General features: G+C 41.3%; 2 protein-coding genes across 2 annotated transcripts; both read left to right on the top strand.

Moving 5' to 3' along the window:
• The first annotated feature begins 26,644 nt into the window (after positions 1-26,644).
• Positions 26,645-86,704, top strand: DCN (decorin). Its single transcript, XM_040408767.1, has 8 exons — positions 26,645-26,926; positions 28,737-28,970; positions 38,930-39,042; positions 52,265-52,478; positions 56,400-56,513; positions 74,084-74,177; positions 83,662-83,800; positions 85,149-86,704. Exons 2-8 carry the CDS (start codon positions 28,775-28,777, stop codon positions 85,341-85,343), a joined length of 1,065 nt encoding a protein of 354 aa, XP_040264701.1. The 5' UTR covers positions 26,645-26,926; positions 28,737-28,774; the 3' UTR covers positions 85,344-86,704.
• Positions 86,705-103,150: 16,446 nt separating this feature from the next.
• On the top strand, positions 103,151-113,202 carry LUM (lumican). The gene is made up of 3 exons (XM_040408762.1): positions 103,151-103,403; positions 105,420-106,328; positions 111,788-113,202. Exons 2-3 carry the CDS (start codon positions 105,440-105,442, stop codon positions 111,937-111,939), a joined length of 1,041 nt encoding a protein of 346 aa, XP_040264696.1. The 5' UTR covers positions 103,151-103,403; positions 105,420-105,439; the 3' UTR covers positions 111,940-113,202.
• Positions 113,203-144,179: the final 30,977 nt, after the last annotated feature.

Here is a 144,179-nt window from a genome sequence, read left to right as displayed (position 1 = left end):
GGGAGCCACCCAGCAGTAAAGCCACCCTGGGAATGAGGTCAAACACAGATCCTCATTCCCAAAGCTAAGCAACAGGTCTGCGGGCAATGGGGGACCGAGTGCACCTTCGGAACCCCGTTACAATTAGTGTCGTGTACTTGTGTCCAACACATCTTTATAATTAGTTTAAATCGTGGCCAGTAGGTGACAGACTCCCTTTAAGGTCCAATATATACTGAGGGTGGGCCCTCAGAGTGATTTCCTATGGTTGGCCCAAGGGACTTCAGTCGGACACTGACTTGAACTATAGTTCTTAAAATGAAGTGTTTGGTCAGAATTGTTAGTATTTTCAATGTACCTATTATGCATTTGATTTGGTCCTAATGTGATCCTACAACAATACTATGACCTCAAACACAAGGCGAAGACCTTTGATTAAAGTCTGGACTCTGACTTGTCAACAATGTGCCACTAGTATCCCACTCAACGGATATTACTGCTATATCACTTTCCCCAAATACCACCATTCATCACAACTGCCTTATTCTAAAGTTATCAGCCTACGATTGCACCCTGTGGTAAATCAGTTTTCATATTAAGTCGCTGTAGGTTATGTCGTACATTAGAGCCTTGTAATGTAGGACACAGAAACGTCATTGGTAGTAACAAGGGGCCTGGTTAGTGTCACATTACTGATGTCAGGATACATCTCACTGCCCTAAGGCATGATGGGACAGCAGACACATGACAAAACAGGAAGTAGGAGTCAAGGATTGGGGATTAGAGAAAACTGCAAATGAGGTAAATTTAAAAACAAAGGAGGAATGGGGGCTGAAGTCATTGATGAAAATAAACTTTAGAGTGAAAAGTAGTTTTTGGCACAACCTCTTTAACATTGTCAGTTTTAAATGAAGTTTAACTCAAGTTTAAATCCCATATATGTTATCAACAAAAGGTATTTATTCAGGCATTCGCATTCCACATTCACTGGATACATTAATTAAAGGGGTTGTGCAGGCCATACATATTGATGACCTATCAGGATAGGTTATCAATATCTAAGATCAGCGGGGGTTCTACACCCAACATCCCTTCCGATCAGCTGTTTGAAGAGTTAGCGGCGCTCCATGCAAGCGCTGCTTCCTCTTCATTACATATCCCATTGTCTCAGAAGTTTTGAAGATGCAGTGTAATGACTTGAATGGAGCGAGTACTTGTAATTACAATACTCCACCATTCCAGAGGAGACGACATGTAGTGTAATGAACAGGAAGCAGCGCTTGCATGGAGCGCCGCCTTCTCTTTAAAGGGATTCTGTCACCTCGTATAACACAAATTCGGATTTTAAACCAGTCATGCTCCACAGCTTACCTTGAATCGGCTGTGCTGTTTTTTATTGTAATCCGTCCAGCAGTTTTGCAGAAAAACTACTTTTATAAAACCCTGAAGGTGCCCAGAGGGGCGTTATGTTCCCCTTTGTGTGCCCAGTAACGCCCCTCTTACAGTGCCCAAAACGCCTTCCTCCAGAATCCCTAACCGCCCACAGCGTCTCATCCCTCTCCTCCCCCTCCCTGACGGCCGAGCGAAGTCTCGCGCAGACGCAGTACCCACTGAGGGCTGCACCAGTGCGATTTGCTGGAGACTGAGGGCAGGAGCTTCATCGTCGTCACTGGGCATGCGCCGAGCCCAGTGACGTCCGATGCTCGCGCGAGACTTCGCTCGGCCGTCAGCGAGGGGGAGGAGAGGGATGAGACGCTGTGGGCGGTTAGGGATTCTGGAGGAAGGCGTTTTGGGTACTGTAAGAGGGGCGTTACTGGGCACACAAAGGGGAACATAACGCCCCTCTGGGCACCTTCAGGGTTTTATAAAAGTCGTTTTTCTGCAAAACTGCTGGACGGATTACAGTAAAAAACAGCACAGCCGATTCAAGGTAAGCTGTGGAGCATGACTTGTTTAAAATCTGAATTTGTGTTATACGAGGTGACAGAATCCCTTTAAAATTCTGATCAGCAGGGCTGCCAGGTTTCAAATCCCCAAGATCTAATATTGATGACCTATCCTGACCATAGGTAATCAATATACAGTGAGTACACCTTTCACATTTTTATAAATATTCTATTATATCATTTCATGGGACAACACTAAATATATGACACTTATATGATACAATGTAAAGTAGTCAGTGTACAGCTTCTATAGATCTCGAGATAACTCAACACACAGCCATTAATGGCTAAACCACTGGCAAGAAAAGTGAGTACATCACTAAGTGAAAATGGCCAAATTGTGCCCAATTAACCATTTTCCCTCCCCGGTGTCATGTGACTCATTAGTGTTACAAGGCTTCAGGTGTGAATGGGGAGCAGGTGTATTAAATTTTGTGTTATCACTCTCACACTCTCTCATACTTGTCACTGGAAGTTCAACACGGCACCTCATAGCAAAAAACTCCCTGAGGATCTGAAAAAAAAAAAAAGAATTGTTGTTCTACATAAAGATTGCCTAGGCTATAAGAATATTGCCAACATCCTGAAACGGCACGGTGGCCAAGACCATACAGCGGTTTAACATGACAGATTCCACTCAGAACAGGCCTCGCCATGGTCAACCAAAGAAGTTGAGTGTATGTGCTCAGCGTCATATCCAGAGGTTGTCTTTTCAAAATAGATGTATGAGTGCTGCCAGCATTGCTGCAGAGGTTAACCCCTTAAGGACCGGGCTCATTTTCACCTTCAGGACCAGGTCATTTTTTGCAAATCTGACCAGTGTCACTTTATTTGGTGATAACTTTAAAACGCTTTGACTTATCCAGGCCATTCTGAAATAGTTTTTTCGTCACATATTGTACTTCATGACACTGGTAAAATGGAGTAAAAAAAAAGCATTTTTATTTATAAAAAAAAATACCAAATTTGCCCAAATTTTTTAACAATTTGCAAATTTCCAAGTTTCAATTTCTCTACTTCTATAATACATATTAATACCTACAAAAATAGTTATTACTTTACATTTCCCATATGTCTACTTCATGTTAGGATCATTTTGGGAATGACATTTTATTTTTGGGGGACGTTACAAGGCTTAGAAGTTTAGAAGTAAATCTTGAAATTTCTCAGAAATTTTCAAAAACCAACTTTTTAAGGACCAGTTCAGGTCTGAAGTCACTTTGTGAAGCTTACATGATAGAAACCACCCAAAAAGGACCCCATTCTAGAAACTACACTCCTCAAGGTATTCAAAACAGATTTTACAAACGTCGTTAACCCTTTAGGTGTTCCACAAGAATTTATGGAAATTAGAGATACAATTTCAAAATTTCACTTTTTTGGCAGATTTTCCATTTTAATATTTTTTTTCCAGTTACAAAGCAAGGGTTAACAGCCAAACAAAACTCAATATTTATGGCCCTGATTCTGTAGTTTACAGAAACACCCAATATGTGGTCGTAAACTGCTGTACGGGCACACGGCAGGGCGCAGAAGGAAAGGAATGCCATATGGTTTTTGGAAGGCAGATTTTGCTGGACTGTTTTTTTTGACACCATGTCCCATTTGAAGCCACCCTGATGCACCCCTAGAGTAGAAACTCCATAAAAGTGACCCCATCTAAAAAACTATACCCCTCAAGGTATTCAAAACTGATTTTACAAACATCTTTAACCCTTTAGGTGTTCCACAAGAATTAATGAAAAATAGACATACAAATTTTAAATTTTCACTTTTTTGGCAGATTTTCCATTTTAATATTTTTTTTTCCAGTTACAAAGCAAGGGTTAACAGCCAAACAAAACTCAATATTTATGGCCCTGATTCTGTAGTTTACAGAAACACCCTATATGTGGTCGTAAACTGCTGTACGGGCACACGGCAGGGCGCAGAAGGAAAGGAATGCCATACGGTTTTTGGAAGGCAGATTTTGCTGGACTGTTTTTTTTTTATGCCATGTCCCATTTGAAGCCCCCCTGATGCACCCTTAGAGTAGAAACTCCAAAAAATTTACCCCATTTTAGAAACTACGGGATAGTGCGGAAGTTTTGTTGGTACTAGTTTTGTTGGTACATATGATTTTTGGTTGCTCTATATTACACTTTTTGTGAGGCAAGGTAACAAGAAATAGCTGTTTTGGCACCGTTTGTTTTTTTTGTTATTTATAACATTCATCTGACAGGTTAGATCATGTGGTATTTTTATAGAGCAGGTTGTCATGGACGTGGCAATACCTAATATGTATACAATTTTTTTTATTTATGTAAGTTTTACACAATGATTTCATTTTGCAGGATGAGATGCTATTACACTTTTTGTGGTGTAAGATGACAAAAAAATGGCTTTTTTTACACAGTTTTTTTTTTTTTTTTACGGTGTTCATCTGAGGGGTTAGGTCATGTGATATTTTTATAGAGCCGGTAGATACGGATGCGGCGATACCTAATATGTATAATTTTTTTTTTTATTTATGCAAGTTTTACACAATGATTTCATTTTTTAAACAAAAAAAAATAATCATGTTTTAGTGTTTCCATAGTCTAAGAGCCATAGTTTTTTCAGTTTTTGGGTGATTATCTTGGGTAGGGTATAATTTTTGCGGTATGATATGACGGTTTGATTGGCACTATTTTGGGGTGCATGTGACTTTTTGATCGCTTGCTATTACACTTTTTGTGATGTAAGGTGACAAAAAATGGTTTATTTAGCACAGTTTTTATTTTTTATGGTATTCACCTAAGGGGTTACGTCATGTGATATTTTTATAGAGCCAGTCGATACGGACACGGCGATACACAAATAAAAAAGAAGTATACATATTAGGTAAGTCTTACACAAGGAAAGGTTGGACTGGGCAGAGTAACTTTATGGAGTGGGCAGAGTAACTGTGTGAAGTGTTTGGAGTGAGTAAAAATAGTAAATTACACTAACCAATTGATTGATCAAATTTAAAAAGTGCACATTGCAAGCTTGATAGAGTCAGAAATGCATTTCAACTTTTATTTATTTATATAGCACATTTATCTGCAATGTTGTTGCCCAATGTGATTTACAGTTACATTAAAACATACATTTACAGCTGTAAAGTGAAAGTAATATCCCAGCATGCATTGCACCAAGCATCTTCAGAGGAGTAGTCACATGACATCCCCGACCATCTCTGTTCATATAGAGACAAGAGCCCCTCAGACTTCTGTACAGACACAGCAATAAAAAGCACACCCCAGTACTAGCAGTAAAGAGAGGTCACTTCACTGGCAGTTGCCATCTTCAAACGGTTGTAGTTTAAAAATTATAAATCCTACAGCGAAAAGCTTTATATTGTGAGAATCACAAGACCCAGAACATATTAGGTCTCAGAAATATTAAAAATGAAGGCACAGTCGCAGTTTAGAAATTGCTCTTCAAATTTGAGGTGGCTAGAGTGGAGTTTCAATGAATGTCAATGGGCCGCGTGAGTTGCAAACAAATGGTCATATTGTGAAAACTATCAGGACTATGGCTTAGCCGTGGACATTTTTAGTGGCAACAGGGATAGCTGAACGCTTTGATATAAGATTTGTATAGGTGGGCTTGAAAATGAGGGAGTGGTGGCAGTTTAGAAATCATGTCCTGATTTTTCAGCTCACACTCTAGCTTTTGTCAGCTCCCACTCTAGTTTTGAACATTCCGCCATTCATTCCTATGGGACCAATTTCGCCGCAAAATCGCAGATATTTCGTGAACCATTCGGCAAAACTTTTCACAAAGTAATAGCACACCAATCAGGAACAATCCACACGTTTCGGTATATTACTGTCTATGTAGTGTAAAAACTGTGGGAGGAGTTAGGGTGGTAAATTTGTCTATAATAATAATAATAATAATAATAATAATAATAATAATACAGTTAGGTCCATAAATATTGGGACATTGACACAATTGTAACACTTTTGGCTCTATACACCACCTCAATGGATTTGAAATGAAACAAACAAGATGTGCTTTAACTGCAGACCGTCAGCTTTAATTTGAGGGTATTTACATCCAAATCAGGTGAACGGTGTAGGAATTACAACAGTTTGCATATGTCCCTCCCTCTTGTTAAGGAACCAAAAGTAATGGGACAATTGGCTTCACAGCTGTTCCATGGCCAGGTGTGTGTTATTCTCTCATTATCCCAATTAAAATGAGCAGATAAAAAGGTCCAGAGTTCATTTCAAGTGTGCTATTTGCATTTGGAGTCTGTTGCTGTCAACTCTCAGTGAAGCAAGCCATCATTAGGCTGAAAAAACAAACCCATCAGAGAGATAGCAAAAACATTAGGCGTGGCCAAAACAACTGTTTTGAACATTCTTAAAAAGAAGGAATGCAGCAGTGAGCTCAGCAACACCAAAAGACCCGGAAGACCATGGAAAACAACTGTGGTGGATGACCGAAGAATTCTTTCCCTGGTGAAGAAAACACCCTTCACAACAGTTGGCCAGATCAAGAACACTCTCCAGGAGGTATCGTGTATGTGTGTCAAAGTCAACAATCAAGAGAAGACGTCACCAGAGTAAATACAGAGGGTTCACCACAAGATGTAAACCATTGGTGAGCCTCAAAAACAGGAAGACCAGATTAGAGTTTGCCAAATGACATCTAAAAAAGCCTTCACAGTTCTGGAACATTCTATGGACAGATGAGACCAAGATTAACTTGTACCAGAGTGATGAGAAGAGGAGTATGGAGAAGGAAAGGAACTGCTCATGATCCTAAGCATACCACCTCATAAGTGAAGCATGGTGGTGGTAGTGTCATGGCGTGGGCATGTATGGCTGCCAATGGAACTTGTTCTGATGTATTTATTGATGATGTGACTGCTGACAAAAGCAGCAGGATGAATTCTGAAGTGTTTCAGGCAATATTATCTGCACATATTCAGCAAAATGCTTCAGAACTCATTGGACGGCACTTCACAGTGCAGATGGACAATGACCCAGAGCATACTGCAAAAGCAACCAAAAAGTTTTTTAAGGGAAAGAAGTGGAATGTTATGCAATGGCCAGGTCAATCACCTGACCTGAATCCGATTGAGCATGCATTTCACTTGCTGAAGACAAAACTGAAGGGAAAATGCCCCAAGAACAAGCAGGAACTGAAGACAGTTGCAGTAGAGGCCTGGCAGAGCATCACCAGGGATGAAACCCAGCGTCTGGTGATGTCTATGCGTTCCAGACTTCAGGCTGTAATTGACTGCAAAGGATTTGCAACCAAGTATTAAAAAGTGAAAGTTTGATTTATGATTATTATTCTGTCCCATTACTTTTGGTCCCTTAACAAGTGGGAGGCACATATGCAAACTGTTGTAATTCCTACACCGTTCACATGATTTGGATGTAAATACCCTCAAATTAAAGCTGACAGTCTGCAGTTAAAGCAAGTCTTGTTCGTTTCATTTCAAATCCATTGTGGTGGTGTATAGAGCCTAAAATGTTAGAATTGTGTCGATGTCCCAATATTTATGGACCTGACTGTATATATGTGAGATAACAGTTAGTGGTCTTGCCATGCAAGAACACTTAATAAAACGTATTTATAACCTTCCATTGTCCCAATGCATTCAATTTCAACTTTCAATCCTATAAAACGATGTCATATAGCTTGGGTATGCCATCACTTTATAATTAGTAAGGAACTCCCCCGCTGCTTGACCTGCAGAGGGACATACTTACCTGCTCCACTGGATTCCTACTATTTCAATCCCCTGTTGTCAATGACCAGTTGATGGGGGTCAGCCGCAACAAATGACTGGCTGCAGGAGAGAAATGTTGCCCATGTGTTCTAGTTTCCTCCCACACTCCAAAGACATACTGATAGAAACCTTAGATTGTGAGCTCTATTAGGGACAGTGTAATGATACTGTCTGTAAAGCACAGAAGAATATAGTAATGGTATATAAGTATAAATTCAATGGTAAGCAAGTATGCTTCACCCTGCAGGTTTGGTAAAATGGGTGGTCAGGCCCAAAGATTCCTGAATGTGGACAACCCCTTTAAGTTTTCCATGCACAACAGTGCTCCCCACTACCTAGCTATGCAAGGAATTGAAGCTGGCCCCATTCAGTTGAATGGCGCATACACTGCAGTACCATCACCTAGTGATGTCATCACTTTATAGAATGGGAAAAACCCTTTAAATCTTGGAAAAATCTTGGCCCATTGTAACCTAGGGACCCTAAAATGGTTTTAGAAAAATGTAATGACATAAAATCCATAAAAACATACTATAAAACAATACAATTCTGGCCTGACATATGTATTGAAAGGAATGTTTTACACTGTACATGCAGTGTGATTCAATAGCATCATGTTACAGAGCAGGATTTGCTGAGCAGATTGAGATATCCTTTTGTGGGAAAAGATTTGATTGATTCATCTCATTATCCAGAGTTCTTCACCTTTGAGGGACTGTCCTGCTGGTGATGAATATCCCTCTGCCGCTTTATTGACAGGGCCAAACATCTCGTGCCTGTGCCAGTGCTCGGGGCGACAGTGCAAGAATAGAAGCTCTTCTTCTATTACCGGAGCAACAACTCTGTATGGACTGCTACACTTCCAGGTAGCGGCATATGAATAGTCACTGCTGCAGAAGCAGAGTCTCTGCGCTTACGCTGCAACTTGGAGCAGCGGTGCAGGTTTGAGATTGTTAGGGCTTGCCGAGATATCCCACCCTCTTAATCAAGTGGGAAGGAGAGATTCTTCACCAGCGGGAATAGCCCATCACCGGTGAAGAACTCTGGTTGATGAGTCAAATTGATTCCCTCATTCCTATTTGATAGTCTTCGTGGTATGACTGGTGTAGCGGGATTAGCTCACGGAACCGCCGTCTCCTGGGATAGACGGGCGCTATAGGCACATAAAACACAGTCCAGTCCAAGCAAGTATGGTGCAACTGGCCTCAGCCAGTTTTATTGATTTTTGCAGAAAAATAATTAAACAAAACAGTTCAAAACAAATGAAATATCTGACCGTCTGGCCACTACTTCTAGATAGGCAGTAGTCCCTAACTACATGAAACTGAGCCTTGTGCCCAGCTCCATCAACAAAACACACTGTTGTTTTCCACTCACCCAGCAGGGTTCTTCCCAGGAGCAGAGAGATCAGCTAGTGAGCTGTTTGCCCTTTTATAGCACACTCAGGTTCCAAGGTGATTAGCCACAGTTACCCTGAATATCTGGAGTGGCTAATTGGAGCAGGGACCCACCCAACTCTCCCTGCTCCAAGCAGCCAGGCCCTTCTAGCCAAGTTTTTTAACAAAACCCTTGCAAAGAGAAAACCTAGTTTTCCTTGCTGTCAATTCCCTGGCTGCTTTATAGAACGTATAGGACAGGAACCTAGGTGAAATGTAGACTCCTTCTACCACTTTCCCCCTGGTCCTGTCACACTGGCAATAAAGAGATAGCTGTAAATCACTGATTAGGAACACCCACTGGACTCCTAAATCCAGAATGAGTTGTAATTTAAGTAAATAAATTATAGATTATTTTGCATATGTTCTTATAATCTATATACAACCTGATCTGCCCCTTCTGCTCTATAACATACTGCTTGCAGCTCAGATGTTGTGTTCAGAATGACAGGTTCCTTTTAAATTTTTCACAGCTCTATCATTTTAACACTATATCACATCGTCATTCAGTTCATCCGTTTTTAAGCCCTCTCTGAATGCTTCAGATGAACGGCCTATCATGAAAAAATGTTTAAGTATTTTTACATGAGAAAACAATGCATAGATTTATGTAGGGCTTGCTGAAATCTATGTTGGAAGTCCTATTTGGGGCCTCCATCACAGATTCTGTCAAAAAGATGGGATAAAAAAGTCCTGCAAAAAAACTGGTTCCCAAATACAAATGCAATGGACTCCATTGTAGTCATTGGAGTCTGGTCAGCTCCATCTTCCAAAATCTTCTTGTACTCACGCCTTTCCCCAATGCCATTCTCTGCAGTGCTGGTCTGGTTCTCCTGATGCTGCTTGTTTACAAATTGAAGCGTTGATGGGCCATACCACTGCATGTTGCAGTGTAGGTGATGTGCAGGTGTACAACACAGGACTGCAGCAGCTAATCACTGTCCTCGGTGTTAGGCTACATGCACGCGACTGTATGTGTTTTGCAGTCTGCAAATTGCGGATCTGCAAAAAAAATGGATGACATCCGTATGCCAGCCCATTTTTTTTGCAGGTCCATTGTAACAATGCCTAAAACGGACAAGAATAGGACATGTTCTATTTTTTTTTTGCGGGGCTACGGAACGGAAATACTGATGCGAACAGCACATGGTGTGCTGTCCGCATTTTTTTGCGGACCCATTGAAATGGATGGGTCCGCATCCTATCCGCAAAAAAAACAAAACGGACACGGAAACAAACAACGTTCGTGTGCATGTAGCCGTAGACCGCTAAGGACAGTGATTGCAGTGGTCATGTACTGTAGACTGGTATGTCACCGCTGCAGTTTGCAAACGAGCAGCAGGAGGACCGGACCACCACCACAGAGTGCACATAAGATTATTTTTTATTTTAGGCAATTGCAAGCCTTGTGCAAGATTTTAATGATCTCAGACAACCCCTTTAACTGGTCGTATCTGTTGTTAACACTGACCTTTCTGAATCAGGCTGTAACGAGACCTAGAAAAACATTCCTTGTAGATTATGCACAGTATATTTATGAGTTTTATACCTGCTATAGAAGTACTTTTGCAGACTGACTTTCAATAAAAATTTCAGCACTGCATCAGAAGTGGAAAATCTCCTCAGATGATGCAGAAAAGGAATCTCATGTGAAACGTGGCATGCGCCTAGAAGAAAAAAATGAAAGTTTCTTTAACAAAGCAATACCACATGAATCAACTGTAATTATGGGTACGCAGACATAAATAACCTAGCTATATAAAGTCTATGAGGATTATCTTGGTTATGATTAGTGAAAAATACAATTCTAATCTAGTTTAGTAGGATGTTAACTATTTAAAGTTATATTTTATGGCAGTAATTTTATGTATTAGGAAGTTATCAAGCATGCAAACAAATGTGATGTAACATTCATCTCCACATATAAATAGAGTACAAATGCCCAAAGGTTAGATTTATTTCACAAGTTAGGTTCCAGTTGTGATACCATGAAATATCTGCCCACAGCTTGTTGTGCTATTGAAAGATTCATACATACCTACACCAAGCCACTACAGTCCTGTGAGCTGGCTTCCACGTGTCCATCTTGGAGTCCACAGCTTGTTTACTTCCATCCCGGCATGGGCGTGGTCACCTGCGCCTGCACAAGCAGTGGTGATTTGTCCCTTGTGGACAGGTTGGTTGCAGTGGAGCAGGTGACCATGCCCATGTCACGAGGAAGTAAACAAGACACAGACCGGAAAATGGATATCCAAGAGCAAGTGTGCAGAACTAGAGCAGTGGGGAGCAGGTAAGTAGGAATCTTTCAATAGCAGAGGCAGGCTGTGGACATTGGTTAAAACGTAGGTATTCCCAGACAACCCCTTTAAGGCCCAGGAGTAGTGAGTAGCAACACCCCAACTGCAAAAACAGGTGCTTCTTCATTTGGAAAGAGCACTGTGTTCAAGGCTTTAGCGATTGCTTGGGTCTTCAAACTGGCCAAGTATGGTCTTCCTCAAAATGTTCCCAGTCGTCTTTTGTTCAGCAGTAGATGCTGTAGAGCCAATGAACCCTTGCTTTTTTGTGGGGAAAATACTTATAGAGTGTGTTGAAATCAAAGCAGGTTATGCCAGAAGATTATGGAGCTATATAAAGACTCTTTACTGATGATAAAATAATATTAATTTGGTATCACATTTCAACTTCTGGACCAAGGTGTTTCTCAGACCAGCGTATAATTTACTAGTGCTTACATAGAGAGGTATATATCAAACAAAGTGCAGGAAAAAACTTCAGGGGCTCATTGCCAAAATGGTCTAATTAATCTCATCAAGCTGATATATGGCTGGGACACACATGAATAATAATGATTACCTGAAACTTACCCAAATTGGCTGGCTCGAAGTCAGTAGAAATTTTATTTTAATATTAATAGCCTTTAAATTAGATATAGATAGATTAGATAGCTTCCCCTCCTGACCGCCAACCTCAAACTCAGGTCAGCACATGCGCACATGTGTTCTGAATGGGGAGAAGGGAAAAGCCCTTGCAGAAAGCTCTGACAGTGGCTTATTTCCACTGACAACAACATGATCAGACATGTTGAAATCCAACAGTACTATCTTTACTTCCCTTGATATCTGCCAACAGCAGAGAGTCTGGACACTCCCAGTCAGGTTTGCCTGACATTAACGTACTGTATGTGGCCAGCTTAAAAGAAGTGGTTAAAAAACATAAGATATGAAGTTCTTACTACAAATACTGTAACAGATACAAATTCTAAGACAAAAAATCTTTTGAATGCCAGTTTTTTCCACATGATTGCTCTCTTTATAAGGTTTTATGCACACAACTCTGGATTTTTTGCGGTCTGTATTTTTTGTGGACCCGTTGACTTCAATGGTTCCATGGTCCGCATTTTGGGGACATATTCTATCATGTAACGGACTACGGATACGGAATTCATACAGGTGATTCAAGAGCTTTCCGCATCCGTATGTCCGTTCCACAAAAAGAACATGTCCTATGCTTGGCTGCAAAATGTGGACCACGGACACATTGAAGTCAGTGGGTCCGCAAAAAGTGCAGATGCAACAGGGACGGTATCCGTATTTTCTGGACTGCACATGGGCCATGGCTTAAGATGGGACAAGGTAAACCAAAATTTGTGGCACAATTGTGTCAACCAATAGTTGGTGTTAAGTTAGACGAAAGTGTCTTGTTATGTACAAAATGTATCATACAACATGATCCACCATGATATATTTGGTGCAAGTATAGACTGCAACATTTTCAACTACAAACCGGATTCCAAAAAAGTTGGGACACTAAACAAATTGTGAATAAAAACTGAATGCAATGATGTGGAGATGGCAAATGTCAATATTTTATTTGTAATAGAACGTAGATGACAGATCAAACGTTTAATCCGAGTAAATGTATCATTTTAAAGGAAAAATACGCTGATTCCAATTTTCACGGTGTCAACAAATCCCAAAAAAGTTCGGACAAGTAGCAATAAGAGGCTGAAAAAAGTAAATTTGAGCATAACGAAGAGCTGGAAGACCAATTAACACTAATTAGGTCAATTGGCAACATGATTGGGTATAAAAAGAGCTTCTCAAAGTGGCAGTGTCTCTCAGAAGCCAAGATGGGTAGAAGATCACCAATTCCCACAATGTTGCGCAGAAAGATAGTGGAGCAATATCAGAAAGGTGTTACCCAGCGAAAAATTGCAAAGACTTTGCATCTATCATCATCAACTGTGCATAACATCATCCGAAGATTCAGAGAATCTGGAACAATCTCTGTGCGTAAGGGTCAAGGCCGTAAAACCATACTGGATGCCCGTGATCTCCGGGCCCTTAAACTACACTGCACCACAAACAGGAATGCTACTGTAAAGGAAATCACAGAATGGGCTCAGGAATACTTCCAGAAACCATTTCAGTGAACACAATCCACCGTGCCATCCGCCGTTGCCAGCTGAAACTCTACAGTGCAAAGAAGAAGCCATTTCTAAGCAAGATCCACAAGCTCAGGCGTTTTCACTGGGCCAGGGATCATATAAAATGGAGTGTGGCAAAATGGAAGACTGTTCTGTGGTCAGACGAGTCACGATTCGAAGTTCTTTTTGGTAATCTGGGACGCCATGTCATCCGGACCAAAGAAGACAAGGACAACCCAAGTTGTTATCAACGCTCAGTTCAGAAGCCTGCATCTCTGATGGTATGGGGTTGCATGAGTGCGTGTGGCATGGGCAGCTTGCATGTCTGTAAAGGCACCATCAATGCAGAAAAATATTTTCAGGATCTAGAACAACATATGCTCCCATCCAGACGTCATCTCTTTCAGGGAAGACCCTGCATTTTTCAACAAGATAATGCCAGACCACATTCTGCATCAATCACAACATCATGGCTGCGTAGGAGAAGGATCCGGGTACTGAAATGGCCAGTCTGCAGTCCAGATCTTTCAGCTATAGAGAACATTTGGCACATCATAAAGAGGAAGGTGCAACAAAGAAGGCCCAAGATGATTGAACAGTTAGAGGCCTGTATTAGACAAGAATGGGAGAGCATTCCTATTTCTAAACTTGAGAAACTGGTCTCCTCGGTCCCCAGACGTCTGTTGAGTGTTGTAAGAAGAAGGGGAGATGCCACACAGTGGTGAAAATGCTCTTGTCCCAACTTTTTGGGGATTTGTTGACACCATGAAATTCTGATTCAACATATTTTTCCCTTAAAATGGTACATTTTCTCAGTTTAAACTTTTGTTCCGTGATTTATGTTCTATTCTGAATAAAATATTAGAAGTTGGCACCTCCACATCATTGCATTCAGTTTTTATTCACGATTTGTATAGTGTACCAACTTTTTTGGAATCCGGTTTGTATTTAAATCTGCTTGAATCATTTTAATTTCCTGAGTGCTTTTGGTCCATTTGAACAGCTTTCTAATTTACCACTGATAAATTTCTTTAGCACAACAGAAGCATTTATAAGCCTTAATACCTCAAAGATTAATTGTGAAGCGTTTGCTTTTGGCAAGAAAAAGGTAAAAGGACTATCCAGAAACTATGATGTAGGTAAAATCTCTAAATCTATGACAACTGCCTGGAAAAACGTAAAGGAAGTGGTCTCTACATGGACCACTACACAGCAATCACTAACTCCTCATCATTGCAATCATATTACAGCAGAATACAACTTGAGTAACACTGAACCCACTGAAGATAGAACTTGCCTTTAATTCCATATGGTGGCTCAATAAATTCATACGGAAGCACCATCTGATGGCAAAATTACCATGTTATACTCTATAATATACTGCATAAAAGGGATACTAAACCCTCAAAAATATGAAAAAACGACCTAACCTCCTAAGAGAAGTTTGCCTTTACCTCTTTCTACATGCAGTCAGACAGGTGCCTCTTTCCTCCCAGCCTCTCCATCTTTGGTTAAAGACAGGCTGTTATCTCTCCTTGTGCACTAGCATGACCACACAGGCAAAAAAGAAGGTTTGGGAAAGGGGCAGGGCTTAAGTGCAATACACTTCATTTTAGACGCCGGTCTTAATAAAGCCCTCCATAACTTTGGCGTATCCAGAGCCAGTTCTAAATGTAAGACAGCTTCTGAGTGGTCTTACATTTAAACATTTTACTAAGCTTAACCAGGTGTAGAAAATGGCAAAGGAGACGGGCCAGCTGGTCTGTCCCCGCCCACGCCACAACCACAATTTTAGACCTGCCGTGAGCAGAGTGAAGTCACAGATGGCGGCGCAATGGGCACTATCTGTGCCTGAAATACGCCTAATTTAGATCACTGACAAAGCACTGGAAACTGCAAAACTGTATGTACTGTTTGTCTAGGCAAATCTGATATTCTTCAATGTCGAAAAGCTGAATTACAAGTCTTGTGTATTGTACACACTGTTTGTATAATGTTACACTTAGATTGTGCAAGTAACCCAGCATTCCCAGGATCCTGAAAGGCATATCTGCCCAGCTATGGCACTGTTTAGGAGTAAGGAGGGTGATTTGTCTTGGTACATTTAGTATTCTGCATTGTTTTACAGTGCCACATGGTGGTAAGCCAGCTTTCCCAGAATCTTGAATGGTAAATCTAACTAAGCATGGCAGTATTTAGGAGTGGGAAGGTGAATTTGTCTTGGTTGATTTGATATTTTGTGCTCTATTACAGTTCCAAATGTTGGTAACTCGGCTTTCACATGACACTGAAAAGCAAATCTTCCTAGCTATGGCACTATTTAGGAGTGGGGAGGGAAACTTGTCTGGGCAGATGAAGTAGTCTGCAATCTCTATTATAGCTCCACATTGTGGTAACCCAGCTTTCCCAGGCCTGTGAAAAGCAAAGCTACCTAGCTGTGGCACTATTTAGGGATAGGTAGAAGAAGTTAGCTTGATAGATTTGGTATTCTGCAGTCTATTACACTTCCACATGGTGATAACCCAGCTTTCCCTGGACCGCAAAAGCAATTCTGCCTAGCTACAGCACTATTTAGGAGTGAGGAGAGAGATTTATTAAGGTAGACTTAGTATTTAGCAATCCCTATTACAGCTCTGTATAATGTTTTTTCCAGCTTTCTCAGGACCCTGAAGACAAATCTGTCTAGCTATACTACAGGATAGAGGATTTGTTACTCTGCTTTTTCAAGCCTCATGCCTAGCAAATCCAGGTAGGAGTTCTACAATACTGGGAATTTACCAATTTATTGATAGGCTGATCTGGCATTCTGCAGTCTAGAAAAGCTGGGTAACAACCTCTGTAGGGTGTTGATAGGGGACAAATAGTTTTTATAAAATAAACACAATGTGATTTTATGTGTTAATCTAGCATATGGTACCAGGGGCAACTTAATCTGTTGTCACCAATATAGTTTTGCAGTCTTGTCACCCAGCTTTTACAGAACCCTGAATGCCAAGTTGGTCTAGCTATATAAAGGGATTTATCAATATGTAACTATGCAACTTTGGAATTCAGCAGTTTGGGAAAGCTGGGTAAGAATCTGTGCAGAGATGTAATAGAGGCCACACATTGTACTATACACTTAGGGGCACATTTATTAAGACCGGTGTTTTAGATGCCGATCTTAATAAAGCCCCATAACTGACGGAGGATCAGCTGAAGTTATGAAGAGGCGCAGGCCTCTCCGGCGCATCCAGCGCCGGTTCTAAATGTAAGCAGCTTCCGAGCTGTCTTAGATTTAGACCATTTTCTATGCCTAAAACAGGCATAGAAATTGGTAAATGAGATGGGCCTGCCGACCTGTCCCCTTTCCCGTCTACGCCACGCGTACAATTTTAAACCTGGCGTGAGCGGGGAAAAGTCGCAGATAGCAGTGCAACTAACCATTGCGCCGCCACTGCACTTGAAATACACCAAATTTTGGCTTATTTCAGATTAATAAATGACCCCCTATATCCATAAATAAAATATCAGGACAAACATGAGTATATACTATATAAGTAGTGTTGTGTCCAGCATACTTTCATATGCTACTCTGCTTTACAAAGCTACTGAAAGGCAAATCTGCTCAATTATGCAGTGAAGAGAGTAATTATCACTCCATAACTAGGCACATTAGCTATTCAGCAGTATGTACCATGTCTGGTACTGTGTATATACTACAGCTGGTACTATTGGTACTATGGCTGGCACTGTGTTCTTATTTCATACTATCGATAACTAGAAGATTTCTTCCAAAAAAATGGCCACACTCATTGTGTAGACAAAAATTATCCAAACTAAACTCAGCCTCCTCCTGCTAAACTTCCTGGCTCACGTGCACAAGCATCAGAGGGGGGAGAGGGAAGGGGAGAAGACATGGTTGCAGACTGAGAGAAGAATGCACTGATTTTATTAATATTTTACATGGTCTGCAATTATGATATCTGACAAAACAAACAAATATCAAAGACAAATAATAAGATCATGTTGCATTTGTTGGATGTTCTTTCTTTGGATTCTGGGTTCAGTGTCCCTTTAAAAAGGCACACACTTTTGGCATACAGAGGGCCTGTGACTCTGTAGTTCAGTGCCCTAGGAACTTGGGAAGTTTCTAATATCAGTCTTAATCAGGGGCGTAGCTAGAAGTGACTGGGCCCCACAGCAAATTTTTGTACGGCCCCCCAACCCCCGCCGCACTTCGCAACTCCATCCTCCCATGCAAACCCCACTCCTTTGGGTAGTCAAGATCGCACAGAGGGGCCAGGCCCAGGGGGGTGCAAACAGGGGCTGGGGGGCACAGGCAAAAGCCAGGGGGGTGCAGACAAGGGCCAGGGGCAGAGACAAGTGCCAGGTGGGGCACACACAAGGGCCAGGGGGGGTGCAGATAAGGGCCAGGGGCTGCACTGAATGGCCAGGGGGGCACAGACAGGGGCCAGAGGGGGCACAGACAAGAACCAGGGAGATGCAGACAGGGGCTGGGGGAGGGGGGCACAGACGGGCCCGGGGCGTGCAGATAAGGGCCAATGGGGCACAGAGAGGGGCCAGGGGGGTGCAGACAGGGACCAGGGGGGACACAGGCCAGGGCAAGGGGGGCTCAGACAAGGGCAAGGGGGGCGCAGACAAGGGCTAGGGGGGCACAGACAAGGGCCAGGGGACGCAGATAAGGGCCAGGGGCTGCACTAAAAGGGCCAGGCGGCACAGGCAGTGCACACATACCTTAAAATCCGAGAAGTGAGTGATGTACGCTTGCTGCGGTGCCGCTGCCGTGCTGCTCCTCTTGCCTGCTGCGCTTCCTCTCTCTCCTGCCACACAGTCCAGTCAGGACAAGAACTTAGTAGGCGGGCTTGATTAGCATAGCACGCTAGTGGACGGCACCGCGCGCTATGCTGGCAGAGACAGGCAGTAGGGAAAATCAGCGGGCGGGGCGCGGGGAGAAGGATTGGCTGTTGGCGATCAGGGACTGATAATGATGTGACCGCACTGTAAGTTAAGGGCCCGGCCTGAGATAATCTTCATGTTGTCTGACACTGAGACACTGCCCCCGGGCGGACGGGCCCCTTGTCAGCCCGGGCCCTGAGCAGCCACTTCCCCTGCTTCCCCAGTAGTTATGCCACTGGTCTTAATAGCAAACCCTGATGGAGTATGTCACACAAGAATTATTAAGAGCTGACAATTCTAGGCAACTTTGTGATTTCCGTGTGCCAGAAAAGTAATTCTACACCAACACAGAGCTGGCATAACATTGCATTTGTAAGGTGTGCCAGTTTTCTGGCGCACATATTGGTGCATGTGTCAAGTTGTGGGTGTTTCTCCTGCCCACTGTTTATAAAATTGGCCAGTGTGGTGGTGAAGGGGAACAAGTAGCACATTTTGCTGCAAAACAGCACTTGCGACAACATTTGTGACTGGTGTACACTAAAGATACATTTCCCCTTGATGCCTGCCTAAAGGCCCTGCTGTGTGCATGAAGCCTTATGTTTAGCTGAATCTTTCATTCTTTTCTTTGTACTAGACATAGTAAGATAGATAGCAGATTCATGTAATTTCAGGGAATGGCAAAGTTGTTATTTCCCAGTGTATAAAGATTGAGTGCACACCTGGTGCTAGCCTTGAGGCAGGCGTGGTAGTACATGTTAAGTCTCTGAACTCATGCATATTTTTGCCTTCCAGGTATATATTCTTCGTATGCTTTCAAGAGTGAATTTCAAATGAATGCCCAAGGAAGTGAAGAATCTTCATAAATGTGTAAAGGTGCAAACTATGGGGGGAATTTATCAAGCCTGGCATTCAAGAATTCAGGCTTTAAAAAGCAGCAGAATAGGGATTTGAGCAAAGATTTAACATTTCACATTTTTACACCACTCCCTGCAGTTTTAAAAAGTGGGTGGGGAAGTGGGAGTAGTTAGCTGTGTTAATCAGCTTCACTCCAGATTTATGAACTGCAAATTTTTTTAAAGTTCTAAAAACTGTTACTACACTAAAGGGTGAAGTAGAAAGTGGAGTAGCATATTAAGACAGAAGTATTAGAACCATCAATGCCAGATAGGTGGGGGTCCCGTGTCTGTCGCTTGGCTATTTTCAAAAGTCCCACAGCGATGAAAGGAGAGCTTGCCGTGCATGGACAGTGTGCTCTCCTTCACTCTAGGGCAGTGTTTCCCAACCAGTGTGCCTCCAGCTGTTGCAAAACTACAACTCCCAGCATGCCCGGACAGCATTTGGCTGTGCGGGCATGCTGGGAGTTGTAGTTTTGTAACAGCTGGAGGCACACTGGTTGGGAAACACTGCTCTAGGGGACTTGTTCTGGAGCTAGGGACCTGCACCTTTCTGACATTGAAGACATATTCTAATTAAATGGCATCAATGTCCCAGATGGGCCAACCCCTTGCACCAAATCTATCAAGCATTGTGCAACACTAAATAAATCTGGCACAAAGTACAGCAATGCAGACTCCTGAGAAATTGACTTTAAAAATTCCAAAATACCCCTCAAGATCTATCTATCTATCTATCTGTCTATCTCATATCCAGGCTCGGATTGGCCCACTAGGGAGGCGGGAGATTCCTCAGTGGGCCCCCAGTCTCCTGCGCCCAAGATAAGATGGAGGTGTAATTATTTCTCCTTTCTCTGGAGAGATAATTATTGTAACCACTAGGTGGCAGTATTGTACAGGGATGCAGCCTCCTACTGGTGTACATTGTACAGGAGGCCCCGCAGTATCTTCTAGACTTCTGTGGCTGCTGGCTGTGAAGGAGGAGAGAAGGTGTCTGCCTCCTCCTGCCCTCCCTGCTGTCAGGAAACTGTGGCTGCTGGAGAGAAGGACTCCTCTGCGGTGCTCGGCTGATTTCTCAGGTGTGTGACAGCAGTGAGCTGTAGGAGACTGTGAGTGGGAAATAGGGGATTTGTTTACAGCAGACACAGATCTATGAATGTGTGCTGCTCTCTGCAGAGTTCAGAGTGGCTTTGGGGGACTCTGCCCTAAGTCTCCCCCAATGCCTCTGCTTTTTGTGCACCGCCATTAGTGCCCAAGATCCAGATGCCCTCCCCAATTCCCCCACTCTAAAAGCACCTCTAATATTGCATCTTCTCCAGTTGTTCCCCTAATACCCCTGAAGCTGCTCCAGGATCCCCACTATTACCCTGCCTCATGTGACCCTTATGCCTCTGCTTTAGGTGCACCCCCATAAGTGCGCCAGCTCCAGATGCCCCCACTGTAAATGCACCATTAATATTGCCTCTTCTCCAGTTACCCCTGCTCCAGGATCCACACTACTACCCTGCCTCAGGTCAGGGGCGGACACAGACAGCAGAGGGCAAAGAATGTGCCTGGACCCCTCCCCCCATGCCAAATTTGCAACCTAACCTATTCCGTCCTAGCATTACTTAGAGCAATACAAAACATACAGGGTAAGGCTACTTTCATACCTGCGACACTACGCTCCGGCCACCTTAGTACCCTCATAATGTGTGCCAATGCTCCTTACTGTGTGCCCAAAAAACCTTTTAGTGCCCCCAGTTGAGACAAGTGCCATAGTGAACTATAATTTGCGCCAGTATAAAATACTCCTATATCGTGCCCCAATAATGCGCCTCCCCTTATCCTCATGGTGCCTGACAATGTGCCATAATATAATGCCCCCATAATGTGTGCCAGTATAATTTCCCTATATAATTACCCCAATAGTGCTCCTCTCCTCCCTTCTCCATAGTGCCCCCAATGTGGGCCAGTATATAAGATAGGGTCCCCAGTAGATGCCCCCATAGTGCTCCCCCTTCTCCATAGTGCCCCCCATGTGTGCTAGTATATAAGATAGGGCCCTAAAAGTTCTCCTCCCCTCCATTGTGCCCCCCATGTCGGCCAGTATATAAGATAGGGCCCCAGAAGATGCCACCATAGTGCTCCTTTCCCCCTTTCTCCATAGTGCCCCCCATGTGGGCCAGTATATAAGATAGGGTCCCCATAGTGCTCCTCCCTCTCCATAGTGCCTCCCATGTGTTCCAGTATATAAGATAGGGCCCCCATATTTCTCCCCCCCTCCATAGTGCCCCCCATGTGTGCCATTATATAAAACAGTTATTTTGCATATTACAAAATAGAAAATAGGCAGGCCCCCCATATGTCACTTGCTCAGATAGGCCCCCATATCTGTTGCTCAGGACCCCCCCTATCAGATGCCCATTCACGCCCCCATATCAGTTGCACAGACCCCCCCCCTCCCATATGCCAGTTGACCAGGACCTGCCATATCAGTTACTCAGGAGGAACCCCCCCAATATCAGTTGTTTATTTATTCAGCCCCCCATATGTCAGTTGCCCAGGACACCCCCCATATCAGTTACTCAGGAGGACCCCCCAATATCAGTTATTTATTCAGCCCTCCCCATATGTCTGTTGCTCAGCCCCCCCAATATCAGTTATTTATTCAGCCCTCCCCATATGTCAGTTGCTCAGCCCCCCCAATATCAGTTATTTATTCAGCCCCCCATATGTCAGTTGCTCAGCCCTCCCAAATATCAGTTATTTATTTATTCAGCCCCCACCCAAATGTCAGTGGCTCAGACCCCCTATATGCTCATTCAGGCCCCCCCCCTTGCTCAGTCAGGAGTCGGACCTCCAGAGTCAGGCACCCCCATATGCTTATTTCAGGCCCCCCATAATGTGACAGACCCCAGGGCCCCATGATATCAGACATCAGATCAGACTAAAATAAATAATTAAAACTTTCCTCTCCTGCTCTCCCTGTACTGTCTCCAACAGCCCGCGCTGCACACGTGACCTGACTGCATACAGCGTCAGGTCATAGTGCGCGCTGTATGCAGTCAGGCTGGAGGAGACCAGCGCCGCAGGGGTAAGTAAGCAAGCGCCGATCTCTTGCATACTAGTGAGCGCTTCTGGATGCGCTTACTAGTATGATAATAGTGAACACTTCCAGAAGCGCTCACTAGGATGAATGGGCCCCCTCACACGCCGGGCCCCTGTGCAGCTGAACCGGCTGCACCGGCGATATGTCCGCCCCTGCCTCAGGTGACCCTAATGCCTCTGCTTTAGGTGCAACCCCAATAGTGCCCCAGCTCCAGATTACCCCACTCTATATTTGCACCACTAATATTGCCTCTTCTCCAGTTACCCCTGCTCCAGGATCCCCACTATTGCCCTGTCTCAGGTGACCCTAATGCCTCTGTTTAAGTTATGACCCTCTGTTTGTGCCCTTTGCTCACGTTGCTCCTCTAGGACCTTTGCTTGGGCTTTGTTAAAGGTTATGACCTGCAAAGGGGGTTGGACTTATGCCCGAAAAATTCTGCACAGTGCATCATATTCTCCAGTATTGACACTTATGGTTTACATGGCGGTAGTGATGATATTCCGTATTTACAGGCATCACTGCTGCCATGTAAAGAGATACTGGTGGTGGAGTGGTGGAGGATTTTAAGGGATTGTGCAGGTTTTCAAATTATCCTTTCCACACCATAGGGCATAACTATATGTATAGTGGGGTCCGATGCTGCAACCCCCACTGATCCCAGGAACGGGTCCTGTTCCCCTTTTTATGGTGTGACAGGCTACACATATGCCCTGCTGCTCCATTTATTCTCTTTTGGACCACTGGAATTAGTCAGAGCTGTACTCTGAATAAAGGATAACTAGAAAAGTGGACACAGGCCCTTTAACAGGCGGGCATTTCTATTTTAGTTTGACACATGTTTTTTTTTTTTTACAATCAAAGAAAACCTTTAAGGATAGGGAATGTGAAAAGGTGAAACAGCTATGACACGACAGGTGATAAGTGTCTGATTGGTGGGGTCTGACTGCTGGGACCCCCATGATCAAGGGAACATGTTCTTAAAGGGGTAGTCTCACTTCAGGAAGTCGGATTTATCATGTAGAGAAAGTTAATACAAGCCACTTACTAATATATTGTTATTATCCATATTGCTTCCTTTGCTGGCTGGATTCATTTTTCCATCACATTATACACTGCTCGTTTCCAGGGTTACGACCACCCTGCAATCCATCAGTGGTGGTCGTGCTTGCACACTATAGGATAAAGCACTAGTCTATGTGCACTCCAATGGTCCCGGCCACCAGAGAGGCTGACACTTTTTCCTATAGTGTGCAAGCACGACCACCACTGCTGGATTGCAGGGTGGTCTGTAACCATGGAAACAAGCAGTGTATAATGTGATGAAAAATGAATCCAGCCAGCAAAGGAAGCAATATGGATAATAACAGTATATTAGTAAGTTGCTCGTATTAACTTTCTCCACATAATAAATGCCACTTACTGAAGTGAGACAACTCGTTTAAGACCCTTGTGTACATAGATTGGCGGTAATGTAATTGAATATCTCAGGAGGACCCCTTTTTTCATGATCAGTGGGTGTTCCAGCAGTCAGACCCCCAGCAATCTGATATTTATCACCTATCCTGTAGATAGGCGATAGGTCATTATGGTAGGACAACCCTTTTAAATATACTGTAGATTATGTGCAATCTGAGGAGGTTGAGATTTGATAAATTTCATGCCAGACATTTATGCTCAAAGGGGTTGAAGGGGTTGTCTCCCTTCAGTAAGTGGCATTTATCATGTAGAGAAAGTTAATACAAGGCACTTACTAATGTATTGTGATTGTCCATATTGCCTTCTTTCCATCACATTATACACAGCACATACAGGGAGTGCAGAATTATTAGGCAAGTTGTATTTTTGAGGATTAATTTTATTATTGAACAACAACCATGTTCTCAATGAACCCAAAAAACTCATTAATATCAAAGCTGAATATTTTTGGAAGTAGTTTTTAGTTTGTTTTTAGTTTTAGCTATTTTAGGGGGATATCTGTGTGTGCAGGTGACTATTACTGTGCATAATTATTAGGCAACTTAACAAAAAACAAATATATACCCATTTCAATTATTTATTTTTACCAGTGAAACCAATATAACATCTCAACATTCACAAATATACATTTCTGACATTCAAAAACAAAACAAAAACAAATCAGTGACCAATATAGCCACCTTTCTTTGCAAGGACACTCAAAAGCCTGCCATCCATGGATTCTGTCAGTGTTTTGATCTGTTCACCATCAACATTGCGTGCAGCAGCAACCACAGCCTCCCAGACACTGTTCAGAGAGGTGTACTGTTTTCCCTCCTTGTAAATCTCACATTTGATGATGGACCACAGGTTCTCAATGGGGTTCAGATCAGGTGAACAAGGAGGCCATGTCATTAGATTTTCTTCTTTTATACCCTTTCTTGCCAGCCACGCTGTGGAGTACTTGGACGCGTGTGATGGAGCATTGTCCTGCATGAAAATCATGTTTTTCTTGAAGGATGCAGACTTCTTCCTGTACCACTGCTTGAAGAAGGTGTCTTCCAGAAACTGGCAGTAGGACTGGGAGTTGAGCTTGACTCCATCCTCAACCCGAAAAGGCCCCACAAGCTCATCTTTGATGATACCAGCCCAAACCAGTACTCCCCCTCCACCTTGCTGGCGTCTGAGTCGGACTGGAGCTCTCTGCCCTTTACCAATCCAGCCACGGGCCCATCCATCTGGCCCATCAAGACTCACTCTCATTTCATCAGTCCATAAAACCTTAGAAAAATCAGTCTTGAGATATTTCTTGGCCCAGTCTTGACGTTTCAGCTTGTGTGTCTTGTTCAGTGGTGGTCGTCTTTCAGCCTTTCTTACCTTGGCCATGTCTCTGAGTATTGCACACCTTGTGCTTTTGGGAACTCCAGTGATGTTGCAGCTCTGAAATATGGCCAAACTGGTGGCAAGTGGCATCTTGGCAGCTGCACGCTTGACTTTTCTCAGTTCATGGGCAGTTATTTTGCGCCTTGGTTTTTCCACACGCTTCTTGCGACCCTGTTGACTATTTTGAATGAAACGCTTGATTGTTCGATGATCACGCTTCAGAAGCTTTGCAATTTTAAGAGTGCTGCATCCCTCTGCAAGATATCTCAATATTTTTGACTTTTCTGAGCCTGTCAAGTCCTTCTTTTGACCCATTTTGCCAAAGGAAAGGAAGTTGCCTAATAATTATGCACACCTAATATAGGGTGTTGATGTCATTAGACCACACCCCTTCTCATTACAGAGATGCACATCACCTAATATGCTTAATTGGTAGTAGGCTTTCGAGCCTATACAGCTTGGAGTAAGACAACATGCATAAAGAGGATGATGTGGTCAAAATACTCATTTGCCTAATAATTCTGCACGCAGTGTATCAGTGGTTACAACCACCCTGCAATCCAGCAGCGGTAGCCATGCTTACACACTATAGGGAAAGGCTGGAAGTGCGCATAGGCCAACACCTTTACCTATAGTGTGGAAGCACGCCACCACTGCTGGATTGCAGAGTGGCAACAGCCTGCCAGATCCGTGCTTACGCTAGCCCACCGTGCCGCCGGAGGTCCGCTCTGGCTCGGACAAAAACTACAACGGACTTCCAGCGGCACAGTGGGCTAGAGTTAGCACGGATGCGGAAGACTGTTCCCCTGCCGGGACATTCTGCCACATGTATGTTTGTGGGTATGTTTGTGCATTTTGCTATCTATCTATCTATCTATCTATCTATCTATATATCTCATATCTATCTATCTATCTAATATCTATCTATCTATCTATCTATCTATCTCATATCTATCTATCTATCTAATATCTATCTATCTATCTAATATCTATCCATCTATCTATCTATCTATTCAATATGTTCCACAGTAATCAAGCTAAATTGATATATTTTACAGGTATGAATTTCTAGTTATAACCTTAATCATTCTACTGGAATGGGATGTTTGCAGAAATCATTTGAGGATGGGGAATGGCATAGAACACTTCATGAAACATTTAACCTGTTATGCGCCAGAACAATTTTAAATGCTACCTGGCTTGCCTCAATGTATTGCCCAATAGCACAAACATTGTATAGTCTAAAACTTTCTATGACACCTCAATCTCTCCCTTAAAAAATCTTCCTGGACCTCCCTCCCTAAAAGTGTCAGTTTAATGACTGAAACCACACAACCACTACTATAAAATCTACAATAGTCTGAGCAGATTACTATGAAATGTGAAAGAAAAGGCTGATAAAAGTTCTGGCTAAAGATGTTGGAGACATATCATTACCATATGATCTAATGTGGGTGTCAGCCTGGATTGTGTTCATTGAAGGAAACTATTCTCTAACAGTGCTAGGGAATAGGAGCAGGAGGGTTTTCACAAAGTGACAGTGGCAGAACACTGGCTCTACCCCCTCCTCCTCTGCACACCTGTAGGCTCCTTTTGTCTGGACTGAATTTTTTATTTACATCTCTACTTTGAAAGGTCTTCTTCCAAACCCCAGGACTACCAGGTATGGGTTATATTTACACTGGATATAAAAAGGAAAGTTTTATTCTAGATTCTGTTTAATTTCAGAAGCAGAAGAATTATGTCATGCAGTGAACTTCTGTCACTCCTTATGAGTCTGCATTGGTTTCTCAAGCTTCTTGCTATTAGATTTGACTGTACAATTTCTGCTCATTTTTGGCTTTTGTGTTATTCTAAGCTGAGATCAAGGTAGAACTGAGTACATCTTAGTACAGATTTAGTGTATATGGGAGGATACTAATAAAATGACACTGCTGTGATTTATTGCAGCTAGAAATTAAGGATTAGCTGTGTCCATATGTTGGTGTGTAATGTCTTCCAGACCATGTACTGTAACCATATAGCATTTTATAAACTAGGGTTTCTGCATTGTCAGCTAAGTGGTATGCTTCCATGTAATGACAGGTTGTAAGTTACTTAATTGTTTAAGTGTAATATAAGAACCTTATATTCAGTAGTGCCATTCTCTATGGCTTAGTGATTTGTTACTATTTTATATGTTCTGAATAAGGGAAAGGTATCCAGTCACTGTGAGTGCCATGGGCAGACTTTGTATGCAAGCATGTTTGTGTGAATGGATATGCTTAGCTCAATGTCTGCATAAATCTCCCCATGTGCATATCAATCTGGCTGGGACTTGCAGTGTAACAACAGCTGGACACACAGATTTCACATCACCGGTATACTGTATAGATGCATGAAAGTTAAGCAACACAATATGTGCAATCGAATATATTTATGAATTTTTGTGAAGAGACACATTCCAAACGTGTTAAGTGGTTCTATCAATATATCATCTTAATGGTAGGAAGTCAGGGATGGAGAAAAGATTTCAGAGTGGAAATTCCAGTCTTTTCTCAGAAGATTTGCCATGGAAAACCAATTTCAGATTATTCAGTGTTTACTCTCACTTTTTCCGAAAAAACTATCGTACTTAAAACATATGCATTTCATGGTTTGTCTTATGAAAGGCAAGTGTTTGGACTTAAAATATGTTCTTCCTCAGTAACAGTATCCTTTTTTTTTTAGAACTTTCATACGTTTCTAGTGAGACAAGGCGCTATGTGTTAGTACAGAGACAATTTATAGTAGGTTTATGTTTTTGCTTGCATATAGTCATACTTTACCGTACTCTCTGTGCTACAAATATTTGGGGCTGCATCGCATTCTTCATAACATAAGGATTCATTCAAATCAGTTCCCTTTATGGCCATAGAAAAATGGTTGCTGTTCGATGACTAACTGCCCCAAGGAAAGGAAGTGGTAATTGTACTTCCTGTTTATGTAAGATCAGAAAGCAATACTAATACATGCTGCCGTTTGACTTCAGATTCCAGATGCCTTTGCCCAAGATATTTATGGTGTATATACTTGTATCTTCTGCAACATGCCATGCATTTTAAATACTGAATTCTGCATTTTTTCTCAGTGGCATGAATCTGTTTTAAACTGGTAGCCATATAATTTACAGAATCACCCCTGCAAGCCCTGAAAGAATGAATAAACATCCCACTTTTATTTACTGTACTCTGCTATTTCTGTAATTCCCATAGAAATAAATGGAGCGGCCGTCAGTATGCCTGACCAGCTGTTCCATTTATTTCACAGGCCTCCACCGGTAGGGGGTCCTCGTTCTCATGATCAGTGGGGGTCCCTGCGGTAGTACCCCCACCAATCTAATAGGTAAAACTTCACATAACCGGAATACCTCTTTAGGAATGTTATAGAAAAGTAACAGATTATTGAATATATCAATTTAATTCTGTTTTTGTGCAACTTTGCTTGATTTCTAGGTTTTATTGGTTTGTCCAGTTATACATGATCTGACGCCATGAAAACAGTTATCATCCTTAGTTTGCTTGCCACAGTGTGCTACTCTAAACCCTTCTATCAAAAAGGTCTCTTTGACTTCATGCTAGAAGATGATGGATCTGGTTTTGACACAGTCCCAGTAGATGAACCACTTGGACCTATATGCCCATTCCGTTGTCAATGTCACCTTCGTGTTGTACAGTGTTCTGATATTGGTAAGTTTAGCCATTATAAATGATAAATTTAAAACAATCCCTCCATTTTGAAGTTCTTGTATACCAATACTTTAATCTAGCATTGTAACTTACAAATTGCCAGGTGAGGTTGCAGAAATTGACGGAATTATTGTCATCAAATTATGTGGCTTTGCAGTATGACTTTTCCTTTATACAGTCCATTTCTTTGGATAGCCCAGTGATGGGTTTATTCTTGAAGATCCCTTACCCCTTATTAGGTTCATGGTATATACCTTTAGCTTTTTACTGAGAAAAACTGAAAATAAAAAACGTTTTTCAAATTTACAGCTTGAACATATATTTGGTGCAATGTTATAGTGAGTTTGCACAGCACTTCATATTGTTTTCTTCTTAAGTAGAGTTTACATCCAATAAAAAATTAGCTTTTAACTAAAGAGCTATTTTGCTTTTAGCAAAAGCGTATGTATAATGAAAGGTTTTACGTGTTTCAAATATATCATCATCAATTCTTCATGACTTCTAAGATCTGATCTATGAACAGGATATAAGGCTGTCTGAATACTTTTAGATGCATGGTTCATTACAGTTTAGTTAAAAGAGCTAAATTTTGAAGAAAGATGGTCTAATATTCTTATATTGTATTATGACCAGCAAAACTGAGTGCCATATAAGGCTTCCGTCAATAAGGAAAGTTTCACCTGGGCTTAACCTAGGCCAAAGACTAGTTAGTATTAGAAGGATGCCACTTTGCGCACCTGAATATCCATACATCAGTTAAAATACTTGATATATTATGTAGTGCATAGCACATGAAATTGGATCATATGTTTTATAAAGTACAATCTGGATTTATCCATACATATTATACTCTAAGTGGCAAAATGTGAAGGACACTTTTTATGGTTAAAAACGTTGTACACTCTATGGTTGTAGTACACAATCTCCTCCCTTCAGATTACAATTAATGTATGAAGTGCCCATAATGTTGCAGATTTATTGAGATCTCTATTGAAACAAATGTGTCAAACAAATGTTTCCACTGACAGGCATCTTGTTGTGCATTATAAATGCTGAACTGTGATTTCATCATGGCTTTGATACAATAAAAGTGGATTGGAAACTATTAAATTGCTCAATCTCACTTCATGCTTCCAGTACTGTACTTCTTCATTCCAGCATGACATGAGTCATCTCATTTTCTCCCCAGTCACACAAATCACACAAATCATCACTTTGATTTTTATCCGAGATGAATTCCTCCTTTCAATGTCAGTTCTTACTTTTTATGTAAACCTACTTGTATCTTTTCTTGCAGCTCAATTGGCAATAATGTTTGATTACTTTCCATCCTGTATGTTTTCATTCAGCTCTCTTTAGTCAAATACTACCAATGACCTGTCACAGACTTGGGACACACTTAATGTGGCCATACGCCTTAGATAACTTTTGGCTTATTTGATCACAGCAATTCCTTCTGTTACACCCCATACACGTGACACTCAACTGAGTGTTCAACTGTCCATATACTGTGGAGAGGGAAATACGATGATGTTAGACACTTATGACAGTGGCTCATCTCCCTTTAGAAATAGGATGAGATATGTTGGAATCCAAAATGCTCAACCCTTCTTTCCCCCCACAGGCCATCTTAGAAAGTTGGGACACTTTGGTCAACCTGTCTCATTTATTTAATATATATACTCATCTTTAGGTCTTGGGACATTAGCCAGAAGTACTTTTACTGACATCACTGCCCCTTGGATATTCTCCCCTAGGGTAGACTGTTTAAATATAATTCAATGATTTCCACTAGACGTCAGCAGCATATGGAAGTATAGGAGGGCCTCAAACTGTTTTATGGGTGTCATATCCTATCCTGAACATAGACTATCAATATAAAATCTTGGAAAACCACTTTTAACCAATTCCTGCCATTACTGTCCATTATCATTGTGCCTGCATATTCTGAGCAATGAAATCTATAGCCTTGGATGACTGAGCAATGCCAGATGAATGCATGTCAGACACAGTTCATAGCCATGATGACTTCTGCTACTGATAAAGAGGGAGAACCTTTAATAACCTGAGATAACTCCTTTAAAGACTCTTTCAGATAGCTGATAAGAAACTCCTGAACACAGATGAAGTTTTAAACATCTACACGAATGGACTCTGTGTGTAGTCTATATTTCTGCACACCCTTTCATTTGAATGAATGAGTTTTGTGAAAAGAACAAAGATTGATTGTGATTTTCTTGGCACATAGATACTTGCTCATGTGAAGATATCCATTTAGGATAGGTCAGTGTTCAGTTTAAGTGCTGTCCATTCTAAGCTTTTTACAGCACCATTCATTTGAAAGGGCCCTAATGCATTACTATCATGGAATGCTCTAGTCTCCATCAAAGATTTGGATCACTTATATACAGTTTCCACATTTCATTCAGGTATGAGGTTTAACATGTTGAAATGCCTAAAATATTGTCCTGTCTGGCCAGCTCATACTCATCCTTATCAAAAAGAACATGGGCCCTGATTTGTGATACTTTCGCTCCAGAATTCTGGCTTCAAAAAGTTGCAAAATGGGGTCTTTTTTCTAACTTTTTGGACTCACACAAAAAAGTTTCACCTTTTTGCATTTTTATACCACTCACTCCAGTTTTGGGTGGGAATGTAGGTGTGGTTAGCTATGTTAATGAGTTTCATCTAGATTTATCACTCAGACATTTTTAAAAAGTCACAGTCTCACTCCAGTAGGAGAGTGGAGTAGGAAAACTGGAGTAGCTTTTCTAGACAAAAGTGTTAGGTTTAAGGTTAACAAAAAATTTTCAAACATGTGACATTTGATAAATGTAGAATAAAGTATGCTAACGCAGACTCAGGCAACACTGACTTCAAATATTCCCCTCATGACAAAGTCCCATCATGGTATTTTTCTTACTATACAGGACCTGGTTATTTACTGTATATAGGTAATTCTAAAATTAGGTGCAAATTTACACAATTGGCATATATAATAAGAATATGGAAAAAAAAAATACACACAGGAGGAGACAATAGAAATAGCATCTGTATTTTTCATAGTGCCCTACCCAAATACTTTGTTGTTAGCATTGGCTAGCATTACGTTATTAGAAAATTTTGGCTCGGTTACTTTCAGAACTAATGTGAAGAATATGTAAAATGTGTTTAACAGTAACCATTTACCACCTATATTTTTATTCCTTTTGTAAACTTGTAGTAAGATAAAATATGTCATGATAGTTCAGTAGAGGCTAGCTGCTAAACTTTTGCCTTTAGATATTAACTTTCCATGACTTCATCTGTGCAACATATCAGTTTTTCATAAAACTGTCCCACTGAGAACTTTAATTTAAACTGTCTGAAGTTCTTTTGGCATTCAATGTGAAAATGAGAAATCTGTTCTCCAGAACCCTTGGATTCAAATACCATTTTTAAGCTTAATTTGGAAACACTTTCCATATAAGAGCCATAAAATGGTCAACTCCAACTCTTTTCATTTTGTGTCCAAAATGCTGATGTGAACAATTTACTGGAAAGGAGGGAGGAAAGTGAGATTAGAAAGAGAGTTCCTCTGCAGAGTGTTATTTCACTCTTTAAGTTCAGAAACTCCGGGGGACATTTATTAAGATGGTTTTATTACAAGGCAGTCTTACTCCCATGCTGGCATCAGATGTGCCACAATTAAGAAATGCACACCTCTTAATAATTGTGGCACATCTGTTCTCGACCATGCAACAAAACAGGAATCTACACCAACAATGCATCTAGTAGATTTCTGATATAATCTATGACAGTTTACTGGTGTAGATAAGCTTGTAGATAAATGTGGCAAGTTGGCTATAGCCACTCCTGCATCCTCCCTCATTGTCTGACTTTTTGGAAAAGTAGCCACCCAGGCTCTAAAACCCCAAAAAAGTGGAAAATGTTACATAACGATGGTGTGCGCCAAACTCTGGGAACTTTTGATGCCAGTTTCCAGGGGTAAAATGAATTATAAATGGACCCTTATATCTCTGTTTGAATATAACAAAACAACTGCGAGAATGAACTAACTGCACAATGTAATATATACAGTGCATTCAAAAGTCTTGACCCTTTCACTTTTATCAATTTTTGCTATGTTGCCGCCTTGTTCTAAAAAAAAAAAACTGTATGCAATACCCCATAATGAAAAAGTGAGAACAGATCTTTAAAAAAGGGATGCAAATTTATTAAAGGGGTTGTCCGAGTTCAGAGCTGAGCCCAGACATATCCTGTGTTTCACCCAGGCAGCTCCTCTGATATGAGCATTGGAGCATCATGCAGGGTAAGGCCTATTTGTTTATATTTTTGACACTGCTAGGCGGAGGCTTTCACCTAGCAGTGTTGCCAGTGACATTACCAGCACTAACTGGCGGGCTTTACAGCTGCCCGCAGTGGCGGATTATAATAGGGGCGTTCGGGTCGGTAGCCCCGGGCCCGGCATCCCTGGGGGGCCCAGCGCCGACCCGAACGCCCACATACTGCGTTGGGGCACAGGAGCGAATAGTTCCCTACCCCGCCGCCGATCACCGCCATAGGCTTCAGGACTAGTTGTTCTGAGACCTATGCGGTAGTGAAATCCCGGCGCAGGAGTGCATGATGATGTCATTGCACGCCTGTGCCGGGAGGGATGCAGGACAATGAAGACTGCTCGCCTGCCTCACTATGCCGGACACAGGTAAGTATTAGCTTTTAATAGGTTTTTTTTGTTTTTTTTCTGTGTGTGCCAACTTTGGGCAGACAGAGGAGGACATGGGGCAGTGTGGTAGCAAATCAGTTCAGGGGGGCAGATTATTAATTTTGGGCAAATCACTTCATGTGGGGCAGTGTGGGGGCAGATTATTATTTGGGACAAATTACTTTATGGGGGCAGTGTGGGGGCAAATTACTTTATGGGGCAGTGTGGGGGCAAATCACTTAAAGGGGTGCAGTGTGGGGGCAAATTCTTAATGGTGGGCAGTGTGGGGCCAAATTACTTCAGGGGGTGCAGTGTGGGGCCAAATTACTTCAGGGGGTGCAGTGTGGGGGCAAATTACTTAATGGGGGTGCAGTGTGGGGGCAAATTGCTTTATGGGCGCCAGTGTGAGGGAAAATTATTTCATGGGAGTGCAGTGTGGGGGGAAATTACTTCATGGGGGCAGTGTGGGGGAAATTACTATATGGGGCAGTGTGGGGGAAATTAGTATATATGGGGCAGTGTGGGGGAAATTACTATATGGGGCAGTGTGGGGGAAATTATTATATGGGGCAGTGTGGGGGAATTTACTATATGGGGCAGTGTTGGGGAAATTACTACATGGGGACAGTGTGTGGGAAATTACTATATGGGGCAGTGTGGGGGAAATTACTATTTGGGGCAGTGTGGGTGAAATTATTATATGGGGCAGTGTGGGAAAAATTACTATATGGAGGAGTGTGAGGGAAATTACTATTAGGGAACATTATTTTTGGGGACATTATACAGGCATTATTACCTGGAGCATAATATAGGGAGCTATTATTAATGGGGGCTCTCTAGAGGACATTATAACTGCTGTAGACACTATAGGGACCTTTGGGATAATTTATCAAACTGGTGTAAAGTAGAACTGGTTAAGTAGCCCATAGCAATCAATCAGATTCCACCTTTCATTTTTGACAGCTTCTTTGGAAAATGAAAGGTGGAATCTGATTGGTTGCTGTGGGCTACTTAACCAGTTCTACTTTATACCAGTTTGATAAATGACCCCAATTATGAGAACTCTAAGGTGTCTGTGTAACAAACTCTGCAGAGACGAGATGCGGCTGAAATAATTTGTCATGGTAATCTGGGTCAAACGGAGGAGAAAAGGAAAGAGAAGGTCTACATGACAGGAGATGTCACTGGAAGTAAGAGGAATGTGGTGCTGTATTCTCCTATATGTAGAGCGGGCTAAGAGTTTAATTTGTAGATGTCACCTGCAGTCCTATGTAACAGTGCTAACTTTCTGTGTGCAGATAATGCGGTAGATGTTCCCTGTAGTCCTATGTAACACCCCACATAACACAATAATTCACTGTTGAAAAAAATTCAACTAAAATGGAGGGAGGGGCCCGTGTGGAGTAGACAGCCCCGGGCCTCACATGCACTTAATCCGCCCCTGGCTGCCCGAGGCTGTTTTACAGGTTAGGGCAGCGATCAAGTCCACCCATTAGTGCCGGGGACGTCATCAGGCTCACTGGTAGGTGGAAGCCTCCACCTAGCTCACCCATGGTGATGTACCCATCCAGGTACATCACCAGATCTCAACAAAATTTTAATGAAATGCTCCAATGCTCACTTCAGAGGGGCTGTCTGGGTGAAAAAGAGGATATGTCTGGGTTCAGCTCTAAACTTGTACAACACCTTTAAAAAAGCAAAACTACAATTTTGCATGGACACAAGTATTCAGACCCTTTGCCATGACACTTTAGCTCTGGAGCTTTCATATTTGATATGTTTCTACACCTTGATTGCAATCTACCTGTGGTAAATTCAGTTGATTGGATATGATTTTCAAAGACACACCCCTGTCTATATAAGATGTCACACCTGACAATGCATATCAGACCAAAAACCAAGCAATAAGGAGGAAAGAACTGCCCATAGAGCTCAGAGACTGGATTGTATGAATGCACATATCTGGAGAAAGGTACAAAAATTCTGCTGCACTGAAAATTCTCAAAGTGACCGCCTTAATTCTTAAATGTAAGAAGTGTGGAACAACTAGGACTCTTCCTAGAGATGGCCGGCTCACCAAACTAATTAATCAAGGGTGATAGGCCTTGGTAAGAGAGTGACCAAGAACCCAATGATCACAGTTGCTGAGCTAGAAGATCCTCTATGCAGATGGCAGAAACATCCAGAAGGTCAACAATCACTTCAGCACCCCATCAATCTTGGCTTTATGGCAAAGTGGCCCGAAAGAGGCCTCTCCTCAGTAAAAGACAACTAAAAGCCAGCCTGGAGTATGCAAAAAAGCACTGTAAGGACTCTCAGACAGTGAGAATCAAGATGGAACTTTTTGACCACAATTCTAAGTGTCATGCCTGGAGGAAACCATGGTATTCATGAATTTAATAGAATTGGCTATGCCTCACAAGCTAGTTTGGTTTGCCAATGCGATTGCAACAGGTAACATAGATAAAAACGCTAAAATACTTTACTATCATCTTGTTGGAAGGCTTATATTTGGCTAAAAAATATGTGAAAAAGAGTTGCTGGGCACACCGGCATTTTTTGTCTCTAATACTAAGTGCTATAGGTGAAACAGGAATGTAGCAGTTCCTCCAATGCAATAGAATAGTTATAGCTGGTCGCCCTTCACTGGTAACTCCACCAAATACTGGCAAAATCAGATTCTATACCTCCACCCATCCAGACAGGCTCAGATCACCAAGTTTTTTCAAGGGAATAGTTCACATTTGCACCAAAATCTACAAAGCTGTACTGATACAACAGTATCATAGTTTAGGAAAAATTAAAGAGCAGATATGGTGTAATATAGTCTTTATTATACTCACAAACAAGACCTTAATCACAGCATATCAAAATTTAAAATCCAAATATGTCCTTAATATTCCCAAACTTGTAAAACATTTACCCCTATATAAAATGTATTTTTCTACTGCAATCCATTAGATACACTAGCCACAGCACAGGGGCATGTTGGTGCACCCATTACCTGGTGCACATACCCTGCCAGGCACTCTGTAGATGATCCCCAGCCTCGGAATGCAGGATTTATGGACAAGCAGCCTAGGTAGCAATAAAATTGATAATGATACATTATGACTAGTGTTGAGTGAAGCAAAGCATTCGAAGTGGAATTCGGTCTGAAGTTTAGGAAAACTTAGATTCACAACGAATCTAAATTTCCTAATGCTTCGTAGTAACAAATCAGTTTTTCTTAAAATGTCTGTTGCACGTGTTACAAAGTGAAAGTAAGAAGCCCAGGAATGCGAGGTGACCCATAATACCGTGCAGCCACCCAATCCACAGATAGCCATCCCCTGTGATGTCACACCCTATAAAAGCCTTATCCCGCGCAATCTCCGCCATTGTCCTGTGAGTTGAGCTTAGCGAGAGACATGGAAAGCGCTCATGTGCTAGGGACAATGTTGCTGCTGAAAACGATTAACAGAAGAATATTGGAGAGGGATAGTACAGGGAGAGTGCTGAGAGACTTATTCTGTGTCAGTTTTATTTATTCCTAAATTTACTTGTTACTACATCAGCTGTAAACTAAAATATGTAATTTCAGTGGTTTCTGTAATTAGTGTGGACGTACCCTAAGTCAGAGTAGCCTGGGTATCCCTGATTTATAGTGTTTCGTGACTAATTACAATCTTACATCTATAATTATGACATCATGCAGAAAAGTTGTTGCAGGGCACAAAGGTAGAAAAGTACAATCACTGGGCAAATTTAGCAGCAGAATAAATTAAGTCAGTGGACAGGTAATGAGAGGGGAAATGGCACAAAACCATGAAACATGAATGGGATTTACATGGGCACATGACTAACAGACACTGTGGTCTATCAGTCCCATATGCGAAAATTTTAAAGTTAACTTTATAAAGTTAACTAACTGATCGGTGGTGGTCCAACCGCTGAGACCCCCATTAATCCTGAGAATGTGGGTTCCCATGTCCTTGTCCTCATGAAGCGGCAGGCCAAACATGTGCTCTGCAGATCCACTCATTCTCTATGGAACTGCTGGAAATAGCTGAACACTATATATTATTCAGCTGAAAAAGAGCACTGTTGCTAGGAAATACTGTTGTCATCAAGAGCTGTATTTGGTCTGCACAACAATAAGATAGGTGATATGTCTCAAGTAGAATCCACCTGAATGCCAGGACCTGAATTTTCCCTTCAGAACATTACCCAACATGTCACAATGCCTTCGCCTGCTTGCCTTATTTGAGTAATGCATACTGGTTTTATCTTTTCGGACCCACACACACTTGGTCTTCCACATGATGTAAGATAAAATGCGATTTAGTATGCAAGGTCACCTTCTTCCATCGCTCCAGTCTAGTAGTAATCATCAAGTGCATCAGAGGTGGTGAACTTTTCCATATCAGTTGTCTGTCTTTTTGAGCAAATAGTGCTTCTGTGCAATCAAACAAGTTAGGCTAGCATTCACTCACACAAATTAATGAGTCTTGGGCATCCATGATCCTTTCTCTGGTTCACTGCTTACCCTTCCTTGGATCACTTTTTGTAGGTTCCAACCACTGCATGTCAGGAACACTTCTAAGACCTACCATATTTAACTGTCCCAATTTTGCCCTGGTCATAGCTGCTCAGATCCTTGTGCTTGCTCATTTTTCCTGCTTCCAAGACAGCAACTTCTAGAACTGACAGTACACTTGCCACTTGCTGCCCAGTGGCTTCCACCTGACTCTCTAAGGAGATAATCAATGTTATACACATGGTTTTAATGTTCTGGCTGATCATTGTATATTCTAAACCATGTCAAATATCTATACATTACAGAATACTGGCTATATGTTACATACATTATATTATTATGTGTTTCTCATGGCCATCAAGGCATACTAGCAATGAGAAATTCTATAAAAATGTATGTGATTTCCTGACAGTCTAGTTTCCTATTAGACAACCACAGTAGAGGTTTTACACTAAGTACTCTGTACTTCAACATTTCAGCCTGTATTGTTTTTATGAGAGAGCATAAAGGATCAGTAATTGGAAATTATCCTACAGTCAAATCACCAAAAATGCAATTTTTTATAGACTTGATTATCTCAGCTAACTACAGTTTTGAATAGGATTAATTTATTGATTACTGTAATTTCTGTGAAACCGGTGATAAAAAAATAAATAAAAATACATCAGCTTTTTAGCATATGTAGAATTGCCTAACCATATAAGCATGAACTTTAATCAGTAATTTTCTTTTCAGGTCTAGAACAAGTGCCTAAAAATATTCCTTCAGACACAACTTTACTTGACTTACAGAATAACAAGATAACTGAAATAAAGGATGCTGATTTCAAGAATCTGAAAAACCTTCATGTAAGATATTCAATATTTTTCCAAATTCCACAAGTATAAAATAGTCACGTGAAAGCAAAAGTATAATGAAAAAACTAAGGGAGTTATTTATTAATCTGAAATATGGCTTTATTAGGTGTACTTCAGGTGCAGATTGCCGCTAGTTGCACCTCAATCTGCGACTTTTCCCCTCTCACGGCAGGTCTAAAAAAGTGGGCGTGGTGTGGACAGGGAAGGGGACGGGCCTATGTCTGGTTTAGGTCGTAGAAAAAGCTCTAAATGTAAGACAGCAAGGAAGCTGTCTTACATTTAGAACTGGAGGAGGATCCGCCGAAGTTATGAAGAGGCCTCTTCATAAATTCTGCGGAACAACCGCCAGCTTAGGGCTTTATTGAGACCGTCATCTAAAACTCTGGTCTTAATAAATGTGCAAAAGGAAAAATATTGGTGAGAATGTATACGTCCAGGATATTAATACATCGAAGAAAAATTTTAGGATGTTTCCTTTGCCATTATTAACACTAGTGTTGAGCGCGAATATTCGAATCGTGAAGATTAATCGTGAATATCGACACTTCGAGAATTCTCAAATATTTAGAATATAGTGATATATATTCATATTTTCGAATATTCAAGATTTTTTTTCATCTGAAACCATGATCCCTCCCTGCTTCTTGTGGGCCAATGAGAAGGCTGCAATGTCTTTGTCTGAGCTTAGCAACATCCCTAGCAACCAATAGGAACGTTTCCTACCCCTTACTATATAAGAACCTCCCCAGCAGCCATTTTCTGCTGTTTTTTAAAGTTCGGAGAGAGACAGCAGTGTCATTGCTGTGCTCTGTGCTTTCCACTAAATACATTAGATAGTTAGATAGCTTATATATATATATATATATATATATATACAGTACAGACCAAAAGTTTGGACACACCTTCTCATTCAAAGAGTTTTCTTTATTTTCATGACTATGACTGAAAATTGTAGATTCACACTGAAGGCATCAAAACTATGAATTAACACATGTGGAATTATATGCATAACAAACAAGTGTCAAACTGAAAATATGTCATATTCTAGGTTCTTCAAAGTAGCCACCTTTTGCTTTGATTACTGCTTTGCACACTCTTGGCATTCTCTTGATGAGCTTCAAGAGGTAGTCCCCTGAAATGGTTTTCACTTCACAGGTGTGCCCTGTCAGGTTTAATAAGTGGGATTTCTTGCCTTATAAATGGGGTTGGGACCATCAGTTGCGTTGAGGAGAAGTCAGGTGGATACACAGCTGATAGTCCTACTGAATAGACTGTTAGAATTGGTATTATGGCAAGAAAAAAGCAGCTAAGTAAAGAAAAACGAGTGGCCATCATTACTTTAAGAAATGAAGGTCAGTCAGTCAGCCGAAAAATTGGGAAAACTTTGAAAGTAAGGGCTATTTGACCATGAAGGAGAGTGATGGGGTGCTGCGCCAGATGACCTGGCCTCTACAGTCACAGGACCTGAACCCAATCAAGATGGTTTGGGGTGAGCTGGACCACAGAGTGAAGGCAAAAGGGCCAACAAGTGCTAAGCATCTCTGGGAACTCCTTCAAGACTGTTGGAAGACCATTTCAGGGGACTACCTCTTGAAGCTCATCAAGAGAATGCCAGAAGTGTGCAAAGCAGTAATTAAAGCAAAAGGTAGCTACTTTGAAGAACCTAGAATATGACATATTTTCAGTTGTTTCACAATTGTTTGTTATGTATATAATTCCACATGTGTTAATTCATAGTTTTGATGCCTTCATAGTCATGAAAATAAAGAAAACTCTTTGAATGAGAAGGTGTGTCCAAACTTTTGGTCTGTACTGTATATTACAGATAGTTAGTGGGTGATAGTCAGTGTAGGTTGGATTGTGATATAGTGTAGCTGATAGGATCCAGTTCAGGGTGTTAGGTAGTGTGATAGGTTCTGCTGTCCATACATACAGTACATGCTACAGACATAGTGCTGTGATGTCACAACAATACTTGGACCAATACGTGCACCAATTAGTAATATGTAGTCTGATCTACTAAAATGTGAAGTTGCACGTATTGTGCAAAAATATGCACATTATTAATTGCTGATTTGCGCAATTGCGAATATATTAGAGCACTCTATCTGCATATAAAGCTGTTGTAATGTTCTGCTGTGACAACCATTTTCTCCAGTCTCGGGAAACTTCTAGCAGCTTGGAAAATGTAGCAAAAGTGACCCACGCCTGTATTGCGCGCGCATTACGCGAATACTACATTGTCGATTTTTGCAATCAAGAAAATAATCACAAATTTGCAAATATATGACGAATATTCTACAAAAATTCGTGAAATATCGCGAATTCAAATATTGCCCCGCCGCTCATCACTAATTAACACCAATAGTAGGACAAGATTGAAACTTTACTAGTCGAGGGACCACATCCAACATCACAATATAAAACATGAAATAATATGCACATTAAAAAACATTTTATCTGATCAGACAGCCCCTTTAAAACTGGGATTGTTGGGAATTAAACTGATAGTTAATGTTAGCTCTTTGCAGAGAACTGTTACAGCCCAGAGAAGTAAAATGTAGACCATGGGTACTGGGTGAATAGGAATGAGGAGAGAAATATATCAGTGTGGAAAAAACCTCAGTGTGAACATATACTAAGGTAAATACAGTGAAGCAAACTAAGGCTACTTTCACACTTGCGTTCAGAGCGGGTCCGTCTGGTATCTGCACAGAAGGATCCGCTCCTATAATGCAGACGTTTGGATCCGTTCAGAACGGATCCGTCTGCATTATAGTTTCGAAAAAATTCTAAGTGTGAAAGTAGTTCAGACGGATCCGTCCAGACTTTACATTGAAAGTCAATGGGGGACGGATCCGTTTGAAAATTGAGCCATATTGTGTCATCTTCAAACGGATCCGTCCCCATTGACTTATATTGTAAGTCTGGACGGATCCATTTGCTTCCGCACGGCCAGGCGGACACCCGAATGCTGCAAGCAGCGTTCGGGTGTCCGCTTGCTGAGCGGAGCGGAGGCTGAACGCTGCCAGACTGATGCATTCTGAGCGGATCCGCATCCACTCAGAATGCATTGGGGCAGTACGGATGCGTTCGGGGCTGCTTGTGAGACCCTTCAAACGGAGCTCACAAGCGGAGCCCCAAACGCTAGTGTGAAAGTAGCCTTAGTATGAGTTGGTGGTCTACAGTGTCAAGTGCTGCAGAGATATCCAAAATAATCTATACTATCTTTCTTGCTGGTTTAGATTTCAGTTCTGGTGCACAGACCTGCACAGATGTGCCACAATTGTTAAGAGGCATGCACCTCAGTAATTGTGGGGCATCTGGTGCCAGCAGGGAGTAGATTAAGACCATTGTGTAAAAGGTCAGTCTTAATAAATATCCCACTGCATTTCCAGTTTGGAGATCAAGGTGAGAATAGAGACATGACTGTATTTGGCAGTACAGGATGAATCAAGCAAAGGTTTTTTGGCAATGGGATAATAACGTTACATCTAATGGCTGAAAATTATTCTGGCAAAATCCATGTTTCGAAAGGCCAAATGATGCTTGCTTCCTTCTGGGCTCTGTTGTGTGCCCAAACAGCAGTTTATGACCACACATGGGGTATTCAGTAGAAATTGCATAATAATTTGTGGGGTGCTTCTTTGTGAAAATGAAAAATGACCTAAAGCTACAAATAAGTTCCCTATCAGTTTGTCTTTGGAGTGTGGGAGGAAACAGGAGTACTCGAAGGAAACCATGCAAACACAGGGAAAACATATAAATATCATGCATAATAAAGGGATTCCCAAATCCATAAGATGCTTCTTTCATTTTCCTTTCTGTGTTAGGCAGGTTACAGACTAGGGCCACATATTAGATGTTTCCAAACATTGTATAATCAGGATAGTACATATTGAGTTATGTTTTTCTGTTTGAATCTGTCATGTTACAAAAAATGGATTAAAATTAAAATTTGGAAAAAAATACATTTTTAAATTATACCTTCACTTTTCCTTAATTAATATAATACACCTAAAAGTTTAACAAAAACTCTTATTTTGAACAGATTGTTTTTAAAGTAGGGTAATTTATTGGGCGTGTCTAATATATAATTATCTCAAAGCCACTTCAGAAATGAATTGGTCTCTAAAAAATTGTTGCAAAATTCATTAGACTTATAATTAGGGTTGAGCGAACACCTGGAAGTTCGGGTTCGCCGGGATCGACCGAACTTCGCCACAAAGTTCGGGTTCGGGACCCGAACTTGACACTGAACCCGAACTCCATTGAAGTCAATGGGGACCCGAACTTTGGGGCACTCAAATGGCTCTGAAAAAGTCACAGTAAGGGCTAGAGGGCTGCAAAAGGAAGCAAAATAGGGGTAAGAGCAGGACAATTGCCCTGCAAACAAATGTGGATAGGGAAATGAATTAAAATAACATAGAATAAAAAAAAAGTAAAAAATAATGATCTTGATCTAGGAGGCAGAGGTCAAAGTGGAGTAGAAGGTTGAGGAGGCAGTGGACATAGCGGTGTAGGTGGAAGCCGTGGTGGAGGAGGAGGAGGTAGCCAACACAATTTTTTTTGTTTTTTATATTTTTTAATTTTTAAAAAAAAAAATTAAATTTGGTAAGACCCCAAAACATTGGGAAATATAAAAAAGAAAACAGAGAAAGTGCACTGGAGTATAACAATGGCTGGGTGCGGCCGATATACTTGTCTATTCTGCACAAGGTATGGACAAGTCCTGTGGGATCCATACCTGGTTCATTTTAATGACTGTGAGCTTGTCCATATTGGCTGTGCACAGGCGGCTGCGCTTGTCTGTGATCACCTCCCCTCGCCGTGCTGAACACACATTTAGACAATACAATGGCCGCAGGGCAGGCCAGCACCTCCAAGGCGTAAAGGGCAAGCTCAGGCCATGTGTCCCAATTGGAGACCCAGAAATTGAATGGGGCAGACCCATCAGTCAGTACGTGTAGGCGTGTGCACATGTACTGTTCCACCATGTTGCTGAAATGCTGCCTTCTGCTAAGACGTTTCATATCAGCTGATGGTGCTGGTTGTTGTGGCATGCTGACAAAGCTTTTCTACATTTAGGCAATGCTAACTCTCCCTTCTGAGGTGCTGACGATGCCCCAGCTGTCTTGGCGACTTCTTCCTCCTCCTCTGCCTTCACCTTGTGCTTCCACTGAGCCCCCGGTGTCAGGTGGGAATGCCATCAGCAGCGTGTCTACCAGCGTGCGCTTGTACTCGCGCATCTTCCGATCACGCTCCAGTGACGGAATTAAAGACAGCACGTTTTCCTTGTAGCGGGGATCAAGCAGGGTGGCCACCCAGTAATCAGCACTGGTTAGAATGTGGGCAACTCGGTGGTCATTGCAGGCACTGCAGCATGTAGTCTCTCATGTGTGCCAGGCTGCCCAGAGGCAAAAAAAAAGCTGTCCTCTGTAGGAGGTGTATCATCTGTGTCCTCTGTATCCCCTCAGACACGCCCTAGTGATGCCCATGAGCTGCTTTGGGTGCAACCCTGCAGTGAACATGGTTCCTCGTCCTCATCATCCTCCTCATCCTCCAGAACTGTGCCGTGGCTGGACAATTGTGTACCTGGCCTCTGTTGGTGCAGGAACCCACACTCCGAGCCACTTGTGAATAACTGGCCTGATAACCGTGGAAATGATCCCTCTTCCTCCTCCTCTTACTCCTGTGCCACATCCTCTTCCATCATCACCTGAAGCATTTTTTCAAGGAGACATAGAAGTGGGATAGTAACGCTGAGGACAGTGTCATCGGCACTGGCCACATTGGTGGAGTACTCGAAACAGTGCAACACAGCACACACATTCCGCATGGAGGCCCACTGTCACGGCGGAGAGTGGGGGTTTCCCCCACCGTGCGATGTTAAAGGAATAAGGAAGCTGCTAGGCCAGGACGACAGGATCAGGGAGCAGGTCACCTCCTAAAACGTCCCTAATTCTGACCCTGACTCCTAACCGTATGAGTCAACCCAGATAGTAGGAGGGCTCATACTCTGGAACCTCAGGTCCCTAATAGCCCTCAGGAAATCCCTGGACTAGGAGCAGAGTAAGACGACCTGTTCCTCCACATCACGGATGAACAGGAGTCTCAACTGGCCAAGCTGCAAGGAGAAGGGAACATATACAGCATATGGATATGGCAGGTAAGTTAAACCACTTCCACCCTACCTGCCACAGACACACTGACTGGAACCCGTGCACAAGTGCTGATGTCCACACCAACATAAAAGGACACAGTACACATCAACAAATCACACAGGAAACCAGGACACCATAGCTGCACTAAGGTGAGACTGCAGCGGAACATAAACTTAACATCATGACATTTACTTATGACCACAAGGGTGGCCCTCACTGGACATATGGCATAAGAAGACCAGGAGGATGACTCCAGCATACAGCATGGCTGGAGTACCCCTCTCCTTCAGGCATCCAGCGGAAGCTAAATAGCCCAAGCAGCCACACCCACTCACACACTAGGATGAGAGTTAACCCTTCCAACACCAGACAGGGTAGTGAAGCCACCTTAAGGGGAAATGCAAACACAACTAAACCCCGTGCACACCAAACAAGGAAAATGCACACATACACTACACAAGTTGCCAGAGGCAACCGCATGCATAGACAGTGAGCAGGTGTACTTCACGCAATAAATGGGTATATGACGTGCACCTAACTAACAGACGGATTAACTATATTATTTTCCCTGTCACGTATGCAGTGCAGGTGTACTTCACGCAATAAATGGGTATATGACGTGCACCTAACTAACAGATGGATTAACTATATCAATTTTCCTGTCACGTATGCAGTGCAGGTGTACTTCACGCAATAAATGGGTATATGACGTGCAACTAACTACCAGACGGATTAACTATTATATTTGTGTGTCAGTGGTACAAAATACAATGTTGCATTGCACCCACAAAAAAAAATCGCTGTAGGTCATCCACAGAATTAACAGCCAGATTTATGATTAGCTTTCTGTGTCAGGGGTGCAAAGATGGTGTATTGCACCCACAAAAAAAATTCCTGCAGGTCACCCACAGAATTATCAGCCAGATTTATCATTAGCTTTCTGTTTCAGGGGTACATAGATGCACCCACAAAAAATCGCATTAACACTGTCCCTCACTTCAGCTGCCTGCTTTCTGTCCCTGCACTACTCAGAGCTGATGGGTGGTGTTACATGTGATCCAGCTTATATAGAGGCTGGGTCACATGATGCACCGGCCAATCACAGCCATGCCATTAGTAGGCATGGCTGTGATGGCTTTTAAGGGCACACAGCTTAAAAGCTTGTTGATTGGCTGCCCTGCAGCCTTTGAACAAGCTTTATTAAATGCCCGAACACCGAACTCAAACCTTTCCAGCAAAGTTCGGGTTCGGGTCCAGGTACCAAAAATCGTAAAGTTCGGTACGGACCCGAACTTTACAGTTCGGGTTTGCTCAACACTACTTACAATATATAAAAAATTAAAAATAACTTTAAAATATTGTGCCAATATAAAGTAGATACATGGTAAATGTTAAAAACTGCCGTTTCATTTTTTATACCCTAATGGTATAGTACCCCCTGCTGTATGAATGCTTTTGTGCTTTATAATTTTATCTTTTTCAGTTTCACCTCATAATAACACCCGGAAATGTGTGTCACTTTCACATTGAGCAGGCGTCTTCTCACAGCGTTGTCATGTGCAGCCGTCTCCTATCTGATATAAACAAGAGAAGGGAGAGCACTGGGAGGAGGAGCACAGCCCTGAGTGCCTGAGCTCGGGCAGAAAGTGGAGGGGGGAGGGCTGCTTTAGATGCTGCTTTCTCCTGAATGGTAGCAGCTAGAAACATGCAACTGGTCTAATTTGACATTCCAGGCTTTCATACAAGACCAGAATGACAGCTAAAGTCCAAGCAACAGGAGAAATAACTGTTAGAAATCGAGTCGGGAATAATTGCATGTAAAATCTGCTTTTGCTTTCACTTTAATCTACATTCACTGCATCCCGATATCAGTGATATCTTCCCCTGTACTGAACATATTGCTGTCATGGAATATTAGCTTTCAGACAATATCAAGCCCATATCTCTAGCTGGTACCAAACCTGAGATATGAGAAGCTAAATCAGCCGCCCCCTCCATGTCAGTGTGGAGGAGAATGAGGGAGCAGCTGCAGAGCTGACAGGAGGAGAGAAAAAAATAGGAAAAATATATAGAAATATGCTTACTGATTTAATGTAATGCAGAGCTTGTCTGTCTCTGGTTAGTTGTATGTGAGAGGATACACACTGCTCTGGGGTAGTGGGGGAAGTGCATTCTGATCTTGGTCTGCTAGTTCATGTGAGGAGAGAAAGGGTTTATGGGAAGTGAAGGAAATACAGGATGGCCTCAAGGACATGGCAAAGATCACCACAGGAAGTGCAGCAGATGCCATCTTAGGAAGATGCTGAAATAGAGGCACAGAGAAATAGGGTTGGTAAGGGCTCAATACAGACATCAGAAAGGTAAAATTAGCTGAAAAATAAAGCTTCATGAATATCTTCCCTTCAGCATCACATATGTTAGGAATTTCATTTTTGGTAGTGAAAGGGCAGTTACACTTTAATTATTAACCAATTTGTGCAGTATGATTATTTGTCTAAGGGTGCAGCAGATTTTGTTTCAGAAAATTTTCTGTGACGGGAAATCAGTTCCATTCATTTGAATTGGGCTGTTTTGGTGGGAAGCACATGAATTTCTGCAAACCCCATTCACGTCAAAAGAACTAATTTCCAGTCACAGAACATTCTCTGCAACAAAATCTATCATAGTGAAGGAACTCTTAGGGTGTGCAGTTTTTGAGGCCAAAACCAGGGGTGGATCATAAATGAAGAGAAAGCATTAAGGACAAATATTACCTCTCCTCTTTTTAACTCTATTCCTGGTTTCCACTCCTTATTTTAGGTTCAAAAAGAAGGTGAGGATTATAAATGAAGAGAAAGTATTAAGGACAGATACTATCTCTCCTCTTTTTGACTACACTCCTGGTGTTAGGTTTAAAAAGTCCATTAAAAAAACCTTACAAGAAAAAAACAAAAACAAAACGTTAAAAGAGTAGGCAAAGTTACCTGAGTAGTGATAGCTGTACAAAAGAAAAGGTGTGAAGGCTGGGTCACTAATACAGGTAGTAGGGAGAAGAGAGGAGCCTAAAGACTTCTTCTAATATGAAGTTAAATGCTAAAAGTTGATTATCCTGTGACAGATCCAGAAAAAAATAAGTAAATGGTGCAGCACTGTAATAAAGTGCACTTGAAAGAGTGAGCGCAGAGGTTCAAATGACCATACTCAAAGGTCAGTAGTCGAACCACAATAAAAAGAAATGAAGCAGCACTCCAATAGCTTTAAACCAAAAATTACATTTATTTACCCAAAGTTTACAACCCAAAGTTTAAGCGTCTTAATTGAGGCAGTTTCAGTAGGAGCTGAAATGTTACTCTGTAAGCATTGGGCGAATAAATCCGATACTTGGCAAAAAGGTATTGACGTACTTCTTCATTCCTTTTTTTTGAGATCGGTAATACTGTAGGTGCCTGCACTTTAGGATTAGAGATGAGAAAATTTGATGAAAATTCAATTCGGCTGATTTGCCGAATTTCACAAAAATTTTTGCTTCGTGACGTAGCACTATATCCTAGATCTTCACGAATTCTCGCTGCCGATATTCGCGATCGACACTACCAGAAATTAGTAAATATTTAGAAAATTAGATTTGCCTGATACGCCGAATTCCACAAAAAAATGTGCTTCGTGACGAACTACTTCGCCACAATGCAATTTTTTTTGTAAGTAGCGGGTGCAGTGATGGGAAGCTGCGATAGCGCCGCCCCCATCATTGTACCCCTCAGATGCCGCGTTCATACATGATCACAGCATCTGAGTGTACAAACAGTGTGAAATTGTCACGAGGGTGTCAAGAACCACGCCTGACTCCGTTATACCCGGGGTCAGGAAGTCGCAGCGGTTGGCTGCACGCTCTATGTAAGATAGGGCTGTTTCCTTATGGTAGCTTTCTGAGTTTGCTTTGCAACCCTTTTTGGCTCACTCAGGGATCCGTAGCTCCTTCTCCTCAGCTGTTCCTTGTCCAGCACTCCCAACCTCCTTATATTCCCCTCTCACACTTCTCTGGTTGCCAGATATAGAGCTTCCTGCCTGGACTTCTATTCTGACCCTCTGGAGCTGTGTTGCTGCGTTCTCTGGTAGTTGGTCCAGAACGATACCCTCCGGATCCCTGTTGGACCTTTGTGGTCTGCTATGGTCGCCGACCTGGGTGTATGTGTTTGTCTGTATTGTCTGTCCTCTCCCTGGTGTTTCCCTCTTAGTGTCAGTGGTGTCGACTCGCGATCCCACCGGCCCGTTCACTATCTAGGGCTTATTCTAGGGAAAGCCAGGGTTAAGGCACGTGATCGCCACACGGGTGAGGAACCCGTCTAGGGACGTCAGGGCAGTCAGGTGCCAGCCGCAAGGTGAGTCAGGGGTTACCACCTTTCCCTCTCCCTTGGGCAGGGCTTTCCCTTTTCCCTCCCTGTGTGTGACGCCGGTCATTACAGAAATTAACATTAAAAAAAATATTACATCAAACTTACCACATCCATTTGCGCGCAACGGGCCGGCGTGATGATGTAATCTCGCACCGCACGGGATTTCAGCCGAGTTTTTCAAGCAAGATGGAGGCTGGCGGACCTTCACGTGCAAATGGAGTCGGTAAGTTTGAATTTCAGGATTAATAGATTCACTGACACGAAGCACGAGGAAATTCGGCTTCTAGGCGAATCGAATAATTCCTGAAATTCGGATCGAATTCCACTTTGTGGGATTCGATTCGCTCATCTCTAAACACTACTAATGATGAAGCAAGCCACTTTGGATTATTAGAATGTGTGGAGATCAGAACGGTAAATAGGATTGCTTGGAGAAGGGCAGAGATAAATTTTAAGCATAAACTTTTTATAGAGGAAATTTGCTGAGACAGGTGATTGTTGGTGATGTTAGTCATAGATATTTGGCACACCTAGAATACTGTTGAATAAAATTATTTTTAGGTGTGGACTCAAGTTCCTGCCATCTGTGCAGAGTGCAGGGGGAACCTGCTTTGTCCAGAGAACTTTTCAGACTTTCATTGTAGTGTTTACCAGCTGGAGTGGGAAAAGAGATGGAAGAGCTTGGGGCCAATGAAGAATGCAAAGTCTTTGTAATTTTCAGTGTTAGGAGATGGGATCGTCAATACTGCGCTTGCGCTGATACTCAGACCAACGGCGTGGGTGTGGGATTGACAGGGCCAGGCAAGCAGAAGTGTCTTTAGCAGCAGGATGTTTATGAACTGGTACTCTGGAGGCATCAGCCAGCATCTCAGTGCTCCAGGAGCCTAATTTCCATATTACAAGAAATTGATTTTTATCCTGAATGTGCAATGTGGAAGAATACATAAGGTATCCTTGTAATTAGCAGGGCCAGCCCTACCAGGCAGCATTTCTGGTTTAAAAGAGTTGTTGACAGATGCTCTTTAATGCTTAGCTTGGTACATCTATCTGCATGCCATTTGAATTTAGTTGATGCCTTATTCTAGAAGTGAAATGGATTCTGCATTGTATTTTTCCACATGACTTAATCCCTAAGAGTTGTAAAATCTGTCATAATTATATCACACATATCTCTTAGAGGTCATCTCCAAAAGCTGATCACAAGCCCAGTAATGTTCAAAATGCAGGCCAAAAAGGATATTACAAGACCGGTTGTTAGTACTGGTTATAGAAAACATCTGTTAGTCTTCAAAAACAAGAAATTAGAAACGCAGATATTACCGTTAGATATCTTATACTATATAGAATATAATCCAACATTTTCAGATATTCAGCAGTAAAAGGTACAATTACATACATAAAAAGTAATTTAACTGATGTTGGGCAATAATGGTAGAAAAGCTAAACTATATTTGTAAAAATAAATTAAAAAGGACAAGCTTCTGGACCTTGGGGCTCCAAAGCTGACCCGTCCTTAGGGTTGTTGTGGGTTCCAGCAGTGGATCCACTTCTTATCTACATGTCATAATACATTTTGTGGGAAATCCTGCAGCTGTATAGAATGTTCTTAGCATAATAAATGGGTTCACTAATGGTGTCTATACACAGTACAGCCTGGCCTTAGTGTTGAGCGCGAATATTCGAATCGCTAATTTTAATCGCGAATATCGCCACTTCGAGAATTCATGAATATTTAGAATATAGTGCTATATATTAGTATTCGTGAATAGTGTTAATCGCGAATATTCTAATTGCGAATTTATCGCGAGTTTATCGCAAATTGGGGCACTTAGCAACATCCAAAGCAACCAATAGGAATGTTTCCTACCCCTTAGTGTTGATCGTGAATATTCTAATCGCAAATTTGTATTGCGAATATATTACATTGCCAATTTTCAGAATCAAGAAAATGACGAGATCACAAATTCTCGAATTTGCAAATTTATGCCGAATATTCGGCCAAAAATTTGCGAAATATCGCAAATTCGAATATTGCCTATGCTGCTCATCACTACCTGGCCTCAGGATCCACATTGCTGCTAATTGCTGCATGAGTATTCAGTGGCTAGGCTGCACCATATAATAACACCCTAAAAGTGCAAATGCCATAGTTGTGTTAACCATTTTTTCCTTCTCATTTAAAGGGTCTGTCTGTCAGTTTGTCACCTACAAAATCATTTTCATAGTAAGGATACCGCCATGTAGGGTAAATGCCATGAAGCATAACCATACCTTTCTTGTGAAAATCCATTCCTCTAATCCTAAGATTATGTTTCCCTTTATTTTTAAGCAAATAAGGTTTTGAGTGCAGTGTGGGCATTCATCTCTCTGCCAGTAATGCCAGACAGCATCTTCCTTCTCGTTTGGTTGATGGTCCCTGATGGTCCCTGAGATAGCAGAGCAGTAGTGATCTCACAGGGGAAACCAGGCATACTGAACAGCATGGTCCCACCTACAGTGCATCAAAAATCTTTCAGCGAGAAGAGAAATATTTATCATGACTGTTTTTTCATAAGGAAGGTGTGGTTATGTTTTGAGGTCTCTACCCTACATGATGTTATGCTTGGTTGTTATGCTTGACAGCATAATCATGATAAACTAAACATTTATTGTAATAATATCACATTTTGCTTGTAGGCGTTAATCCTGGTTAACAACAAAATAAAATCCATCAGTCCTACTGCTTTCGCCTCACTCACAAAGCTGGAAAGACTCTACTTATCCAAAAATAACTTGAAGGAACTTCCAACCAATATGCCCAAGTCACTTCAGGAGCTGCGTGTGCATGAAAACATGATAACCAAAGTGAAGAAGTCTGTGTTTGATGGACTAAATAACATGATTGTTATTGGTAAGTTATAAACTTGTATAAAATGTCAACTAGTTTTCCTGCCATTTTATACAATTTCAGCTAATTACTTTGTGCAAGTGTCAACATACAGGTCTGCCCATCATTAAATGGGTTGTTCATCCTAGGAGACAATAACCCCAATTGTCCTAACCTGGTCCCATAAAAAAACACACTCACCTGTCCACGGTCCTACACCACTACCCTATATTTGGTTGCTTCCCATCTGGCAGGACCAGGAAATGGCTTGGTCCCGTGAGCTCCGCAGCCAATCACAGGGCTCAGCAGTCAAATCTGTTTGAATGACATATTGTAGGTGAGTTTTTTTTTTAAGGGGCAAATGTTGGGACCACTCGAGTTGACAGCTCCTAGAATGGACAACCTGTTTGAAAGGATATACTAACTGATCTTTAAATTTTTCCTGTTGTTTCTCTTCTTTCATTACTGAGAGTTGTGGTTATTCATGCCTTGCAAGGCTATATTTGTTGGATATGACTAATATGGGGTTTAAGCAGTGGATGATTTAGAGGATGGGGCAGGCCAATAGCAAATATAAAATAAGGCAACTTTCAGGTGCTGCTTGATATCAACACACTCCTAACCACCAGGGATAGAAGGTCATGGTGTTCCCATTACATTAATGTATGTTTTGCAATTCCATATTTGTTAACCACATACTTCTGAAGGTTTTCACTGGTTATAGAGGCCTCTCTCTAGGAGGTAATAGCGGTGACATGTGCACATGTACATAGGCCTACCGTTCTTTTTTGTGTTATTTTTGATCCAACACATGCTTGCAGTTGTTCCATATTACAGCAAACACTTAAAGGGGCTGTTACTAAGGTGAGATGAAACTAAACCCTGACCACCAGGTGGATGGGAAACTGTGGAGTGGACCAACACTGAGCTGTTTCAGTGGCTCCCTTTACTGTTCCCATAGCTGCCATGCACTGCAATGGGAGCTACTGAAACAGCAAAGCGCCAGCTCACTCCACTATTTCCTGGTGGTTGGGCTTAGCCTCACCCTACCTTTGTACTGGCGAGATAAGGCAACCCCTTTAAGACTATGTAGCTAACAGTAGCTAACATTAGGATTTTTATGTATTACAAATGTATCGTAGATATATTCCCAGAAAGAAAAATCAAAGAGCATGCTTTAACATATCTTTATCTAAGCCATGTACCCTCTCACAACAGTGAGTAACATTACAAAATATATGATAGTTCAAAAATAACTGTCTGCTGGTCAGTGAAGGTTCCTAGGGCCCAGATTCATTATTTTTGGGCAGCAGAGCTCATAATTCACACAGCATGATCTTCTGCCCAGGACCGATGATCTAATGTGCTGCATGGAAGATCATTTCACTTGATGAACAAGCGTTTTGCTCATTCGTTGGAAGATCAGCAGCACATGGCAGTAGTAATGTTTGTTTCTGGTAATCGGCCTGACAATTGGGCCTTGTAAACCCGCTTTTACTGTGAGTGCTATTATTGTACAGTAAAAACTTTTAGGAAGCAGAAGCGGCAGACCACGTAAAGTTACAGAGCAGGGTTACTGACTGCTGAGGTGCATAGTGCATAAAAGTTACCAATGTTCTACTGACTTGGTAACTGCAGAGTTTCAAACCTTCTCTGTCTTTAACATCAACACAAAAACTGTGTTCTGTGATGCAAGTCTTACATCACCATGCCAATGCCAAGCATGTCACCACTGGACTCTACAGCAGTGGAAATGTGTTCTGTGGACTGACAAATCATGCCTTTCTATCTGGCAGTCTGTTGGATGACTCTGGGTTTGGTGAATGCCAGGAGAACATTGATTTCCTGACTGCTTTGGTCCAACTGTAAAGTATGGTGGAGGAGATATAATGCTATGGGGTTGTTTTTCAGGGGTTGCCATATTCCCTTTAGTCTCAGTGAAGGGAGAGCTTAAAGGGATTGCCTCACTTCAGCAAATGGCATTTAGCACGTAGACAAATGTATTGTGATTGTCCATATTGCCTCCTTTCCTGGCTTCATTCATTTTTCCATTGCACTATACATTGCTCATATGTGGAGGTTACAACCACAATGCAATCCGGCAGTGCTGGCCAAGCATAAACACTATAGGAAAAAGTGCTGCCCTCTCTTGTAATTGTGGGAGTGCACATAAGCTGGCGCATTTTTCTATAGTACTCAAAAACGGCTACCACTGCTGGATTGCAGGGTGGTCGCAACCCCTGGAAACAAGCATTATATAATGTGATGGCAATATGGACAATAACAATACATTAATAAGTGCCTATATGCCTATAATGATCAATGATATTTGCTGAAGTGAGCCAGCACCTTTAATTCTTCAACTTAATGAGGCATTTTGGACAGTTGTAACCTCCACCTTTTTGGGAACAGTTTGGGAAAGACTATTTTCTGTTCCAGAATGACTGGGTTCCAGTGCACAAAGCAAGGTCCCTAAATGCATGGTGGAGTAAGTTTGGTGTGGAAGGACTTAACTGGCTCACACAGAGCCCCGACCTTAAGGCCCCTTTCACACGGGCGAGTATTCCGCGCGGATGCGATGCGTGAGTTGAACGCATTGCACCCGCACTGAATACTGACCCATTAATTTCTATGGGGCTGTTCACATGAGCGGTGATTTTCACGCATCACTTATGCGTTGCATGAAAATTGCAGCATGCTCTATATTCTGCGTTTTTCACGCAACGCAGGCCCCATAGAAGTGAATGGGGTGGCGTGAAAATCGCAAGCATACGCAATCAAGTGCGGATGCACGGTTGCTAGGAGACGATCGGGATGGAGACCCGATTATTATTATTTTCCCTTATAACATGGTTATAAGGGAAAATAATAGCATTCTGAATACAGAATGCATAGTAAACTAGCGCTGGAGGGGTTAAAAAAATAATAATAATAATTTAACTCACCTTCCACTTGCTCTCGTAGCCCGGCATCTCCTTGTGTCTCCTTTGTTGAATAGGACCTGTGGTGAGCATTAAATACAGTTACAGGACCTTTGATGACGTCACTCCGGTCATCACATGGTACCTCACATGATCTTTTACCATGGTGATGGATCATGTGATGACCGGAGTGACGTCATCAAAGGTCCTTTACCCAGGTCCTAAAGAAAGAATACAGAAGGAGATGCCGGCTGTGCTATCAAGTGGACTAAGGTGAGTTAAATTATTTTTTTAGTTTTTTTTAACCCCTCCAGCGCTATTTTACTTTGCATTCTGTATTCAGAATGCTATTATTTTCCCTTATAATCATGTTATAAGGGAAAATAATACAATCTATACAGAACATCCATCCCAAGCTTGAACTTCTGTGAAGAAGTTTGGGTTTGGGTACCAAACATGCGTGATTTTTCTCACGCGAGTGCAAAACGCATTACAGTGTTTTGCACTCGATAGGAAAAATCGCGGGTGTTCCCGCAACGCACCCGCACATTTTCCCGCAACGCCCGTGTGAAAGAGGCCTAACTCCATCGAACACCTTTGTGATGAACTAGAATGGAGACTGCAAGCCAGGCTTTCTCATCCAACATCAGTACCTGACCACACAAATGCTCTTATGGATGAATGGGCAAAAATTCCCACAGCCACATTTCAAAATGTTGTAGAAAGCCTCGCCAGAAGAATGGACACTGTTTAGCTGCAAAGGAAGGACCAACTCCATAGTAATGCCTTTGAATACAGAATGGGATGTCATAAAGGCTCTTGAATGTTCAATGTGTAGGTGTCCCAATACTTTTGTCCATATAATGTATCAATCTACCTTTATTTGAATTTTTTTTTATTTCAGTCTAATGTGTATTGCATTTAATATTTAAAAAAACAATAAACCTAAATATAAATAAGAAATGTATGTTATAGTATTATATCTTGTGCTGCCTTCTGATATTTATGTATCTCAATTTTGTAGAACTGGGGACAAATCCCATTGAGAGTTCTGGGATTGAAAAAGGAGCTTTCCAAGGAATGAAGAAACTATCCTACCTCCGAATTGCAGACACTAACATTACAAATGTTCCTAAAGGTACGACATTATTGTTCTATAGTTGTTTGCTGGCAGCAGATTAGACAGCACGATCTGCCGGTGGCATACAATGATTTTTAAGCCTGTTTATAAATCTGGATTGACTGACAAATGAGCTTTTCTCATTTATCGAGTAATCGGCAGCAGTATTACACTGCCAGATCATCTCTAATGAGCATTACTATGAACGCTTGTCAGCGATGATCTGGCAGACAATCGGCCAGTGTAATACTAGCTTACCTTACTGACAGACTGGTACAGAGGGGGAGAAGATCCTGCCCATGAGGTCTTACAATCTACAGGGTGGGCCATTTATATGGATACACCTTAATAAAATGGGAATGGTTGGTGATATTAACTTCCTGTTTGTGGCACATTAGTATATGTGAGGGGGGAAACTTTTCAAGATGGGTGGTGACAATGGCGGCCATTTTGAAGTCGGCCATTTTGAATCCAACTTTTGTTTTTTCAATAGGAAGAGGGTCATTTGACACATCAAACTTATTGGGAATTTCAAAAGTAAAACAATGGTGTGCTTGGTTTTAACGTAACTTTATTCTTTCATGAGTTATTTACAAGTTTCTGACCACTTCCAAAATGTGTTCAATGTGCTGCCCATTGTGTTGGATTGTCAATGCAACCCTCTTCTCCCACTCTTAACACACTGATAGCAACACCGCAGGAGAAATGCTAGGACAGGCTTCCAGTATCCGTAATTTCAGGTGCTGCACATCTCGTATCTTCACAGCATAGACGATTGCCTTCAGATGATACGAGATGTGCAGCACCTGAAACTACAGATACTGGAAGCCTGTGCTAGCATTTCTCCTGCAGTGTTGCTATCAGTGTGTGAAGAGTGGGAGAAGAGGGTTGCATTGACAATCCAACACAATGGGCAGCACATTGAACACATTTTATAAGTGGTCAGAAACTTGTAAATAACTCATGAAAGAATGAAGTTACGTTAAAACCAAGCACACCATTGTTTTTCTTGTGAAATTCCCAATAAGTTTGATGTGTCACATGACCCTCTTCCTATTGAAAAAACAAAAGTTGGATTCAAAATGGCCGACTTCAAAATGGCCGCCATAGTCACCACCCATCTTAAAAAGTTTCCCCCCTCACATATACTAATGTACCACAAACAGGAAGTTAATATCACCAACCATTCCCATTTTATTAAGGTGTATCCATATAAATGGCCCACTCTGTACAATAGAAAGGGGGAAGGAGACAGTAGGTAGTGGTAGAAGCTGCTCATATGTAAGATTTAGTCGAAGAGGTGAGTTTTCAGGCTGCTTTTAAAAGTTTGGATTGTGGGGGAAAGTCTGATGTGCTGGAGTAGTAAGTTTCAGATTTAGTGATATGCACGTCTTGCAGATGTTTGTGAGGATCGGAGAGTATTAGAAAGTCAGGTCTACTGTCTTTTAAAAGCAGTGCCACAGTTAGTCATGGGTGTCTGGCTTTACAGCTCTGTTCTCTTAAAATGAATGGCAGGGAAATCCCTCACACAACCTATGGATAAGTCCCATGCAGTTCTGGAAGAAGCAGTTTTTTGTTCTAATGCTTTATAACCCCTTTAAAACCATCCTAAAATGAAGGTGCAGTAGCTAGCTACATTTTGGAGGTAACGGACTCCCTTTATAGGGGTTGTGCAGTCTGTTTGTATTAATGACCTATCCTCAGGATAAGGTCATCAATATCTGATCGGCGGGGTCCATGCTTCATCTTCATTACACTGCCTGTCTTCTTGGAAGTGCGGGGTAATTAAAAGTACTTGCTCCATTCAGCTGATTACACTACGCCACCGCTACAGGAGTGCACCGCCTCCTCTTCAAAAAGCTAATCGACCAGGGTGCCAGGTGTTTGACCCCTGCCGATTAGATATTGATGATCTATCCTGAGGATAGATCATCAATATAAATAGGCTGCACAACCTCTTTAAGTGTATCTTCAGCATAAACAACATATAAACATGGATGAAAGGCATATAGCCTACATTATTTTTATGGGAGTAATACACAGTCACACAGTGCCAAATAGTGTCATATTGTTCCCAGACAGAGCTATACACCACCCAGTTTCATAAATTTCCGAGAGCTCCATAGTCACATTTAGAGATGTCGCGAACATAAATTTTTCAGTTCGCGAACGGCGAAACAAATTTCCGCAAATGTTCGCGAACGGGCGAACCGCCATAGACTTCAAAAGACAGGCGAATTTTATAACCCACAGGGACTCTTTCTGGCCACAATAGTGATGGAAAAGTCGTTTCAAGGGGACTAACACCTGGACTGTGGCATGCTGTAGGGGGATCCATGGCAAAGCTCCCATGGAAAATTACGTAGTTGACGCAGAGTGTGGTAAGTTAAATTCGCAATGCGATTAATATAACCTGTATTAATCGCATTGCGATTACAACTTAGATCTGAGTTCCTAATGGTTGTATTGCTAGAAATGACGAATATAGCACTATATTCTCAATCTTCGTTATATTCTAGCAATACCACCATTAGGAACTCAGATCTAAGTTGTAATCGCAATGTGATTAATATAACCTGTATTAAACGCATTGCGATTACAACTTAGATCCAGTGGCGTTGCGAGGGTGGTGCGGTGGGTACGGGCCGCACCGGGTGACACCCCATCAGACCGGCGCGGAGTTCTCTCTCACAAGTTCAACTTCTAAACTTTGCAAGCAAGCACGTCGCGCCGTCACGTGGTAAAGGGGGATGGGGGTGTGACTCACTACAGCCTGGTGAGTGGTGGGGCGCCGCGGCAGCTGCCCTGCAGGAGTCTCTACTGCCGGGAGGAGGAGGTAGGTAGACCGGCTCTGACTTTATAGACCAAATTATTTTAATAATACCCCAATAATAATAAGTTAATAACCTAACCCCATTCATAAATTACTGGTGGATTATTATAGAGACGGCCCCAGGCCAGGAGACATAAGGGGTTGGGTTGAACTGTGGGCTGGGGCCACCCAGCCACATTTACTAATCTTTGCTCAGGGGGGTTCTCATAAATATAGACCCACATGGTGTGGACTGGTCATTTTTACTAAGGAATATAGTTTAAACGTTTATGTGCAAAAGAGAAAATAAGAAGTCAGCTCCAATCAGATATCTGCACATAGACCAAGACTCTGGGTCTATGCAGATATCTGATTGGAGCTGACTTAGTGACTTCTTTTTTTTTCTCTTTATCTCTTTATTATGGCTTGGGGGGGCAGGGGTGACACCATTTTCTACCGCACCGGGTGACACCAGCCATAGCAACGCCACTGTAACCATTAGGAACCCAGCTCTAAGTTGAATTTGCAATGCGATTAATATAACCTGTATTAATCGCATTGCGATTACAACTTAGATCTGAGTTCCTAATGGTTGTATTGCTAGAATTGACGAATATAACGAATATAGCACTATATTCTCAATCTTCGTTATATTCTAGCAATACAACAACCATTAGGAACCCAGCTCTAAGTTGAATTTGCAATGCGATTAATATAACCTGTATTAATCGCATTGCGATTACAACTTAGAGCTAAGTTCCTAATGGTTGTATTGCTAGAATTGACGAATATAACAAATATAGCACTATATTCTCAATCTTCGTTATATTCTAGCAATACAACCATTAGGAACCCAGCTCTAAGTTGAATTCGCAATGCGATTAATATAACCTGTATTAATCGCATTGCGATTACAACTTAGATCTGAGTTCCTAATGGTTGTATTGCTAGAATTGACGAATATAACGAATATATAGCACTATATTCTCAATCTTCGTTATATTCTAGCAATACAACCATTAGGAACCCAGCTCTAAATTGAATTCGCAATGCGATTAATATAACCTGTATTAATCGCATTGCGATTACAACTTAGTCAAATTTGTGACACTGCAGCTTCCGAATGAATCTAAAATGGATGCTGTCCAGGAGGTGGGAGGGTCTGGGAGGGAGGGTCTGCTGCTGATTGGCTGGAATGTGTCTGCTGACTGTGAGGTACAGGGTCAATGTTTACCCAATGATGATAAATAGGGGGCGGACCGAACATCGCATATGTTCGCCCGCTGCGGCGAACGCGAACAAGCGATGTTTGCCGGGAACTATTGTCCTCACATAGAACTAGACAGTGCCCAGAATGACATAGCTTGTCCACATACTATTCTATGCCCATATACTGCCACACAGAGCAATGAGTTGCATGCTTTTAACACAATCATACAGTGTCCACTCACTTAGTGGCTTGCCAAACAGTGGCCAGAGAGCTCCATACCTTGCCAGTTCCTTGTGACATGCAAGTTATGCTGCCCTCTGTTGGTGGAAGATAGTAAAACCTGTGTATTCACATTCGTAGTCTTATATTGCCAAAGGTATCAGAGCACCTGAAGAAATAAGTAAAAGTCCCAGAGGTGGGTCCTATGACATTGAAGCAGAAACCAAAATCTGGGATTTTATAAATTTTTTATTTTTTGGGGGAGGGAAAGGGAAGAGGTGCTGACAGTATTGCTAGTCTAGGTGATTTTCTTTTTTTTTTTCATTCTTGTTATTTTGCATTTGTTTTCACTAAACGTAAGGAGGTCTTTTTCATCTTTTTTAAATGTTTTATTCTTTTTTTTAATTGTATTTTTTCTGCTATAGTTTACTTTAGCAGAAACATACGTATAATCTGAATATTTTTGCGTATGGTAACTGTCTGATTCCCCATTGTTATTTATCTCTATCCAGTTAATGGCCAGGAACACACAGATTATGTCTCTACACCATCCACCTACCTCTATGTTTATGAACACTATATGAAACATCATTTATACAGTCTGCTTAGAGTGGGTTTTCCCAATTTTGCCATACATTTCAGATAGATATAGGCCCTCCAAGACTGACATTTATGTGGCACCTATTTTTGAACAGGGTTTCCCCAACCCCTGTTCCACCTGGTGAGGTGGCTGTTGGCTACCATATCTGGTGGAGAATGAATGGACAGGTGGCTATGCTTGTGCACAGCTTTTTCCATACAGTTTCATGAGACTTATGAAAATAGAAGATCAAATGAGCTAGGCTGTTTCTGTGAATTTTTTAGAAGTGAATGGAGGCAGCCACAAACATACATGCCCACCTCTCCAGTCCATCCATTTTCTTTCCTGGACGTGGTGGCCAGCAATGAGAAGGGATAGGTATCTGTGGACTTATTATTTCAAAGATAGGTATAGGTTGCAGAGATGAGACATCCATCTATCAGATAATGATGGCATATTCTGTTTATATAACATGAATGTCTAAGATAGGAATACCCCTTTAAAGAGGACCTTTCACCACCTGACATGTCTGTTTTAGTGAATACTTGCATTCCTCGTATAATAACAATTCTGGAGCATCTATTCTTATTGCTCTATGATGTGCCATTCCTTTATTATTTCTACTAGAGGTTATGAAAGAATTTATAGCATTCTTTAGTAAGGGTGCAGAGGGGTGGTAACCAGTTGGGGGTGTGTACCTGCACAGTCTGAAAGTGGCAGCACTGATTGGATAGAGTAAGTCTGTGCAGATACACCCCCCAACTGGTAACCTCCCCTCTGTACTCTTACTGCAGACTGCTAGCAATTCATTCATAACTTCTTGTAGAAATTATAAAGGAATAGCACAACATAGAGCCATAATAATAGATGCTCCAGAATGGTTATTACATAGGGAATACATGAAGCTATTAAAACAGACATGTCAGGAGTAGTGAAAGGTGCTCTTTAAGCACGATTTGACTCTTTCCCTCTGATGAATGTAGACATTGGTAAATGGATAAATTATCAGATATATTTGGAGTACTATCCTAAGTGTTTCAAAGCTTTGAGGGTACATCTTAGTTGAGGATAACCAAATTTTTGGATTGTCAGTGAGACTGTGAGACTGTTATGATGTGCTAACAACCACTTTCTCCCTAGACAGAATAAAGTCACCATGACCAGTACCTGTATTCTACTGATAAAGTTGACAATATGTTCCCCCCTATGGAATTTTTATATCTGTGATCCTCTAACAAACAAAGATTTTCTAAATTAAATAATCTAAAAAAGTGTACGGAAGTAAATTCTGTGTAATCAAAAATAACTTAATGTTGATCTCTAGGATTATTGAACAGCTAATATCACATTTTGTGGCAGTGATATTCTAAGGGCGGTTACGGCGGTACAACCAGGCCTCTAAGCCTGATGGTGCTATAGGCCACCAGATACCTAGATTACTTTACATATGCCACTCTACTTGAAAAGAGTAATATTTGCCAAATTTATTAAGCGGCAGAGGCCCGTGCCAAAAATTCAAATCTATGCCATCTATAAGCTGGTGTAGATTTATATTTATTTAGATCTATATTTCATGTCAGTTTCTAGTGCAAATTATAATTAATCTGGCAAAGTGGTGAAAAGCTTGTAAAATGTTTAAATTATGTGGCAAATGTAGCATCTGCCATAATTTGTGACTTTATGTATGCCACAGAAGTGGCGCAAATATTTTAATAACTCTATCCCATCATCATTGAAATGAGTTGTGCCCCAGTGGGCACAGCCACCGCCCACTCAGTTATAACTCTAATGGACACAGCAACCAGAGTGTTACCCTGTTCTCTGCAGCTCCATGCTTTGAGCTGCTTGTGGCTGTCTCCACCTCCTGGTGCATATTGCCTAAGGGCAAACACAAGGGCGTAACTACCATAGCGGCAGACCATGCAACTGCTATGGGGCCCAGGGCAAGAGGGGGCCCAGTTGGGATCATCCCCTCTTCTGCTGGGGGTGAAAACTTGGTCAGGACTCTATCCTCTAAAGGAACAACTTTTAGCAAATAAGGCAGTAGAACAAATGGCCCAAGGGTCATTGAAAGGGCTTTAGACGAAAACCCTTCTGTCCTGTGTGGGGGGCCTGGTTTGATGCTTGCCATGGGGCCCTTACTTCTCTATGTACGCCACTGGACACACACATACATTCTCATTGGCTCTTAAAGAGCCAATAAACATGGCCTATTCAGTCCCCAGTCAATATCTGTTTGATATATAAGGAACTTTTCCCATGGGAACAGGCATGAACCTTAAGGTTCCTAACTTGCAAATATGTTTTGTGGCTTCTGAACTACAGCTCCTGATCTCTGCCTGTTTACTGTGTTAATCCTGTTCCACCCATCCTGACTTCTACCTGTACATCATATTAACCCTGTGTCTCCTGCCCTGACTTCATTGCCTGTTTGCTAAATTGAAGGAACTCTGCCAGCCATTACTGTGGCTTGTTCCCTGACCATGAGTGTGCCTGTTTTCTTGGTGTCATGAACAGGTGTTCTTTGACCTGCCTGAGTCAGCTGTCACTGAATTGAGACTATTCCAAGAAGTAGCGGTCAGGTGGTTTCCTTGCAGAAAAGGACAGATCTCTGTACTGGGTGAAAACTAGGGGGCCTTTAGATAACCCTTAGAAGTAGCCCTAAATCAAAGACATTAAAGAGGAACTTTTATCAGTCAAAACATTGTAAGATAACTATCAGGCTGTGTAGAGCGGCGCCCCGGGATCTCACTGCACTTACTATTTTTCTGGGGCGCCGCTACATTCTCCCTTTATGCCCCCCGGTATTTTTGCTGAATTGGTTATACTAGGAAGAGTCTGCCCTGTTTCTCCCTGGGTGTTACTTCTCCCAGGCTGTAGCGCTGTCCAATCGCAGCGCAGAGCTCATAGCCTGGGAGAAAAAAAAACTCCCAGGCTGTGAGCTCTGTGCTGTGATTGGACAGCGCTGCAGCCTGGGAGAAGACGCCCAGGGAGAAACAGGGCAGACTCCTTCCAGTATAACCAATTAAGCGAAAATACCGGGGGACATAGTGGGAGAACGGAGCGGCGCCCTGGAACAATAGTAAGTGCAGTGAGATCCCGGGGCGCCGCTCTACACAACCTGATAGTTATCTTTAGTGAGTCCACACCCTCTGCTTACCAGATGACATATCATGATAACTTTATAATGATGTAATTATAGTCCATGAAGCTGTCTCCCTATACAGATACTTTACGGCACATTTATGCAAAATTATGCCCTGCACTGGTGGTGGATTTGCTGAAGTTATGTAGAGGCACCGCTTCTAAATGTAAGTCAGCTTCCTAAGCTGTCTTACATTTAGACAATTTTTTATGCCTAAAACGTAGAAAATGGTAAATGAGATGGGCCTCCCGGCCTGTCTCCTTCCCCGCCCACGCCGCACCCACTTTTTTAGACCTTGTGTGAGCGGGAAAAGTTGCAGATTGCCGCGCAAAAGAACTTTGCGCGGCAATCTGCACAAGAAATACGCCTAATATAGGCGTATTTCTGTTTATTAAATTACCCCCTTTATTTCTATAGTCTTACAGCCAAAAAAATGGTTTGAAACTAAAAATGTGTTCTGAATGAGTGTTTAACATACATTTTGGGGTATACAGTATATTTTTCTACACATGTTTATGTTCTATGTCCTACTATGATATAAGTTATAGAATTTACATCTTTTTACTGTTGCTCACATAGGCAACTTTTTAGGCATTAAATAGTTCACAGTTCAGCAAAACAATCAATCATTTGATTAATGGTTGTAACATTTTGTTGGGCATTGGGCTAAATGCTTCCAGTAGAGCTAATAGTCTGGAGAAGAAGCAGGATGCGCAAAGGCCTGTGGGAGCCAAGACCTTCTGATCAAATATGTGGAATGCACTATCAATTGTGTTTTGGGGGGCTGGATGGTGGACCCAGGTCCTGCTAGTAAGGGAAACTATCTGTGTAGTTAGTGGCCAGACGGCTGAGGATTTTGTTTGTTATCCTGTGTTTGAACATATACTGACTGCTGTGAAAGCTATAATAAAGCTGGCTGTGGCCAGTTTGCACCCCAAACTATGGTGTTTGGGTGGCTTCTTGAAGTGTGCCAACAATCTAAGCTGAGAAGACAGCGATCCCAGAGTGCTAAGCGACCCTGAGGTGCTACTATATATATGTATATATATACAGTTGCAAGAAAAAGTATGTGAACCTTTTGGAATGATATGGATTTCTGCACAAATTGGTCATAAAATGTGATCTGATCTTCATCTAAGTCACAACAATCGACAATCACAGTCTGCTTAAACTAATAACACACAAATAATTAAATGTTACCATGTTTTTATTGAACACGCCATGTAAACATTCACAGTGTAGGTGGAAAAAGTATGTGAACCCTTGGACTTAATAACTGGTTGAACCTCCTTTGGCAGCAATAACTTCAACCAAACGTTTCCTGTAGTTGCAGATCAGAAGTGCACAACAGTCAGGAGTAATTCTTGACCATTCCTCTTTACAGAACTGTTTCAGTTCAGCAATATTCTTGTGATGTCTGGTGTGAATCGCTTTTTTGAGGTTATGCCACAGCATCTCAATCGGGTTGAGGTTAGGACTCTGACTGGGCCACTCCAGAAGGCGTATTTTCTTCTGTTTAAGCCATACTGTTGTTGATTTACTTCTATGCTTTGGATCATTGTCCTGTTGCAACACCCATCTTCTGTTGAGCTTCAGCTGGATAGATGGCCTTAAGTTCTCCTGCAAAATGTCTTGATAAACTTGGGAATTCATTTTTCCTTCGATGATAGCAATCTGTCCAGGCCCTGATGCAGCAAAGCAGCCCCAAACCATGATACCCCCAACAGCATACTCAGGGCCGTTTGAAGGAATTTGGGGGCCCCAAGCAAAATAGACATGGAGGCCCCCCCCCCCTCCACACCTTACGCACGCAAAGCCTACAGGAACCACAGTATAGCCATACAGTTTAAGTTCACCCACACTTTATATAAAATAAAAAAGGAGGTTTACAGTGCAAATACTGCTGTTGCATTTAATGTGCATGAAATTTGAACAGTGCCATCCACAGATCTCCCCCCTAAACAGTGCCATCCACAGATCTCCCCCCTAAACAGTGCCATCCACAGATCTCCCCCCTAAACAGTGCCATCCACAGATCTCCCCCTAAACAGTGCCATCCACAGATCTCCCCCTAAACAGTGCCATCCACAGATCTCCCCCCTAAACAGTGCCATCCACAGATCTCCCCCCTAAACAGTGAAATCCACAGATCTCCCCCCCTAAACAGTGCCATCCACAGATCTCCCCCCCTAAACAGTGCCATCCACAGATCCCCCTCCCCTAAACAGTGCCATGATGGCACTGTTTAGGGGAGGGGGGGGGGGTCGTCTGTGGATGGCACTGTTTAGGGGGGAGATCTGTGGATGGCACTGTTTAGGGGGGAGATCTGTGGATGGCACTGTTTAGGGGGGAGATCTGTGGATGGCACTGTTTAGGGGGGAGATCTGTGTGGATGGCACTGTTTAGGGGAGGGGGATCTGTGGATGGCACTGTTTAGGGGAGGGGGATCTGTGGATGGCACTGTTTAGGGGGGAGATCTGTGGATGGCACTGTTTAGGGGGGAGATCTGTGGATGGCACTGTTTAGGGGGGAGATCTGTGGATGGCACTGTTTAGGGGGGAGATCTGTGTGGATGGCACTGTTTAGGGGAGGGGGGATCTGTGGATGGCACTGCCATACACAGATCCCCCCTAAACAGTGCCATCCACAGATCCCCCATAAACAGTGCCATCCACAGATCCTCCTCCCCTAAACATTGCCAGAGCTGTTTAGGGGAGGGGGGGGGGGTCTGTGGATGGCACTGTTTAGGGGGGATCTGTGGATGGCACTGTTTAGGGGAGGGGGGAATCTGTGGATGGCACTGTAGGGGATCTGTGGATGACGCTGTTTAGGGGGGAGATCTGTGTGGATGGCACTGTTTTGGGGAGGGGGGATCTGTGGATGGCACTGTAGGGGGATATGTGGATGGCACTGCCATCCACAGATCCCCCTACAGTGCCATCCACAGATCCCCCTCCCCGACTCTCACAGCACAGTATATTAATAAACGAATCAGTAACTACTTTAATCATTGCTCAAGTCATTACTGAGCTCTTTACTAGGATTGTTTGGATATCTCTGACTCTTACTTTGTCTTAGCTCCGGTAACAACAGCAGGCAGTGCAGGCGGCGCTCACTCACTGACGTCACGCGCCTGCGCCGCCTAGTGGGAGGAGCAGGCGCGTGACGTCAGTGACAGTGAATGAGCGCCGCCCCCCCGCACTGCCTGCTATTACCGGAGTCCGGAGCTAAGACAAAGTAAGAGATATCCGAAATAATCCAAGTAAACAGCTCACTCAGCAATGCCAATGAGCAATGATTAAAGTTAAAGTAGTCGGGGCCCTGTATATTCTAACCCCCAGGCAAGCGTCCCTGTCACCATGGGAACGCTTGGGGGTTAGAATATACCATCGGATTTGAGTTTTTTACGATCTCACTGAAAAACTCAGATCCGATGGTATATTCTAACCAGGCAAGCGTCCCCGTCACCATGGGAACGCCTGGGGGTTAGAATATTTTATACCATTGGATCTTCTGAGTTACTCTGCTTGGCCAGCTCGGGGCCCCAACCAGCTCGGGGCCCCAAGCAATTGTTTGTTTTGCCTGTCTGCTAGCGACGGGCCTGAGCATACTTCACAGTTGGGATGAGGTTTTGATGTTGGTGTGTTGGGCCTCTTTTTCTCCATACATAGGGCCAGATTTATCATTACTCTGACAGCTCACTCCACTTTAACATATGGCTAAAGTCAGTTTTAGCCAAGTCAGATTTATGATCGGCCCTTTAAGACTGTAATAAATGTGGTTTGACGGTAGCAGTTTATCCGTCAGTTAGCAGCTTTACAAAAGTCGCACATCTTTACGAAAAAGTCGCACGTTTTTATGAAAAAGTCGCATGTTCTATTAAAAAGTCTCATAAGATAAGCATGGTCCTCACTGGAGTGAAATTGCTTTTTAAATAGTCCCAATAGTAAATCTGTCTAGAGATTCATTTACATAAGAAAACACGCCCACTTTCAGAAAACTGGCGAGCATAGTGCAGAGCAGAAAAAAGTCACAAATTTGCTTGCAGTTTTAGCGTTTGGGACTTTTTTTGGGACTTTTTCACTCCATTATTCTGACCTGAGCTAATGATAAATCTGGCCCATAGTGTTGTGTGTTTCTTCTAAACAACTCAACTTTGGTTTCATCTGTCCACAAAATATTTTGCCAGTACTGCTGTGGAACATCCAGGTGCTCTTGTGCAAACTGTAAACGTGCAGCAATGTTTTTTTTGGACAGCAGTGGCTTCCTCTGTGGTATCCTCCCATGAAATCCATTCTTGTTCAGTGCTTTACGTATCGTAGATTTGCTAACAGGGATATTAGCATATGCCAGAGACTTTTGTAAGTCTTTAACTGACACTCTAGGATTCTTCTTCATCTCATTGAGCAGTCTGCGCTGTGCTCTTGCAGTCATCTTTACAGGATGGCCACTCCTAGGGAGAGTAGAAGCAATGCTGAAATTTCTCCATTTATAGACAATTTGTCTTACCGTGGACTGATGAACAGCAAGGCTTTTGGAGATACTTTTATAACCCTTTCCATCTTTATGCAAGTCAACAATTCTTAATTGTAGGTCTTCTGAGAGCTCTTTTGTGCGAGGCATCATTCACATCAGGCAATGCTTCTTGTGAGAAGCAAACCCAGAACTGGTGTGTGTTTTTTATAGGGCAGGGCAACTGTAACCAATACCTCCAATCTTATCTCATTGATTGGACTCCTGTTGGCTGACACCTCACTCCAATTAGCTCTTGGAGATATCATTAGTCTAGGGGTTCACATACTTTTTCCACCTGCACTGTTAATATTTACATTTTGTGTTCTTTAAAAACATGGTAACATTTAATTATTTGTGTGTTATTAGTTTAAGCAGACTGTGATTGTCTATTGTTGTGACTTAGATGAAGATCAGATCACATTTTATGACCAATTTGTGCAGAAATCCATATAATTCCAAAGGGTTCACATACTTTTTCTTGCAACTGTATATACAGTACAGACCAAAAGTTTGGACACACCTTCTCATTCAAAGAGTTTTCTTTATTTTCATGACTATGAAAATTGTAGATTCACACTGAAGGCATCAAAACTATGAATTAACACATGTGGAATTATATTCATAACAAACAAGTGTGAAACAACTGAAAATATGTCATATTCTAGGTTCTTCAAAGTAGCCACCTTTTGCTTTGATTACTGCTTTGCACACTCTTGGCATTCTCTTAATGAGCTTCAAGAGGTAGTCCCCTGAAATGGTTTTCACTTCACAGGTGTGCCCTGTCAGGTTTAATAAGTGGGATTTCTTGCCTTATAAATGGGGTTGGGACCATCAGTTGCGTTGAGGAGAAGTCAGGTGGATACACAGCTGATAGTCCTACTGAATAGACTGTTAGAATTTGTATTATGGCAAGAAAAAAGCAGCTAAGTAAAGAAAAACGAGTGGCCATCATTACTTTAAGAAATGAAGGTCAGTCAGTCAGCCGAAAAATTGGGAAACCTTTGAAAGTAAGGGCTATTTGACCATGAAGGAGAGTGATGGGGTGCTGCGCCAGATGACCTGGCCTCCACAGTCACCGGACCTGAACCCAATCGAGATGGTTTGGGGTGAGCTGGACCGCAGAGTGAAGGCAAAAGGGCCAACAAGTGCTAAGCATCTCTGGGAACTCCTTCAAGACTGTTGGAAGACCATTTCAGGGGACTACCTCTTGAAGCTCATCAAGAGAATGCCAAGAGTGTGCAAAGCAGTAATCAAAGCAAAAGGTGGCTACTTTGAAGAACCTAGAATATGACATATTTTCAGTTGTTTCACACTTGTTTGTTATGTATATAATTCCACATGTGTTAATTCATAGTTTTGATGCCTTCATAGTCATGAAAATAAAGAAAACTCTTTGAATGAGGTGTGTCCAAACTTTTGGTCTGTACTGTATATATAAAGAATGCTAAGCGACCCTGAGGTGCTACTATATATACATACACGGTATATATATATATATATATATATATATATAAAATCCTGAAGTTTTAGTACTGGCCACAAAGCTTAAAAATAGGTGCTTATTACATGCAGGATTATAATCTATCTATCTATCTATCTATCTATCTATCTACATAGATAGATAGATAACAAAGGATTCACCATTCAAAATAGGTGATACCATAGCTTACCTACTCCCTCCTGACCTCTGCACAGGTCACTCAGCATGCCTACAAACTCCTCCAACAGAAGTCAACAATGAGGTCAACTCCTGTATATTATGTGTTGTGGCCCATAGTGTTTACTGTAAAACATATACCAAAATGCTGTTAAGAACAGGTGAGGCAAGGTGGCTGCTCCATAATCATGTTCAGGAAATTGAATTAAAAAATCTACAATAAGAAAATAAAAACAGATTAGAAAAATGGATATGTGTTGCTATCTGGTTTTAACTGACAGAATAAAAAATTAAAGCATTGCAAGTGTGTTGATCGTATATTTATGACCTCCACAAATTAAACAATCAAATGATGTTAAAAGAAACATCTCATCAGAAGTGAAACATCTAGCAGTAAAAACATAGGGGCACATTTATTAAGACACGTATATTAACGCAAGATAATGGGTAGTTACAGCAAAAGCATTTTACTGCAATAATGCCATTAATATACTGGTTTGAATGCATTGCATATTACTGTAAGATACCAATCAGTGTTATAACAAACACATTTTACTGCAATAACACTATTATACCCATTTTAGTGAATGTATTGTACTACTGCAAGATATTCTTCAATTACAGCAAACACATTTTAATACAAAAACTGCCTTATTACCATTGTAAATTGTCAATACCAGTGTGCACTGTGATTGTAGAAGGTGAGGGGCATTTAATTGTGCCCCTGCCTTTAAATTATAGAAAACACACTTACAATATTGTTAGTATAGTTTAATTTGCTGTGTACCAAACTCATGTCATTTATAGTGTCATAATAAAATGTCTGAATGGAATAGTGGCAAACGAAAGACCCATGCCTCATCATCTGAGTGGTAGAATGTGGGTAGGACTACAAACAGCAGTAGCAGCACCAGACATCAGTTTAGTAGTAGTAGGCCACTTTTCTCCCTGGCTTCCATTCAGCGTCACATTATAATTGACGACAAAGAGGATGGCATTGTGGACTGGATGGCTCACTTCTCTCAGTCACAGCAGGATGATATGAATGTTACCTCTGAGTCTGACACCATACGTTGGAGCCAGGGGTCAGAGCATTCTTCCTTCTCCTTCTTGCAACCCCAGAGAAACCTTTTAGTTACATCCTCTCTGTCTTTGCAGGTTTTGTAAGGTTTACTTTTACATGCATCTAGCATCCCTGTACATGAGGTGGCCTTTTTAGTCTCTATACCTATTCTGGTGTCTTCTGCTGCAAGATCACTGCATACCGTATGTGTGCTTGTTGCATTCACTGTGTTGATTTTTTTTTTTTACTGATTCTTAAGCTGGTTCCTTTGGCCCTTTCAGAGCTATCAGACCTCCCTTTCACTCCATTTGGTCTAAGCCACCAATTGAAACACTTCCTGTTTTACAGCTACTTTTATTGTTGATTATTCTACTTGGTCTTCCAGTTGCATCTGGTGGCCACAAGTAACACTGCAGGGATATAGAATTACAGTGCAATAATTAAGAAATAGTAGAGAGAAATTAATTTCCTGAAATTAGTTTTGGTTCCAATTCTAATGAATTAGTTGGCATATTCCATTTGGGTACAAATAAATTCAAAAGTGCTTAGACTGCCTTAAAAAGTTGTGTATTACACTCTGTTGTCTCCTAGTAGTATATCCAGACTCTTACAAGCTCTTTATTACAAAGACAGCATTAGTAATGCCAAAGTGACAGAGACATGACTATGGGCAAATGCATGTTTCCAGTGGTAGCGAACAGCCTGTTTAATAATACCTTGCAATGTCAGATTTTTTTTATGCATTTGAAATTACAATACATTCCAAAAACTATGACCTATTGGAGGCAGTTTATACACTCAGTAACATCACAAAATAGTTAATTTTTCTGAACAATCCAAAATATTTCCATTATTGGGGGCAGATGCATGCCAATGTGTATATGCACACAGTAGTATCAGAAAGCAATGGTGGTTCACAATTTATCCCTTTTTTGGCAGCAGCATAGTATGGAACCTGATGGACACGGCAAAAGATGTGTGACTGTGTAGCGGTAGTAGTAGCAGCAGTACTAGCCAAGTTGGAAGAGCACAGTATTGAACGTGATGGAAATGGCAAATGTGTGGCCGTGTATGGGTAGTAGTAATCATTATAGCAGCCGTACAATATGGAACCTGACAGATAGGAGATGTGAAACTATGTAAGTGTAGTATTATTGGCAGTAGTAGTAGTAGCTACAGCAGTACACTATGGAACATGATGGACAGGCACACAGCAGCAGTGGCATCATTAGGACGGTGATAAATAGACACTGGCAGATCTATTCATTGGCATTAGCAAAAGGTGTATGAAAATCCTCACAAATCCATGCTTGATTCATTCATTTTCACAAATATGTTGTTTTCTACACTTGTGAAAAACAGTTTTGTCCACTTTGGTGTCATGACACTACCTGCCATGTTGAATACTCTTTCTGACAGTACACTGGAGGCTGGGCAAGACAGTGCACTGATTGTGAGTGGCTGGAAATAGCCAAGTTCACTTTCTCAGTTACGGACGACTTGGCAAAGGTCTTTCATTGTCCATTACCTCGCCCATTGCCCACTGTCGTTTACCAGACATTTTATTGTGAAGACTATGAACACTGAAATGTCATGCTATATTGCTGGACAGAGACCACTACTATATAACAATGTCTCACACACAACACATCAAGTCAGATACACTAGTATATGCTAGATTTTTTTTGTTACTAAATGTGCACATTTTTTAAACAAGATTTGCAATTGGACAGGTAGCAGTGCGTTACCCAAATCAACATGTCAGGTACACTAGCTTGTGATAGACAGAATTTTTGTAATTAAAATCAAATGGCTGGTTGCATCAAAGTAACAAACAGTACTCTAACTAATCTGACCCTTGTTCCACCCCTAGCTAAAACCTCTTTATCAATAAATTAATTAAATCAATAAATGTACCTGCCTCAACTGAACTGCACATCCTATTGCATGCTCAGTTCAGTTGAAGAAAGAGATGAGGCATTATGGGCAAAACTAATGGCCAGGGATCATATCTTCATCCACAGGGCTCACTGCTGTACTGATATGTGCCATTTTGAGCAATTCACACAAATCGAATCTCAAAAAAATCAGCTTTATTTGAAAGCCGAATTTTGGGGAACTTGTAAATGGATTTGATTTGTTTACAAACGATTCACTAATCTCATTTATACAGTTTACAGAGGAAAGACACACAAGAAGGAGAGACATATTACTGGTCTGGCACTGTAAAAGTCTTAAAGTGGAAGACCCAGCACAATATATTAATGTAATGTTATATAATTGTCATATATTTAAATGCTTCATTAAAACTAGCAGCATCTGTTGATAACACCTATCAATTAAATATGAATGCTTTGACCTAATTTGTACATTATTTTTTTTTATAGGTTTGCCAACTTCTCTTACTGAGCTTCACCTTGATGGAAACAAAATTGCCAAAGTTGATTCTGATAGTCTAAACGGGTTAAACAATCTAGCCAAGTGAGTATGTAAAATTATATATTTAGGAAATGTAGAATAAAATATGTACAACATCATAGAGACCAATAAGAGTACAGAGGAGTAGGAGGTTTCACACAAAAACATTTACCTGAACCAATGACTGTTATCCTTTTGTTAATACTATGAACGAATGGTGAAACAATTTGCCACCAAAATGTAGAACAATATAATTCTAGGTAAGCTAGCCACAGATAACTCCAGTTAGAAATCCACTGTGCACAATATTTCCTTGTCCACACTTCATGCAGGGGATGATGGTTCCAACATCAGTTTCATTCATGGGACATGGACAAGGGAAATAAAAAAAATAAGAGAGTCATTTTAACACATTGGTTGGCTTAGTGCAAAGATACATGGGTTCCTCCACTTCATTCTGAACATTTTGACAGCACATAGGAGCTAAGAAAATTAATCTTTCATTTTGCTATTTTGACACACCAACTGATTTCTCAGCTCAATCAACACTTTGATTGAGGGACATTTATTAAGACCTATTGTGGCGTAAAAAGGCACAAATTATGGTGCCCACACCATATTTGGGCCATAAGTTGCAACTTTTTGAGGTTCTCGCCACTCTTGCGAACTAGCAAGAAAAGGGTGTGTCTTACTGGGAGGGGAGGGGCTTCATGTGGCCCGCCAGATTTACTATAGCTTAGTAAATGGCATAGGTTATAGCTCATGTCTGGCATAAAATTGGATTTCTGGCACATAGAGAGCCATAGATGCAGCTAATGTATTAAGAGGCATTTGCCTCTAAGTAAATTAGATGCATTTTATTCCATCTCAGGGGGATCAAAGCTGGTGTATGGGAGCAACATTTTGCCAGGAATAGGGGTAAGAACATTGATTTGTCTCATTCACCATTTTGGCTGTTACCTGCTTTGTTTGCGCAGAGAATACAATTGAACAACTGATTGACTTGTCTCATAAATATGCAATAAGTGAATTTCAAACCAGGAGAGCAAACATGGCTTATGCCCCAGGTGCTGGGGCCAGGCTGCACAAAAAAGCTACTTTGAGTATTAAGATATAGGGTGAAGGCAGCTGACTGGACCTATGCCCCAGGTGAAGAAAAACCCCTACAGCTCTAGGTGAATAAGCCAAAAAGCAAAGAAATGGCAAAAACTCCTTTACCTCAAACCCATACTTCTCAACTTCTGAGAGCTTGCCTCCGAGAGGTTGTGGCACACGCCAGAATCTTTTCTTCTATTGTCATGGGCTTTTTCAGGCTACACTCCTTTTTTTAAAAAAAAATTCCCCCATTTGAACAGCAGCTCTCCATGCTGTCCCCGGGAGATTTGTCAACTCTTCTAAAAGCTTGCTTCCTTGATGTTGTGGCACATGCCAGAATATTTTCTTCTATTGTCATGGGCTTTTTCAGGCTACACTGCCTTTTTGGATACATTTTCCCCCATTTAAACAACAGCCCTCCATGCTGTCCCAGGGAGATTTTCCAACTCTTCTGAGAGATCGGGAGGTCTCTCCTTTTTCTGGGAGCCTCCTGGATGTTTTAGGAGAGTTGGCAACCTAGCTTAAACTTCTCTGACAGACTATTGTCATTTCATCAGCCATGTTTTTTCTAGTGTATTATACAGCCAGGCTAGGAAAATGAGATGCCTTAGTCTCTCAGTACACACAGAGGTAGGAGTTTAGAGTGCCAATATTTACTGTCTTTACTTCTCTGCTGCTACTTCTACTGAGAGACTCTTCAGTTTAACAAGGAGCAGAGGTAACAAGAAAATATTATTTGCTGTTTTAGGTAAAGGTAGTGTTGGTGCCCCCTCCCCCCAGTGTCCAACACTCATGCCATGCCTGCCACCTCCCCTAGAGTATATAAACCTCTGGCTTCTACCTCCCCTATCCACACCCCTCCTGTTGACTAAATATTGTACAGGAGAATCAGCTTATATGTCTGCTACAGTTCTTCTCTATGTAGACATGTTGCAAACTTGGACTCCCCCTTTTCAGTGGACTCTCCCAGTTCAGAAGCAGGAAATCTCACTATTTTGTGTGGAGCCAGCTTCAGCTGAAAGCCAAATCCTAAAGCCAGTCCTAAAGACATTATTTTGCAGTCTCAGAGAACCCCTTTAATTAATTCAAGTCAGCTAAAATAGCCCTTTTTGAATATGGTTCTATAATATTTTTATTTTATAAAAAATTTTAAGCCACAACTACATTTACATTTTTTTATTCAAAATGTATACTTTACAATAATATAACTATCAATCTCTTTATACCCATACATACATTTACAAAATTAAATAGTTATGCATTCCAAAATCTTCTAATTTTCAAATTTTAACAGATAGTGTTTTCTCTAATTATTTGATTCCACCCTCCCATTTCCGATTATAGTGCCCACCAAACATGTACCTATAACCGGATCCAACTACTTCCTCATTTGTCTACACTCTGTTGAGGCTTCTAGCCTATATTTTCCAAAAGAGTTTCTGAGAATTCTTGTGAGATAAGGTAAAGTTAGATAATTCTATTAAGGCATCCTTCACACATATGGTAGTTTTTTTCATCGTGGTTTTCCATATGCCTTTTGAGTGGCTCTACATTTTTGACATCCATTTTAGTCACATGTTTCAAGTCCTATAAAGGTGCATTAAAAAGGCCAGTGGCCTCAAAACACACCAAAAGAGAGGAAAATGCCACAAAATGCCACGGTTTGTAGTGCATTTTATATTTCCTATTGACTTTCAGTTAACATCAGGCCTCAGCATTTCTTTAAAAAAGAAAATTCCATGATAATGTTGCAGGAAGGATAAAAAATGTTTGATGCCACCATTTTGCTTTCTTAGCAGAACAAAAGTGTTATCTCTACAGATAAGAATCATAAAAATGTATTCATCTTATTAAGCAGAGTTATCCACCTGCAACGGGGTGCCCCAGAAGCTGAGTACACCACTATTGCCGCTTCGTTCATAGGGCCGGACATCTCGACTGACCCTGACAATTTTGTGCCTGTGCTAATGCTTCACATGTTTCAAGTCCTATAAAGGTGCATTAAAAAGGCCAGTGGCCTCAAAACACACCAAAAGAGAGGAAAATGCCACAAAATGACACGGTTTGTAGTGCATTTTATATTTCCTATTGACTTTCAGTTAACATCAGGCCTCAGCATTTCTTTAAAAAAGAAAATTCCATGATAATGTTGCAGGAAGGATAAAAAATGTTTGATGCCACCATTTTGCTTTCTTAGCAGAACAAAAGTGTTATCTCTACAGATAAGAATCATAAAAATGTATTCATCTTATTAAGCAGAGTTATCCACCTGCAACGGGGTGCCCCAGAAGCTGAGTACACCCCTATTGCCGCTTCGTTCATAGGGCCGGACATCTCGACTGACTCTCGACTGACCCTGACAATTTTGTGCCTGTGCTAATGCTTCAGTAGCGGTGCAAGCGCATATGCTATGCTTACATGGCTGGAGAATTGAATGTGATTGTGCCGCTACCTAAAAGTATAGTAAGAACAGCCGCACAGGCGCAAGCTTGTCAGGTCCAGCCGAGATGTCTGGCCCTGTCAATCAAGCAGCAGGGGGAATGTCCTCAGCCTCAGGGACACCCCATTGCAGATGCAGAATTCTGATTGATGAGTCAAATTGATTCTTATGAATTGATTTGCTCATTTTTTATTATGTTCAACTGATCTTCCATGTCTATCTTCCTGTATAAATTATTATAATCCCATACTTCATAACACTGCTTTTCAGAAATACTTAAGCCAATATATGTCTAAGAAATAAAATTTATTTATCATAAACATACGATGTGCACTTGATAGAAGATTAAACCATTTGACATCAATTTAAGATGATATTGTAGATTAAAGTTACTGTGTTGAAACACGTGCAAACCCTAAGGGCAGTAATACTTGGATAACAAGCACCAACATACAGTGCACAGTCAAAATACTTCATGTGTTCTCAGATAACACATTCCAGACTTGCACAAAAATGTGCTGGGTTGTCACTAGAAGCATAAGAGGCACTTAAAATATACTGCATACTTTGGGGAAGATACAAAGGCAGTAAAAAGTTAAAGACCATATAAATAGTGTTTGGCACCTATAACAAAATATTTAGATATTAAAATTAAAATGTAGTATGTTTTCGAATTATAAAACATATATGGGTGGTTACTATATTTTAGAGTTTGCACACTGTAATGTGGCCACAATATCTATACTTCCAGTGGTCTAATAACCTAATAAAGCATAGTAGAACCACAGAAAGACAGGGTATTACAATAACAGCCTCCAGAAACTGGCATCCTGCTGGCATTGCATAATCCTTTGTTTTATTGGATTACATTGCAGAGAAAGAAGAATAACAATTATTTCTTAGAGAGCAATTTCCCTTTACTGTAATGACATATGTTATATATGTCTGGTAGAAATTATAGTGTGGAGAATGATAATAAAATATTTCATATGTTTTGCATAAAACCTTGGGGAATTGGGTAAAAAAATGGACACTGGGTATGAATCAGCTCTTTTTGTATCTTAGACCTCCATGGATGCTACCATTAACTCCTTCACTGCTACAGATAAAATTACCACTATCCACCTTTCATATAAACCAGTGATGCTGCCATTAAACCTACCACTACTTTAGCCACCAGAGCTGTAGACATTAGCCTGCAAGAGATGTTAGGACCAGAAATCAAACCACATTATAAGTAGCCTAGAACACTTTACTGCTGTTTTTCATCAGCTGTACAACTGTCCAGGACTGTACAGTAACCCAAAGGTCACAAATATGTTACGTCTCTCTAGGTATCACCCATTACCTCATAGAATACCAAAGAATTAGAAAGTAGGGGATTCCTTTTATTTTACCTTGTGTCCTGCTATTCTTGCCCAATGCCATCTAAAGGTGTCTCCATGGGACTTCGAAGTGGCTAGCTATTACCTCTCTTGGATCAAACTATTAGGCGGCAAGGAAGAAGGAACCACCTAGTCACACATGTCTTCAACTGGACAGGCTGATTTCATATCAGTTTTCAGCCTGCATGCACAACTTTTGTTTCGGCTTCAAATATCTTCCTCTGAGCGGAAACTTAACAGAACCCACTATAGTCTATGGGGCCTGTAGGCTCCGTTCAGCTCAGTTATGTGCCTAATCCATACTTTACGTTCTCCTGCTCCTATAACAGAGCAGGAAAACTGAAAGGTTGAGCGCGGATGTGAACTTAGCCTTACCTGTCTTTAGCCCTATTAACCTCAGTACTACATGAGTATTTATAGCAGATTGGGAGTCCAGGTCACCTATTTTTAATTTTCATAATCCCCCCATTCTGCTTCTGTATGCACCCAAACTGCTGAACTTGTGCTCAAGAGGTCGTGCATTGCTCAGCACTCCAGACAATGTAATAAAGCAAAGCTTTGAGGGCGCACAGCAGGGGTATGGGAAAGGGGGGGATTTAAGAATGAAATGAGTGACCAGAAAAATGAAAAAAATATGAAAATTGTCTGTTTTTAACATTTTCCCTGTTTTCGTTAATAGCATAATGTACAACAAAAAGAATTGTGTCCCCTTTCCATAACGGTCATTTTGATATATGGGATGTATGGATTATGGTGGCTGGAGGCAGGGCTAAAAGCTGCATTGCAGTGTGTGGTGAAATTTTTTTTCCTTCATTTTTCATACAATACTTTTTGGTAGACATTTAACTTTTTTTTATTGCTGATTTCTTCTGTAATTAGGGATAGCATAGTTGTCCCATTTACAGGTGGAATACAGCCCCCAGAGAGGTTGCACATCACTGGAGAGTTGATCTGGGTCTATGAAGGCATAGCAGCTCACACAGACTCACAGCCCCCGGCAATCACATGACCACTGGGACTGGGGCATTGCTGCCTCCTTATCTCTACACACACTACTCACTAAGCACTGTGTATAGATTGATGAGGAAGGCAGGGATGGTCAAAAATCATCCCTGCCTCCTCTTTAGGGAGCCCGGCAGTCACTGCAGACTCTGATCGTGCAGCTGCGGTCTCTGCACTGACGTTTTAAAATGTCCGTGCAGGGATATGTGCTGGCTGCTTGGATGTATATAGTCAATGTGTAGTTAGCAAGAGGTTAAGGATGGTGCATCATACAGTTTGCATATTAATTAATCTGGAAGCACATTTCAGTAGTGTTTTCTAACTACTGTACAGTTGTGGCCAAAAGTTTTGAGAATTACATAAATATTGGAAATTGGAAAAGTTGCTGCTTAAGTTTTTATAATAGCAATTTGCATATACTCCAGAATGTTATGAAGAATGATCAGATGAATTGCATAGTCCTTCTTTGCCATGAAAATTAACTTAATCCCCAAAAAAAATTTCAACTGCATTTCATTGCTGTCATTAAAGGACCTGCTGAGATCATTTCAGTAATCGTCTTGTTAACTCAGGTGAGAATGTTGACGAGCACAAGGCTGGAGATCATTATGTCAGGCTGATTGGGTTAAAATGGCAGACTTGACATGTTAAAAGGAGGGTGATGCTTGAAGTCATTGTTCTTCCATTGTTAACCATGGTGACCTGCAAAGAAACGCATGCAGCCATCATTGTGTTGCATAAAAATGGCTTCGGGCAAGGATATTGTGGCTGCTAAGATTGCACCTCAGTCAACAATTTATAGGATCATCAAGAACTTCAAGGAAAGAGGTTCAATTCTTGTTAAGAAGGCTTCAGGGCGTCCAAGAAAGTCCAGCAAGCGCCAGGATCGTCTCCTAAAGAGGATTCAGCTGCGGGATCGGAGTGCCACCAGTGCAGAGCTTGCTCACGAATGGCAGCAGGCAGGTGTGAGCGCATCTGCACACACAGTGAGGCGAAGACTCACTTTTGGTGTCAAGAAGGGCAGCAAAGAAGCCACTTCTCTCCAAAATAAACATCAGGGACAGACACTTCTCATCCAAGGGAGAGGGCTCACTCACAATTTTGCCCAAAAACACAGCCATGAATAAAGAATGGTACCAAAACACCCTCCAACAGCAACTTCTTCCAACAATCCAACAACAGTTTGGGGAAGAACGTTGACATTTTGGGTCCATGGCCTGGAAACTCCCCAGATATTAATCCCATTGAGAACTTGTGGTCATTGTCAATACTCAAGAGGCGGGGGGGAAAACAAAAACCCACTAATTCTGACAAACTCCAAGAAGTGATTATGAAAGAATGGGTTGCTATCAGTCAGGAATTGGCCCAGAAGTTGATTGAGAGCATGTCCAGTCGAATTGCAGAGGTCCTGAAAAAGAAGGGCCAACACTGCAAATACTGACTCTTTGCATAAATGTCATGTAATTGTCGATAAAAGCCTTTGAAACGTATGAAGTGCGTGTAATTATATTTCACTACATCACAGAAACAACTGAAACAAAGATCTAAAAGAAGTTTAGCAGCAAACTTTGTGAAAACTAATATTTTTGTCATTCTCAAAACTTTTGGCCACGACTGTACACTGTTTTACTAAAGTATGTGAAGTACAATACTGTATTACTGTATAAAAATAAGACGGGATGTCCAGCTTTCCAAAAAAGACGTTGTTCTTTATTCCAAAATGACACAGGATAAAAAACAATCCAACACGGCAAGCAGGTCAAGCAGGTCCTGCTTGCCGTGTTGGATTGTTTTTTATCCTGTGTCATTTTGGAATAAAGAACGTCTTTTTTGGAAAGCTGGACATCCCGTCTTATTTTTATACAGTTTGCAACTGGTGCCCCTTCCAATCACCGTGCGTGCTTTCACTGCAAGACTCACCAAGTGAGCGTCGCCTACGGAACTTTTATACTTTTGTGCTTACAATACTGTATTAGTATTATAATTTAGAGTTCCATTCACAACTCTGCAGGCTTCAGACTTGAAATCTTTCATCATTCTTTTCTGTCACAATGTTTGTCTGGTTTTCTCTGGTTATTTTCCTGTGGTGATACTTTGGTCTGTGGTTGAACAGACAGTCAGACAGCCAGCTCCCTTCAAGAATGTGACGATACAGAGAGAAGGGAAGAAGCCCCCATCTCTGAACTGGAATAAATGTGGAGATAAAGCTGCCAAAATTAAGATAGGAGGTCTTAAATAGGACGATTGCAAAGATTTTAACATTACAAAAAACCTGTCACCTATACTAACATGTCTGTTTTAGTAACTACTTGTATTCCCCATATAATAATTCTGAAGCCTCTATTCTTAAAAATCTATGTTGAGCGATTACTTTATTATTAATGCTAGAATTTATGATATAATTAGGCTACTTTCACACTAGCGTTCAGAGCGGATCCGCTCATATAATGCAGACTTTGGATCCGTTCAGAACGGATCCGTCTGCATTATATTGTAGAAAAAATTCTAAGTGTGAAAGTAGTTTCAGACGGATCTGTCCAGACTTTACATTGAAAGTCAATGGGGGACGGATCCGTTTGAAAATTGAGCCATATAGTGTCAAATTCAAACGGATCTGTCCCCATTGACTTACATTGTAAGTCTGGACGGATCCGTTTGCCTCCGCACGGCCAGGCGGACATCCGAACGCTGCAAGCAGCGTTCAGGTGTCTGCTTGCTGAGCGGAGGCTAAACGCTGCCAGACTGATGCATTCTGAGCGGATCCGCATCCACTCAGAATGCATTAGGGCAGTACGGATGCGTTCGGGGCCGCTTGTGAGCCCCTTCAAACGGAGCTCACAAGCGGAGCCCCGAACGCTAGTGTTAAAGTAATCTTATTAGTTTGCAATGAAGGTCCCGATGGATGTTATCAGTTAGGGGAGTCTCCCGAACAGTCTGACACTATCTAGTCTCCTGCACAGTCTGACACTATCCAGTCTCCCGAACAGTCTGAGACTATCCAATCTCCCGAACAGTCTGACACTATCCAGTCTCCTGTACAGTCTGACACTATCCAGCCAGTGCTGCCAGTGTCAGACTGTGCAGGGACACACCCCTAATATTATCAGGTGTCTCCATAGGCAACTGATAAAACGTATTAAATATGAGAAATGAAGACAGTAATACAGACTGTGTCTTCCAAAGGATGTAAAGCGGTTTAATTATACTCATGTTTAATAAAATAAGTCAACGTTGGGTGTTCCTGGACGAAGGCGAAAGATCAAAGCCTATAAGGTTAAGCTTCATACACTTGTACTTTCCTTGTTGATTTTATATGGGAAGGGTATGTACTGACTCTGACCCTTCTTGTCTGTTTAAATCTCCATTTGGAATTAGTGCACACAAATTATATTCTTTACAGAAACGAATGTGCTCTAACTATTAGAGATGTGCCAGATGACAAGCTTGTAGCCAATCGTTTGGCGAAGCGGTGACCTGTTCATGGTGTAAGGGGGGGGGGGGGAAGGTTTCCTATGGTGACCAAGTTATCTATAAATCAAGCTTTTTATGACAATACCAATATTTCTATTTTATTTTTATTTTTCTCTGTTTAAACATATTATTGTAACATATATTATTCCTGCAGGTTGGGTTTGAGCTATAACAGTATAATAAATGTTGAAAATGGATCCGTTGCCAATGTTCCTCATTTAAGAGAGTTACACTTAGACCATAACAGCCTTACTCAGGTACCTGCTGGACTCAATGAACACAAGTACATCCAGGTAAAGTATCCATTATAAACTATATCATGTATTAGCAAATCTGGAACTCTGACTGTGAAACTATAACTCCCAGCATGCACACTTGCTCAGCTGTTCTTGGTATAGAGCATATTGAGAGTTGTAATTTCAAAACAGCTGGAGTGCTGGAGGTCGCTGAACCTGAACTATATCATTAAAAGAAAACTAATTAAACAGCACAGTAATGATGAGAGGAATTAAAGCAGGGTGCAAATCCCCCTTAGGCAGGCACACTGCTCATTGTACTCATTCAGTTACAGACTGACCAGTTTATTAACGGTTGGTGACCCAATTATCAAAAGTCTAATGTACAATAAACCTTCCTGACATATTTTGCCAGCTTGTAGCATCACCAGGGGTAGAAAGACTAATAGTCTAAAAAATTCAATGGCGTAGGGAACTCAACTCTATGATCACCATCCTCTTTGACCAAATGAGCAAATAGACAGCACTTCAGTAGATTAGTAAATTTTCTTCACCAAAGATAAGAGATGCAATCTTCTTCTCCTCCTAGGTGCTTTTCTCAAGCTTTGGAAAATATACTAGATAAATTGAAAAATAGAAGCAAACTTTGTTCCTGTCATCATTTCAGTTTACCTATGAATTCAAGGCACCCTTACTAATGTGTATTAAAGGGGTTGAGCACCTTTGGGGGGTGGAAAACTCTTCCTCTTTGGCAGACCTGTGAATGGAAGTATACTTACTTGCTTCCCGGCATTGGCTCCTCCTCTTCCCAACCTCAGCTTCTCTGCTCAGCTCCCAGGATGTAAACTACCATTTTGACGCTGCTGCAGCCAATCGCTGGAGGCAGCAGTGACCTGTTCATGGCATAAGGTGGGAAGGTCACTGCTGTGGCCAAAAATTTGACACCACTGCAGCCAAATGGAAATTAACATCCTGTGAGCCAAGCGGAGAAGCCGAGGTCGGGAAGAGAAGGAGCCAGCATCAGGTAGCAGGTAAGTATGCTTCCCTTCACAGGTCTGTGAAAAGGAAGGGCGGGTTGCCCCCCTCAAAGGTGCACTACCTATTTAAGGAAATTTCATTATCCTTAAGGTGTATTTACACGCTCCGACAGAGCAGGCAATTAAATAGTGGTCTATAGGGCTCTAAGGGCAACTATGGGGAGTTTGCGTGCCTCATAGTTGCTTTTATGTATGTTTAAATGAATCCTACATGCATATTATACTATACTATTAATGTATAAATGCTATACTATTATTATATAATCAATTATATATAGCTGATTATTTTTATCAAGTCATATAGTAAGAAAGTCTTCTCAATGTCGATTATGACAAATTTTACTAACATCAGGATTGGGATTTTGCAGGTTGTCTATCTTCACAATAACAAAATCGCTGCTGTTTCAACTAATGATTTTTGTCCTGTTGGATACAACACAAAGAAGGCTTCATATACAGGAATCAGCCTCTTTAGCAATCCTGTCCAGTACTGGGAAATCCAACCAGCCACCTTCAGATGTGTTTATGAACGCTCTGCTATTCAGATTGGAAACTACAAGTAAACATGCCAGCTATTACTTTGTCAAATAAAGTCCTTTTTTTTTTCTTTTTTTTTTTTTGAAAGCCCTAGCAACTAGTAAAAATGCAAATATTGGAATATGTCCCAAAATATATTTTTTTCCTATATTTTATGAATTTGGAAGAGGGTTGCAAGTGATGTATGTCATGTATTATCATGAATGTAATCTATTTTCCATGAAACCTGGGGATTCTATTATTGTAATGTATTTAGCAGTTTGCTAACTTAGTATGTTATACCGAGGAATATGTACATGTTGGTAAACCATGAATGAATTTTTTTGCTTAAGAAGAACAAATTAAATTGATTTTTTTTTACATTTAGAATATTTTGTTAGAGTATGTTGTCCTACCAAGACTGAACTTGTGAGTGCAAGTCACAAATAGGGATAGAAGTGTCTCCAAGTCTTTAGAGCAGGACAGCAGAAAAATGTGCCACTCTCAGCTGTGCTAAATAGAGTATTGGACTCATAGGTAAAAGGAACATGTATGCAAGCTATTTCCATGCCTAGTTCACAGCTATTATGAGGCTATTTAGTGTATGCATTTGCACCTACTAGTTTATAATTTTTAAGGTATTTTACCAATGTAATAAATGTACAAAAACTGTCCTGGTGACAAGTTCCCTTTAAGAAAAGGCTGGAATGTTATTTCATAGCATACTGCGGCTGGTTAAAATGTCCAGTGATGAACAACCCTTATCAATTGTCTCTATACCACTCATCTCAACCTTTTCTCCTCTCGTTTCTGTCTTATTGATATTGCATTGTCCAAGGTTTTTAAAGTGGTATATAAATGACAGCAAAAAATAAACAAAACACACTGATATATTCATGCATATATCCCTTTTGTATCTGTAATATTAAAACCAATTTGTTCATTTTCCAAAGCAAACATTGAAGGTACTTTTCTATAGTATACTGAGAATATAAACTTGCTATTTGTTGGTCTCAATAATATTGTAGTCTAGTAGGCATATGTTTGGCTTTTCAGTTAAAACTCCAATAGGAGTATGCATCAAAATAAATCTGAACTAATATTACTATGCAAAATAAAAAATGTGCTGGACCACTGCCATCTGTTTTGAAGCACCACATGGTACAGTATGCTTGGACTGGAAATAATCAAAGTGCATACTAAATCTGCAAACTACTTGGATGTTTTACTGGTTTGAAGTGTTTATTAATGTTTTAAGCAGTTACAGTAAATAGCAGATACACTCCTCTGTCAGACATATGTGAGCTACAGTACATACAATATTTCGGCTGAGACATGATTGGTTTAAATATGAAATTATTTGTAAAGTGCATTAAAATGTCAGAGAGCTGAATAACTTTGAATTTTATAACTTATATGTGTCATGTCTTATTTTGATACAGTTCATATATTATTATTTGCAGCATAAAATATGCACAGTATCTACTGTAGTACAAAATATCTACTTCATATTAGCCGTGTAAGGCTACTTTCACACTTGCAGTAGCCTTTTCCAGCAGGCTGTTCCGGCGGGGAAACAGCCTGCCAGATCCGTGCTGCCGCTAGTCCGCTCCGGCTCCATTCACTATAATGGGGGTGGGCCGGAGGTCCGACTGCAGCACAGCAAGCAAGCCTAGAGGCGGCCGGACAAAAACCACAGCGTGCTGTAGTTTAATTCTGGCCGCCTCTCTGCAAGTTTGCTGGGCTGCGGCGGGACCTACGGCCCATCCCCATTATAGTGAATGAGGCTGGAGCGGACTTCCGGCGGCACGGTGGACTAGCAGTAGTCCGCCTGCCGGAAAAAGGCTACCACTAGTGTAAAAGTAGCCTAAGTATATGTACTGCTTTAAAATCAGAAGACTAGGTATGAGTATCTATCTATTATCTATCTATCTTTTTATCTATCTATCATATATTTCACAAACGGAATCTAACAACAGTTTTCATCATGCAACACTACGGAGTGAAGGCTGGTGCGACCTCATTGAACTGATTCACAGCCACTCCCACCTCCTCTGATTGACAGTTGGTTTGATCTCTTAGTTGGATGCTACAACTCAATCCAGAGAGCACTTCTTAAAGAAGCTCCAGCTTCATGGTACTTGCAGGAGCAGAATCTGGCATAATAAAACATCATATTCACACTACTCCTGATAATACATGCCACAGCTCCCACGTTGTACTGTACGAATCTTTTGCATGGTCTAAACTACTGGCAGACTTTATTTAAACAACTTTTGACAATTGCCTGCAACTAAATATTTTCAGCACCATTTTTGAAAAGAATCTAACATAATTCCAGTGTTGTTGAGCATATCCTGCACTTATATTTTATAACATGGCCTTCTGTATGGCTATTATATAACCAACTTATATTGAAATGAAGCTCTACTCTTGCTTTAGCCAGTATTTACATTTTCAAGCACTTTCCAATATATTTTACCAAGGTGAATAGTGAGATCCATGAGCAGCTAATTGATTTACTTATGATACACTGAATTATAATGCGGGAAAGGTAAGCAGTAAATTTGCTGTACAAATTATTATCAATGGCAAAAGGCCTAATAGAAGGTAACTCAGTAGCAACAGCTTCCAGCCATGCTACTAGCACTGATTTGGAAATAATTGCCAGTTGTTATCTTGGATTTGTATGTTTTAGTTATGATGAACTTCAATGTCCTTTAATTTCTGGATTTTTTTTAACCATTTCTACAATGGTGTACCTCCAAAAGAGGCAGACCACACCATTGCTATGGGTCCTGTGGGCTGCTCTGCCTCCCTTTCACCGATTAGCAATCCACACTTCCTGGTTTGTGAAGGAAATGTACTGATTGGTGGAGCAGTCTGTCAGTCACTGATCTGCTGATTGGTCTGTAGCAATGCAGTCTGCTCTGAAGACCTGACCTAAGCAGAGGAAAGGGCGGGAGCTGTGCCTAGGACTGAGTCATCTGCAGCCTCATCTAAACCTCAGCTATCAGTGATAAAATGATACCATACGGATATGACATAACTGACCCGGAGAGTCATTTGGGCAGGAGGTATATTGCACTGTATTATATAATGTTGGGATAGGTCATAATGAACTTTTATTATGTACTGTGAAGAGGAGTGCATGAAGGAGGATATTTATCATTGAGTGTTTTTGTGTGTGTGTATCCATATGCATGCTTTCCATGCATGTGCATTCTATGCTAATGCATAGTTGTCAACTGTCCAGAATTTGCATGGACTGTCCCTGATTTTCAGAGACAGTCCTGGCAAATTTGGGTAAAATTTGAGCTTGGTTGACGTAACCTTATGTTTACAGCTCAACCTCTTTCTATTTTATTATTATTTTTTTATTAAAAATCTACAATGGAAACAAAGTCAATTTTTTTTCTGTCATATCTCAGCTTTTTGTGTCACTCTCACTTCTGGGTTACTGAAAAATAAACTAGTACCTCTCTCTCTCTTTTTTTTATTTTTTTATTTTGCTGCTTGAATGATTCGCCCCTCTCAGCCTCGCAAATTGCTATATTCAATCCTGTCTTCCTTTTCTCTCTAGGATTTCTTAGTGGCATAGTCACAGTGACGTGTGTTACAGTGACTTTCAGGCTGCGACTCCACTCCAATGTCAATATAGAGATGCAATCTGTGAGATACACTGTAATACTAGTCCCAATTCACACACAGGCAGCCGACCCACACAGGACCGCAGAAGCATGGGCCTCTATCGTAACACTGACATAAAAAAAAAAAAAAAAGGCTGAAACAGCATCAGTCATAAAATAAATAATAAAAAAAAAATCTGAATGCACCTCTTAATTATCTTCCAGCTGCATTGGAACTGCTTTTGTGGTCCCCACCTTTTTTTGTTCAGTTCCTGGCAGCGATAATGTGGCATCCATGCACGTGACCTCTGCATTAAGCAGTCTTATAGCATACATGCAGGCATCCCCACTGATGTCATCACTGCAGGACAAGTAAGCACAGACCGTCAGAGACCACCACAGCTGTGACATTGAAAGTTGGAACAGCAGGGATTTTATTTATTTTTTACTATTTTATTTAATTTGCTGCTGTCAGAACTTTTTAAAATTCTCAAACATTTTAATATGTATGCTTTCAAATTATATGGAAATGGTGCAATTTCACCCTGCTACTCTTAAAATCACTATTGTATTATTCTATTTATTTTTTATTTTTTTTTAAACATTGGCTACATATTGGATATAGGATTATATTATGCTTTGTGTTCTATTATCTGAATAATTGAGGGCTAATTCACAAAATATTTTGCTGGTGTCCTATTTTCGATATTTATTAGTGGACATGAAATGCCATATTTTTGGTCCATGGTATATATATGCATGCCAAAAATAGTATGAATATATGAGTTTACTATAGACCAAAATTATGGCCATTTGAATATCTGCTTAGTTCTAACATTTAATTATACGTTAAATGTACCTGGTCATGTCGAGGGATCCAGCTACCCTAGAGAAACTTTTGACATCATTTGTTCATTGGACGCACTTTTGTCTAATACACTCTTGCGTCACTTTCCTGTTACTGATTTCATTTTGGGATCTGACCACACTCCCATCTCACATTTTGGTGCTTTATTGTCTGGATTCCAATGCTGCTGACCTACCTCCTGACACCTTACTAAACCTCTTCTTCATTTGTATTTTCAGCTGACAACACAACCAGAAGTGATCCTTCATTCAAAAACAAGCATTGATGGAAGAAACTTTTAAAAGTTTTTTTCGCATCTTAGTAAGGCTCCATTCACACATCCGCAATTCCGTTCTGTATTTTGCGGAACGGAATTGCGGACCCATTCATTTCTATAGGGGCGCAGGAAGTGCGGCCCCGATCCGGAAATGCGGACCCGCACTTCCGGGTCCGCATTTCCGTTCCCCCAAAAAATAGAACATGTCCTATTCTTGTCCGCAATTGCGGACAAGAATAGGCATATTCTATTAGTGCCGGCGATGTGCGGTGCGCAAAATGCGGAACGCACATTGCCGGTGTCTGTGTTTTGTGGATCCGCAAAACACACATGGATGTGTGAATGGACCCTAAGTGCTCATTCACATGACTGTAGGCTGTCCGTGCCTATGATGCGGAACGCAAATTGCGGTCTGCAATACATGGGCACCGGCCATTTGAATCCTGTATTGTCCATTGACTTGAAATATACTACAAAAGATAGGACAAGTCCTATCTTTTGCCGTGCAGAAGCACAGACCCAAAAGCTTGCGGAAGCTTTGTAGTGCTTCCATGGGCTTCCGATCCATGTCTCTGCTCCGCAGCAGGCCGTATCTTGTGGATTGTGGACCCATTCAAGTCAATGGGTCTGCATTTGTGATACAGGATTCACATGGCCAGTGCTCGTATATTGCGGACCCGCTATTTGCAGTACGCATTAAGGGCATAGGCGGCCTATGGTCATGTGAATGAGCCCTTACAATGTTCTGCAGGAATAATATTTGTAATTGGATAGAAGTTTAATCATAGGATAGAGGAATAAAAACTTTTTAGCTGGCCAGTACTGTTTTTTTTTTTTAAATGGACAGCCCTTGCTCCCAGCTAATTCAGCTCTAAGTTTGTGTATTTATGAGTAATTTTCTCTCAATTAAATTTACTTTAACATGTGCATTATCAAATGGTCTCACACATTTAAAAGACTGACCCCCAAAAAGGAAAAAGCCCACTAGCTAATTACTGCTGGTGGGGTCATAAGGGCCAAATTAAATCATGCACACCAAATCAGAATAAGGGACCCCCCACTAATAAATCAGAAAACCAATATAAATTATAACAACTTTATTAACTTACATCAAAATTATCACCACATAAAATCAATCACTACAGCAACATACACATATAGAAAAAGAAGGATACAGCGGTCCTATGGTAAAAAGTTACATATATCTCACGACGGCTTAATTTAACTTTAATAGCATGCTCAAATTGGTCATGTGATCTTATGGATACACAGAAATAAATATAAAGTGCTACACCAAATGAATAATATAAACTGTATATATCACAAGATAGTAAAAGGTGAGAGCAGCAATATGTAAAGAGTCTAGACCAGTGATCGAATCAATTGTTACAAACACACAGCAAACCCCAACATGATTGTGAATACAGACCAGTATGCCTCCCCCCCTGACGTACGTTTCGCTACACAGCTTCCTCAGGGGATTTAAAAGACTGAGATGAGTGAAATATTGAAAAATTTGATTTGGCTGCTTTGCCAAATTTTACATAAAAATTCCCTTTGTGACAAATTACTTTGTCAAGAAGGTCATTTATTTGTAAGTAGTGGGTGCAATGACAGGGAGAGGTGCCCCCCCCCCCATCATTGTACCCCTCAGATGTCACGTTCATAGCTGATCATGGCATCTGACATTAATATTACAGTGTAAAATACAAATAAAATGAATACAATTTTGTGCAAGCCAAGATAACTACATCACGTTGGCTGGTGTTGTGACAGCATACGTCACCGCGCACTGGGTTTTGAGAGGGATCTTCAATCAAGATGGAGGCGGTCGGCTCTTCACGCTCAAACTGAGTTAAGTATGATTTTTTTTTACTTTTTTAACCCATTTCAAGGAAAATTAATTTGTTTCCATGGAGCACGAAAAAATTCAGTTTTGCGGAGAATCGAATTTCCCTGAAATTCTGCTCGAATTCCACTTCGTCAGGATTGATTTGCTCAACACTAATTATTATTGTTCGATTTATCAGTTGTTCGATTTATCAGTTGTTAGAATATTCAGTAGAAAAAAAAAATCATTTACAAGTAGGCTTGGTTTTGCCTTTTGCATAAAGTAGTAAAAGATAAACTTTAAAAATACAATTTCCTACAAATGATACCAATAATGTATGAAAGGACTCTTGAGACATTTGAGACAACATTATCATTAATAATAACAGTAATAATAGTCATTATAACAATCTTAAGGATGTTGTCCGGACTAAAGATATTGATGACCTATTCTCAGGACAGGCTATCAATATCAGATCGATGGGGGTCAGACACCTGGCATCCCCATCAATCAGCTGTTATGGGCTGCTATGGCGTGGGGTCCTAATGGTATACAGAGCAGTTGCAGAAGGCTCTGAACACTGTCGTTTATGATGTCGGCATACTAAACCTTAACTCCATTCATTCCAATGGTAGCTGAAGTGCAGTATCCTGGTACGGCCACTATACAGTGTATGGAGTCTTATGCCTCCACCTTCGTACACCATATAGTTTCTGCTGCCATGGAAGCCCAAAACAGCTGATCAGTGGGGGCAACAGGTGTTGGAACCACCAATCTAATACTGATGACTAGTGATTAGCGAAGTGAAGCATTCTAAGCGGAATTCGGTCTAAAGTTTAAGAGAACTTTGATTCAAAACGAATCTAAATTTCCTTGCGCTTCATGGTAATGAATCAGGTTTTCCTAAAATAGTTACTGCACGTGTTACAAAGCGAAACTAAGTGTAGAGGAGACAAGCCCGGGAACGCAAGATCACCCATAATGCTGTGCAGCCAGCCAATCCGCAGGTAGCCATCCCTTGAGATGTCACAGCCCTATAAAACCCTCATCTCACTCGGTCTCTGCCATTGTCCTCTGAGCTGAGCTTAGGGAGAGATGCAGCAAGCACTAATGCGCTAGTTGTTGACAGTGTTGCTGAAAATTATTAATGGAAGAATATTAGAGAGGAAGAGTGCAGGGAGACTTATTATTTATCAGTTTAAACAGTTGAAACCATCTATATCCTTTCCAAGATGGTGCTTTTTTCTTGTACTCCATCTCTGCTGAAAGCCTTCAGCACATTTGCAGATACAGAACATCTATCGTTTCCCCGATGTTCTGCGGCTGCACTGACTGCTATCATTGTAAGTGTAGTATAAGAAGAAGAGCACCAGCTTGGAAAGGATATGCATGGCAGTGACTGTTTACACTGCTACCCTGGATACCGAAGGAGGCAACTCCATGAAAGCTAAGGTAAGCTCAAAGGCCAATTAGGTGCTTTGCATGCTGTCACACCGTAGTGTTTTACCATACTGTTATTTAGCAGAAAAGTGGCCAATACCTTTAAGGTGCTTTCAGAGTTCTAATACATTTCTCTTTGTCAGACTTAATATCTTTTATGGCTTTCATATTTTTGGTTATTCTGAAACATACACAATTTTGTTTTATCAATTCCAATTTAGTCGTAGTAAAGTCATTTCATAAAAAAACTATTGTAAAGCATCAATAAATCTATAAAAGCTCTAAATAGGGTAAGGATCTATCAAGTTTTCTGGTATTCAAAAGTTGCAAATATTGGTGCAGAACATCACTTTTTGTAATTTTACAAAATCATGGCAGGGTGTATAGAAAAAGGGCAGTACCATTTCTAGACAAAAGTGTAAGGATTAAAGATGCACCAACATTTTAGAAACCTTTTTATAAATTTGGCATTCATTTTGCCAACACAAAGTCCCAGAAAAACTTCAAAAAGTCCCATCATGATACATTAATCTCCAGTGGTAACTGTGGTATTAGATTGTCCAAATTTTTTTGTATACTCCTGTGGAAAATCAGCCACAGAACTAAAATTGCAAATGTATGAAAATACATTGCAAATATCAATACAGCAACATTTATGATGTAAGGGTGCATTACTTTGTGGCTCTATATCAGAGTTTCTCAACTCTAGTCCTTGACTAACCACAATTGGATGTGATTTTATGCCTTCCTTAGTATTGCACATGCAATATTATTTTGCTCAGTGTATCAGAATTTAACACCAATATTCTCTATATTCAGCATCCTCAAATCTTGACCTGGTTGGGGTACTTGAGGACTGAACTAAGAAACGTTGCTCTAGATAATAATTGAACCTTGGTTATAACAGGCCTGCCACCAGGGTAACTACTCTTTTCCATAGTAATTTAAATTAGTCATTTGGGTGCCAGCATTGAGAGGGAAATAAATGTGCTTCTAAACAAATGTTGTGGATTTTTATGTCTATGTGGCACTTCACTGTGCTACAAAACTGTTGGCTCCTTTCTTCACAGCAAGAGCTAGAACTGTGCAGGGAGTTGTTTTCTACTGATCTTGTAACCCTTTAAAACATAGTCTACAATATATTAAGGTATTTACTCTTGTTCGTGAATATTGAAAAATTTGATTTGGCTGCTTTGCCAAATTTTACATAAAAATTCCCTTTGTGACAAATTACTTTGTCAAGAAGGTCATTTATTTGTAAGTAGTGGGTGCAATGACAGGGAGAGGTGCCCCCCCCCCATCATTGTACCCCTCAGATGTCACGTTCATAGCTGATCATGGCATCTGACATTAATATTACAGTGTAAAATACAAATAAAATGAATACAATTTTGTGCAAGCCAAGATAACTACATCACGTTGGCTGGTGTTGTGACAGCATACGTCACCGCGCACTGGGTTTTGAGAGGGATCTTCAATCAAGATGGAGGCGGTCGGCTCTTCACGCTCAAACTGAGTTAAGTATGATTTTTTTTTACTTTTTTAACCCATTTCAAGGAAAATTAATTTGTTTCCATGGAGCACGAAAAAATTCAGTTTTGCGGAGAATCGAATTTCCCTGAAATTCTGCTCGAATTCCACTTCGTCAGGATTGATTTGCTCAACACTAATTATTATTGTTCGATTTATCAGTTGTTCGATTTATCAGTTGTTAGAATATTCAGTAGAAAAAAAAAATCATTTACAAGTAGGCTTGGTTTTGCCTTTTGCATAAAGTAGTAAAAGATAAACTTTAAAAATACAATTTCCTACAAATGATACCAATAATGTATGAAAGGACTCTTGAGACATTTGAGACAACATTATCATTAATAATAACAGTAATAATAGTCATTATAACAATCTTAAGGATGTTGTCCGGACTAAAGATATTGATGACCTATTCTCAGGACAGGCTATCAATATCAGATCGATGGGGGTCAGACACCTGGCATCCCCATCAATCAGCTGTTATGGGCTGCTATGGCGTGGGGTCCTAATGGTATACAGAGCAGTTGCAGAAGGCTCTGAACACTGTCGTTTATGATGTCGGCATACTAAACCTTAACTCCATTCATTCCAATGGTAGCTGAAGTGCAGTATCCTGGTACGGCCACTATACAGTGTATGGAGTCTTATGCCTCCACCTTCGTACACCATATAGTTTCTGCTGCCATGGAAGCCCAAAACAGCTGATCAGTGGGGGCAACAGGTGTTGGAACCACCAATCTAATACTGATGACTAGTGATTAGCGAAGTGAAGCATTCTAAGCGGAATTCGGTCTAAAGTTTAAGAGAACTTTGATTCAAAACGAATCTAAATTTCCTTGCGCTTCATGGTAATGAATCAGGTTTTCCTAAAATAGTTACTGCACGTGTTACAAAGCGAAACTAAGTGTAGAGGAGACAAGCCCGGGAACGCAAGATCACCCATAATGCTGTGCAGCCAGCCAATCCGCAGGTAGCCATCCCTTGAGATGTCACAGCCCTATAAAACCCTCATCTCACTCGGTCTCTGCCATTGTCCTCTGAGCTGAGCTTAGGGAGAGATGCAGCAAGCACTAATGCGCTAGTTGTTGACAGTGTTGCTGAAAATTATTAATGGAAGAATATTAGAGAGGAAGAGTGCAGGGAGACTTATTATTTATCAGTTTAAACAGTTGAAACCATCTATATCCTTTCCAAGATGGTGCTTTTTTCTTGTACTCCATCTCTGCTGAAAGCCTTCAGCACATTTGCAGATACAGAACATCTATCGTTTCCCCGATGTTCTGCGGCTGCACTGACTGCTATCATTGTAAGTGTAGTATAAGAAGAAGAGCACCAGCTTGGAAAGGATATGCATGGCAGTGACTGTTTACACTGCTACCCTGGATACCGAAGGAGGCAACTCCATGAAAGCTAAGGTAAGCTCAAAGGCCAATTAGGTGCTTTGCATGCTGTCACACCGTAGTGTTTTACCATACTGTTATTTAGCAGAAAAGTGGCCAATACCTTTAAGGTGCTTTCAGAGTTCTAATACATTTCTCTTTGTCAGACTTAATATCTTTTATGGCTTTCATATTTTTGGTTATTCTGAAACATACACAATTTTGTTTTATCAATTCCAATTTAGTCGTAGTAAAGTCATTTCATAAAAAAACTATTGTAAAGCATCAATAAATCTATAAAAGCTCTAAATAGGGTAAGGATCTATCAAGTTTTCTGGTATTCAAAAGTTGCAAATATTGGTGCAGAACATCACTTTTTGTAATTTTACAAAATCATGGCAGGGTGTATAGAAAAAGGGCAGTACCATTTCTAGACAAAAGTGTAAGGATTAAAGATGCACCAACATTTTAGAAACCTTTTTATAAATTTGGCATTCATTTTGCCAACACAAAGTCCCAGAAAAACTTCAAAAAGTCCCATCATGATACATTAATCTCCAGTGGTAACTGTGGTATTAGATTGTCCAAATTTTTTTGTATACTCCTGTGGAAAATCAGCCACAGAACTAAAATTGCAAATGTATGAAAATACATTGCAAATATCAATACAGCAACATTTATGATGTAAGGGTGCATTACTTTGTGGCTCTATATCAGAGTTTCTCAACTCTAGTCCTTGACTAACCACAATTGGATGTGATTTTATGCCTTCCTTAGTATTGCACATGCAATATTATTTTGCTCAGTGTTTAAGAATTTAACACCAATATTCTCTATATTCAGCATCCTCAAATCTTGACCTGGTTGGGGTACTTGAGGACTGAACTAAGAAACGTTGCTCTAGATAATAATTGAACCTTGGTTATAACAGGCCTGCCACCAGGGTAACTACTCTTTTCCATAGTAATTTAAATTAGTCATTTGGGTGCCAGCATTGAGAGGGAAATAAATGTGCTTCTAAACAAATGTTGTGGATTTTTATGTCTATGTGGCACTTCACTGTGCTACAAAACTGTTGGCTCCTTTCTTCACAGCAAGAGCTAGAACTGTGCAGGGAGTTGTTTTCTACTGATCTTGTAACCCTTTAAAACATAGTCTACAATATATTAAGGTATTTACTCTTGTTCGTGAAAATAATCTTTAGGAAATCAGCCAATTATGAAATCATCATTCATGTCTAGTAGATATGAGCAAATTGGTTCTACATGAATTAAATTAGTGATGAATTTGCCAAAATATAAAATTTTCTGCAAATTGGAAACCATTGTGATTCGTCACGCACAAATTGCTCACAATGTCTGGCACCGTTTTACAGATCAGAAGACAGAGAAGATGACATCTGCCATCAAAAAGCATCAAACAAAAATCTAACAATGGAGTGTGTTTTTAAACAAATGGGGTCATTTATCAAACTGGTGTAAAGTAGAACTGACTTAGTTGCCCATAGCAACCAATCAGGTTCAACCTTTCATTTTTGACAGCTTCTTTGGAAAATAAAAGGTGGAATTAATACTGTGTTGGCATTAAAGAGCTTTAAAGGGTTGAATACAGTCCAACGAGACCTCAGAGTGTCATGCAGGACTTTTCAGTGCAATCGGGGCCACTATCAATTTGGACCAAATTTATTCGGACTGAATCAGTCCTAAAATGAATATTGATAAATTCGCTCATCTAATAACTAGTTACAGTGGCAAGGCCCTCTTCCTACAGAATAAATATGATAAGACCTAACCCTGCTCATCCTCACAATGTTTCCTAGTGAGTGATTAATGTTATGATATCTGTTGTACAATCTGCCACACAAAGTTTCTAGGGATTTAGATTTTTGAGGAAATCTAACTTGTACCAATGAAATTAGTTCAAAAATCAGTCTTCTTGAGAAGCAAGGAGCTGGCTCTACTGCTCAAGAGACTACCTCTATCCCTTGATTTGACTGGGCCAGGCAACACCCCTGGCCTATTTAATCTTGTATCTGTGCAGGTGCTCCAAAGAGCAGCGCAATTGCAGAGGCTCTGGTGCAACAACCTAAGCAGCACAGATGTCAACTGTGCATGCAACGCTATCTTTACTGGTATACCCAGAAGTGTAGGTAGTAGTAGCAGAACCTCTGTGCTTGTGTTGCTACTCGAACAACGGCACAGGAGTGAGATTGACAGGGCCAGGAAGCAGGGAGTCTCTTGACTAGTGGGCCGACTAGTGAGGCCGATTTTTTAAATAAATTTGATTCATATTATTACATTTTCTTATTAATTAAATAATATGGTCAATATTTGATAATTTAAAAATATATTTAGAAAGGCTTTCCACTGCATATTGCAATATACTTACATGATGTGCTATGAAAGTATAGCAGGTATCAGCTTGTAAGAGAAGTCAGCATTTACAGGACACCCCCCAGTACAATTTTTATAGCACACAGCTGCTGCAGATGTCACGGCTACCTCCATTGTGCTGATGGTTGAATCAAGTCACAAACTATTCCTCCTCATCTTCATTTTAATTTGATCACTGATCTCAATAGCAAGTGTTAACTACAAGCCAGCACATCAGGCCATCATCTTATGTAGAATACATATGTAATTATAGATTTTCTGTCACCATAACAAATTACTTTTCACAGTTATAGTTCTAGGTAGAGCCCGAGGCTGCAATTTTTGCTCCTAGAGTAGGTTATCTGACAGGTCATTTTTCACTTATTGTGTTTCGTACTTGGACCCTACAAAGAGTGTAGGGGTCAGCAGCGTTATCTGAGCTGGAAATCATCTCCACATCAAAGTACAGGCTTACATTCTTGAAAAGATTCCATGGAAAGCACTACAGTCAGCCACAGGACTGATTGAATTCAGACTTTTGGAAAGCACAAGAACAGTCAAAGATGAGGCACACATGTGCAACATACAACCTAAATGTATAAAGTACATATACTAGAGTGTCTTGTTCTTAATCGTATAGCTCCTTAGTATTTGAACTCTAATTAGAAACATTTTACAGTTAGAAAAAAAACTCCTTTGAAAGATTTTACTGCATAGGTTTTCATCTTAAGGGCCCGATTACACAATGTTTTTGGCACTGTTTTTCAAGTGCCAAAAAAGACTCCAAAAAGCCTTCTATCCATTTCAATAGGAGGCAGAACTTTTTCCACACTGAAAAAAGCTGTGTGAAAAAAAGAAGCAACATGCTCTATCTTGGAGTGGAATCAGCGCTGAATCTCCAATTGAAATGAATAGGAAGTAAAAAAAATGCAACAAAAAACACACAAAAATCACACAGTAAGTCACACAGATTTTTTTCAACGCATTTTCAAAATCTATCGTGTGAACATACCCTAAAAGATTATAAAAATGAAAGGATTACATGGATTATTGTATAGAACAGCAACACTTTATGGCCATTATAGGAAACAGAACGAAGCACTGTAAATTGGTGTACTATTATACTTATATGAGTTTACAATCTAAAGGTAACACTAAAATTGTAGAATTCTTGTGAAATATATATATATATATATATATATATATATAAATTCCTTCCTCAAGATCAGTTGAACGGTCCCTCAAGAAATGAAGCACGGATGCTGAAGGACAAAAAGGATAACCAAATAGTAAAAAAGTTGGCTTCTTTAATCTGCTATTATCATTCTGTTAACCCAGTGTTGTACATGTATGACATAAGGAGGGTTTTTAAATATGTCACCCACTTGTGAGCACACTGGGAGCCAAAGCTAGAGGGTCTCTGCTGTTTCAAACAGCAGAGGTCCAGGGCTAATGTGTATGACAGGCAATATGCCGAACGCAGAGGACTCCCCTACATAACGGAAACGGCTAATAGACTTCTATTATGATGGAATAAATATGAAATTCGCTCATCTCTAATCGTGATCTTTCAGCATACTAAAAAATTATTGCTCCTCATTAATAAATCCGTTCGTACATATGATCTCATACATTAGACCTTTAGACCAAGCATCTGTCCCCTATCTTTACATGTAATAAAAAGGAACGATTTAAAAGCGAACGCAAGTACGAACAATTATCTATGTATATAATAAGCAAAATTTTCATTGTTAATGAGTGGCTACATCTTTGATTGTTTATCAAGATCTGTATGACATCTTCTGGTGTAATAGTACCTTAATCCACTCCTATGTTGTCTTTCCTGTGTGCTTACAGTCATTGTCTTCTTGGCCTAGTCTGAGGTCCAGAGCACTCTGGATCAGGTTTTCATTAAGAATATTTCTGTACTTTGCTCTATTCAGCTTTCCCTCAACCATGATCAGTCTATCTTTCCCAGCCACTCAAAACACCCCCACAGCATGTTGCTGTGACCACCATGCTTTACTGTAGAGCATGGTATTGGGCAGGTGATGAGCAGTGTCTGGATTCCTCCTGAAATAACACTTAGAATTGAGGTCTTGCTTTCATCAGACCAGAGTATCTTGTTTCGCACAGTCTGAGAGTACTTTTGGTGTGTTTTTTTTTGCAAACTCTAGGTTGGCTTTCATGTGTCCTTTACTGACAAGAGGCTTCTTTCTGGCCACTGTCATATAAAGGCCAGAATGGTAGAGTGCTGTAGTAATGGCTGACCTGCTGGAAGTTTCTCTCATCTGCACACAGAATCTTTGGAGCTAAGCCAGAGCCACCATTGGGTTCTTGGTCACCTCTCTTACTAAGGCTTTTCTCCTCCAATTACATAGGTGGGGCTGACAGCTCTGCAAAGAGTCCTGGTAGTCCCAGGCTCCTTCTACTAACAATTATGGCCTCCATGCCATCCTGTCTCTGAACTGTACAGGCAGCTGTTTCTTCCTCATGGCTTGGTTTTTGCTCTGATTTGCATTGCCAGCTGAAAGACTTTATATAGACTAGGTTGAGTCTTTCAAAATCATGTTGAATGTTAACCACAGGTGTACTCCAATCAGATGATCAAGAAAAATGGGAGGCCCCCAAAGCTAAATTTCAAGTGTCCTAGCAAAGGGTCTTAATACTTATGTCTATGTGAAATGTAGCTTTTTCCTTTTTAATAGATTTGCTAAATTTCAGTTTTCACATCATTATTATGGGATATTACAGATTGATTTCAGATTGATGGGGGCAAACTGTATTTTTTTCTTTTAATTTACCACAATGCTACATCATAACAATATGTGAAAATGGTGAAAAGGTCTTCCTGAATGCATTATATAAAATATATATATGTAGAGAGAGAGAGATAGGATATCAAGGAATTGGGGTGTTTTTTTTCACAGTGGTGGGGCTTACTTATTGAAAACTCACTGAATAGATATACAAGAATGTGAGTTGTAATCATTTTTACCCATTAAATTTCCATTTCTATATTTGTGTATTATTTTATAATGTATTTTTCATTGCTTAAAGGGGTTATCCGGGTTCCGAGCTGAACCCAGACATACCCAGAATTTCACCTTGACAGCCCCCTAATATGAGCATTAGAGAATTTTATTCTCTGATGCTCTCCCTTGCCCTGCGCTGGATTGCGCAGGGCAAGGACTTTTCTTGTTCGCAACAACACACTGCTGGGCTGAGGCTTCCAGTGACGTCACCAGTGTTCTTGGTGACATCCCTGGCTCTGATGGGCAGGCTTTAGCACTGTTCTAGCCGTTTTACAGGCTAGGGCAGTGCTAAAGCCCACCCATCAGAGCCGGTGACGTCACCGGGCTTACTGCTGGGTGGAAGCCTCCTCCCTGCTTACCCTATGAAATGCACTGATGCTCATAACAGGGAGGGCTGCCTGGGTGAAATTGTGGGTATGTCCTGGCTTAGCTCTGAACCCGGACAACCTCTTTAAGTAGTACCAACATATTATTTAGTCATGTAGATATTGTCAACATTCACTTTGTTTCTGTCTAATTAACCTATCAGAATGTTTTGTGTGTGTGGAAGGAAACCAAGGCACCCAGGGGAACGGCACAAGGGAAAAGTACAAACTCCATGCAGACGTTCCCTTTGGTTAGATTTGGACCAAGGATCCGAGTGCTGTATAGCAACAATGATAATCTATGAGCCACTCTTCTGCCCATTTTCCTTTATTTACAGAATATTTGATCACTAAAACATCTACAATATAAAAGGTAACAATGATAACCCCTAAACCACTCTTCTGCCCATTTTGTCCATTTGTTTACAGAATATTTGATCTATAAAAGATCTACACCATTAGTTGTTTCTGTAGAGAGCAGTCTATTATATTAAACAGTCACATATTGTCTTGCTTTTTTCTCAAATGGTATATTGTATAACTAATAAAGTCTGTGAGTGTTGTCTTTTGCATTCTAGTGAAAATGACTTTCTGACCTAATATGTTTTGGCCTCTAAATTGAAGAACTTATTGCAAATACAATAAAATTTAAACAAACATACTGTATTAAAAATTAGGTAATTTCCATTTTTGGCACAAAATCCACATAGAAAATTTGCCTCGAAATGCTGGATAAAAAAACACTTCAAAAGCCCATCAAATAATATGGCAAAAACTGCTTTAAAAGATGCATAAAAAAACTTGCGTTATCCACATCCACTCAAACCTCTGTGTGAATATACCCTTACAGGTAAATCATTTGGTCATTATACTGAAATGGCCCTGAATTATTTGCATTGTTTTAGTAAAATCCAGTAATGTTTAAATTAATAGAACGCAGCCTGACATTCCTCGTAGATCAATAATCTGAAACACAACTGTAAAATTAAATACAAATGCTTGACAAAACTGTGTTCTGGGGCTGGAACTCGTGAAATGTTCTGTACACTTCCCCCATTGTTGCTTAATCTCATTCCAAATAGCAAATGTAAATGATAAAAGTTAGAAAAGGTTTTTTTTTTTTGTGTGTGGACGTTTACTGCTTATGGGCTGTGCTTTGATAATCTTCCACCTGTACTTACTCAGAAAGTAGTAATTTGACATGCTACACCACATGCACACCATGATGACATAAGAGCTGTGTGACTATTTTTTTTTTTCTTCTCTCTTTTCTTTTTGCAGCTCTGTATTACAGTGGTTCTGGCAGGCAGTTCTTTGCTAACACTGTTTACAGCACATGATACTTGATTCAGTCTCTTTTTTAATCTGCGTGGGGAATTAAAGAGAGCAGCATCAAAGAAAGGTAGGTGATGTACATGGTTAAGTGTATTGTTATGAGCATTATTATGTTTAGAGGGATACTGCCAAAACTGATATGAACAATACTTAGGTTCTATTTTCTTTTAGCTTTAATGACTACTTTTACTATATTTTAGAGAACATTGAGCACAATCTGATATATTTTTGTGAATGCATTACATTCTTATTCCCTTTTCTTTACTCTAGTTCTCTCTATTAACATCTCTATTAGTTGAAGAGACTCATATATAATATGTGCTTGTTATACTGTTTGTTATAGCATCATGCAATATTTTTGTTAGTTTTTTTTATATTTTGCATTTAATGTCAAATACACTGCATACAAACAGACAGACCCCCCTCTCCCCTTTAGTAACCTAGCTTCCTTTGTTTTCCTTCAAAATGTATCATTCATGTATCCTGCAGAATATATTTAAAATGTATGAAAAATGGCCCTGAATTATTCCACACTGAATAAGTTATTGAACTCTACTGTAGTTTGTGATTGTTAGTTACTTAAATTACCCAAGCTCTGAATGACAACATTAAAGTAAGATTATGTTGAAAGCATTATATCAGCATTTATATCAGTAAATCTGTAAACGAAATGTAAATTATAACACTAGCCTTGTATTTCTGAACAGCATTCATTTTATTTTTTCACATGCACAGCATAAAAGAATTGAATAAATTACTTTGATATGCTTAATTCATATTGCTGTGTCTTTGCAATTGAACATTTTTAAGGCTTGGTTCACAAAGTAAAGTACAGATTCCTGATACATTTTAGGCAGAAACCAGAAGTGGGTGCGGAGAGGGTTAGAAATATAAGGGAAGAATGTATATTTCTCTTTATCGATCCAGTCTTTGGTCTGCAAAAACTGCACCAAAGGTTTACTGTCAGAACATAGCCAAATGCCCCATGTCTGCAGTTACATGAGTTTGCAGGATTTAAGTACACCAGCTAATTGCTATGCCTAATCGTTGAAGCCTGTATCAACTTTCCTCATATGATGAGGCATGCAGGCATGGCAGTTCAGAAATGCCAAACGGCTATATAAAATCATCAATGAGATTAAAATTGTAGCATTTCATTTTAATATGAAGTACTATGAAAAAATTATGCCATAATAAAGGTGTATGTTTCGAGAAAAGATTAAAATGCAGTAGCAGCTCAGGTTGCCTTATTGGCTAAACAGTTTGTCACCTAAATAGGAAGAGCACCCACATCTGTAAATGAACCTATCTATAGCCCACCTACAAGGTGGGAAGTCATAAATTCCTAAGTGCTATACCTGAATCTGCTCTTTTTTTGAACCACCCATTGACAGTCATAGTTTAATGTTAGCACATCTAGATATATATGTTGCACGTAGGAAAACATATCAAAGTTCTAATTAGATTGGAAACAATCTACCTAAAATCATGTTTTGCCGTGTGTTCTTGATGTGCTATGTGAGGTCAGCAACCATTAATTGAAATGTTTAACCTAAATCATATTTGATGGAAAAATAGAAATTGTGATTAAGATAGATTGCTTTAATTTTTAAGATAACGTGTATGATAAGAATAACAACCATTAACTAGCCTCACAAACGTTCCAGGAAATATACACAAGATGCCTTCCAATTTGAGTCCATTCTTATGGACTTTGAAAGGGCATTCAGGTAGCACACCCACCAGCCTAGTATTGCTGGGACATCCATAGGTTTGAGCTATATAAATAGGGTGGGTGTGTACTTGTATATGTGTGTGCCTGCATAGTCTTCATTTTCATTATTAGCACACATAAATTGCATAACACCAAGTACAAATGTACAAATACATAATGCTATAAAATATGTCAGTTCTATTTTTTTTTTTCTAAAACATGTAAGGAATATTTCCTTATCTGATAGATATGTTAAATAAAATATATGTTCTGTATTTTGAGGGAAAAATAATCTGATAGAACAGTATTTATTCCTTATCTTATGTAAAAGTGATTAATATATATATTTTTGTTTTTTTCATCATTCAGGTACAATATAAATTGCAGCGATGCACCTCAGAATAATTCCCTTATTAGTGCTGCTAATAATTGGCAGTGTATACCCTCAATATGATTATGACTATGGTGTACCAGATGATTACCCCTCAAACTTAGCATTTGGACCCTCCTCTCCTAATTGTGCGCCAGAATGCAACTGTCCATACAATTATCCTTCAGCTATGTATTGTGATAACCTGAAATTAAAGAAAATTCCAATGATTCCTCCTGGAATTCAGTACTTGTATCTGCAGAACAATATGATTGAGGGTATAGATGATGACACATTCCAAAATGTGACTGATTTGAAATGGCTTATTTTAGACCATAATCACTTAAGCAATGCTAACATTAAGAAAAATGCATTTTCCAAGTTGAAAGAGCTACAGAGATTGTACCTAAGTTTTAACAACCTTACTGAGCTCGTGGGACCACTGCCAAAGACAATGACTGACTTGTATGTAACCAACAATAAAATCTCTAAGATTACTCCCAATATTTTAGAAGGTTTGGAGAACCTCACTGTTATACATATGCAGCACAATGATCTGAAAGGGGATTCCATTTCCGGTGCATTTAAAGGTCTAAAATCACTCTACTACCTTGACTTAAGCTTCAATGAGCTCACAAAACTACCTATTGGACTTCCACCAAGCATAAGCTTTCTTTACTTTGACAACAATAAGATCAGCAATATCCCAGATGAATACTTCCAAGGTTTTAAAGCTCTTCAGTATCTCCGTTTGTCCCACAATGATCTTAAAGATTCAGGGGTACCTGGCAATGCCTTTAATATCTCAACCCTTATTGAGCTGGACCTTTCTTTTAATTCACTTGACAAAATTCCAGCTGTGAATGAAGGCCTGGAAAACCTCTACCTGCATGTCAACAAAATTCAAAGTGAGTTGATGTTCATAATTCCTGTTAACACAAGTAGGCGAAGGTTTAAAGGAATTCTAGATATCGATCTTGTATCACTTTCCCCAAATACGATCATTTAACAAAACTGCCTTATTCTAAAGTTATTAGTCTACTATTGCACCTTGTGTCAAATCTGTTTTGATATTCAGTTGCTGTTGGTTACATCCTGCTTTTGAGCCTTGGCTGCACAAGTGTCATTGGTAAGAACTATATTCAGTATTGCATTATCGCTAGACTACAGTAGACAAAAGGCATCTACTGTAGTCTAACGACAATGCAATACTGAATATGGATGAATAACGCCGCACCTATGTAATAGGGTTATTTAATTTGAATTGGTAAGAACTAGGGGCAGAAGTAGGATTCAAGCATGGAGGATAAGAGAAAATTGCAAATGAGGTAAACAAAAAATAAATAAAAAAACTCTATCCAAGAAGGAATGGGAGCTAGAGTAATTGATGAAAATAGACTTTAGATTGAAAAGTAGTTTATAGCACAACCTCTTTAAATATAAAAATGAAACATTATTCATCTCACCAATCTCCTACCGCTCTTATTACAACAGTGCTCCAGTTCATGCTGCTCACCACTTCCTGATCATTGCTCAGCACAAAAAAAAAAAAGCTGGTAATGCCCGCTCGGCCAGTCACTGATTGAGGTAGGTCACTGGTGCAACCAGTGATTGGCTGATCTAGCATTTTCAGCTATATCCTGTGTATTGAAGCATTACCAGGAAGCAGAGAACCGCAGGGGTCAGAACAGTGTCAGAATAACCCGTGAGAGATCAATGAGATGAGTAATAATTATTTTTAATCCTAACCTTTTTAATAAAAGAAAATATATTCCTGTGGACAACCTTTTCAAATGGGAAACATGTCACATCTGTGACTTAGAAGTAACCTTTCATAAATATTCTAATGCCGTGTTTTTATGTTTTTTTTGAAGGGGGTTAAAATAGACCATAACTATGTAAAAAATTCAGGTCATTTATCAAACTGGTGTAAAGAAGGACTGGATTAGTTGCCCATAGCAACCAATCAGATTCCACCTTTTATTTTCCAAAGAGGCAGTCAAAAATGAAAGGTAGAATCTGATTGGTCGCTATGGGCAACTAAGCCAGTTCTAATTTAGACCAGTTTCATAAATGACCTCAATTGTGTTACAAATCTGAATGCTTACAAAAATGGGTGGTGGTACTCTGTATGGTTGCATGTAATATGTCCATAGACATATCCTATGTATCCACATAGAGCCAACTGTATGGAATACTGTAGCTTACAGGGAGTACATGTAAATAACTATTGCCCAGCATTAGTAGGCCCTGAGGTCATTATGTTCATTTTAGAACTAAATATGTTAGAATTCAACATCTACGTGTATTTAGTTATTTTATACCTTTTTTACCTAAAGCCCCCAAATCTAAAAATCATTTCCTCTTTTTTAAATAATTAAACTGTACCTCTCACTTTGTAAAAATAGGATTTTTTTAAAGATAATGTTAAATTTTGTGTGACACTTGGGGTTGTAGATTGGGCTTGTTTGAACAAGATGTTAACATAACTTCTTTCAGAAAAGAGGGATCATTACATAAAATCAACTGTTTGTGAACATAACAAACAGTTGATTTTTGTTTGTAGCCCAAGGGTGAACGATTCACAGTGAAAATCTAGCTTTAGGAGGCATATCCGTTTCTGGCTTTAGGGGCAGCGTTTTGGAAGATATACAGTCCATCTCCAAACTGGTCAAGGAAGGGACATCTTTTGACTATAAGGCTAAAAGTCATGACCACATGACTGGTGACTCTCTGACTTATTATAAAGGTACATGGTATAAACTGTAGAGAAGGTAATCTTCTTACCAGTGACTATATTGGTTAGTTATAAGCTTGTCAGAGTGTTAGGCACATAACACAGCTGAGTCACAAGATCACAGTCGGCACTCCGCTTAACTGGTGCACGTGTCCAGGGTCGGCGTCCCGCTTACATATACAAAGAGAAGACCGGTACTCGCAGGATAGATGCAATTCTATTTATTGCCACATCAGAAGAAGAAAAGTGACGCATTTCGACTCTACAATCGAGTCTTTCTCCAACAGGTGTCGAAATGTAGAGTCGAAATGCGTAATTTTTCTTATAACTAACTAATTTTGTTATAACTAACAAATACAGTCACTGGTAAGAAAATAACCTCACTACAGTTTAGATCATGTACCTTTCAAACAGGTCAAAGAATAGAGGATGTAGTTTAGTTTTGGACTTGAATGAGTTGCCCAGCCTTAGTGCTAACCCCTTTGGTCCAGACATATGCTCTTAAACATAAAAAATGAAGACTTGTATGGTCCACTGCTGCTCTGCTCCCAGGCACTTCCAGTCCCCACTGGAGCAGGAAGCTTCTCATTCCAGGAGATTAGCTGGAATGTCTCTTTTCCGGAGAAGCATTATATGAGAACACAGGCACAGCAATAGATCTTATCTAATCTTATTATGAAAAAGCATAGATCACTGATGGCTAACCTCTGGCACTCCAGCTGTGGTGAAACTACAACTCCCAGGATGCTCCAGTCATTTTTATGGAGTATTGAGAACAGCCAAGAAAGTGTGCATCTTGGAAGTTGTAGTTTTACTACAGCTGAAGTGCCGGAGGTTAGCCATCACAGGCATAGATCATTGATCAATTTACCTCAATTTTTTCCACTAACTGTTCAATCTATACTTTTTTATAATAAGATTTTCCCTTGGGGGTAGCCTTAAGTTGCTCAATCAGTACCTTTTCATAATAAGATTTATCTATTTTATCTATTGCTGTGCTTATATACTCATATAATCCTTGTGTGAAAAAGAGACATACAAACTAGTTTCCTTTCCAAAATGGAAAGAAACCTGAGTGCCACATACCAGGAACCCAGCTCTAGGTAACTACCCTTTAGCAGAGCCAAGCAGAGAATTTGCATTGCTGTCTGAGAGGCCATGGTTGGGGTACTATTTCTCCTTATGGAAGGCACTGAGTATGCATGAGGAGCATCAGTCCCCTGGGTGTCTTGGGAAAATATATGAAAATTAGCACATCTTAGGAAAGCTTTTCTTACAAAACATTTTTATTGAGCTATATTGAATTTTTTTTTTACATTATTTTTAGTTCCTTTGAACCCGCAATCATTTGATTGCTTGTGCTATACACTCTAGTACCAGTGGCAGTATGTATTAGCAGTTAGGACGTGGTAGGCCTGAGGTCCTTCAGAAGACCTCTGGTTGCCATACCAAGTACTCAGCATCATATACTATAAGTCAGCTAAATAGCCAGTGCTGACTGCACAATTGGCCCTGCATCTCAAGGTGGCTGGTTAGTTACTGAAGAATTATTCATTGTCAGCATTGGCCACACTGATCAATGTCAATATAGCAGGAGGGCAATGTAAATATATATGCATTGTACAGATGTTAATTTCTAGAAATATGTAGGAGCCAGAAGAGCGGGAAAAATAATTAACCCCAGCCGTCTTCACATTGAGCGCTGCTCTGTACAGATTAGCCTTAGCAATGCTCATTTAGAGAGGGCTGCTACAGGACATTTCAGAGCACGTTTTTTCATACAAATGTACAAGTAGTCGAAATAAAGCGATTAGAATTTTTTTTTTATGTTCCCTATCACTGTCCCTGCACATTGCAAGAAAAAGACTAGATGGCAGTTACACTTTAACTACCAGCTAGCTACTTGTCATATAATGGTACATAACTAATCTTTAATAGGTTAAAGATCCTACTGCAGTACTATATTCTGATGGCTGCATAGAGAAAAAAACTTTAATCAGCCTTTTAAAATGTACTTGGGTGGAGTAATAATTAGATCAAATAACTATTTCCTTATCATTGTTACATTGCCATATGCAGTCTCCTGTCCTTACTTAAGGAGGACCTGTCACCATTCCTGATATGTCTGTTTTAGTAAACACGCAATGAAAATTCTGGAGCATCTTCATGTATAACTCTATGTTCAAGTGGGTGTTACCAACTGTAAGGGTACATCTGGTTTTAACTAGTTGGGGGTGTTTTCCTGCACACTGTCTGACACTCTCCAATCAGGTACACTTCTCAACTGAGAATGCCTTTTTGTGTCTTTGTTAATAAAATTCCAGCAGGAACAATGGAGATACAGCACACCATATAGTAATAAGAAAAGATATTCCAGATTTGTTATTGCATGGATAATGCAAGTAGTTATTAAAGGGATTGTCCGGGTTCAGAGCTGAACCCGGAATTATCCCCATTTTAAACCAAGGCAGCCCCCCTGACTTGAGCATTGGAGCAATACATACTCCGATGCTCTCCTTTGCCCTGCGCTAAATGGCGCAGGGCAAAGGCATTTTATGATGTTCCAGTGATGTACCGGGCTCTCCTTAGGGCTGCCAGGTGGAGGCTTCTGCCCAGCATTGAGCCCTGTGGCGTCACCTGCACTGATGGGCAAGCTTTAGCGCTGCCCTATCCTGTAAAACGACTAGGGCAGCGCTAAAGCCCTCCCATCAGAGTCGGTGACATCACCGAACACACTGCTGGGCAAAAGCCTCAGTCTGGCAGTGTGTTATTGTAAATAAAAGAGCCCTCGCCCTGCGCGATCCAGCGCAGGGCAAAGGAGATCATCTGAACATGAACTACTCTAATGCTAACATCAGGGGGGCTGCCTGGGTGAAATTATGGGTATGTCAGGGTTCAGTTCTGAACCTGGACATTTCAAGAGAGGTTACCAGTTCTCTTTAAATCTACATATTTTCTGCAGTATTCATTTTTCAGTTTCCTAGCGCAATACTCATATTTGTTTCTGGCTTCTCTAGTACTGTATTTAGTTGTGTGTGTGTGGATACATGAATTTCAAAAGTGGCATTTACACATACTATACCTTGCAGAGATATAAATAAAGGTAGTATCAACAGCTTAGCTAGGCTTTTATTCACTTTTTCCAAGGCAGGGTGGCTTGTTAGGGCGAACCCTGGCCCTTTCCCGAATCTATGCCTCTGGGTAGTGATATTCCTGCTTGCAAAATTAAGTACTAATGCCCCTAATAAAGTGACCGCCATGTTACATTAAAAGCTAAGCAAAGAAAAGGTGGTCATTACCTTGTAGTTGCATGGTCAGTTTCAGTGCAGAGGTCTTTAACCAATGTAAGGCAGTATTGTTCTAAAAAGTGTAAAAGAATAGTCACACTATAAACTAAATTAGAAAGGTTAGGGATAAATCATTTTTATATGAGTTTTTAAGTAAAATATGAACTAGCATAATTGTTCAAAGATGTTCAAAGATATGAGTCTGTAACTGAAATAAGGAGCATCCAAAAGTGATAAAATTATAAACAGTTTGTACAAAAAGCTTGAATGCTCTTGAAATGTCACTAGTCAATTAGTGATAAAAAAAAAGAATTTTTATAAATCTGAATTTTTTACATTGCAGAATTTGATGTGAGCAGCTTTTGCAAGGTTATTGGACCACTGGAGTACTCTCGAATTAAACATCTGCGCTTGGATGGAAACAACATCACCCGAGCTGACTTCCCTCAGGAGCTTCACAGCTGTCTCCGTTTGGCATCAGATATCGAGCTATAAATAGGAAACTTTTGTCAAAGTGGTGATTGTCAAGCTGAGGATTCATTCTTTGTTACAATTCATTCAAGAGAGATACAAGAAAATGTATATAACTATTGAGACACGAATCCTCAGAAACCTTATCAGGTTAATGCATGTGACTCAAGTCAAAGATCTAGGAAATAAGGCAGAAACATAATTTTAGCTGAAGTAATATTTTAATAAATGTATAGCCAAACTTGAAAAAAAGATAAAATACTAAAACCTAACCCTTGATGGGAGATAATGCTGAATATTAAATGTAAATATATATAACCTATAAATGGTGGTCTAGTATGGAACACAAAACAGTTCTAATTAAAAAAAAGTAGTCTAATTTACAGTATGCAGCAGGCAGCATCAATAAACACTATGAACATATATTACAACAGAATAAAAACTTGTATGATGCACACATAGTAGTATAGAGAAATATATGATATTGATAATATTGTAAGGCTATAGTATAAGTAATTGCACACAAATGGGATGTAAACCACACTAGGCCTATATGAAAACTAGTGCAGACAAGTGGAGATATTAGCTGCTGCAACCATTCTGATCACTGCTTTCATTTATAGATATGCATTAAAAATAAAAGCTGGCATCTGATTGGTTGCATTCGTTTTCATACATGAGGCTTAGACTGTCATGGTACTAGATGTCAGTCCCTTTATTAATATGAGACACTATAGATCACATCCACTATAGTGTAGCATTCAACAGAGATAACTATGTTAGTGTAACATGTTTAATAAAGCAGATAGTACTAATATTCTAGGTTATCATTTTCAACTATATGTAGAGCTTTAATTAATTTTTTCTTCTTCACATTTCTGTAATCTACTTAGACTTCATTGCTCTGTTACTATAAATATAGCTTTATGTCAAGTCCACAAATGTACTCAGGTATTGGAATTCATCATTAAAAAGATAAGCAATATTGAATTGTAATAATAGCCTTATAAGATCTTGCCACTAACGTTTTTCAATTAAAATAAACTTGCTAGAAAGTCAGTGTATATCTTAATCACATATAAAGGATGCCTTTAGTTAGTACTTTGAATGCCATTTTTATATTGTGCATTCAATATTTGACATAATATGAATTACTGGTTATTTGTTTTATCCACCATTTCTTATTTGCCAACATGATGTCATAATTTTTGTTAAAGAAAAACCTTTGGTAATGGCAAGTAATCTGCTGTGTGGACTACTCCATTTGTTAGCAATAAAACCGTTTTTGTTTTACAATGTTAATGTTTCACAAAAACAACTACGGTAATTCATAGTGCATGAGAGCAAAGGTGTAATGTGAAGCTCCAGGGTTCCTATGCAACATCTGTAACAAGCCCCTCCAACCATCACTCATAGTACTGTTATCCTCATAGGGGACAAGAAGTTATTTTGGGTACCCTCACACTTTAGGGAGCTGGGCTGACTTCAGCCTCTTCATCTCCTACAGCTGCCCCTGCCTGAGAGTTGCACCGGCCTTGCACCATTGAAGATGTAGTCAGGAAACAGGCTGAGGTCAGGGCAGAGTTTGTGCGAATTATGAAACCAGTCCAAGGTGTGGGAAGGCTGCAAAGGGTCAATACAGTAAAGGGGCTAAGGTCATATCAGGCAGTGGAGGATCACGGGAAAAAAACAGAGCAGCACAACTTCACTAGGGACTAGCATAGATAACTAGATAATTAGAGCTCAGATATCCTTCCCTAGGGGAAGATAAATTAAGTAACCAGCAACGCCCAGCCATTGGGTGGGGAAGACTAGAATGTGTGCACTCTGACCCTTTAAGGGCCAGGGAGAGTGCACGTGTGCACCCTAGAGACAAAATCACAGGACTTGGAGGAGAATCACAGGCTGCTGCCTGCAGCAAGTGCATATTTGGAATGCCAGCGAGAGGGCCAGATGCCAGGATCAAGAGGAGGAAAAGTGGGACCACGGCAAAACAGAGGGTCCAGCGTCCTGAGTGATGCATCACCCATGCGTGCTCGGAAGGTTGGGGCAGTGGTAGGCACAGGCCACCAGCATAACAAAAACATACTTTACTAATGATTTACTAATGTGTCTGCGCCAAAAAGCTGTCTAAAAAGTGGCACAAATTGGCACCTAGAATTTTTACATGGTTTTTGACATGTGCAACAAGGAGGTGGGATAATGTGGGATAATGTGTGGAGCTTTGTGGGCAAAGCGTCGGGCATAAAATTTGCCATTAGGTACCAAAACTGTACCACAATCTGGTGACAAATCTGTCTCAAGTTAAGCTACCAATAATTGGTATAGAGTCAGAGAAAATTGTCTATCCCTGCACCAGATTTATCATCTAGCTGGAGCCACTGTGATATATCTGATACAGATCTAGACAGCCTGTGTAAGTTTACACCATTTTTTGGATTAGTAAATCTGGGTCATTTTGTTTTAATATAATAATCTACATTTTAGATTACAAAGTGTATACACTGAGGATTAATAAATGTTAACATGTTTGAATCTGTTGGTAATGTTACTATTTTAATAGACTAACGTACCATATTTTTCACATAAGATACACTTTTTCCCCCCAAAAGTGGGAGAAAAATGGCAGTGCATCTTATAAATATTCATCCTTCTCATTAGTATGCATGAAGTATATACTATATAGTATGCAGAAAAATGTATCCCTTCTAGGGCTTGCTGTACTCACCACTCACCAGTCTTCTTTCAGGCCCTGCACTGCACTGTCCTAACTGCGCGTCATCAGGTTACAGTGCAGTGCAGTACCCAGAAAAAGACGAGGGAGTGGTGTGTGCAGGAAGAGAGTGTGGTTTGGAGCAGTGGAGATGTGAGTTAATTTAAATTTTTTATGTCTGATCTGAGGTCTGAAGGATTGGAGGTCTTATTTGTGGCTTTAAAACAGATTGGAGGTCTGGTCTGAAATCTAATAAATATTGGGGGTCTGATCTGAGGTCTAATAAAGATTGGGGGTCTGAAATTTTGAGGATATGATTGGAGGTCTGATACAAAAGGGGGTCTGATCTGAGGTTTGATGGAAATTGGGAGTTTGATTGGGGTGTCTGAACTAATGTCTGATGAAAATATATTTTTTCTGATTTCCCTCTTCTAAAACCTAGCTGTATCTTATAATTGGGTGTGTCTTAAAAAGCAAAAAAATACAGTAATCATTTTTACACACCATTCATACCATATAAAACAGATACAGTGAGGTATTCATAGATTTTTAAAAGCCATAACATAACCAAAATAATGTACATTGCATTCTGAAAGTCTTCAGACCCTTTCACGTTTTTCAAATTTTATGTTGCTGCCTTGTACTAAAATAAAAATAAAAAATGTTTTCCCCTATCAAGTTGCATTTAATCCCCCTTAATGATAAAGAGTAAACAGAATTTTAGAAACATTTGAAAATTTATTAAAAAGAAAAATTTTGCATGGATATAAATATTCAGAATTTCATACCCTTTGCTATGACACTTAAAATTTAGCTCTAGGGCCATCCCATTTCTCTTTATCATCATTGAGATGTTTCTACACCTTGATTGTAGTCCACTTGTGGTAAATTCAGTTAAGTGGACATAATTTGGACAAACACACACCTGTCTATACAAGGTCTCACAGCTGACAATCTATATCAGAGCAAAAATCAAGCCATGAGGAGGGAAATCTGCCCAGAGCCCAGAGATGTGACTGTGTGGAGGTTCACATCTGGAGAAGGCTACAAAAAATGTGTTTGGTACTAAAAGTTCTTAGGAGCACAGTGGCCTCCATAATTCTTAAATGGAAGAAGTAAGGAACAGCTAAGACTCTTCCTGGATCTGGCTGCCCCTCCAAATTAAGTGATCAGTGGGAAAGGGCCTTGGTATGAAAGGTGACCAAGAACACAATGGTGAAACTGGCTTACTTCCAAAGATCCTGTGTGCAGATGAAAGAAACTTCCAGAAGGTCCAACATTTATGTGCAGAGTAGCCAGAAAGAAGCTTCTCATCTGTCCCTCAGATTCTCTGGTCTGATGAAACCAAGATTGAACGTTTTGGCCTCAATTCTAAGCATTTGGTTTGGAGGAAACCAGGCACTGCTCAGTAATATTCCTACAGTAGAGAATAGTGGTGGCAGCAACATTCTGTAGGAGTGTTTTTTTAGTGGCTAGGATAAGGAGACTGGTCAGACTTCAGGAAAAGTTGAAGGAAGCAAAGTACAGAGATATTCTTAATGAAAACCTGATCCAGTGTGCTCTGGACCTCAGACTGGGCTGAAGATTTACCTTCTAACAAGACAATAGCCCTAAGCACACAGCCAAGACAACAAAGGGGGGGGGGGGGGGGGTTAGAGACAACTCTGTGAATATCCTTGAGTGGCCATGCCAAAGCCCTGGCTTGAACCCAATTCAACATCTTTGGAAAGACCTGAAAATGTTAGTCCCCATCCAACTTGACAGAGCTTGAGAAAATCTGCAGAGAGGAATGGCTCCAAATCTCTAAATACAGGTGTGCAAACCTTATGGCATCATACCCAAGAAGACTGGAGGTATGTAATTGCTGGCAAAGGTGCCTCAACTAAGTACTGATTAAACGGTCTGAAATGTCAATAAAATATAAAATAATTTTTTTTTCAGTATATTAGCAATGATTTCTAACATTCTGCTTTTACTTTGTCATTATGGGTTACTGCGTACAGAATGATTGGGAAAAATGTTAACTTTTTAATTTTAGCACAAGGCTGCAGCATAGCAAAACATGAAAAAAGTGAAAGAATCTGAAGTAAAGATGAGCAAATTCATTCTATGAAATTGGATTTCATCCCGAATTTCCCCAATAAAAGTTTGGATTGTAATGTAATGGACCAAAATTTTTTGGTGATTAGTTGCAAGAGCCTAGTTTGGGTTTCTAGCAATATATATGCATTGTCTGGGGGTATTCTTTCTTACTACAGTATGTGTAGTATGTAGTATGTGTACAGATTATTGTGGGCCAGGCAATGCTCCTCTAGGTTTCCATTTTTTTTCTTTAATTTTCTGTTCCTCTGGTGGATCAGAAGAACAGAAAAACAAACAGTGATGTGAACCAATCCTGAGAGAGACTGTCATCTGAAACTAGCTCGTTCAGAATAAAGGACCTTTATTTGAGAAAAAGAGATAAAATCAGATTTACTAGTTGCAAGGCCTTGGGTGGACCTCTGAGTGGGTACTATTTCTATTATGGAGAGCAGTGATTACTTTTTTAGGCTAGGCAACACTCTTTTTAGTTTCTTGGAAAATATATGCAAATTAGAAAGTCCAAAAAGCTGGCATTAACAAACCAATGGCCAACAAGCTGGCATCAAAAAGAGTTATTAAAAATTAACACATTTTACATCAGTCGGCATCAGATAGGCTTGGGAAAGCTAAATGAATATCTTTGCCAGAAACCCAGAGTTGCCTGAACTACAATAATTTGCACACATACCATGCAAACAACATGTGCTCTCTGTAATGAGATAATGTACACTGCTCAAAAAAATAAAGGGAACACTTAAACAACACAATGTAACTCCAAGTCAATCACACTTCTGTGAAATCAAACTGTCCACTTAGGAAGCAACACTGAGTGACAATCAATTTCACATGCTGTTGTGCAAATGGGATAGACAGCAGGTGGAAATTTTAGGCAATTAGCAAGACCCCCCAATAAAGGAGTGGTTCTGCAGGTGGTGCCCACAGACCACTTCTCAGTTCCTATGCTTCCTGGCTGATGTTTTGGTCACTTTTGAATGCTGGCAGTGCTTTCAATCTAGTGGTAGCATGAGACGGAGTCTACAACCCACACAAGTGGCTCAGGTAGTGCAGCTTATCCAGGATGGCACATCAATGCGAGCTGTGGCAAGAAGGTTTGCTGTGTCTGTCAGCGTAGTGTCCAGAGCATGGAGGCGCTACCAGGAGACAGGCCAGTAAATCAGGAGATGTGGAGGAGGCCGTAGGAGGGCAACAACCCAGCAGCAGGACCGCTACCTCCGCCTTTGTGCAAGGAGGAACAGGAGGAGCACTGCCAGAGCCCTGCAAAATGACCTCCAGCAGGCCACAAATGTGCATGGGTCTGCTCAAATGGTCAGAAACAGACTCCATGAGGGTGATATGACAGACCGACGTCCACAGGTGGGGGTTGTGCTTACAGCCCAACACCGTGCAGGACGTTTGGAATTTGCCAGAGAACACCAAGACTGGCAAATTCTCCACTGGCGCCCTGTGCTCTTCACAGATGAAAGCAGGTTCACACTGAGCACATGTGACAGACGTGACAGAGTCTGGAGACGCCGTGGAGAACGTTCTGCTGCCTGCAACATCCTCCAGCATGACCGGTTTGGCATTGGGTCAGTAATGGTGTGGGGTGGCATTTCTTTGGAGGGCCGCACAGCCCTCCATGTGCTCGCCAGAGGTAGCCTGACTGCAATTAGGTACCGAGATAAGATCCTCAGACCCCTTGTGAGACCATATGCTGTGTTCCTCCTAATGCAAGACAATGCTAGACCTCATATGGCTGAAGTGTGTCAGCAGTTCCTGCAAGACGAAGGCATTGATGCTATGGACTGGCCCGCCCGTTCCCCAGACCTGAATCCAATTGAGCACATCTGGGACATCATGTCTCGCTCTATCCACCAACGTCACGTTGCACCACAGACTGTCCAGGAGTTGACAGATGCTTTAGTCCAGGTCTGGGAGGAGATCCCTCAGGAGACCGTCCGCCACCTCATCAGGAGCATGCGCAGGCGTTGTAGGTAGGTCATACAGGCACGTGGAGGCCACACACACTACTGAGCCTCATTTTTACTTGTTTTAAGGACATTACATCAAAGTTGGATCAGCCTGTAGTGTGTTTTTCCACTTTAATTTTGAGTGTGACTCCAAATCCAGACCTCCATGGGTTTAAAAATTTGATTTCCATTTTTTTTTTTTTGTGATTTTGTTGTCAGCACATTCAACTATGTAAAAAACAAAGTATTTCAGAAGAATATTTTATTAATTCATATCTAGGATGTGTTATTTTTGTGTTCCCTTTATTTTTTTGAGCAGTGTATATACTGTATACTGTATTGCCCAAAAGCTCCAAGTAATGGGGGCGTGTAACAACAATGAATGAGCTCTCCCTCATGAATATTTGTGGGTGTTAATAATCTGCCCTTCCCCGACCCTGCTCTGCAGAACCTAACCTTGCATACAAACACAGTCACATGATCATATCTTAGCTGACACAGGCAGAAGATCTGCACTAAATACATCACAAACATGTATACATCACACACTGCAATACATACATCACACACATATCAGAAAGGGTCACAGCGGCTGGTTACTTCCCAGGCCTCATTCATTAGTAAGGTGTGCAACCGCACACATAAGCAGGTGAAGGCGCGTTTGTGTGTGTGTTAGCCATGAGTGTGTAGCTGGAGGGGCATAGTCAGAAAGAGTGGGGGAGATTTATGAAACTGTCTAAAAGAAAAAATGTTTTTGTTGCCCATAGAAACCAATCACAATGCAGCTTTCAATTCATATTATGATCTTGTAAAAAGAAAGCTGCACTGCAGGGGCACACATACAGGGGTCGCAGTTGCAACCGGGCCCGGCACTCCAGGGGGCCCGGCCGCCTGTGGACCCCTGGCCCCTCCCTGCAGTAGTGCTGTGTGTGCTGCGCCTGCCTGTGCCTTTATAACCCGGGCGGCCGGCCCGGGGCACGCCACCCAGTGTTGCGTTTCCGCACTGCAGTGCCAGGCCAGGCCAGCCCTAATCTCCCTTGAGTCTCCTTCCCCTGAGTCTCCTCCCCGTGCGGGTGCAGCAGTGCGGCGTGCCTCATTTTTTTCTGTTGGGCGGCAGCACCGGACATGACGTTTCCCTGCGCAGGCGCACAACGACGTCGAGACGCAGCAGGGAGAAGGCACCGGAAAAGCTTTAGGGAGAGTGCGCGAAGAAGCCAGTGCCGGTCCCGAAAATTTGTAAAAAAAAAGGTCTTCATAATTGCTCACCACATTTATGGTGAGTTCAGACTCAGAGTGGGGTCTGATGGGGGCTGAGAGTTGGGCAATGTTACTGTATTGCCTTCATATGGTAAAATACTTCATTGGCCTATCAATGGCTTTATAACTAACTCTGCTATATTTCTGTAGCCTGCAACCTCTGACTGCCCAGTTGGGCTGAAACTACTACACCCAACATGTTCTGGCAGTAATAGTAAATGGATATTGGTGCAATTCTGAGCTACTAGTCTATATAATACATATGTAGCCTACTGGTCCAGAATTGCACCAATATCCATTTACTATTACTGCCAGAACATTTTGGGTGTAGTAGTTTCAGCCCAACTGGACAGTCAGAGGTTGCAGGCTACAGAAATATAGAGTTAGGCTACTTTCACAACTGCGTTAGGTGCGGATCCGTCTGATATCTGCACAGACGGATCCGCACCGATAATGCAAACGCTTGTATCCATTCAGAACGGATCCGTTTGCATTATTCTTTAAAAAAAAAGTCTAAGTCAAAACGGATCCATCCTGACTTACATTGAAAGTCAATGGGGGACGAATCCATTTTCAATTGCACCATATTGTGTCAGTGAAAACGGATCCGTCCCCATTGACTTACATTGTAAGTCAAGACGGATCCGTTTGGCTCCGCATCTCCAGGCGGACACCAAAACGCTGCATCCGCCGAATCCAGAGAGGAATGGAGGCGGAACGGAGCCAAACTGATCCTTATCCATTCAGAATGCATTGGGGCTGAACTGATCCGTTTTGGGGGCGCTTGTGAGAGCCCTGAAACGGATCTCACAAGCGGACCCAGAAACGACAGTGTGAAAGTAGCCTAAGGCTACTTTCACACTGGCGTTTTGAATTCCGTTTGTGAGATCCGTTTCAGGGATCTCACAAACGGTTCAAAATGGATCAGTTCAGCCCCAATGCATTCTGAATGGATAAGGATCAGAATGCATCAGTTTGGCTCCGTTCAGCCTCCTTTTAGTTTGGCCCAGCCATTACTTTCAATGTAAGTCAGGACGGATCCGTTTTGACTTAGACTTTTAAAAAAAAGAATAATGCAAACGGATCTGTTCTGAACGGATACAAGCGTTTGCATTATAGGTGCGGAACTGTCTGTGCAGGTACAAGATGGATCCGCACTGAACGCAGGTGTGAAAGTAGCCTTAGTTATAAAGCCATTGATAGGCCAATGAAGTATTTTGCCAAGATAAGCTTTTAAATAGCTTGGGTCCCTTGACCAAGATATTTGAGCTGGCAGAATCAGCCAGGTCGGAGGGCACTCCCATTGACCCAGATGAGCTGCGTGGCTGGGCTCAACGCGCCATCTGTATGGTTGGGAATGTGAATTCTTCACTTTCCATTGAACGGAGGAAAGCTATCCTCATTAAGATTGAGCCGAAGTTATCCAACATGGCTCTTACTGAGTCGGGCAAGGAGGCACAGGGGCTCCTATTTGGCGATACATTTATCAAGGACCTGGGCAAATTTGTCGGTGCTTTCACTGCGTTGGATAAGGCCCAGAGTTCCATGCGTAAAGTTTTTCATGGGAGAGTCTCTTCCAGGGCCGGCAGTTTCAGGGGCTGTCTGTCCGGCCATGCCCATTTCCAGACCCGTGGCAACGGTCGAGGCCCCTTCAATCAGCGCCAAGTATTCCAGGACCAGAGGCCGCAGTCCTAGTTTTTTCCATCCAGAGGTTCTTCCGGCAGATCCAGATCCTTCAGAGGATTCTCAGGATCAAGACGTCCTCTCTGTAAGTTACCAAAATCTAATGTCTTGTTCAAACCATTGTATAGGGGGCAGACTCCTTCATTTTTTGAATGCTTGGTCCCACATCACGTCCGACCCGTGGGTCCTCTCCACGGTCCGGGGGTTTCATGTAGAGCTGACAGTTTCTCCTTTATCCCTCCCCTGTCCTCCCCCGAGAGTGCTGTCGAGACAATCCCAACTTTGTTTGGATACGGAGCTCCAATCTCTCCATTTGAAGGGGGCGGTAGAGCGTGCCCCAAATCCCGAAGGGGGAATCATCAGCGACATTTTCTTGGTCGAGAAGAAAGGGGGTCAGTTTCGGCCTGTCATAAACCTGAAGCACCTCAACCGTTTTGTACGTTACCGCCATTTCAAATTGGAGGGTATCCACCTGCTCAGGGACCTTCTTGTCCCGAACGATTGGATGGTGAAGTTGGACTTGAAGGATGCGTACCTGACGGTTCCCATTGCTCCGCCTTCCAGGGATCTCCTTCAATTCCTGTTGGACGGGCAGGTCTGGCAGTTCACTTGCCTTCCTTTTGGCCTTTCTTCGGCTCCTTGGTGTTTCACCAAGCTGATGAGGCCGGTGGTGGCGTGGCTCCGCCTCCAGGGTGTTCATCTGATAATTTGCCTGGACGATATCCTTATCCTGGCCCAGTCCCCCACCATTCTCCAGGCTCATTTGCGGATGTCAATTTCCCTGCTCACGGGCCTGGGATTTATCATCAACACCGAGAAATCTTCTCTTCATCCTTCCAAATCCATGGAATTTTTGGGTTTCGTGGTGGATTCTTCCACTCAGACTCTTTGTCTTCCAGGTGTCGAAGGTCAGGTTCATCCGCAAGGAGTTGCGTCATACTCTGAAGCTTCCCCGAATCTCCCTACGTCATTTGGCACGGGTTATAGGCCTATTGTCCTCCTCTATCCAGGCGATCTTCCCTGCTCCGCTACATTATCGGGCCCTTCAGCGACTCAAAATCGCCCACCTTCAGTCGGGAGCGGCGTATGCAGACGTGGTGGTCCTGGATCAGGATACGAGAGACGAGCTGAGGTGGTGGATTTCCAACCTCGATGCATGGAACGGCAGGGCCATCGTGGGCCCGCAACCGGATCTCATCATAGAGGCGGATGCCAGTCTTCTCGGCTGGGGGGCCCATTGCAATGGGGTCTCCACCGGGGGTCCGTGGTCGGCGAACGAGTCCCATCTCCACATAAATGCTCTGGAACTCTTGGCGGGATCGTTTGCCATTTGCAGTTTCGCCAACAACAGGGTTTTGGCATGCATCAAACTCAGGATGGACAACGTGTCAGCGGTCCGATACGTCAACGCCATGGGAGGTACTCACTCTGCAATGTTGACTCATTTGGCAAAAGAGTTCTGGACGTATTGCCTGGACAACGGGTTCACGGTAGTCGCAGAATACATCCCGGGCCTTCACAATACCTTCGCGGATTGGAGTTCTCGTTACACCTCGGACTTCAGCGATTGGAGATTGGATCCGGGGATATTCGCCTCTATCGATTCCTTTTTGAGCCCTTTTGCCCTCGCCTTTTTCGCGTCGCGTTGGAATTCCCATCTACCAAGGTTCTACAGCTGGAGGCCGGACCCTCTGTCGGAGGCCGTGGACGCCCTTCTTCAGGACTGGTCGGGACCCCTGTCGTATGCTTTTCCTCCGTTCATGCTGATCCCTCGTGTGCTGTCTCAGATTCGCCGCCAGTTGGCGGAATTGGTCCTGATAGTGCCCTTCTGGCGTGCTCAGGTCTGGTTTCCTCAAATCCTGGAACTCCTGATAGAGGATCCTCGTCTCCTGCCGTTTTCCCGGAGTCTCCTCCTCGGCCCGCTGGACCAGCGTCATCCTCTTCTGATGGACGGCTCCCTCCGCCTCCTAGTGTGCAGAGTGTCAGGATGCAGTGGGAGGTCGCTGGAGTATAGGGAACGACTAAGTTCCTCTTGGAAAGCGCTTGGGCCCTCGGTACTAGACGGGCATATCGATCAGCTTGGGGCATCTGGGCTCGCTGGTGCGTTGGACGGAGTTTGGATCCCGTTTCGGCCCCTGTGACTGAGGTACTTCAGTTTTTGTCCTCTCTATTTGATGAGGGTAAGGCTTATAGGACGATGAACGTCTTCAGGTCGGCAATCTCTTCCCGCCACCAGGGGATTGCTGGTTGTCCTGTCGGTCAGCACCCACTGGTGTGTTGTCTCCTCAAGGGCTCTCGCCTTTCTCGCCCTCCTAGGCCTAGGTTATCCTCTTCTTGGGATGTCTATTTGGTTCTAGATTTCTTTTCTCAGTGGCCCCCCAATTCAGACCTATCTCTGCGTCAACTGTCTGCAAAATTGGTGTCCTTGCTCTGTCTTATCACTTGTAAGAGAGTTTTGGATGTTAGGGCTCTGGACTTCGATGCTCTCTCTTTTTCCCCGGATGGAGTTTCCTTTAATATTTCCTGCCGTACAAAAACCAACATCAAGTCGGTCTCTTATCCGGAGTTTCACAGTTCTCTGGCTCTTTTCCCGGTGCGGTGTCTGAAGGAATACTTGTCCCGTACTTCTGCCCTGCGTTCTGATTCTGCTCCTCATTTATTCATCTCGTTTCGCAGGCCTTTCCGCCCGGTCACTAGTGTCACTCTGTCCCGTTGGGTGAAATGGATCCTTTCTTTATCTGGGGTGGACACTTCTGTATTCACCGCCCATTCGTTCAGAGGAGCCTCTGCTACTTCCATGGCAGTTGCGGGCGCTCGATTGGAGGATATTATGAGATTGGCTGACTGGTCCAGGACTTCTACGTTCAGAGAATTTTATTTTAGACCGGCTCCACATGCCTTCGCGTCTGTTATCTCCACACTTTAAACTTGCAATAGGAGCCTCCGAGTCGTGACATAAAATTGCATGATTTTCCTAGTTTATGACGTTAAGTCATGATTTTATGAACGACACGGAGGCGAGTATTGCCCCTCCCAATTATTTACTATTGTTTAGTAATTTTTATGTTATTAAAGTTTTTTGTTTCCCCTCCCTGATTGTGTTATGTGGTTATTTTTTCTCCTAGATCTGATTTTGCTGAGCTTGCTGGTGTTTTCTTAATATGTTCATTATTTATTGACATCAGTTTGTCTAGGCTACTGCTGGTTTTGTGATTCTGGCTGATTACCATGTGCCTTTATTTTTCTTCTTTTTAGGTTGATGTCCTGATCTTTTGTTTCCAAGTGCCTTTCGAGTGGCTGTTTTTCTGTCCCTCCAGTGGTTGTTGATTCCGGTGGAGTTCCTGATGGGCCCTGTTTCGTTTCTTGCCTTCTCGGTTGAGTTTTCCTGTTGGAGCTTGTTCGTGGGAGTCGTTCCAGTCCGGTTATAGAGAATGGAAGTTCATCATTACAAAGAAAGAGGAAGAGTTCCGGTGGGAGGTTCTATTTATGGACTGGACTATGGGAGGGGTTACCCCTTGTGGGGATGGTTTTGTGGGTTCAGTATATTTTTTCTCTTTGCTGCTATGGATTACAGTAAAGATTGAGAATGCAATACTCGCCTCCGTGTCGTTCATAAAATCATGACTTTACGTCATAAACTAGGAAAATCATGCAATTTTATTCTGAGTATTTTATTTAGTGTTTTATTTAGTGTTTTATTTTATGTAGATGATATATGTAATTCTACATGGCGCCTTTTTTAATAATGTGATTTAATGTGATTCAATGTGGTTGGAATTATATTTTACTATATTTACTATTGATTGATTATAATACAATCACATAGTGTATTGAATATCCACTTGTTCCAGGTAGTCGAGTGCCCCCTATCTATCTATTTATTCTTATTCTTCTACTGCGACCCAAGGGTAGGCCGCAAGGGTTGTGCACCGTATCCAGGTGATACAGGAGGTTTGAGCCACTGTACTATATACTTTTCTTCCAATAGTAACTATCTAGCCTTGGTATGTTCTGTATATTATTATATGTGAGCTGGCCTGGTATAAGGTATACATCTTCTGGTATATTAAGATGTATAACTTATACCAGCTGTACATATATAATCATATAAGGAGATACCTAGGTTATACCAGCATGCTCCATATCACTGTATACAGAAGATGTATAACTCAGTGGCGTAACTACCGGGGAAGCAGGGGAAGTGGCTGCTTCGGGGCCCGGGCTGACAAGTTTAATCTTTTTTATTTATATGCAAATTACCTTCCTAACGTGCCCAAGAGGTTGTCCCACTGGCCCCGTCTTTTTTTTTTTCCTAAGTGCGCCGTAGTCTCGCGCATGCGCTGATGTTACTCACGTCCGGGCCCATGCGGTGTCCTGGCAGCAGCCTCAAGTAGTGTAATCACGCATGCGCCAGCTTTCTCCGCTTTCTGGCGCATGCGCGATTACATTGCTTGAGGCTGCTGCCAGGACACCACGCGGGCCCGTACGTGAGTAACATCGGCGCATGCGCAAGACTACGGCACACTTAGAAAAAAAAAAAAGACGAGGACAGCAGTGAATAATTAACAGCGGGGCGGTGGTGGGCTTGGCGATAATGGGCGTGGCTGGGCACAAACGGCCAGAGGGACAACCTCTTGGGCACGTTAGGAAGGTAATTTGCATATAAATAAAAAAGATTTTTATCAAAAATAAAAAGGACAGGTGGGGGTAAAAATTGTATCTAAAAAATTGGGCGGGGGGCCAATACAAAAATTTGCTGTGGGGCCCAGGCACTTCTAGTTACGCCCCTGGTATAACTTATACCAGCTGTACATATATAATCATATAAGGAGATACCCAGGTTATATCATTAGCGTGGTCCACTATATCACTATATACAAGAAGATGTTATACCGAATATCATCCTCTTGTATATAGTAATATACAGTATATAATATATATATATATATACACACACACACATACATACACACGCGCGCGGCGGGGGGGCGGTGGCGGGGAGGGGGCCCCATGGATCAGTTTTGCACCGGGGCCCCATGGATTGTGTGTACGCCACTGCTGCACTGTGATTGGTTGCTATGGGCAATAAGCCAATTTTTCTTTTAGACATTTTCATAAATCTTTCCCAGTGTCTTTGTGCACATTGGAATACCGCTGCATGATTTTTTGGGAAACACAGAACATACAAGCCATCACACTCCTTAATGACGAAAGGACCCTGAGGACTTAGAATGAGAATCAGTGCCCCCCAACATTGCTTCTAGGAAGCACTAAAGTGGCCACTACCAGTGCAGAACCAGAAATATGTTTGTCCCCTGTGTTGCTGATTCACATCAACGTAGCATCTTCGCTACCACTGATTTAATGGGATAACATATATTTTAGGATCTTTGGGCCAGAGAAAGAATGAGCCAGTCTACCTGATCAACATGTCGTGCTGGTGCTGCAGTTCCCCAGGACTGCTGCACATGCCCTACCTGGACCAGGTTTCCAAAAGCATGATCCAGCCCGTTGATCAGTGCAACTTTAAAGGGACTCTGTCAGCCAAATTTTAGCTATAGAGCTTTTCATATCATCATATCAGACTCCTTTATCTAAATTAAAATATACTAGTCTTACCCCCACATGTCTTTTCATTTTTGATAAAAATTGCTTTTATTTATATGCTAATTACCTTCATAAGGAGCCTAAGGGGCTGTCTCTCCGGCTGTTGGAGCCCAGCCACGCCCATTATCTTGAAGTACTGCTCCGCCCCACTGTTAATTATTCACTCCTCTCCTCAGCTTTTTTATTTTTCGCAGTGCGCCGTAATCTCGCGCTGCTTCACCTCTGTACTCAGCCTGTCAGGTGAGCTCGCACCACTCCGCTCTTACTTACCGGGCGAAGTACGTGATTCCCCTGGATGAGGCTGCTGCCAGGACACCGCGCGGGCCCGAACTTGTGTATCAATGGTGCATGTGCGAGATTACGGCGCACTGCGAAAAAACAAACAAACAAGATAAGGAGTGAATAATTAACAGTGGGGCGACGCTGGGCTCCAAGCTAAGGGACGCGTCTGGGCTCCAACGACCGGAGGGACAGCCCTTTGGGCTCCTTACGAAGGTAATTAGCATATAAATAAAAGCGATTTTTATCAAAAATGAAAAGACAGATGGGGTAAGAGTAGTATATTTTTATTTAGATAAAAGAGACTGATATGATGATATGAAAAGCTTTATAGCTAAAATATGGCTGACAGAGTCCCTTTAACCCCTTAGGGACGCATGACGTACCGGTACAGCATGTTCCCGAGTCCTTAAGGACCCATGACGTACCTGTACGTCATGTGTTGTTCAGATCACCGCCGCCCGGCGGGCGATGATCGGAACATGGTGCCTGCTCAAATCATTGAGCAGGCACCACGGCTAAATGTGCGGGGGGGTCCCGTGACCCCCCCGTGTTGGCGATCGCCGCAAACCTCAGGTCAATTCAGACGTGTGGTTTGCGGCTTTTTATTGTGCGGGCGGCGGTAGTCGGCGTTGCCATCGGGTCCCCATGGGGCTGTGGGAGGGACCCGATGGCATGGAAGGCAGCGCGATGCCTAAGGAAGGCATCGCGCTGCCTTCCGGTGAAGAGCCTGTGAGTCCAGCACCCTGGATCTCACAGGCCGGAAGCTGTATGAGTAATACACACTGTACATACAGCCAATGCATTCCAATACAGAAGTATTGGAATGCATTGTAAAGGATTTGACCCCCAAAAGTTTTCATGTCCCAAAGTGGGACAAAAAAATAAAGTGAAAAAAAAAGTTGAAAAAATAAAGTTTTCCCCTAAAAAAATTTAAAGTTTCAAGTAAAAATAAACAAAAACGTCATTTTCCCCAAATAAAGTAAAAAAAAGTTGGTAAAAAATAGGGGGGGAAGAAAAGTATACATATTAGGTATCTCCGCGTCCGTATCGACTGGCTCTATAAAAATATCACATGATCTAACCCCTCAGATGAACACCGTAAAAAATTTAAAATAAAAACTGTGCTAAATAAACAATTTTTGGTCACCTTACATCACAAAAAGTGTAATAGCAAGCGATCAAAAAGTCACACGCACCCCAAAATAGTGCCAATAAAACCGTCATCTCATCCCGCAAAAATCCTACCCTACCCAAGGTAATCGCCCAAAAACTGAAAAAATATATGGCTCTCAGACTATGGAAACACTAAAACATGATTTTTTTTTGCTTCAAAAAAGAAATCATTGTGTAAAACTTACATAAATAAAAAAAAAGTATACATATTAGGTATCGCCGCATCCGAGACAACCTGGTCTATAAAAATATCACATGATCTAACCTGTCAGATGAATATTGTAAATACCAAAAAATAAAAACGGTGCCAAAACAGCTATTTCTTGTTATCTTGCCTCACAAAAAGTATAATATAGAGCAACCAAAAATCATATGTACCCTAAACTAGTACCAACAATACTGCCACCCTATCCCGTAGTTTCTAAAATGGGGCCATTTTTTTGGAGTTTCTACTCTAGGGGTGCATCAGGGGGGCTTCAAATGGGACATGGTGTCAAAAAAAACAGTCCAGCAAAATCTGCCTTCCAAAAAACGTATGGCATTCCTTTCCTTCTGCGCCCTGCCGTGTGCCCGTACAGCTGTTTACGACCACATATGGGTTGTTTCTGTAAACTACAGAATCAGGGCCATAAATATAGAGTTTTGTTTGGCTCTTAACCCTTGCTTTGTTACTGGGAAAAATGTATTAAAATTGAAAATTTGCCCAAAAATTGAAATTCAGAAATTTCATATCCATTTGCCAATAACTCTTGTGGAACACCTAAAGGGTTAACGACGTTTGTAAAATCTGTTTTGAATACCTTGAGGGGTGTAGTTTCTTAGATGGGGTCACTTTTATGGAGTTTCTACTCTAGGGTTGCATCAGGGGGGCTTCAAATGGGACATGGTGTAAAAAAAACAGTCCAGCAAAATCTGCCTTCCAAAAACCGTATGGCATTCCTTTCCTTCTGCGCCATGCCGTGTGCCTGTACAGTAGTTTACGACCACATATGGGGTGTTTCTGTAAACTACAGAATCAGGGCCATAAATATTAAGTTTGGTTTGGCTGTTAACCCTTGATTTGTAACTGGAAAAAAAATATTAAAATGGAAAATCTGCCAAAAAAGTGAAATTTTGAAATTGTATCTCTATTTTCCATTAATTCTTGTGGGACACCTAAAGGGTTAACAAAGTTTGTAAAATCAGTTTTGAATACCTTGAGGGGTGTAGTTTATATAATGGGGTCAGTTTTGGGTGGTTTCTATTATTTAAGCCTCGCAAAGTGACTTCAGACCTGAACTGGTCCCTAAAAATTGGGTTTTTGAAAATTTCTGAAAGATTTCAAGATTTGCTTCTAAACTTCTAAGCCTTGTAACATCCCCAAAAAATAAAATATCATTCCCAAAATGATCCAAACATGAAGTAGATATATGGGGAATGTAAAGTAATAACTATTTTTGGAGGTATTACTATGTATTATAGAAGTAGAGAAATTTCTGGTAAATTTGGTATCTTTTTATGCAAAAAAAAATTACTTTTTTGACCCAATTTTAGCAGTGTCTGGAAGTACAATATGTGACGAAAAAACTATCTCAGAACGGCCTGGGTAAGTAAAAGCGTTTTAAAGTTATCAGCACTTAAAGTGACACTGGTCAGATTTGCAAAAAATTGCCAAGTCCTTATGATGAAATAGTCGTTAAGGGGTTAAGCAATTGTCCATTGGGTACCTCCTCGTTGGCTCTGCTGTTACAATCCAACCCAAGTATGTCCAACTGCAAATCCAAGTGGCAGCCTTCAGAAAATGTGCCAAAACAGATCATGGCATGTCACAATGGGGCCCCTCAGCATCAAGGGACAATCACATCACAAAGGACCTCGCTGTTCATAGTCCTGTCAGCAGCCATGACAACTTAATTTGTCGGTCAGGTGTGCAACTATACACAGTAGGATGTGTTTGTTTCTGTGTGTGTCAGCCAAGAATGTATGTCCACAGGGGGATGTCACGGACGTACCGAGACATACAGATGCCCTCGCGACAGTGAGTGGCAGGAGATCTTTGAGACTGGCAACACGTGGTTTGGTTTGACATGTTTACCTTGTGGATCAATAGGCGTCTGTGTTGTTTCTGGTACTGGCTACACCCTTAACCTCCAGGTGTTGCTATTGTGGTCATTTAACTTTCCCTATTTATACTTATCTCTCCCACAATGTTGTGCGGTTTATAGCTTCAGTTGGACCTGTGGATAGCTGGTGTTTGGATCTCGGCTGAGTTCCTGGTGCTGCTATAGCCTCTTTGAAGTTAAGTGTTACCTTTCCCTTTGTATTTTGGCTTTCCTTTGTGTTGCATTTCTTTGTTGTTTTGTATTAGGCATTAGGGAGACTTCCGTTCATCTTTCCTTTTGGAGGAACAGGTTGTCTCATTCCTGTCGATAGTACGAGGGTCCTTTAGAGTTAGATAGGACTTCAGTTATTCCTGTGTATGAACTCACCTACCTCTGGGGTCTGTTCATACTGGTAATCAGTCAGGTCTTTTTTTAGGGTTTTCACTAGGAGGTTTCCATCTTCCTTCCCTAGTTTTCAGGCCTTATTTCCTTTTCCCTTTGCCTCCTATGTTCGGTGTGGGGGTTTCCCTCCCACACTAGAGCGTGACAGGGGAGGGACATGGTTTAAAAAGATTCTTTCTATCCCGATTGGATTACTGTTGCAACATATCCTGTTTCTGACAGGATAGCCTGCTGGACTTGATGGGTGCACCAGTGCACCCACATGTTGCTTTAAGGGAAACATTAGAGCAGCCAACACCAGTGCATAGCCATTTCTGCTTGTTGTTTCTTGACCCTTGTTGTGTAGATTCACATCAGTTTAGCGTCTGGGCTGCCCCACCTTCTTTTTGATACCATGCATTTTATGGATCTTTAGCACAAGGAGATGGAGTACAAGCATGTCTGTTCATTACACACTCAGTGCTGGTACTTTCCCAGTACCACTGCACCTGCCCTAACCTAGGTTTCTGAAAAAGGGTCCAGCCTGGTTCTCCAATGCAGCTTTAAACAATCGTGTATAGAATCAATAGTGCCTCATTATTGGCTTCTACTGTTGTATTCCAACTCACTCACCAAAATGCTAAATCCTTGGATTGACTGGTCTGTCCAACTGCAAATCCAAGTAACTGATTCCAGAAATTCAGCATGGGAACCCCACATATAAATGTGTATGGATGGGACACTAGGCATGTCACAATGGGGCCATTCAAAAAAAAGTAATCTGCAAAATAATATAGAAGTTGTGATTTTTTAGGCTACTTTCACACTAGCAGCAGGACGGACCCGACAGGCTGTTTTCCCTGTCACATCCGTCCTGCCGCTATTTCGCCTTGCCGCCTGACTGCTGCTCCGTCCCCATTGACTATAATGGGGACGGGGGCGGAGCTCCGGCGCAGCACGGCAGTGCACGGCGAGAGGCCGCCAGACTAAAAATACTGCATGTCTGACTTTTTAGTCTGGCGGCCTCTCACTGCGCACTGCCGTGCTGCGCCGGAGCTCCGCCCCGTCCCCCTTATAGTCAACGGGGACAGAGCAGCAGTCCGGCAGCACAGCGAAATAGCGGCAGGACGGATCCGACAAGGGTTAACAGCCTGTCAGATCCATCCTGCCGCTAGTGTGAAAGTACCCTTAATTTTTTGAATAATTACATTTTATTTGATAATTTTGTGCTGATTCTTTTTTTCCCCTTTATATTAAGGGACACTATAGTCACCAGAACCACAACAGCTAAATGTAGTAGTTCTGGTGTCTATAGCATGTCTCTGCAAACTTTTTAATGTAAACACTGCCTTTTCAGAAAAAAAGGCAGTATTTACATTACTGCCAAGGAAAACCTCTAGTGGCTACTCATCAGACGGCCATTAGAGGTGCTTCCTAGTCCAGTGTGGCACAACGTGCGACATTGGCATTCACGCTAAACACTCCTCTTAGAAATGCATTGATTCAAAGCGTCTCTATGAAGCCACGCATGCGCGATAGCCTCCCAATGCTTCCTTATGGGAAGGCAGTGTGTTGGCTATGTTATACTCACACACTGCACATTCCTGTGCGTTGTATTGATGAGGTGATCAGTAATATATTCACAAACTGCACATTATATTGCTGTAGAGTTGCAAAACTCACACACTGCACTTTTCTATGCATTATATTGCTGAGGTGATCTGTAATGTACTTGCACATCGCACATTACTGTGAGTTGTATTGCTGTGGAGCTATGCTATACACTGAGTCTGAGATACGCTTGTGTTGTGGTGGAGGGCGTGATTTATTATTATTTTTTAATTAGTAGACATTTATTTTGAACATAGTGAAGAGAAATTCTGTACAAAGTGTAGAAGATGTGGGCGGCACGATATGTGTGTGGGCTGTGTGTGGGTGTGGCTTGAGGGTGGGCGGGGACACAGGAGCCCCATAATCTCCTATTGCCCGAGCGCCCATGAGTTGTCAGTCCACCCCTGACGCTGCCATTTTTATTTCTATTATCCATTACAGGAGAAGAACTGTAAATATAATAGAAGTGGCATTTCTGTCAACTGACAGAAATTAACATCCCCTGACGGATTCCTTTTACTATAATGGAATCTGGTTTCCATTAGAAACCCCAGAATTTTATCCTATATTTTTTATGGAATTTGTACCAGAGGCTTCCGATGGAGCCTGTGATGCAAGTGTGATTGAAACCCTCCCAAGGACAGGAGAATCTACACCTTTCCTCCTGTGTCTGCAGTCTGTCATCAAGACGCTCATTGCCCTTTCAGCTCTTCAACACTGGCCAGCTAAAGTGGGAGAACTTCTTCAATCTGGAAAATCTCATGCTGCATAACACCTAGAGATATGAGCCAGGTCTTATTTTTACTTGAAAGTTAAGGTATTACCTGCCGATCCCCTTTCGGTCCAATTTAGAAGAGTTACATTTGAGAGGATCCTAAGCTTTAAAATAAAACCTGGCTCATATCTCTAGATGATATACAACCTTAGATATAACCATTCGTAATATGGAGGTACCTCATATCTCCTTTTCTATGGAAAACTATGTGCCAATAAAAATGTAATACTGGCACAGACCTTCTGGAAATACTGGCAAGGCATGTGGTTTACCAGATATGTGGCAACTCTACCTGTGCACTATACTTGGAAAGAGCTGTATGGTTCTCTTGGCAACTGTTCTGCCCAGCTTACAGCTGATTCTCTATATATCAAATGTCAGACTGGATGTAAGGGTATCCCTCAAGGTGCATTTTAATAAAGTGAAAGATAGTAGTATATACTTAAGGACAATAATATGCTACCACATAGTGATGTGTTTTGACTGTAAATCATAGTCGTCTTCATTAACCAAGAAATATGTCTTTTTAGGAGCTTCAGGCAGCTTGCTGTCTGCACCTGGACTGGTAGACTTTGCATCTGGACTTTACCTTCAGGCCAGGATAAGACAACTGAGCCCAGTGAATTTAGCGTCATTTAAAGACCTGTATAGCTATGTGCATGACTTCACATGAAATAAATAACTCCCTTAGCACATTGATCTTTAGACCAACAACTCATAAGTTAAAAAGAATCAGATCATAACTGTGAACAAGCAGACATTCACTCTGCTCAACTGTTCCTTTCCCTGAAGTATATGGTGTCCTCTTAAGTCTTAGACCTGTCTTGTCAGGTATCCTGGTGCACTTACATTGTTTACAAAGCATCATAGCCCATTACAGCCCATTACAGCGTAGTTCACTCTTTGTGAACCTGCACAATTTTATAGGATAATTGTTTAAATACTAATCTCCTAATTCAGTGTTTTTATTAGAATATTTAATTTAGCTGAGCATTGAATCCATCAGAACACACCTTTCATGATTTTAGTAGAAAGTTGTATATTGTATTTGTCAGATTCACAGGGCAACCATTAAGGCCTCTTTTACACGAGCGTGGCGTGTGAGGGCCCGATATGATGCGGGTGTGTTGCGGTAAAATGCACGATTTTTCCGTGCGAGTGCAAAGCGTTTTAATGCATTTTGCACGTGCGTGAGAAAAATCGCCATGTTTGGTACCCAGACCCAAACCCGGACTTCATCACTGAAGTTCAGGTTTGGGTTAGGTGTTGTGTAGATTTTATTATTTTCCATTATAACATGGCTATAAGGGAAAATAATAGCATTCTTAATACAGAATGCAAAGTAAATTAGGGATAAGGGGTTAAAAAAAAAAAAAAAAAGTTAACTTACCAGCTCCTTAGCTGCCGGTCTCTGTTCTATCTTCAGGACCTGGCAAAAGAACAGTGGTGACGTCACTGTGCTCATCACATGGTCCAATCACATGGTTCATCACCATGGTGAGAGACCTTGTGATTGGACCATGTGATGTGACATCACCACAGGTCCTTAGCCGGCAGCTCAACATTACAGAAGAAGACAGAGATTCGCAACTACGCGATCAAGTGGACTCGGTGAGTTAATTTTTTTAATTTTTAACCTCTCCATCACTATTTTACTTTGCATTCTGTATTCAGAATGCTATTATTTTCCCTTATAACCATGTTATAAGGGAAAATAATACAGATCGGGTCCCCAGCCCGATCATCACCTAGCAAACATGCGTGAAAATCGCACCACATCCGCACTTGCTTGCCGATGCTTGCGATTTTCACGCGACCCCATTCACTTCTATGTTTCAGACCAGGGTCAGTAGGTATTTATTGCATTTGCACTTTAAACTGTGTTGCTTTTCCCCCCCTCTTCCTTTGCAGTCTCCGCTTGATGTGGACAGCACCCAGACTTACACTCCCTTAAATGGTTGGAGTGTTTGTGTATGTATACTCTGGATGCTATCATTACTATAGGCGCCCCACCAAGCTGATACTGCTTTACTGTGTATGGGGGGATACTAGTCCCTTATTGGTTTGGAGCTTACTCTGTTTTTATATATTTATTGTAAACACCTTTGTGTTCCCAGTATGCACTGTCTTTTGTATATGTTTTTTAATCGATATACCTTCTATGTATTGGATATCTAATAAAGAATAATTGATTAGAATTACTCTCTGTGTGGTTGCTCTTTGAGCTGTGTAGGTGATAATACGAATAACTCCATGCGAGATATTTATGACATAGTTGTTTTTTGGTGCTTTTATGCTGTACAAAATAGTGGAGCAGCACTTGTCCTTTCCTTTAAAGGGGTTTTCTAAGATTTTGATATTGATGACCTTTCCTCAAGACAGGTCATCAAGATCTGATCAGTGGGGGTTTGATTTCCAGCACCTCCGCTATCATCGGTACTCAAGAGAGTGGCACAGCCTCTTCCTAGGCTAGTGATATCAGGTTCATTGTCACGGTGCGGTTCACTGTGACAGTTGTGGCCGTGTAGGCTGGCTGCATGCCCTCTCGCTTACTGGCTGCAGGCTGACTCCTGTGTATGCTGGTTGCTTGGGGCTGCGTGCTGGCTGCAGTGTCTTGTGTGAATCATGCCTGTGAATGTGTGTTCTCCCTGTGTCTGCATCTCTCTGCAGTTCTTGTCACTGTTGCCATGTAGGCTGGCTGCTGGCTCTCTACTGGCTGCAGGCTGACACCTGTGCATGCTGGTTGCTTGGGACTACGTGCTGGCTGCAGTGTTGTGTGTGAATTGCTTCCCGTGTCTGCATTTCTGTGGTTCCTTTCACCGGTGCAGTGCAGGCTGGCTGCATGCACTTTGTATACTGGCTGTGGGTGTTCACATGTATGCTGGTACTGTGATGCATGCTGGCTGTGGACTTCAGTGTGTACAGGGTCTGAGTATGGATGCATGTCTGTTGTATCACAATGCGGTTCTGTTACTCTCTTTTTTGTTGTGTAGAGTGGCTGCCTGTAACCTCGTACTGGCTACAGTTACCCTGTGTATGCTGGTTGTCGTTTCGGGCATGCTGGCTGCAGCATTCTGTGTCTGGTGTGAACTGACACTTGTGATTGCATGTTCTGTGCTTCTGGTACTTCTGGTTCTGATGGGGTTAACATTCCCTGGTCTGTTCTTGGGTGTGTCTTAACAGGTGCCCTCGTTATTGCAGCTATATCTACCTGTGAGCTGTGGGGCTTGCTTGTGGTCAGTCTGTCCTGTGCCTTTCTGGGTGTAGCTCCTTGCTTCTGACCCAGCGGGCTTTGCCATCTGCCCTTCTGTGTGGTGTCGCCTAGTAAATTGCTGATGTTGTTGGTGTTATGTTGTTATATCCTTTTCCATGTCTTGCCTGATGTTCTGTACCTGTTCTGTGTTTTGATCCACTCTGTTCCATGTCTAGCCTAGCAGTGCTCTAGCTGCATCTGACAGCTTGGCAGTGCCTACTGCTTCTGATCCAGTCTGTTCCATGTCTTACCTGCAGTGTCTTAGTGCTTCTGTTCCTGACTTGTGTATGTACTGCCTTCATGAGAGGGCTCCTGGGTTCTCTGGAGGGAGGATCTCTAGTCTGTGTGCAGCTTTGCCTGTGACCGCAATGCTTTTGTTCCGCATAGGGTCCAGGCATCTGCTTCTGTGCTGGTTCCTGTTTGTCTTATTGTCTGATCCATGTCCTGAGTTTCTTTGGGTTCCAGTCCTGTTGTCTGTGGTCCTCTGCAGGTAGGGGCCACGTGTACCGGGACCTTCCTGGAGGTGTGACCAGTGAGCCCTCGGCCCAGTTCATCCCCACCACAGGAGCTCTGTGAAGAACGGGGCTCACTGGGTCTTTGTCCTCCTGGGTTTTGCCTCTGGTCTGCTGGCGCACTTGATTCTGTAGTAGTTCTACCACTATTGCCTAACCTGCATATCGTTACTGTCATGTTCATTTATTAGATGTGTAATAAAGTATTCTGTTGGTTTCCTGGTCTGTATCTGAATGTTTCCTGTTTGCAAGACGTCTCGGAGGTCTGCCTTGGGCCCTCGGAACGTGACATTCATTAGTTATGTGTCCTAGGCGCAGCTCAGCCCCATTCAAGTGAATAGGGCTGTGATGTAATACCAAGTACAGAAGCTATCCAATAAAGGGGTTCTGTGCTTGGTAAGTAGCAAGGAGCTACTCGGTGGGGATCCCAGGTGTAAAACCCTCACCAATCTTCAGTATAGGTCAAGATCTAAGAAAACCACTCTAAAGGGCATCTGTCAGCAGATTTGTACCTATGAAAATGACTGACCTGTGACATGTGCGCTTAGCAGCTGAAGGCATCTGTGTTGTTCCCATGTTTATGTGCCTGCGTTGCTGAGAAAAATAAATGTTTAGTGTATGCAAATGAGTCTCTAGAAGCAATGGGGAAATTACTTATACCTAGAAGCTCTGCTCTCTTTGCAGATGCCGTGCCTTCTATACTTTGGTAGACAGGACCAGACAGTGTAAGCATCAGTTCACACGACTGATTTTGAAAAACATGTTTAAAAAACCAATGTGTGGTTTTTGATAAGTGATGAGCGGCAGGGGCAATATTCCAATTCGCAACATTTCGCGAATATTTTGTAGAATATTCGTCATTAATTTGTGAATTTGTGAATTTCGAGATTATATTCTTGATTGCGAAAATCGGCAATGTATTATTCACGTAATGCGTGCGAAATACCGGCGTGGGGTAGGCAACTTTTCTATTGGTTGCTAGGGATGTTGCTAAGCTGTGACAAAGCCTTCTCATTGGCCCACAAGCTAGAAGGGAGGGATGATCAACTGATATGTACTGTGTAGAAAAAAACAACAACAAAAAAACTAATATTCGTCATTACGAATATATAGCACTATATTCTAAATATTTGCAAATTCTCGAAGTGCCGGTATCCTCGAAAAAAAATTGCTTTTCGAATATTCACGCTCAACACTATTTTTGACACATTTTTGATGCAGTTTTTTTATGCATCCTTTTTTTTTAAAAAACAATGGGTGTTCACTTAATTATAAAGCTGAATTTTCAGCTTAAGGTTTTTGAAGCATATCAGCGCCGATTCTGCCCAAAGATAGGGAACGCTGCTTCTTTTTTTCACGCTTCTTTTTTCCACGTATAAAAAAAAAGCAAGTGCTGCTTCCCATTGAAAATTTTTTTTTACTGATTTTGAGCTAGAAATGCTTCAAAATCAACACCAACAAACTCAGGGTGAACTGATCCTAAAAGTAATCACACCTGCCTGGCTCTGTCAATGGAAGTGCAGAGAGCGCAACAGTAGAAGAGAGAGCAGACCCTCTAGGACTAATGGCAACAACTCATTGCTCCTAGAGGCTCATTTTCATATATTAAAACATCAATTTTCTTAGCGATGCAGGCACATATGAACATGGGACCAACACAGATGCCTTTAGCTGCCAAGTGCGCATGCAACAGGTCAGCCAGTTTAAGGCTACTTTCACACTAGCGTTCGGGTGTCCGCTCGTGCGCACCGTTTGAAGGGGCTCACGAGCGGCCCCGAACGCATCCGTCTGGCCCCAATGCATTCTCAGTGGAGGCGGATCCACTGAGAATGCATCCGCCTGCCAGCGTTCAGCCTCCGCTCCGCTCAGTGAGCGGACACCTGAACGCTGCTTGCAGCGTTCGGGTGTCCGCCTGGCCGTGCGGAGGCGAGCGGATCCGTCCACACTTACAATGTAAGTCAATGGGGACGGATCCGCTTGAAGATGACACTATATGGCTCAATCTTCAAGCGGATCCGTTCCCCATTGACTTTCAATGTAAAGTCTGAACGGATCCGCTCAGACAACTTTCAGACTTAGAAAATTTTCTAAGTTTTAATGCAGACGGATCCGTTCTGAACGGATGCGAACGTCTGCATTATCGGAGCGGATCCGTCTGATGAAACATCAGACGGATCCGCTCCGAACGCTAGTGTGAAAGTAGCCTTAATAGGTACAAATCTGCTGACAGAACTCCCATTCCAGTGATCACATGCACAGCTCCTGTCTATTGACTTAAGGGGTCCCGTTCTGGAGATATGAGCGGGTTCCAATATCTGAGATGGGAATACCCTTTTAAGTCAATTTTAAAATAAATGACCTCACAATAGTGCAGTGAATAAAATGTAACTTACTGTTCTCTCCATACAGTTGTGGTATTATATTAGAATGTTGAACTGCATATGTTAAAGCCATTAGCCAGTATTATTATGAACTGGTATCACTTAAACATAAAATTCCATTTTCATGACAGGATTCTGTGGTCTTTTTTGCTTGTGTCAGCAAATTCCTCCCTTACAAACATTTTCTAAAATGTTGAAGGCACTTAGTAATTTAAAGCATAAAAATCTGTATAAATCAAGAAAATACGTACTATTATGACACGTTTTTTGTATATATCCAATGCTATAAAATAAATAGCTTAACATATTTTTCACCCTATAAGACACATTGGCCCATAATACACAACTTAGGAGGAGGACAATAAGAAAAAAATATTTTTTTTATTGGATCTCAGATCTGACCAGCAATCAGACCCCAATATTTATCAGACCTCAGCTCACAGCCCCAATCAGACCCCCAATGTTAATAAGACCCTCAATCAGACCTCAGATCAGACCCCCAATGTTAATAAGACCCACAATCAGATCTCAGATTAGACTCCAATGTGAATGACCCCCAATCAGACCTTAGAAAAGAGCCCCAATAAAAAAAAATAAAAAAACATTTAGACCTCAGATTAGACCCCCATGCCACAGATCAGCTCCCATGCCACAGATCAGCCCTTCATGCCTCAGATCAGCCCCTATTCTTTAGATCAGCCCCACATGCCACAGTTCAGCCCTTTATGCCACAGATCAGCCCCTATGCCTCAGATCTCTTTGGAGAGATGAGCAAACCAGTCGAGATTCATTTCAAGTCCGGTTAGCCAAAGTTTTCAAAATCTTCGGTTCGGACCCGAATCGGTTTGGGCCAAATCGAAGTTGCTCCAGTTGCCCTGAAAGTTGGTATATAACCCCCTCTAGCGTCCTAGGACTCAATTTTTTGGGAAAATTTGATATCTCTTTTCATTTATTTTTTATTAATTCTTTTTTCTTTCCTGCCCAAGCTCTGGAACACAATGACAGCAATAGTAAATTATGTCTGAGTGACACTGACATACATAGCTACGCGTAAACGCACATTTGATGGCGTTAACATTCACCGTGTTTAAAAACACACTGCGTTGGCATATGTGTTATGGTTTTTCATATTCCAAACCTTCCAAAAATTTTCCCTTTTTGGGGGCAGATGATGTTTAACCCCTTCTAACCCAGGCCAGTGTTCACCTTCCTGCCCAGTTTTGCAAATCTGACGTGTCACTTTATGTGATAGCTTTGGAATGGTTTTACTTATCTAACCAATTCTGAGAATGTTTTTTTTGACACATGGTAGTTCATGTTAGCGGTAAATTTGGGTCAATATTTTTTTCCTTCATTCATAAAAATGTTTTAAATTTGCTGAAAATTGGGAAAAAGTCATAATTTTCTAAATTTGAATTTCTCTATTTTTAAGACAGATAGCAATACTTCATAAAATAGTTATTAATCAACATTCCCCATGTGTCTACTTTATGTTGGCATCATTTTGTAAATGTCATTTTATTTTTTTAGGATGTTAGAAGACTTAGAAAATTTCCAAAACAGTTTTTTTAAGCACTGCTTCAGTTATAAAGGGATTTTGTGGGGCTTACATAATAAAAATCTGTCATAATGACCCTATTTTAGAAACTACAACCCTCAAATTATTCAGAACTGATGTTACAAACTTTATTAACCCTTGAGGTGTTCAACGAGAATTAAAGGAAAATAAAGGTGAAATTTCAAAACTTCATTTTTTTTTTTGCTGATTTTTTTATGTTAATCCATTTTTTTCCTGCAACACTGCAAGGGTTAACAGCGAAATAGACCGTAATATTTATTACCCTTATTCTGCAGTTTACAGAAATGTGTGGTAGTAAACTGCTCTATGGGCACATGGCAATCTTTGGGCACCATGTTGTATTTGAAGAGACCCTGAGGTACCCCTACAGTGGAAACCTCCAAAAAGTGACCCTATTTTGGAAACTACACCACTCAAGGAATTTAGTAAGGGATGTACTGAGCACTTTAACCACACAGGCGTTTTACAGTATTTAGAAACACTTGGCTGTGAAAATGAAGAATGTAATTTCTTTCAATAAAATGTTGCCTTATCCCCAAATTATTTATTTTCATAAGCAGTAACAGGAGAAAAAGCATCCCATAATTTGTTACTCATTTTCTCCTGAATATGGCAACACCCCATATGTAGTCGTATACTGCTGTAGGGGCACACCGCAGGACTCAGAAGGGAAGGAGCACTACTTTTGCAGCGCACATTTGGATGGATTGTTTTACTGGTACCATGTGGTATTGAACAGTCTTGAATAGCTCTACAGCTATTTTCTGACAACCATAAGTTTTTCTCCATGTGAGGACTTATTTTTTTGTGCGATGAGTTGCCATCATCATTGGTTCTATTTTGGGGCACATACAACTTTTGGATCACTTTTTATTGAATTTTTTGGGAAGCAGGATAAAGAAATGCAACAATTCTGCCATTGCTTTTTGGGTTTTGTTACACCGCACAGGAAAAATGACACGCTATTCTGCTGGGCAGTACGATTACAGAGATACCAAGTTCATATTGTTTTTTTTATTTTGTTTTGTTTTACTACTTTTACACAAAGCATTTTCATAATGAAAAATCATGTCTTTGCATTGCGATTTTCTGAAAGCCATATTTTTTGGGCAATTGTCTTATGTGGGGGCCAATTTTTTGAGGGATGAGGTGACGTTTTGTAAAAAATGACTGTTCTGGCATTGTTTTATTTATTTCTTTTTACAGCTTTCACCTGATGGGGTAGATCATGTGATACTTTTATAGAGCAGGTTGTTATGGACATGATGATAACTAATATGTCTCTATTATTTTTTTTTGAAAAACATATTTTTAAATTCTCCAGTCGATTGCCTTATGTAGGGGCTCATTTTTTGCAGGTTGAGATGACGGTTGATTGGTACCACTTGGTATTATACTTTCTGTGAGGCAAAGTGACCAAAAGTGGGTATTTTGGTTATTTTAATTTTTTACAGCATTCACTTGATGGGGTAGATCATGTGATATTTTTATAGATGGTCGTTAGTTATGCGGCGATGTCTAATACAAATGCAGCCAACATTAAAGTCAATCCTAATGCATTATCCCACTAGCTTATCTCACTAACTTAGTTTAATTATGTGCAAAGCTTCAAAATCTTAGGCTGGGTTCACACCTGTGCGTATTCGATAAGCGTTTTTTACAGGCGTTCTTATTGGGCGTTTGTATCGGGCGTTTTTAATGGGCGGAAACAAGCAAACGCCCATTTAGGCGCGTTCCCGCCCATAGACTTCAGCCCCAAAGAAGCCCCAAAGAAGCTCCTGTACTTCTTGGGGCGTGGGGCGTAGGGCGTTTTACAGCGCGTTCGTACGTGCTGTAAAACGCTCAGGTGTGAACCTAGCCAAGGTGGTGTTGAGTTACACTGCTGGGAAGACACACTGATTTTGGTGCTGGCTACATTTGTATGTTTATTTTTTTATTTTTGTTAAGTTTTACAGCATTCTTAAAAAGAAAAAATCTTGTTTTTGTTGCCATTTTCTGAAAGCCATATTTTTTTAAATTTATATTTAGTTTTTTTTACTGCCTTTCACTTGAAGGGGTGGATCATGTAATATTTTTATAGAGCCAATCGATATGGTCGCGCGATTAGAAACTAGTGAATTTTTCAAAAATTCGATTTGGCCGGTTCGCCGAATTTTTTCAGAAAAATTTGCTTTGATCCGAATTTATTCACGGCGAATTACGTAAAAAAAATGGCTATTTACGGGCTGTAGAGAGCCTTTATAGGGGTGTAGAACACTGTGCCTTGAAGTAACACGCATATGGAGTCTGCTGTGGAAGTGAAATAATGCTGTGAGTCAGTATGACATGCAGATGACAGGGGTCGCTCTTAGAATCACTGAATACTTCACTTATTTTGGCAGTCACGGGGCCAAAACTGACCAAATAACTCAAGTATCAACTCAGCCTTACAGGTAGATGTTAGCGTCAAGAAGAAGCGCAGTTATTTTACACCCTCATCAGCTGATTCCACATAGATGTCTACAGAACCTGTTCTATTAAACTCTTATACAAGTGGCGCTCCCCTGGCAGAGTGGAGAGGGTGTCAGCAGTAAGTTTGTGTTGACGTCAGTGATTAATTTGCCCTTCCTCTGATCCGTCAGAACAATAACCCACAAAAAACGGATTCTGTCTGTGGAGCATACGCCTTCACTCAGTCAGCATTTGCTCAATAATCCATCAGTATTGCTAATGCCAAAAAAAACAGAGTGGATCTAAAACAGAGATGACACATGAATGGAATATTTGCATGTCTTCTGTGTTTTGTACCCACTCCTTCTTTTGGCTACCAAATCATAAGCCAATTCTGATGGGACCATACAGGCCTTACAGCCAGGGGTGGACTGAGAACCCTCAGGGCCCCCGGGCAAAATAAATCAAGGGCCCCCTTACAGGCCCCACCCATG

The sequence above is a fragment of the Bufo bufo genome, chromosome 1 (genome assembly GCF_905171765.1).
Source record: "Bufo bufo chromosome 1, aBufBuf1.1, whole genome shotgun sequence".
In the NCBI taxonomy this organism is placed as follows: Eukaryota; Metazoa; Chordata; class Amphibia; order Anura; family Bufonidae; genus Bufo; species Bufo bufo.
Note: the sequence above shows the minus strand (reverse complement) of the source record. Positions and strands in the feature narration are given on the sequence as shown.

Bases quoted from the DNA above. Each gene is read 5' to 3' on its own strand.
- DCN (XM_040408767.1), top strand. From the start codon at position 28,775: ATGAAAACAGTTATCATCCTTAGTTTGCTTGCCACAGTGTGCTACTCT. The intron at 28,971-38,929 runs GTAAGTTTAGCC...TTTTCTTTTCAG, and splicing joins TGTACAGTGTTCTGATATTG to GTCTAGAACAAGTGCCTAAA. The intron at 83,801-85,148 runs GTAAAGTATCCA...GGGATTTTGCAG, and splicing joins ATGAACACAAGTACATCCAG to GTTGTCTATCTTCACAATAA.
- LUM (XM_040408762.1), top strand. From the start codon at position 105,440: ATGCACCTCAGAATAATTCCCTTATTAGTGCTGCTAATAATTGGCAGT. The intron at 106,329-111,787 runs GTGAGTTGATGT...TTTACATTGCAG, and splicing joins GCATGTCAACAAAATTCAAA to AATTTGATGTGAGCAGCTTT.